The sequence below is a fragment of the Arvicanthis niloticus genome, chromosome 3 (assembly GCF_011762505.2).
Source record: "Arvicanthis niloticus isolate mArvNil1 chromosome 3, mArvNil1.pat.X, whole genome shotgun sequence".
Classification (NCBI taxonomy): domain Eukaryota; kingdom Metazoa; phylum Chordata; class Mammalia; order Rodentia; family Muridae; genus Arvicanthis; species Arvicanthis niloticus.
Genome location: NC_047660.1, coordinates 16,061,813 through 16,205,991, shown reverse-complemented (window position 1 = coordinate 16,205,991; position 144,179 = coordinate 16,061,813).

Genomic DNA, 144,179 nt, shown 5'->3' with positions numbered 1-144,179 from the left:
CTGAATGAAACATCATAAATGTCTAATATAGAATACTCATCAAGAAATAATATAACATAATATAAGAATTAAAATAGCAATAGTATGAGGCTTATCAAGTTTAATGACTTCTAATATGAGGTCAGCTACCGTAACACGTTGCTTTTCCTTTAATGGTCTCATTTGCTTGCAATGAATAAATATGTTAGTTTGCCTCAATAGTTGATGTTCTTTTCAAACAATAAAAAATGAGTTGATGCTATGTTTAGATGGGATTTTACATGTAAACATATATATGTATATATATGTATATATGAGATTATATATAAATGTGATTTTCTTGATAAATATTAATTTCCTTTTTCTCTTTTAAGTAGAATAAGTGCTTTTGTGAATTGTAGATTTTGAGTAGCCTTCCTTTATACATTTCTTCAAGACATACATCATACTCACACAGGTTAATTAGATGACTTTGACAACAGTCAGGCTATTCACATTATAGGTATTCACAATTATTTTCCTTTCAACATTAAAAGAACACTTGAGTAAATATTTTAGTTTCTGCCTCTTGCCCACCATCATAGACTCGAACCCTCTGTAATTATAAGCCCCAATAAACTCTTTAAACATTACCTTGATGATGGTATTTTATCACAGCAAAACATTGAGAATAGCTTTAATTTAGCCCACAGTTCTAGGTAATAGGAGTGTGACAAAATTTAGCTCACTCCTTCTGTTCTGATGCTTTAAGTACAGACAGATTTTCTCCTGTTTTGGCGGCATTCCATACCCCCAGTTTTCTTTGGCACATGTCACATGATACTGGCATCTCCATTACCTTGTGGTCCCAGCACAGTTGAGGTTTCACCTTTTCACTTCACACAACACCTGTTTAGACTCTGTTTCAGAAATTCCAACTGTGCTGTATGTACAGTGCCTGGCCTAGGCTGCTTTTCCGCTATCCTCTCAATTGCTCTTTTTGGGTATCTTGAAAGCTAGCATCAAAGCAGCATACTGCAAGTCTCTGCCTCCCGCTCACCAAGGAGCCTGAAATATCAGCTACCACCAGCCCTTTCCACCTGATCACAACCTGTATCTTCATCAGCATCTGTATAACAACTCTAGGGAAAGGATGGCCCCACTTTTTCTTAGTGAGCTTAAATATTCATGAATTGGAGTCTGGTTGGTAGAGATTTTCACCTAGCACACCTGCTCTTTGTCCAGTCTTGAAGGTTTTATTAGCTTCATTTGGTGAGGTAAAGGAAAACTTGCTGAGGTTTGAAGTTCTAACACTTGAAGTGAGCAATGCTGGTCCTATTAACTTGAAAAAAATGTAAAAGGTAAACAGAATATTTAGAAAAACCTATGAACCCAGTGTGGCCAAAATTCTGATATAAGATCCAACTCAAAAGCAGAGTATCAAAGTAAAAGCCTTACCTGCCAGTAGGAAAATTCTACAAAAAAAAAAGTACATTTAGGTCTGCAGATTTTGTAATAATTTTTTCTAGAAGCATGTCCCATTACTGAAAGTAGATGGGCTTGACATAAATGAAAATAAGAAATTCCAAAAACAACATACTGCTGTCTACAGCTGATACAATAAGATGGCTACACAAATCCATTGGAGGCACATGAATTGAGACAAAAACAAAGAGATGGAAAATAAAAATGAGGTCATATTTTTTATTAAAACATTAGAAATGGATAAATGATGTTAAAACTAAAACAGCACCTTGCCGTTCATGGAAAGAATTTTTGCAAGAAAAATAGTCAACTTCACTGAATGAGCCAGAACCACCAGGGTACAAAGTGTGAACTGTCACCTTCCCTCTCTCTAACTCTGTACCAGCAGCCGACTAATCTTATTAAATTGACCTTTGGGTTAGACGTAATTCGGTAACTGGGAAAACGATTTTCCTTTGGGGACATTTAACTGATAAAATGCACATTCTTTTACTGTACCTAATCATCTTTACATGCTGACAAACTTCAAATTTCTCATTTTCTACATTGAAACCCATGGGCTGCTTTTAAAGCAGTAGTTAATAGTAATGGCACTAAAATCTTGGGTACACAGGGCAAACATAGTCTCACATATATGTGCCACCAGATAGGCTTAGAAATAGATTTTGTAAATGTGCATTTCACATATTATATCCCCCATTACTGTATCAATGGAATAAGTCCCAGTAGAATAGGTGGTACTGTTCCTCTCGCTTTAGAGAAACAAAAACCTGTGTTTAAGTTAAACCAATTCAACCGCTTTTTTCAAAGCTGCATGCTCCACAGATGGCATCCCTCTCGCCTTCTCTATGATTCATGTTAGTCTCTTCTGTCATCTACAGATGCTGCTCCTTTGATTACCTTGCAATGAACTGCCTCTGTCTGTCCTGTTAGCTTGTTGCTTTTCTCCTTCGCTGCATCTCAACTTTTTCACCTCTCATTATCCCTTTCCTGTCAGTCTCCTTGAGCTCTGCTCTGCTTTCTCAATTCCCGTAACAGTAATCCTCTTGTATTTTTGGTCTGCTGATTTTGGATGCTTTCTCTGACTTTGTATCTGGTTTACTATTCTGTTTTATGTATCTACAGTGCACGCATTTTTAAAAATCATGCCATTTTTTAAATATTGCATCTGGTCTGAAGCTTACCACAGAATATTATATTAGCGGTTTTTCTCATTTCACTTTACTGTTGAGCATGCTCCCTTTACATCCTTCACCCTAGTTTCCTCGACATTTTAGTGCTCTGAGTCCTCAGTCTTTGTTCAGCACCAATGAATCAACTGCCTTTATTGTACTCGGCAATTTGCAGTGGTCACTAGTGAATTGTCTTTCTGGCCACTCCAGGGAAAGACTATCTATTCTACTGTTTTATGACTTCTTGTTTTCACTAAAGAAAAATCACCCAGTGTAGAAAGCGATACAAAAATAAACCTCAGATTTATTACGAGATTAAAAATGGCAATGGCCCACCCTTTTATTACAGATTTTTTAATATCATTTGGGAAATTTAAACTATAACTTCTAATTCATATTACCTTTGTGTACTTGAAGTAGTAACATGACATCAAAGCATGAAAATATTAAAACCATTGGCCTAATTCAAGTCATTTTTGTAAATGTCAACAATGGTCATTACTAAATACATTTTTTGTTAGAGAATTGAGAAAAATATCTATGTGTCAGCCTCAAAGCTAAAAGCTCAGTTTACTTATAGATGTTAGTGCAATGTGATATTCATTTCATAGCACATTAAAGTTTTAGTTATGAATAGTTATATAAGATGACACCTTAAGAGGATTTTATTCATTATTTTTCTTTTATTTGCATTTTATTCTTCATACAATGTATGAAATTCTTAATTTGCAAAAAAGGACTTGATTGTAAAATTTTCTATGTGTTTATCTATCTTTGTAACTTTGCCTCTATTTATCCATGTTAATATCATCCAACTTGCTATGGTTTGTTAATTTGACACATTTGTTCCTGATTTTTAAAAACAATGGATAATCCTCAAAGTTATAATTTATATGATTCATAAAAACCTAATCAAAGAAAATTTTCTAGGTGAAGCTTTTAATCTAGTAAGATAGAATGCATATCCATTTTTCTTAGCTACAAAATAAAATATGTTAGGCAAATACATTGGCAAATTGGCAAATACAGGTAACCTTTCTTAGTATTGAATCTTTGGCCATTCTATAGTAATGAATTTTCAATAAATCCCGCATCAGAGCCTCTTCCTTTTAAAAATATTTATCTTATTTTGTACATGAGTGCATTTGTGTATCATGTGCATGCACAGACTAGAAAAGGTCAGTGTGACACTTGGAATCATAGAATGTGTGAGCTGCCATGTGTGTGTTGCAAACATTGGTCCTCTGGAAGAAGAACCAGTGAACTTAACACTGAGACCCCAATGCTTATTCTTGATGTCTGTCAACTCTTGTGATCATTTATCTTATCTTAACCACTCTTAACACTCCATTCTACTACATGAGTTTCCCATGCTGATTTGTACGTTGTATCTCTCTGAATTTACCAACCTTATTATTGAGATTCTTATGTGTATCTGTTGCATGAATATTTTCATGGTGTCTTAAATACTAAACCTAAACTTACTGGATATATTCACCCCTCTTATCATCAACTCACATTGAAGATGGCTGGTATGAATAGCAGTGATTTATAGTTTTTTATGTAACCCACCCACTTAGGAATGTTCCTATTTCTTTAGACTCATGATGGTTAGACACCCAGTAAAAGATTCTGGTCTTTATTAACTGACTGAAATCATGTCTTTAATAGATGACTGAACATGAAAGTATTGATATGAAGACACTGTAGGAAGTGGCAAGGGTTTGTTCTTAGCACACATCATTAGCTTCTGTGGAATTGTGGGAACTCTGGAAACAGCATGTTAAAGGAAGATAAAGTGAGGTAACAAGAGACTATGTAGGAGCAGAAGCGAAAGCACCTGTGGATTTTCCATGTGATATTTCATACTCACAGCCAGGATGTGTTCCAGCCACTATTCTAAGCAGTGTGAGTCAAAGAGACATGGCCCGTAGCATTAACAGCTTTCAGTTTGGAGCTAAGTTTATACCAAATTGGACCCCATAAAAAGATATGATTTTCTGGATGAATTGGCCAATTTTGAAAAATGTATCAATTAAGTTTAACATGTTACATAAAATATTTTACAGTACTACATTCAGGATAGCCACTTTCAAGTCAGAACCTCTAAAATCACTTGGAGTAGGTATAAATAAAATACCTTTACAAGAAAAGGGACAAGTCTTCTGATGATTTTCTCTTCAAATAGTGTATATTTTTTGTAGTCTACTTCTGGGCACTAAGTTGATGACAAATATCTTTTTACAGATATTCAGGACATATTTGGGGACTATTCAATAATGAAGGGCTCTAATTGCAATATTTTACAGAATTTATTAGCACGGTTCCCAAGAACCACATGAAAACATAATCCTTTATCCACCGGTATCCTTTACAGGGAGTATGGATTTCAAATACCTTAACTTTTGTTTCCTTCTCTGTCTCTGTTGCTCTGACTCTCTCTTTCTTTCTCCCCCAGCTCTCTCAGTCTCTGTAAAGTTTCTTTAATGACTTTAAAACAATTTCAATTATTTGGTAGTTTACAAACATTACCAGGATCAAAACCACAAAATTACATTTTTTCTTATACAAGTGCTTAAAAACCCAGAATTGCTCCTGCTTAAAGGAAATACAGGGACAAAGAGTGGAGCAGAGACTGAAGAAAAGGCCATCCAGAGACTGCCCCCCCCGGGGGGGATCCATTCCATATGCAGCCACCAAACCCCCAACACTATTATTGATGGCAAGAAGTGCTTACTAGCAGGAGCCTGATATAGCTGTCTCCTGAGAGGCTCTGCCAGAGCCTGACCAATATAGATGTGGATGCTTGCAGCCAACCATCGGACTGAACATGGGGACCCCAATGGAAAAGATGGGGTAAGACTGTAGGAGCTAGAAGGGTTTACAACTCCATAGGAAGAACAACATTATCTACCAACCAGACCCCCTAGAGCTCTAAAGGACTAAACCACCAACCAATGAGTATATACATGAAGGAACCGATGATTACAGCTGCAAATGTAGCAGAGGATTGCCTTATCTGGCATCAATGAGAGGGGAAGCCCTTGGTCCTGTGAAGACTTGATGCCTCAGCATAAGGGAATGCTAGGGCAGTGAAGCAGGAGTAGGTGGGTGGGGGAGCACCCTCATAGAAGTAGGGGGAGGGATAATGGGATAGGTTTTTTTTGGTGGGGGGAAATGGAAGAGAGATAACAGTTGAAATGTAAATAAATAAAATAACCAATAAAATAAAAAGAAAAAATAGACTCTAGGGTACCATAATTCCCAGGGTACCATATTAGCCAGCATAGCTATAATTAACTCCAAAACATCCACACCTTAAAATGCACAGTTTTATACAATGACTTTAATACCCTGCTCTCACCAATTGACAGGTCATCTAAGCAACAGATAACCATCAAAACAGTAATGGAAACTCCCTCAGTTATAAAGAACGCAAGACCAAATGGATTCTCTGAGGATTTTTAACCAAATTTTAAAATAATTAATTTATATCTCTAAAATCATTCTATTAAATATAAAAGAACTGAAAGAACAAAATTTTGATGAACTGCATCTTACCCTGATGTCAAAATGGAGTAATAAAATCATATATAAAAATGTAATTTATAGTCTAAATTTCTTGATGAACATAATGCTATAATTTTAATTAAAATGGAATTTTAATTATATAAAATTTAGTACATACAGAGCCACAAATAATTGTTCAATATATATATGTACATATATATTGAACAATTATATATATGCATATATATATGCATGCTTATTTGTTTATTTGTTGTGGTATGCATGTATATATGAATATACACTTATATTGTGTTCGTGTGTATGCATATATATTTAAAGATATATATATATATCTGTGTGTGTTTGCATATGTTTTATTATTTACTGTGTCTTGTTATGAGACAGGTATATATCTGTATGCATGTTATTTATTTATCATATTTTGGCAGGGATTTATGCGCACATATGCCAATGGCTCAATGGGCAATTTACTGTTTTTGTCTCCTACTATCACATATATTGTGGGAATTAGACTCACTTCCTCAGGCTCAATGGTCAATAATTTTATTCAATGAGCCATTTCTCTGAACCCTCAAATTTCTTATAAAATGTATAAATTACTCTGCCTATTATAAATGCATGTAACAATTCTGCATCTCTTTAAAGTATCACCAATAAATATGGAGCAATCTAAATAGGGAAAATAAGAGATAATGAGAACCAGCAACATATTGATAGAAATCAACATTTTAGTAATTAAAACCATGATAGAAAGTAAACATAAGACATTTCAAGAAGTATAGAAATGAACTAATAATAAGCTGTAAGAATACAGTGTACATGAGATTTCCTAGTAGATTTCTCAGTCCCTGTGTTGACATGAATGCTATAATTGTATTCTTTTTAATGGGCACATTGGACATTATAGTTTCCTTATTCAATTATAGTCCTATGGTGAGCTCTGTCCAATAAAACCTTGGTGCCAGATTTGACAGATGAAAAGCCTGATGCAGCAGGGTTGTTGACAGACCCATCCACAGTGTGAGACAGAGATTAAAACTGTGGTTTTTAAGGTTTTGATGTTTCGGAGTTAATATGGCTACACTGGCTGATAGGGTACCATGAAGTCTCTTTTTGAAGCATGTGTATAAGAGAAAATATATTTTTTGTTGTTTTTTGTTGTTTTGATTCTGGTCCCGTGTGTAAACTATAATAAGAATGATTTTAAATTCATTAAAGAACCTTTCAGGGGGAGGGGAATGAGAGGGAGATGAGAGAGAGAGACAGAGAGAGAGAGAGAGAGAGACAGAGAGAGAGAGAGAGAGAGGAGGGAAGGTGGGAGGGAGGAGGAGGAGGAGAGAAGAAGGAAGCAAGGAAGAGGAAGAGAGAGAGGGGGAGAGAGAGGGAGAGAGAAATGTGTGTGTGTGTGGGTGTGGGGGGGGATTGCGTCTGTCTACATGGCCTGTTCCTGCATTGAGTCCACCTGACTCCAAACTACATGCCATAACCATCTCAGTTATAGTCAGTCAAATGCCAGAGTTGACTAAATTACTCACAACACCACATACTGAAATTTCACTTTCATTTGGTTATTGACTTATTACATGAGAAAATTTTGTTAAAAATCTCTTGGACTAAGACATAGAATTTTCAGCTCCAACAGTACCATGTCTGCCTGGACATTGCCATGCTTCCTGCTTTGATGATAATGGATTGGATCTCTGAACCTATAACCCAGCCTCAATTAAATGATTAAATATTGTTCTTTATAAGAAAAAATAAAAAGGAAGCTCTCCATCTGGAATGACACATTTCAGCCACTCTCTGTTAACCACACGTGTGGTTTTGATTTCCCTACAGCTGTTGTAGAAAGAGAAAAATGTCTGGAAATCCTTTAAATCAACAATGATTGAATCTGAAACTCATGCAGTTTATTCCTTACAGGTTCGTATTAACTGAGGTTTCTATTATAGATAGTTGTAAGCATAAAATAGTCAATACAAATATAAAAATGACATTCAAATATAATATTTGAAAAAATATTAGGTGATTGAAATTTATAGGTGATTGAAATAGATGCCAAGCTTATGTTTCAGTTTCCATAGATCAATAAAAAAAAACCTGTGCTTAAAAAAATATAGTTTAGTAGAGCCAAACTAAATGGCTTGATGTGTCATTTTACCCATCAAGTGAAAGATAAGATACACACATTCAAATGAAAATGTGTGTTTCTCTCTCAATCTCATATGGAAAAGAAATTACTGATATAAAATATTTAGGACAAAATTATCATCAGACTTAAGTATAAGAGTGAAGCTACTTTGTAAGTATCTGAAAAACACAAATATTATATTATTATTTCTGTACTTAGGAGCTTGGCTCTATAATGCTGACCAACAAGTAAAACATGCATACTCCTAGTACTGTGAGACAATTATCACATAGAAACCATGGTCACAATTCACAAATGAATGAGGAAACACTAACAGAGAAACTTAAGCTGTGTTATGGTCAACAGTGTTATATTAAATAAGAGTAGAAGCATATAGCAAGAGGAGCTGGTTGCTTGAAGTTATGAATTCCAGGTTTGTGCAACAGATTTCATTATGCCAATACAGGCAGTGTAAGAGCCCCTAGCTGTCCAAGAGACATTCAGTTGAAGTTACAGAGGTACAAAGGGCAAGAGATGAAAAAAAGCCATTGAACTATTGTTTTCAAATAATATTCACCTACAAAATAACAGAAATCCATTGAATGCATATAGATAGCCTTGATCCTACTTCAGTGATGGCTAAGCATCACTGGCAAATTTCATAACTGCATATGAGTGTAAAGGGCATAGCTTTAAAAATCTTAAATCTTAGACTAAATCACACCAAGAACTAAAAATGTAAATAGTAGAGTAAATTAAATGTTTCTTTTTACTTTAAGACACACAATAAACTTAAATTAACTGTTACACTATGTGGATTTAATTAGTTTCAGGCTTTAACTACTTAATATCACTGTTGATGGACACTTTAGGTGTCTGATAGATTGCTGGGTCAGCTGTGTTCATGGTTATCATTTTTCAATACTACACAAATTTTACCATTTAGTGAAAATAAGAGCATAAATTAACATTACTCAGTGAACACTAAACCCTTTGTAGGTACTGTTGGGGGCCGACTTTTAGCAGAAAGCGGCTATCAGCTTTGCAGCCATCTTGAGCCATATACCCTGACATGCTTACTAAAAATTGTCTGACATAAAGTTCTTCTTTCATTCAATATCTAAAGTTTGAGTATTTCCAACTTCAAAATCATCTGTACCTTTAAAAACAATAAAATATATTACTTATGTTTAATTTTAGTTTGCAAGCTAAAAATAAATAATAAAATGGGGGAGGTTATTTTTAACTATTTTAGATTTCTTATGTTTGAAAACTTAATCGTGTCTATTTTTAAAACTAGGCGATACTTTATAAATATTAAAGCATTTATTAATTTATGACCTAAACAATCATATTTTTAAGCTTTGAATAAGAAAACACAGTATCCCAGAGTTTTTATTTTTTAAACTCATTGAAATTCCTCTTATTAAATCCATTGGTTTATTCCAATGTTCTCATATTTGCAAACAATGTACCTAAACAAATTCAAAAATAATTCAAGCTCTCTGACACATCCATTACTCTGGTTCCTATCAGGTATTGTGTTGTTCAGTTTTATGTCAAAGAGTCTAAATGAGGATTATTTATTTCACTTATTTGTTTTGATTTCCTAGTATGTCTACTTTCCTCCAGGGAAGAAAATGTATCATTTTTTTGGTTTGTTTGTTTTCCTGTCCATGAGAGTTTTAGTATAAAGAAAGCAAATTGGCAAATTACTTCCTCATGCTTCATAAGTATTTATACAATATTTCATAATAAGTCATTTATTGTTTAGCTAAAATCTCAGAACAAAAATGGTCTTTGCTTTGTTTTATTCAAAGGCACTCAATGTATAGTTCTCCCATGATACGTAATCTTTAGATACTTAACATGTTGTCTACCAGATTCCTCTATCATTATGTAATTCTTGACACTATATAAAAATCTTACTTTTTTTCATTATAGTTTCTCCCAATAGATTTGTCATCTGTTAGACAATAAATGTGATTTTTCTAATTTAACGTTCATTCTGCAGACACTGGTTGGTGTTATTTTAGGGAATAGATCACATTTCTTTTTATCTATATTTTCTCAATAAATTTCAATATTGCTCCAAGAAATCTAATCCCATACTAAAAGTAGTTCTGTGTTCACAAGTCTTTAGAGTTGATTATCAGAAAGTAGATTCTTTAGTTTGAGATATGCCTTTACTATTTTGTGGGAAGTTTCTTAATTTCTCAAAACAAATATTATTCTAGTTCAATCTATTTTTACTTCCCTTATTCCTGGAACCAACCATTTTCTGTGAAGCCAAGCATTGTGTTTTGTATATGCTATGCATAGTGTAGGCTTAGATTACAGAGAAGAATGAAAGAATAAAAAGCAGAAAAATGTCCTCTTATTGTATGGATATCAAAGCATATTATTATTACCATAGGATTTGGTTCAAATCTACATAATATATGCTAATGATATGAACATTTAAATTTTTAGTAAAATAAAAACTCTTTAAATCAACATTTAACAAATAATATATTGGCTTTATATAACACACAATTCTTAGAAACACTATAGATCAACTCAACAAATGTCAACTCTGAAAACCTATTATTACTTGTGATTTTTAACAAGTATTACAAAGTGATATTAAACCAAAGAGCAAGGTATGGAAAAGCAAAGCAAACATTAAAACATGAATTGCAACAAGGTCCGTATGTAAACTTCTCATGTCTCTTAGGGAAACATTATCCGGTGGCAGAAAGCTGACATAACCAAAAAATCAAAACTGAAATAGGAGAAAAGGAATTTGTGGTTTACAAGAGCAGTCTCGTAGGTTACAAAACACTTAAGAACAGCAACAGTGTAAGTTCTTGACATTACTGTGAACACTGTGGTGAAGACATCTTCAGAAAGACTTTTAGGAAGTGCTGTCTTGGCTTCTTTTTCTGTCTTTTTTCAGATCTCTCATTTTCACATTGCTAGCTATTCCACATTACCAGTTTTGATCTAAAAAGCAAAAGGAAACAGACAAACAACACCCCCACCCCCCAAAAAAAACCCAAACCAAAAAATACATTGGTTTTACCCTTTTCAATTTATTAAGATTAATTTGCCTTTTAGATGGAAAATATAGTATCTTTCAAGCCAAGGGTCTATTTCTTCTCAATAAATTTAAGGATATTGATTGTTTGACATAAACTGTGTTTTACATTGATATTTCATTTTGTTGAGTTTTATATATTGGGACAAAATTCTATGCCATCCTAACCTTGTTAATCTTAGTAACCCTTTTGGGTTTCTTTACCACCACCAGGGACTTTTGCCACTGTGCACAACAATCTTTTCTCTATCATTAACATTGTCTTTGAATGTTCTGTTTAATTTTGGCTTTTGTTAAGAACTGGTCCTGAGGATGTCACCTGCTGTGACCTTATCAAGGGCAGCTGGTTTAATCTCAGAGCCTGGAGGAACCTAACTGATATGGATCATATGTTTTCTGGGTTGCTCATTGTTGCTTTTAAATCCATCTACTATAGAGTCAGATATATGCCCTTGATTATTTATGCTGTTCTCTGAAGAGACTGCACTAGAAATACATTTTTTTCCAGAAGTGATACTTGATGCTTTTCACTTAAACTAATAGTTCCTATCATACCTTTGTTATTACAAGTAACTTCATGATTTACTGACATCTCAGATTGCCAAGTTTCATCCACTTCATGCTACACTGAAACACTTCTTTGCCAACATTATAGCATTCTCTGCCAACATCACTCATGCTAACATCCACATTTAACCTTATTCCCAGAAATGATTTCATGCTTTATTCTTTAGAAAGAATCGATTGCAAATATCCTCTACTGATTCTTTCTCCTAGCCATAGTTTTTAATTACTGAACACAAATCACAGAAAAGACAACTATTCTTTCTCTCAGTGCTTCAAGTAAGGAACTGATATGTTTAAGGGATTTAAAAAAACAGGCAAACAAAAAAATCACACAATTTTTTTGATTGTTTACTGTTAAATTTATGAAAATTTATCTTCAACAAATATTTGGAACCCCTTGCCAATCATACTTAAAGCTCTTACACAGTTTTAACTCATAGTTTTTAGCATTTTTTCCCTTAACCTAAACAAACTTTCTAACGTGCCAAGAATCTGGTGACTTTGATAGAAAATACCATTAATAACATTATTACAGAAGCCAAAAAGACAATTGGATTGACCAGAGAAATAAGTTGATACTAAAGTTTCCATGATACTAAAGCTACTTACGATGAAAGTGAGAAGATTTTCTTCCTGATAGAATTGCTCTAGAAATAGAGAAATATGAGAAATAGAAAAATGAGATTTTTGAAATTTTAAAATAATTCTCTACATTAGTAAGCAGGAATGCCTATCTATGACTTGAAATAGAAAAATGCTCTCACAATTAGGTATAATCAATGGAAAAGGCATCAGTTTGGAAATACAGAGCTGGGAACATATTCAGCTTTCCTAGGAAGCCATATTTGTATATTTTGTCATCATTCCAAGATTTGTTTCATTTATCTGTTTGTTTGGTTGGTTGGTTGGTTGTTGAAATGGGTGATATGGGCTTGTGAGATCATCATGGTCTTGGTCAGGAATGACTTTCTATGATTCTTTGTACATAGATATATGTCAAAGCCATTTTAGATAATAGAGCAAATAATGACGTAAAATGAAATATTTCTATCATGAGGGAATATAGGGGAATTTTAATCTAGCAACACGGCTCTTGCAAAAGATCACATCCAAAGATCTTCTAGTTCTATATGATCTGACTGGAATACAGACACTTCCTAGATAACAGTACGATCTGGATGAAATACAGACAAGCCCTTAGTATACACCTTTAATCCCTAGCAATGAAGGTAATGAAGGTTAGTTTGCAGAAGGAAGCAGCTATGTTTAAAAGTGACTTCTAATAGAGGGGCAGACAAAGTGATCAATTGGACAAAGATTTGATAGAATGAATCAGAGATAAGAAATGCCCAACTCACATGAGACTAGCACAGCAAAGAGAGGCTATTTTACTGGGATGAGGAAGGGACAGAGGGAAGGAAAGAAAGAGAGTGATAGACAAAGACAGGTAGACAGACAGACAGATAGACAGAGACAAAGAGGAAAGAGACAGAGACAAAATCAGAGACAAAAAAAAGACAAAGAGAAGGTATCTGTGTTGTATGTGGTGGTGTATGTATGGCAACTTGTCACAAACAGTTTTAAAGAGACAGGTTGCAGAGAGAATAAGTTAGATACATGTGAAGACAACTAGCCAAAGAATGAGAAGGAGCCAGAAGATTAGAACATACTGCAAAAGATAGTATGAGGCCAAGCAGACCAATTCAATCTGAAACTGAGAGAAACCAGATTAAATCAGTCAGCTTGGAAGATTAGATCTTATGGAGACTAGAAGCTTCTAGGCCTAGGCCTAGTTAGAAGAATACCACTCTGGGCTCAGCCCAAGCCATGTATTTGCACAGCTTGATTATGGCTCTTATCTTATCCCTTCATCTGAGGAAAGAGAAATTACATTTGCATTTACAAGGGAAAGCTTTTAGAATATGTAACAACATAAGAAGAATATTATCATGAAGAAAGGCAGGCTTTCTAGAATTTTCTTTAGTATCATAGTGATAAATTCTACTATAACTTTAATCGCAACAAGATTGTTTTAATTTAGAACACATTATGATACTTGATAATTATTTTTATAATAAATGAAGGAAATATTACTTTGCAGGCTGAATATGTTTGAAATTTTTCTAAAAAGTTTATAACTATTTTACAGAAAAAAATGTATTCACAGAATATCATAAATGTTGACTATAGCACAAAGCAAAAATGCTATAAATCCAACAATTACAATCTGATCAGTTTCTGAGTTTTGTACATCAAATAACCAGGCCTTTGATAACACTTTCTCCTTTAAACAAGTATGAGGTGTTATCTTGTATAATCACGAAGCCTCATATTCTCAAGTCTTTAAAGTTTAATGAAAATAGTGATGGTAAATGTGTTAAAAGTCACTTTAAAAAATAAAAAAATACATGTCATTTGAGCTTCTAAGCTTTCTCTTTTTCTGTCCCAACTCAATTTTTTTCTTTTACTTCCTTGATCATCGGCCTATTTTCTACCTGAAAAAAAAAAATACAGTAATCTCACTGTAGGTCTGTGATGGATCAAAAATCATTATCATGTTACCATTTTATAGTAAAACAATTATTAAAATCCTGGTCCAGGTTTTCTACCCCACCTTGTTCATTGAGTTCCCAGATGGAAGACACACTCAGACTTTATATTTATAATAAGCCATAAGCAGAACAATAGCTAAGCAGCTGCCTACCCTGCATGCTCTTAGAATCTACTTTCCTATATATAACCCCGAGTTATTATTTACTATTTACTATATGCCATCTAGGATGCTCTTAACTCCAATTGGGTGGCTCTCAGTGCCACCATTTTATGGCCCAGCTAACCCATGGCAACTTCTTTTCTCCTCTCTTGCATGGTTTCCTCCTTCCCTGACACCAAGCCCTGAATAACACAACTCTACCTATGTCTCTTCTGCCCAACTATTGGCTGTCCCCATCTTTATTAACTAATCAGAATTAACTTGGGGACTCCAGGTCTTGGGAGCCTGCACTTAGCATTACAATAGGAAATAAAAGACAATACCTCATCAATAGGACCATGAAGAGGAGGAGGGGGAAGAAGAAGAGGAGGAGGAAAGGGGGCAGAAGGAAGGGGAGGAATAAAAGGAAGAGTGAGAACCCAACATGGATAGAAGAGTAAGCTGCTATGGAATAAGGGTCAAGAGAGCCATGTAGGAAGCTGCGGTTAGCGGTGATACATTCTGCCATTGCAAGATGGCACTGACATCCCGTGTCTCTACAAGTAAACAACTGAATGCGCAGGTGCAAAAGACAAAAAGCGCGCCAAAGTCATTGCCCATCCTGGGGCTTATTATGGGTAATGAATGAACAGCCAATCAGAAGTGAACACTCTAGGGTGTATATAAGCAGTGCCTTTTCCGGTCTTTCCATCTTTCGGCTTCTGCTTATACAAGAATAAAGCCTCCTTGTAGCAACCACCAGAACACCGCCTCACATGTCTCTTATCACGGGCGAAGGGGACACGGAGGGGCTCTGAACAGAGCATGAGGGCTGCCCAATTGGAGCTAAGAGCAGCTCAGATGAAATATAGTAAATAATAACTCTGGGTTATCCATGAGAAAATAGATTTTAACAGCATGAAGGGTAGGCAGCTGCCTAGCTATTATGCTGATTAAGGCTTATTGTAAATACAAAGGCTGTGTGTGTCTTTCACTTGGTTACTCAATAACCCAAGGTGGGGTAGAAACCCCAGATTGGGATTTAAGTATTTACTACTATACCATATTTTTAAAAATTTTCCTCTGAGTTGCTCAATGAGTTCTAAATAATGAATGCTATCAGAACAAAGATTTTCTTCATTACTTTCTCTTACGTAACAAATATAATTTCTACCATTTCAAAATTTGTCATTTCAGTAACTCTAAAATAATGTATTTTGGTGATTTTTAACTTGGACTTTATATTTAAACTTAATTGATACATAATTTAAGTATTATGTTCAAATTTGTTACAGCTTTCGAGATGGCTTTGACTGGAGCATTGTTTTAGTCCATTTGGATCAGTTACACAACACTATTCCCTCCTGTAACCCAATTATTTTGTTAGTAACAATCAATGTATTTATTGCTATTTATACATTAATTTGTATTATCAATTTATTTTCTCTTATTATGTAAGTAGACTACTTCTAAATCTGTTTATTTTTTTTCTATGACAGACAACCATTCATCTGGCTTAAAGAAACACACATATATTTTGTATTTCTACGTGTCAGAGCTCTGAGATTTATGTCTCTGAGGTAAAATGAAAGTACTGGATAAGCTTTGCTCTTTCTAAAGCTCTTTTTTGTAAAACACAATTTCTTGCATTTTTCAGCTATTATTTCAAAACAGGTGAGGGGTAAGAAGCATTGGCAATTTGACACTGAATCTTCTGCTTCCTTTCTTTGATATGAAGGATGCTTTCATTATAGAACCATATCTTGGTGAGCTAAGACAATTTTAGTTGATAAGTTAACTTAATTCTGTTCCTTTAAATTCAACTAAAAAAAAAAAAGAAAAAGAAAAGAAAACATGCTCAAACTACCCTTAAGTTCAGTAAGGAAAATATCTGATGAGTGTAAGGGAAAATGCAAATTAAATCAGTATTTATTCCTTGCTCCCACCTGTACCTTACTCTACAAAGCACAAGTAAAAAATAAACACGTGAAGGAGCCAAGAAAGACCAAGCAAGTGTTTATGCTTGCTGTGAAGAACACCAGCTGCCAAAGTACTTCAGCTTTGGATTTGGAACTTCTGTGCTCACGTATTTCTAAGATATCACTTGTACTATCTCTGTAATTATATCTTCAATAACTTAACAATGCAAGCATATTTTTTAAAAAATTCTACGGAATTGTGGGTAAGGCGCTAATGTGTGTATTTTTATTAATATGTGAGTTGGACCCTCCAAGTATGTAATCCAAGACTGATTATTGTTAATATCATCAGTAGCCATTAAAATTAACTTGATATGAATTATCTTAGAGTATTTACAGAGAAAGTTCAGTCAAATTTTATGATAAAATAGATAAATAACTACAAAGTTATTACAGTAACCAGTGCTTCATTCCCTATTTTATGCTCAAAAGTTCTGAATAGTGTGTAAGACATTACACCTACACACACATTTACAATCTATGATTTGTTTGTAATCCTTCTATCTCACTTAGATTCTTATACTATTCTTTTGAAGGACACTTAAAATTTCTTCATTTCTATGTTACAAAGTTTCTATTGCTCCTAGAGTCAAACACAAAACAAACTCTTGAAATTGGTAGATTCAGACTTATGTAAGGCCTTTTGTCTAAACTTTAGGAGGTATGCAAAAACCTTAGGCTAGAAGGAATGTGTGTTAGTGAGATACACAGAAATAAAAGATGAAGTAGACTTTTTGTACTACTGCAGATTCTAGCAATACTGAACAACTTACTTTTACCTTTTCATAGCATCAGACATAAGTGTATTTATTTCTCTTGACTTCTATAGACATCTAAGTTGGATTATCATTAGATAATCCCTTAAATTATGCTCTAACTTCATCTATATTTATCTGTTTATTTATATACACACTGAGAAAGAAGTTTGCTAATCTGACTTTCTTAAAACTAAATTCCCAATCAATTTCAACTTTGATTAGAGAAGTTTTTCATACAATGAACAGTGGTTTATGAATGAAGAGACTCATGATCACCCAAGGTTTAGAAAATAAAGAAAGGATGTGTGTCTATTCCTAAACAAGTCACTCACATATCCAATCCTTGTTAAGGTTCAAGGAATATTGTAGAGAAGCCAAGAAGTATTTGAGAGCCAGCAGTTAAGCTGAAACACCACTCTGCATTCCACATAGAGAATTAACTCAAGTCAACTGTAGTTATATGTAGTTCACACAAGACTGGCACTATCAACTTTTAGTGAAGGAAGGCAGAGGGGCTCACAAGTCCCTACACTTAACGTATCAATTATGTGACTGATAGTCGATGGCAATTCAAGAGTTACTCTTTTTAGTTCTATGCCCTCTGTTGAGCCCACTAGGCTGCAGTGGATAGTTCCTAACACATGGTCAAAGAGGTGGCCCTAGTGAGTTAGTTGTGATGGATCTCAAGACAAAATACCTAGATGTGGGGAGCAGCCATCTTGAGCCATATACCCTGACAAGAGACTTGTTTACAGTAGCCTACAACAGCTGAGCACACTCGGATAACATCTTGTTTTAGATACCCAGGATTTTTCCTTGGGTGTGTAAGACTTAAAGGTGTGATTTAGAGATAAGACCTAAGTGCTTGACTTAAAGGCGTGACTTAAAGGTGTGGTTTAGAAATGAGACATATAAAAGGCAAGAGGCAGACAGAAGAAAGTAGTAGACATTTGAGACTCAAGACAGGAATTAGGATTAGACTTGAGACTCAAAAATTAGAACTTGGATGAGACTCAAGACTAGAACTTGGAACTGGAAACTTGGAACTTGGAGGCACTAGGGACTAGGAACTAGGGACTAGGAACTCAAGACTTGGGACTTGAACTAGGAAGAGAGATTAAAGAATAAACGGGATTGAATCACACTCTGTCTGGTCTCCATTCCTCACATCTGTCCTCACTCTCTCTCTTGCTAAATCCCGACCCATGGATCAGAGCTGCTTGGGGCAGTGCGGGCTATAACAATTTAGCCCCCAAGGCTTCTGGCAGTGTGGGTTCCAACATTGGCAGAGCGGTCCTCAACATTTTGGCCCCCAAACATGGGGTAGATCAGGCCGCAACATTTTTGATACCCAATGTGGGGCAGCAAGAATGAGAGACCCAGTGAGGGACATTACTGGAAGAAGGATCTGCTGAAAATTCAGAAGTGAAATGAAGATGATCACCACGAGAATCTGCCACATTGAGAAAGATAAGTGATGTTAATGAAAATGGGAAAAGAAATAAGTCAGCCTGAACTCAACTCTCTGTTTTTATTTTGTCGTTTGCTGCTCACATGTGTTAATTGTCTGCTTTTGTTTCATTGTTTGAATGCTGTCTTTCATGTTCAAAATAAAAAGAAACGTATTTATCCAAAATTAGAATCTAAAATACAACCAAAGGTTGATGACGATTTGTCAGAGCCAGATTGTGCTGACCTAGAGGAAGAGGCAGCTGAACATTACGGCCCTGAATGGCCCTCTTCCCGAAGACCCCTCCCTATGCGCCTCCACCTCCAAGTGCTCCCCCAATGGAGATGGTAGTTATAGATCCCAGATGGAAGTTACAGGAAAACATATCTGTTCTTAAACAACAAATAGAGTTAGAAAAAGAGTATCAGGACTTAATTAATCAGCTACAAAAACTAAAGATAAGGAAGATGTCTCCAGAGGTAAACTGCGAAAATCCCCTGCTCCTTGCATTCCTCAACCAGGAATGCAAAGGCAGTTCCTATCACCTAGCTTAAGATTAGCCACAGATCATCCAAAGAAGAGAGATGCTGAGGCTTTCCTTATATCAGAGACCAGAAACAATCAAGGGGTTGCTTGGAGACATCACAGAGGGTTTAATTTTCAAATTATTATTTTTTTCCTTCCTTGAGACAGGGATGTTCTGTGTAGCCCTGGCTGTCCTGGAACTCACTCTGTAGACCAGGCTGGCCTCTAACTCAGAAATCCACCTGCTTCTGCCTCCCAAGTGCTGGGATTAAAGGCATGTGCCACCACCGCCAGGCTAATTTTCAAATTATTAAGGAATTAAAAAAATGCAGTATCACAATACGGTGCCACTGCTCCCTTCACTCTTGCAATTTTAGCCTCTGCAGCAGAGGAGTGGCTGACTCCTAGTAATTGGAATACATTAGTGAGAGCAGTTCCTAGTGGTGGTAGGTGGTGACTATCTTATTTGGAAATCAGATTATCATGAGAATTGTAAAGAGACAGCTAGGAGAAACATTCAGGCAGGCAATGGTTGGTCCTTTGATGCCTTAACAAGTAGGAGAAGGGCAATTTGCTTCTAGTGATAACCAGATGCAATATGACCCAGGCTTATTCGCTCAAATTCAAAATGCAGTCATAAATGCTTGGTGTAAACTCCCAGCAAAAGGGGACCCTGGCCCATCCTTAACAGCAGTCAGACAAGGACCTGATGAACGGTTTTCTAATTTTGTTCATCGATTAATGACATCTCGAGGGTGCCATGGCCAGTGTTTCTAGATAGCCACAGTCTAGAGCTGGAGCTGTGGGAAAATGACAGCTGGCTGGGAACAAGCTCCACCAGGTGTCAATTTTTAAATATTTCAGGCAACAGTGTATATGTAGTAAATCTTAGCTATTATTGTAGCTTAAACTTCTGATAAATACATGTAAGATTTTATGTGTCTTAATGTAGTATAAAAATTTAAAAATGTAATATAGAAATTAAAGTAAGAGAGAATAAAAATCAAGAAATTACAAGTTTTTTTTTTTATTTTTTCTCTTTTTAGGATGCTTGTGTACACGGGAGAGGGGAACCATGTTGGAATGACTATACTGTTATGGTAGTGTACTTTCACATGTGTGAATGTGCTTGAGGAGGCTGAAGTCGATGTTGAAGAATCTTCTTTGATCACATTTACATCTTTTTCATTAAAGGAGAGTCTCTCAATTAAACCCAGAGTTCTCAGAGATGGCTGGTGTCAGCTTTCCTAGTTACAGGTTGGCTGAGTGCATCCACTTGGAGCTTATGTTGGTTCTGGGCACTGGAACTCTGATCCTCTTGCCTGTGGTGCAAGCACAATAACACTTTTCCATCCTCCCAGCCAAACTGAAGGTTAAAAGTAGACCCTCTGTTGATGTATTGTATACTGCCAGTATAATTAGACAAGAATGCACAGCATAGACATTCTAATGAGTTTTCTTTGACTATAAAAGAGTGTGTGCCTGTCATATTACTGCCCGGTTTTGTTTTGTTTTCTTTATTTATGGATATTTCTATAAAGTATAACCTACAAAATAATAACTTTAGAAATACTGTAGTTCTGGCATTTATTTATAAAGTATTCAGGAAATCAAAAGGGCCTGAAAGACTCTTCTAAATCAGCTTAAGTAATTTGCTCATTAATTTTCCACTGCAATCTATTCAATTATTCGTGTTGATGAGAACTACATTCTGTTCCATGATAATGATCAATGTCAAGATATATTTTTAGAAATCTCACTCATCTTCTAGGATTTAAGCAGACTTAGAACAAAAGAGATGAAATTTTCAATTGGGAATAATTAAATTGCGGCATCCATTATAGAAAGTTTGGTCTTAGAGGAAAATCTGTAATTGGCTTTATGTACCCTTTTAAAGTTATCTAGTGACATTTCCAAAATTAGATTTGAGGGATTAAGAGACAACAATATAATAAACAGGCTTATTTTACAAAGCCCTTGGTGGTAACATTTCAGAGTAAACAATTGGATGTTTCCTCTGCTGTAAACAGAATGCCGAAGAAATCACCAACTCTTCCATATTCTTATTAATATTAAGTCCTCTTTAAAGTCTGAGGGAAAAAGACTATTATCTGCATTTTCCTCTTGGCTTTAAATATAAACTTTGTAATTAGTGCAAACACTAGGATCTGTGCTAATTAATCAGATAAAAGAGACCACATTTAGATCATCAATCACTTTTAAATTGGGCCCTCAATTAATTAAATCAGTTACTATGGCACTGAAACTGTGGACATGTTCAATAAAGCCACTTCTTAGAGTAAGACATTTTAGGGGACTAAATTGTTCTACAGCCCATTAAGAGGTGGCTCCATAAGCTGACATTAAAATTATTAGCTGCATACCTGATGTCTCTATCTCTTCACCTAGAGTTCATTGTGATCTTTTTTTTATATAATAAAAGATTGTTTTGTTTTCTTCTACAAACCACTTTGTAAACTAAAATAGTTATTATATATCAGTAAATAGAGGAGAAATCAGCCTAACTTGAATAGAGTTTAACATAGAATTAAGTGCAGTTTTGCTTTGTCTTGCTTAGTTATATTTTATTCTTGTATGCATTTGTCCACAATCTGGATCTTATAGCACAGCTAACAAAATAAATGGAAAGATAACAAATTGGTTTTGGAGATAAAACAAAAGCAAAGTTGTTTCATTAGACTAGCTCTTTAACTCAGTCTGTATGTACTTAATAAAATCTTAAATTATTTTTAACTCACAAGAAAACACATCTTTGAATGACTAGAACTTGGAAAGAAAATATGGTTACTTTGTGTCTGATATTTCAGCTAATCTACCAAGAGGGTTAAAGGTATTCTATCTATAAAATCCTATTTCCACTTAAAAGTATTAATATTTTTCTAGGTTTTCCTCAACGGACATAGTGTCATCATCAGTAAAGGATGAAGAGATTAATTCTAGTAACTGATTTGCAATTTGCTTGGGTGTCTCTGCAAACTAGGGCCAGTGCTGCCTGGAAGAGAATCATTATTGTAAGATCAAGCAGACAATTGGAGACTCCTACCTGCAAATACAGTTGCTAGATCTAGCAAGATAAAAGATTTTGTTTTGTTAGCTAGAATTCTCATTTTCCAATTTTGAGTTGTTGGACAGTGTTGCTTCCAAATTCCAACTATGTCTCTCATCTATTTCTGTTGAATGAAGTTGATCCTGAGGAAAAGATAAAATTAGGTCTCACATATATCACATTAAAAACTAACATGGAATATTGTTTGTAATAGTTGGGTCCTTTAGCTATTAAAATAACACTTTCAGTTGACTCATTTAATTTAGCTGAAACTTACCAGTGAATAATTCCAGGGCTACTGTTATCTACTTGTGGCAAAACAGACCAACCCAAGACTTTCTCAGAGAAGCTGATAAAAGGGAAAAGAGAATCTTAGTCCTGGTACTTGTCCAGCAGTGGACTTGGCAAGGCCAGTCTGAGGCTCGAGCCAGTGGCTCATAGGAATCAAGGTCGGGCTTGTGTCTGCAGTATCCTGTGTTTTCTTTGCCAACAGACTTAGCTCTCTGTTGACCTTGTCTGTTTTCACACTAAAAATTGTGTATGTGATGCTGTAGTACTTCTTAATAAGCTTGTCTTAATAAGCTTGTCTCAAATAAGGTCAGCTTATTTGAGACCTCTCTCTCCCTCCCTCCCTCCCTCCTACCTCTCACCCTCCTTTCTTTTCTCCCTCCTTCCCTTCCTTCCTCCCTCCCTCTCTCCTCCCTTCCTTCCTTCCTCCCTCCCTCCCTTCCTTCTTGTGACCCTTATTCCATTGAATTTGGGTCACCTACTCTCACTTTATTTTAAAATAGATATGAATTACTGGAATTGAGGATGACATGGCTGCAACATAAGACAACGTGTGTGACTAAAATGTTGTGGTCTTCCTCCTTAGGTCAGAGTGATAAGAATAGCTCTGCTCCCTGCTGAAACCTCCAAAGATGCTCATAGAAGATTATGAAACACATGGTTACTCATATTTGTTACATAATAAAAGATGCACTTTGGTGATAAGAATTGCGTAGGGACATATTTATAGGGATGTATTTTTATATCCGTAACATAGAAATAATTCCCAGAGCATGCATAATTTTAATGAAAAATGTTGAATAACTAAATGAGTAACTACACAAATGAATAATTTATTCTGACTGCCCAGTTTACAGTTGTCCTTTGTAAATTTTGATTTGTGTTTGTTTGGTGGATTGGTATTTTGTGGGTGTTTTTTTTGGGGGGGAGGGTGTTTGTTTTGAAGTCCAACACCCCAGCTCTCATACGTAATATGATTAAATGTTAGCAGGCATATCAAGGGTGTTGAGGCCAACAAAGATTTGGGGGTAACAAAATCTTAATTGGTCTAACAAGCATTGATTTATTTATCTATCATAGATCAATAATATATATCTCCCGTACTATCTATAATTGTATGTTTGCTCTCCTAAACTGATGTGTATCAAAATCTTTCACCTAGAAATTATCTGTAAGCAATAGTCAATTATTAAATTCCCAACATATCTGTATGATGGAAAAATAACTTTTATTATACAGTAGAAGTGTCTAGTAGTAGTAACATAGAAATTAATATATTCCATTACATTTTAAAAATCTTTAGTTTGGAACATTTTGAAAAATGGATACTTGTGACTAAACAGAAGACACATCTGCTTTGAAACATGATGTGAAATTTGGGGTACTATATATAGACTTTCAATACAATTTTTAGAATATTGTTCTAAATTCACTGCCATTTATAATTCTAAAATTAGTATTTGTGTCCACATTATCAAATTTCCTCTATAGTTCTTAGAATCTTTTTTAATAAAATGCTATATTTTGTTATTTAATAAATAAATAAATAATGTTGACAGTATGGTATAATCTAAGGCTATGTACTAGAAATAAAGTTCTTATAACATGTTTCCAGATATACACTTTCATAGTTTTGTCTGCAAGAAATATGATGCAGGCAGTACAGCTTCTTGGTACAGACTTCGGAATTTTAAATTCAAACCAAATTTAGGGAGGGAGAGTTTTTGAAGACAATGATTACATCTGAAAAATATATAAAACAGCTGTGGAGACAGCTTGTATAGAGGATTGAATAGTGAAATGCATGGGTTTCAATCATGCATTGGCAGTACCTCAATGTCATTAAAATATTAGAAATACATACATATAGATTGCAATGCATACTTTGCAGAGGCATACAAAAGAGTACACACATAATGCTTTAATTGGCTGCTTACAACAGAGGAATTGGGCTGTGAGTGAAAATGATAACATAGTTTGTCATAGTACAGGATTCCAGTGATACTCAGCCTATACCAGCTAAGAGCCTCCCAAAAGATACTTTTTATAAAGGGAAGAAATGATGACCTACTGCAATGAAGATAATTTAATAAGAGCCCCCAAGTGGTTTGAAGCAGCATATAAAAACTATATGTCAGAGTTCTCTAACTGCTTAGGACATATGTCTGAATTTGCTTCAAACTGCATCGTTTTGGCTCTAGGATTATAATTATCAGACAAATTTTAGGTTGCAAAAATGGTTTCTATACCCCTTTTTAAAATAATAAGAAAAAATGAATTCTGAATGAGGAATTTAGAAATACAAAATCATTCTTTTAAGTTTGTGCTCAGAATGTTGCTCCACCTGCTATGAAAATGCTTTCTGTAGGAGAAGGTTTTCTCTCGTCTTAATGCCAAGTAGTGAAAGCTGTTGCAAAGCAGCATATTAAAAAGCTACAGCTGGGTGAAGGCAGCTTTTAACTATCGACTTGAAGACAGAGGGAGAGAGAACAGCTACATGAAGACATATTTAAACTTAGCTTCTTTACAAAGAAAAGTATCCTCATTAGTGATTAAATCACTGGAGTTTGGAGTCAAAGAGGTTACCAAATTAAGATAATTTAAATATGAAAATATTCTTTTGATTTCAGTGACTAGTGAGGTTTGTATATTTTACTGCTGAGAAATATGTATTATGTACTTGCATATGAAAACTACAAGTAAACGCAAAAGTGTTAATGTTTTAGGATGCAAAATTAATCTTCAATTTGCAATTGTAATAATGTGTAAATTTTCAATTTCATATTCTAACGTGCAGGGCAGTAGATCATTTTAACTCTTACTTGGGGTCCATGAACCCTAGTCTTGGTGAGTTCAAATCCTTTTTTTTTACATTATTATTAAACAATATAAAATGATATTAATATATTTTAATAGGTAAAGAGAAGGTTGTAAAAAGTATGGGTTTTGTTGACAATAGTGCAAAGAACAACATTTCTACATTTTCTTTATAGAACACTAATATAGGAATACTGGATTTGAAAAACCAATCAGGCTTTTCTTGCAAAAATAGCTACAGGTTTGGAAGAAATCTTTCTATATGAGATAACAAAAATAGATAAGAATTTAAGAAAGACAAAGTTAGAGACAGTAAACTACAGAAAGTAAGTGATGAGGAAAAATACAGAATATTGATGGGACTGAAGCACTGACCCATCTGGACTCAGGGTTAGGGACTGACCATGCTCAAATACCAATTACCAGCACAAAGAGAACCTTTATTAAGAATATTAAGCAAGAGAATCTGAATCAGGCAGACACAGCACCCAGTGGCTATGCAGGAGTGGTTTTTAAGCAAGAAAAAGTAGGAAGTCTGTGCTAGGTTGAGTTGGTGAGTCATGACTGGCTGTGTTGGACAGTGCAGCTACTACATAAAGGATATAGCTGGACATTTGCAGTTAACCTCAGGAATGAGGAAGTGGCCAAATAAGAGAATCCGGTGGTTTAGCACAAAAGAAAGAAGAGGAGGGAGTGGAGGATTCTCATACCAACACAATGTTTGAATATTTGGGCCAATTGATGTCCTTCAAATATATATTTAAAAAACAAAACAAAAACCTAATCTGACAGCCATAATAAATGTGCAGAGTCCCAGAGGCAAACCGTGCTCACCTTTTGCATGCCGCCTGCTACCTCATCTCTGTGAGTTCACATAACCTTGGCTCCTGTTGATTTAGAAGGCCTTGTTTTCTTGGTGTGGTACTTCCTCCCTGTATCTAACACTCTGCATTCTCTTCCATAGTTTTCCCTGTGCTCTGAGGGCAGAGACTTTATGGAGACATGCCATTTAAGGCTGAGTTTCCAAGTCTCACACCCTCTGGATAATGTCTGGCTATGGATCTCTGTATTAGTTCTTACCTTCTGAAGAAATACAAGCGCTAAAGTTAACCTATAAGCCCCACTTGTCTAAGGACAGATAACTGTCTAGAATGTCTGGGTTGTTGTTCATGTAAGATAATAAGCCATGTAATTTTCACTCCAGTAAACAAGGTTGGTTGCCTCAACCACATAGGATATGCCTGATCACAAGTAGGCAGACAAGAAGTATGGAGCCAGAAAGTACATTAAGATGTATAGTTGTCCCTGGTTGGATGTTGGTGGTAAAAACCATTGCCTGTGGGGTTTACCTTCATAAGAATTTGATTGGCCTAATTCACCAGCATTCATGAGTATACTGGCCAGTGTCCATCTTCTTGCTCAGTATTAAATAAAATGTACCTTAATTGGACATTCATGGATTTGGTCTTTCTCCTTGTAATTTTCAGATTTAACAGGAAGAGGTCTCTGATGAAGGTTGAATAAGAAACTGATCTATGAGTATAGCAAGTTATTACTAAGAGTCAATTTTATCACTAAATTTCTTTATATTCTTTGACTCTTGTTATTTAGTTTTCATTTAAGTTCCCTGACTATCTACTGTCTAGTTCTTTGTCACTTAATTAGTATTGTTGGGTATGTGGTCCATCTCATGGAATGAACTTTAAGACAAATCAGTTTTTGCTTGGTTGCTGTCACAAACTTTGTTACCACTACCATAGCATATCTTGCAGGAAGTACACTCTGGAAACATAGTGAACCTTTGATGTATAAAGGAGGGAAAAAAAGACTGTAAAATACCAAATAAAATTGAGAGATGGGAATCATTATTTTTTCCCTCATTTTCAATCCATAAACAAAAAGTGGAATGTCTCTAGAAGTAAAGATTGCAAAACCAAAATATCAAATGACAGACTAACAAAGTTGCCTAGAGAACAGGGTGGGGAAATTGTCCATCAATGACTCCTTTGGAGACTGACTATTACACTGGGGTATGAAGTGGGCAGACTGAGAGAAGCTCTGACATCAAACTCCAAGCACAGGAGAAAAATGACGCACAGCGAGCTGCAAAGCTCTGCTCTTTCCTCACACTAGGATCACCAGGCATGGAGAATCACATTTGTACCCCTCGGGAGCTGACTTGCACTGAAACCCAGGGGAGGAAGCACATTCAAGCCATGCATGCTGTCAGCCAAATCCCAGTAAGGAGAAACATCCTTTTGTAAATTTAAAGGCGAGCTAAGACAGGCCCATATCATATCCCTGGACACTGAAACCACACAGGGAAACAGGATCACACAATACATTTGAAAAATAAGAGGTGTCCCAGTGGTAAATACAATAAGTGGCTGGAGGGCTGGGACATTTGTAATGGAGGTTGAACCCTGCTGTGGCAGCAATTGTTGCACAGGAAACCTTTTCTTCACTGAAGCACTAAATATGGAACAATTTTCAACTGGAAAATACTGGGCAGTTCTTTCTCCAACAGAGTTAAATAGAAGGCTCAGACAAAAACAAAACAAACAAAAAATAAATATAAAAAAAACAAAAAAAGGAAAAAAGGAAAGAAAAAATAATGATCAGAATAGGCCAGGTATAGAGATGATAATTTAAAAAATATGAATTTACAACTCATTTCTATGTAAGAACTGAAATGAGGGTGTAGAATATAAACTCAATAAATTCTGGTCTGAGAATTTCCTAAGTATAGGGAAACAGGTTGCCATTTGGATGCAGAGAGACATTAGGATATCAAAAAGACAAGTTCAGCAGGGGATGTCTACAATATTACAATTGAAGCATTGAACCTATAAAATTAAGAACAGTGAAAGCTGCGAAAAGAATCACAAAGTTAGATATGCAGGCAAATCACTCAGATTAATAGCAAATTTTCACCAGAAATGCTAAAAGCCAGGAGCGGGGCATGGAACCGCATATTCTAACCTCTGAAAAACAATAGTCACCAACCCAGATTAACTGATTCTCTTGGCAAAATAATTATTACAAAGCTATCCCTCATCATTTAAGAAGAAAACCTTTCCACAATGAGAATATAAACTCTAAGAATTTATTACCCCTAAGCCATTACTCCAAAGTGAGCAAACAGTATGCACAGTGAGGAAAGAGGTAAACACACCCAGAATGCCACAAGAAAAAATCAACTGCACTGAAGAGCAAACATGCAAATAATGATCAGGACAGTAAAAAGTATTAGGACAAGATTAGAGAAACTAAGACATAAGTGTGAATAATGCTCTGATTATTATATTCTCAATTTTCAAATCAGAAAATAGACTAAAAAAATCAACTTTAAAAATAGAACACAATTTTGCCTCCAAGAAGCACAACTTACAAAGTCACACAAGGAGTGGGAAGGAATAGTCCAAGCTTCCAAGGAAATGGAACTCGTTTTCCAAAAGGCAAAAGCAGCCATGCTAATATTAAACAAACTGAATTTTATATCAAAATCAGTCAGGGAGACACAGAGAGTCACTGCATATTAATTAAGAGAATAATTCACCTAGGATTTAAAACAATTCTAAACTTTTATACACTCAATTTCAGAACATACAATTTCATAAAATGAACTATTGGCTTTAAAGATTCAGACTGTTTTCAAGACAGTAATAGTGGGTCATTGGTCATCTAGATAAAATGTACCTATAAAAATCAGGATTAAATGACATTATAGCTCAAATAGACAAGCTATATATACAAACTTCCAACAAAATACCTGTGGATGGAGCTTTCTGCAAATAGACCACATCTTAAGAAACAAAATAATTCTTACCAAATATAAGAGAGAGGATGTTGGAGAGGGAGAGAAAAGTATACTATTAGATTTATTATGATAAGAATGGAATAAAGGTAGAGCCTGATACAAAGAAAACAACAGACTATCATGGTGTTGTTCTTTCTCTAGTTAAAAATCACTAGAACTTCTACTTGCCTGGAAAGAGATTTTACAGTAATTTCAGCTTCTAGCACTTCTCTTGGCATTTTGCTTTCAACAAGGCTGAGTGGGATTGTGGGATAGATAAGTTAGGTAAAGAGTACAGCACAGTGACTGGTACCTGTCAGATTCAAACTAGTAGCATCTTCACTAAAGACAGGGTCTCATGTTATCAGACTGACCCATATTACATTTCTGATTTTATAACAAAAAACACTAGTGGGTTCTTCATTATAGTATACAAGAGTATCATCAGGCTTTGATTGTGTCAATTAAATTGTTCTTTATTTTTATGTTTTGGGGATTCTGAAAGATGCACTGGTTAGATTTTCCAATTTCTCATTATGAGTATAAAATATCATGTCTTCACATTTATTGTGCATATTTAGCATAGACGGGAAACAGCAGGTCACACACAAATTCATTGAACCTGAAAAATATGTTATTGAATTATGGGTCATTAAATAAAACCTGCACTGAAAAAAAAGCATAAACACCAAACAAATAATTACTAATGATATTCTGCAATGCTCATTTTATGCACCAGGTTCTTGGCATATTCAGTTTAGTTTTTTATGGGATTGGGAGTACGAAGCAATGGATCTTTGACACTTGTGACTTATTTGACACTTGAGCTCTGTTTGTTTAAGATGTATTAATACTATATGCAACATTTAATACATATATACAAGAGAGAACAACACCTGACTGTATGAAAAAAAAATGGGTAAAGATTGAAATAAGGAAAGAAATTAAAAGACTTTCCATAATTGAATGAAAGCGACTACACAACATACCCAAATCTATGGGACATAATAAATATGGATCTACAACGCAAGTTTATAGCACTAGCTGCTTGTATTAGTTAGGGTTTCACATCTGTAAACAGACACCATGACCAAGGCAAGTCTTTTAAATGACAGCATTTAACAGGGGCTAGCTTACCGGTTCAGAGGTTCAGTCTTTATCATCAATGTGGGAACATGGCAGCATTCAGGCAGACATGGTGCAGGAGATGCTGAGAGTTCTACATCTTCATCTGAAGGCTGCTAGCAGAATAATGGTTTCCAGGCAGCTAGGATGAGGGTTTTAAGCCAACACTCACAGAGACACACCTACTCAAGGCTATACCTATTCCAACAGGGCCATACATTCTAATAGTGCCACTCCCTGGGCTAAGCATAGACAAGCCATAACACTGCTATGAGATGTAAGGGGAAATCATGGGATATAACAATGTATGGGTTAACTTGAGGTCCACCCCAAGTTAAGACAAAACCCAAATCCTACAATACCTGATGGTCAGGAGCAGTCAGCATAGCTCAGAACCTTAAGGTAGAACTAAACATGAGTGGAAAAAAAAAATCAGTGAAATGATTACTAATGATATCCAGCAATTCTTATATATTAGGGCCTTGTCTAGTCTTCATCAGATAAGCTTTATTTGGCATCAGTTGGGAACAGATGTAGAGATTCAAAGCCAGACATTATGCAAAGAGAAAGAGTCTTGGATGTCTATACCAGGTCCCTCCCTCCCCCAGAGATCAGAGAGACCTGTGTAAGAGGGGGAAGAAAGATTGTAAGAATCATAGGAAATTGAAGATAACAGGGAAACATGGTCCACTGAATCAATTACACAGGACTTGCATGGGCTCACAGAGACTGAAGCAGCCAGCGTGCCTCCATGAATATGCACCAAATCCTCTGCACATATGTTATGGGTGCTAGCATGGTGGCTTTTCTGGGACTCCTAATAGTGGGGAGACATGTATCTCTAAGTCATTTGCCAGCTCTTGAGATTCTTCCTCCAACTGGGTTGCTTTTTCTGGCCTCCATATAGTGACTTTTGCTTTGTTTTATTTTTATCTTCTTTTGTTCCGTCTGGCTGTCAGTTTTTGCAGGTATGCTCTTTTCTGAAGAGGAAATGAAGCTGTAGTGGATCTGGAGGAGAGGGGAAGGCAGGAGATTCTGAGAGGAGTGAAAGAGGGGAAACTGTGGTTCGAATGTCTTGTATGAGAGAAGAATCTATTTGTCTTTAGTAGCTTTTTATTGCTTCTTTGTGAATTTCATATCATGTACTCCAATTCCATTCATCTTCTCCTCCCCTAATACTGACATTTCACCTTTGCAACCTCCCCACACAACAGACAAAATAAATCTCACTGTGGAAGCTGTGTGTGTCACAGTGTGTCCCACAGTATACACTTTTGACCACACTTCTTTGGTTGCAAATGTTCATTTCATTGAGACCAGCAGGTCTGATACAAAGCATCTGGCCATCTGTTACACTATCAATACTGGAATCCCACTAGGTCTTCTCTGGGATTACATATTGTTGTTCTGTGTCAATGAAATCCTGTAGTTCTAGATCTGTCCAAGCCACTCTTTCATGAACTCCAGCAGTTCATTATTGGGGTAGATGTTGGAGTGGGCCAGTTCAAAGCTCTGGATCCGGGCCTGAGAGGTAGATGAGCTGGGTAGCCCTCCAGTTCTGCAACACATATACTACTGAGTTGAAATTTTCTGCACTACCTCAGCTGGCACATCCAATGTCACAGCCAGCAAGGGGCAGAACCAATTCTCCCATGCTCTTGCAGTAAGGACAGCTAACCAGCACCCCACATCAGGGAACAGCTCTACTGTGCTTGCTACCCAAGAGAAGTCCCTCTCTCCTGGAGTAATCTCAGCAGTGGTCTCAGGAATGCTGTGACTATCCTATGCATTGTGGCATCGGGAGGTCTCATCTTGTGCATGGTCTGTCCCCCAAGACTTGTAACGTACTGGACTGGAGGATTTTTCAGGTTCGTGTTTGTTTTTACGTTTTGTTTTTTGTTTTTTATTTGTTGTTGTTGTTTTCAGGGAGTGTTAAGATACTAATCATATAGATCAGAACAGTGGATGTAGCCATACCTAAAATGTCTCTAGGGACAGAGAGAAGAGGGGTGGGTGGAGCCTCTAGAAAGTCCCAGAGAACTTGGAGGCCATAGGCTCCCAGAACTCAATGGGGATACGATGTCCTTTGATGAAATGCTCAATAGCGGGGAGATGGAACCTGAAGAGACCACCTCCAGTAGAAACACAGGATCCCCATTGGCAGGATCTGGTCATCAACCTCCCTTCAAAGTATCTGACCCAGAATGGTCCTGACTAAAAGAAATATAGGAAGAGCAGAGATTGAAGGAAGGGCCATACAGAAATTGGCCCAACTTGGGTTCTATCCTATAAGTGGGCATCAAAGCTTGACACTATTACTGATGTCATGTTGTGCTTACAGACAGGAGCCTAACATGGCTATCCTCTGAAAAACTACCAGCAGCTGACTGAGACAGATGCAGACACTTACTGCCAACCATTGGACTGAGGTTGGGGACTCCTATTGAAGAGTCAGGGGAAGGATTGAAGGAGCTGAAGGGGATGGCAACCTCATAGGAAGACTAACAGTATCAACTAACCTGGACCCCTGGGAGCTCACAGAGACTAAACCACCAACCAAAGAGGGCTGGTCCATGCCAGCCTGCTCAAAAGTAGTAGAGTACTGCCTTGTCTGGCCTCAGTAGGAGAGGATGTAGCTAATCCTGTAGAGACTTGATGCTCCAAGGAAGGATGTGGGGGGGGGGGAGGGGGGTCGGAGGGGTAAAGTAGAGGTAGGTGGGTAGGGGAGGGAAGTGAGAATGAGGGGGTAGTGGGTTTTGGGTGTGGGGAACACCTGCTCAGTGGAAATGGGGGTGGGGGATGGCTTGAAGAAGTCTTGGAGGGAGGACTGGGAAGGGGGCAACATTTGGAATGTAAATAAATAAAACAATAAAAGAGGGTAGGAAAAAAACTAAAACCTGAAAAAAATTGAATTTATATTTTTAAGTTTAGGAGTTTAAAATTTGAGTAACTGATCCAAGCTTAGGGAAGGAAGTGCAAACTATGAATCATCTAGAAAGAGCTGACAGTAGAGAAAATAAAACTACTTTCCAAAAAATAAACATACTTTGATTTATAATATTCTTTCTTTTACTATAATAACTTCATAATAATTTTGAATTATGATTTTGAATTTGAATGATATTGAATCATGGAATTTAGAATAACTCAGAGTATATGTCTCTTAGCCATAGTTACTTATAATTGGTTTTTCAGCATAAAGTATCTCTTATACCTTTGACAAAAAAAGGTAAAGAAAAGGGAGGGAGGGAGGAAGGAAGGAAGGAAGGAAGGAAGGAAGGAAGGAAAGAAGGGAGTGAAAAAGAAAGAAAAAAACTGAAGAAAACCTTAGATAAATGCTTTCCAGCCATTTGAGTTTACTCTATTGAGGACTCTCTGTTTAGACAAAAACCTATACCCTGATTTTAAATTGGAGGTTTTTTTTTTTTTTTTAATTTCAAGTTTCTTGAGTTCTTTATATATACTTGATATTAGTTATGTGAAGTTGGTAAAAAAAAAAAAAAAAAAAACTATTTTTCAACCTGTGTTATTCTGCTTTGTTTAAATAATGTACTTTTCCTTAAAAAGTTATTTAGTTTCATGAGGTCTCATATACTGTTTGTCTTAATACGGTCAGTGTACTGTTCAGAAAATCTTTTTCTGTGCCAATATATTCACAGATATTCTTTAGTTTCCTTTTATCTGGTTAAGAGCATCTGGTTTTATGTAGAGGTCTTTAATCCACTTGGAATTGAGTTTGGTGAAGGTTATATAAATGGATTTATCTGTATTCTTCTACATGCAGGCCTAAAGTTTGACCAGCAACATTTGTTGAATATGCTGTGTTTTGATTTGTTGTATTGTGTTGTGGTTTCCCAGTATGTATTTCTGAGTTCTTTATTAAAAATCAGGTATTTACAATTATGTCAACTTACGTCTGGGCCTTTAGTTTGATACATTTGAACAGTGGGTCTATTTTTATGCCAGTGAGCTGTTGTTTTTATACTATAGCTTTGCAATACAACTTGAAATAAAGAATAATTATGAATAGTGAGATTTCTATCAGTTCTTTTATAACTCAAGTTTTTAAGTTATCCTCTTTTGTGTGTGTGTGTGTATGTGTGTGTGTGTGTGTGTGTGTTTGTACAAAGGTTAAAATTATTCTTTTAAGATCCATAAAGAATTGTGTTGGAATTTTGATGGAGATTACATGAATCTCTACATTGTTTTTGGATGGAAGGGCATTTTTACTCTGTTCATCCTACTGACCTGTGGGTATTGGTTTGGAATGATGAATGGATATGGTAAATATTCTAAATAGATATGGTAAATATCTCAAAAGTAAAAGAACAAACAAAAGATACAGATTTTGCATGGGCTTAAAAAATAGCAATCTAATGGCTGATTAAATAAACCAAGAATTGACACAAAGAATTGCATCACATCTGAAAATGTTTGCACAGAGGAGGAACTATTTAATTGGAAGAATAGATTACAGAATGGATTCGTCAAAAGCCACACCTATGACAGAAGATTAATATCTAGAACACATAAATAATACAGAAGTGATTATTGAACACCCGACCAATACATTATTGAACTAATTTTTTATATGAATTACAAATGATTAATAAATAAATAAAAAATGTTTAGAATCTTTAATCATCAAAGAAACACAAACTGAAAAACAGCCAGATCCATCTCAACATACTCAAAATGACAATCTTTATGTAAACCACAACAAACACTGATGGAGATTTGAAGAAAAGGAAATTTTTATACATGATTTATTGACTCCAGAAATCAGAATTTTCCTTTAATAACTAAAAGAAATACCACCAATGTCCTAGCTAGCCCTGTGCATACACACTCAATGGCATCAAAAAAACATACTACAGATACTTGCAGTTCTATTCATAGAGCCTAAGTTGTATAACCAGTCCCCACGCCAGTGGTTCTCAAATCAATAGAACACGACCCTTAGACAAACCTTTATCTCAAAAACTGTACATTATGATTCATAACAAAATTCCAATTATAAAATAAAAAATTATAAAGTAGCAAAATTACAGTTATAAAAAAAAAGGTAAGCCAAATCAAATTTATGGTTGGGAGTCACTACAACATGAGGAAATTTATTAAGAAGTTCACAGCATCAAAAAGCTTGAGAATCACTGCGCCATAGCCATCTGCTGCAAAACAGGAAAGGCAGGTGTAACCTATATGTACAATGGAATCTTATTAAGCATAATGAGGAACACAATTAGAAGGAGAGACATAACTTGAAATTGCTATATATAGTGAACAAGTCAGATATCCAAATACATAATATTATTTATGTGTACTGGAACTGAGATAAGTGAGACTGTGAGGGTGAGCAGATATTACATAAAAGTGGTGTAAGTTCTATAGTATGTATTGCTAAAATGTATGACTATGTATACTGAATATGTATTAGTAAAATTTTATAGTTAAAAATAACAGCATTTTATCCTTCTGCAGCTAGAGTTTAAAAGTAGTTCTGTTGAGCAAAGTTATTATCCTTGAAAATGAATACAAAAGGTTTTCTAATTTGATAGGCAAAATAATTCTGCTTTATAATTTTATGTTATTCATAAAGAACTTCAGATCTACTGTGTTGATGTCTGATGAGGATGATTACATTTTTCAAATATATTAATAAGGTATGTGACTGGGTTTCCAGAAAAATAGAAGCTAAAAGGGATTGATTTTTTAAAAAGGATTTCTGTATCTGCTTATCTATTTGCTATCCATACTGCAGACCAGAACATGGTTATTTCTTAGTATGTACTTTGGGTACCAATAAAGGGATTTTTAGAAGTTATGGTAAACATTCCGCATATCATGAAATCACATTGAAAGCTACTACTACTTTATATCCCTACACTCAGTTGGAATTCCATATTTGATCTTCTGATATCTTCCACGTTTAATCATCTTCATTTTATTTTTACATGGTAGTTCCATTCCCTGCACTTTTTATCTCAATAAGCTTCCATTTACAGAGCAGCCTTTAGTTCATAGCAATTAAGAATAAAGTAAACTTCCACATACCCATACCCCTTACATGCTTGCTCTTCTCTACAAGACTAGTGCATTTGTTTTAATCAATCAATCCAAAGATACATGATCATCACTCTATGTCCATAGCTTTCATTAGGGTGCAATCATAATATTGTACATTCTGTATGCTTTCATTAATATTCAGTGACATATATCCATCAAGGTAACACAGTGTTGTAAAATGTTCAGTCCTCTACTTTCTAAATCCTCCCTTTTCCCGTAGTCTTACTGCAATTTGATATGCCAAGGATGGTTGGCATTCATTCTCTTAAGAAAATGAGAAGAGGAGTGGCTTTGAGGAGCTGGAGGATTGGGAGGAGAGGAGGGAGGGGAAACTACAGTTGGGATGTGTGGTGGTCCCATAGAGTCTCATGTGTTTAAATGCTTGGCCCATAGGGAGTGGCACGATTAGGAAGTGTGACCTTGTTGGAGAAAGTGTGTCACTATGAAGGTATGCTATAAGGTCTAATGTTCTCAAACCATTCCCAGTGACACAGTCCCCTTTGGCTGCCTAAAGATCAAGATGCAAATTTCTCAGCACAATGTCTGCCTGCACACTGCCATGCTTCTCAGCATGATGATAATGGACTAAACCTCTGAAACTGTAAACCAGACCCAATTAAATTGTTTCTTTTCTAACAATTGCCTTGATCATGGTGTCTTTTCACAGCAGTGAAACCCTAACTCAGACATGATGTAAGGTCAGTTAACTAATTATTAATTAAAAACTTTAGAAACTAAATTTATTCTCTTTCCATGTATTACATTCTGAGTGCACTTTGCCCTCTCCTCCCAGATTCCCCCCTCTTCCCACAGATTGACTCCTTCTCTGGTTCCCTTTAGAAAAGAGCAGGCTTCCCAGGAATATCAACCAAATATGACATATCCAGTTACAATAAGACCTAGGTCATAACCATGCAGGCTTCCTGATTGTCAGGTCAGTCTTTAGGAGCCCCTATAGGCCCAGGTTAGTTGATTTTTTGGGTTTTCTTGTAGTATTCATGATGCCTCTGATTCCCACAGTCTCTCTTCCCTGTATTCTTCAGAGTTTCTCCAAGCTCCTTTTAATGTTTGTCTATAGGTCTCTGTGTCTGTTTTTATCAGTTGCTGGATAAAGCCTCTGATGATGGTTATATCAGGGTCCTGTCTACAAGCAAACCATTAGGAATCATTTCATTGACATTTTATTCTCAGTTATATTTGGTTCTATCCTGGGTCTCTGGGTATTGCAGCCTCTGCTTCATGGCCCACTAGGCAGTGCCTAGGATCTTGGAGTAACCCTATCTAAGCAAGTGAAAGACTTATTTGACAAGATCTTTAAATCTCTAAAGAAAGAAATTGAAGAAGATATCAGAAAATGGAAAGAAGTGCCATGCTTATTGCTAGGTAGGAGTAACAGTCAAAATAGCCATCCTACTAAAAACAATCTTTAGCTTCAATGCAATTTTTGTCAAAATTTCAACATAATTCTTTACATATATTGAAAGGACAAAATTCAACTTCATATAGAAAAACAAAAGGCCCAAGATCCTTAAAAAGATCCTGTATGATAAAAAAAAATCTTCCAGTGGTACCACTGTGGTGTTTTGAATAGGAATGACCTATATAGAATAATGTGTGTGAATGTTTGGCACATAAGTGGCAGTATTAAAAGGTGTAGCCCTTTTGGAGGAATTGTGTCACTGCGGAGGTGTGCTTTGAGTTACTACAGTCTCCTGCTGCTTATAGATCAAGATGTAGAGCTCTCAGCTCCTTCTCCAACACTATGTCTTTATAAGTGTTGCCATAGTCGTGATGTCTCTACACAGCAATAAAACCCAAACTAAGTAACCACCATCCCTGATTTCTAGCTATGCTACAGATCTATAGTGATAAAAGCCAATGTTAGTTGATTGAGTGGGTTTTCTTGTTGTGATCTTGGCCCCTATGGTTCCTACATTTCTTCCTCCTCTTCCTCTGCGGGATTCCCCATTAGCTTCTTTTTTATTTTTATATTATTGTGGGATTTCTTAAGTGTTTATGGTTTTCTATCATTGACTTCAATAACTTAAGGACAGTCTCCAGAGGATAAGCTACTCTTCTCTCGGTGATGATTTCTAACTTGGTCATTTGCTCCTGACTTCGAACTACTCCTTCCCCACCTCTGCCCCAGACTTGTATGCTAGGACTTTATTAGAAGTACGTTTGGGGAAAAAAAATCTTGAGAAAAGAAAACTAGAGTTTGGAAAACAAAAGTAGATTCTATTGGGGTTGTCTTTGTTCAGCTCATAGAGACAGTCATGGAAAGCTCCAGAGCGCTCTCAGCTGTACACACGTTGCTATAGACAAATAAGAAATTCTGAGAGTGGGAGAAATAGTCTTCCCAGAAAAGAGCACAGCAAATGGTTATCTAATTTCAAATGAACAGCTGTGAAAAAATATGAACAAGGAACATTACACAGAGCAATTTATATTTGGGAATATATATGTATATACATATTTATATATGCACATAACAACAATTTTAGAAAATAAGACATGAATTTGAAAAAGAGTAAGGGGTGCAGTGTATGAGAGAGTTTGAATGATTTGAAGGGAAAGGAAAAATGAGGCAATTTTTTATAATTTCAAAAATAAAAAAGATATTAAAATGGATCTTGTAACTCAGTAGTAGCAGATTTTATCATCCAGCCCTTTATGGAATTTGAATGTCAGATAAACTTAAAAAGTTCTTTTCAGTTGATATAGGCAGTTTTCTTTGATCATAGACATTTCTGAAGTTGAGATTTTCTTTGAGTCCTTACAACCCACAGTGGCTGGTTGGTAAGGAAATTACCTGTGTGTTCACTACGGTCCCATCTGTTCACCTGTTTACTTACATCTTTTGTTTTAGTTTTTCTAACAAAAGCAAATAATATCTCATTTATCTCAAATTCTAAATGTAGTACGATTTAAAATCCTTATTTAAATCCTAACTCTTAAGCCTTGTGCTCAATAATTCACTACATAAACAATACTGAGAAATCAATTCATAAGACTGGTGGAATACTAGAACCCAGAAAACAGCTAACAATAGTTGGAGCCTATTGCATGATGGATACATTTCAATTAGAGCAGTATTAACATAATACTTTTTAAAAATGTTATGCCAAATATAACCTGATTTTCAATAAATCTTTTAGAGCCACAAACTCTGTCACTGTTGTGTAGTAAGTTGTAAAGAACCATGACTATATAGGGTGATGATACCTATTTGCTCTCTGCAGAATTCAAATCCTGGGATTTGTATTCATGCTTCTGTATACTGCAGTATTTTGCTTTGTGTTCTGTGTGTACATCTACCTTCTGACAAGCCACAAACTATTCACATACAGGGAATAATAGAAAGCACAAACTTTCAGAAGACGTGATTCTGAATTACAATTAGCATAGGTTCATGAAACAGGTCCCTGAAAATCTTCCACAGACTCCACTTAATCACAGTACCTAATTCTGCTAATACACAGAAGTTAGATTCAAGTCCAAGGGACTATGTTGATCAAGGTGTTTTTATGTATATGCACATTCTCATGTTGATTAATATCTTTGTATACGGTTTATTTGAAGCTTGTAGTATCTATACACTAAGTCCATGCCAAAGAAGTAACCTCAGACAAACCTCAAGTGTTTGAATTCCAGTTGCTTATTAAGCAGATCATTAAAATCAAAGTGCTTGTATTCTGCAGAAATGTAATTTAAATACTAATGTTTGTTTAATGTGATCAGGCAATGGTACAATGCCATGTAAGTTTCACCAGCAATGACCTTAGCTTTCTTATAAATTTTTTTTTGCCAATGGCCCTAGCTTGGGGATGTGGAATCTGGTACTCCAGCTTCTTTTACCTATTCTACCTTTATGTAAATAACTTGATCTGGTTCACTCATCTTTTTCTAGATTCACAAAAGAGAAGAAGTGTTTATTCTATAAAGTATGTCACAGAGGCTTCCTAGATACAATCCTTGCCTACACTGAGCTCCTACAATGCTGTCTTTTGTGACCTTGAGAGTAATACATATGTCTTTATCTTTAAAATTTGGTCAGCAGACAGTTAGAATCTAAGGGCACTTGAGGAGTGGTATGAAAACCTAGTGTAGTAGAAAGTTCCTAAAATATATGAAGGTGATCCTAGTGAAATCTCCAAATAATGAAGGAGATTGAATCCCAGCTGGTCAGCTCTTGTCAACAAACCTTTCAGAACTTGCACTAGGTTCTACCTAATTGAGTTGCTGACTAAATGGATACAAGGAAATCCCCAGATAGCATAGTCCATTACGAAGGCAATTGGCCATTCTCTACAAACTGATAACAAGGTCTCATTGATGAAGACAACACTCACAAGACTCATTGAATAGAGAGATGTTGAGCTGTTACCTACATAGACCCTTCAAGTCCATATTCTAGTGTCTATGACATGCAAAATTACTCTACAGGCTATTGACATAAAAATATGAACACTAACCCACCACCAAACATTTGATCTATTATCTGACTTGCCTGATAAATATGCTATGGCTATAGTGGCACAAACCTTGTGGGGGTAACCAAACAATGACTTAAGGTCCATTCTATGAGATGGAGTCCATATCTGACCCTGGTATTTACTTGAACATCAGACTAGATATTCTAGAGACCTAGGGTGAAATAAAAAACTACTGGTCTTAAAATATCAATACAATGATTCCTAATGATATTCTTGTATACTTATAGATTGATGATGTAGTCAACAGTCATTAGAGAGACTCCCTCCTAATGCAGAGATGAGAACACATTTAGACATGCACAGCTAGACATAATGCAAAAAATGAGAGACTTTGGAACACACAACTCTAAATGAGATGTTTTCATCAAATCCCTCTCCTCAGAATTGAGGGAACCCTGTAGAAAAGGAGACAAAAGGAGTAGAAGAGACTGAGAGAGCCAATGACATCAGGTGAACAAGGCCGTCTAAAACCAGTGAGTAGAATCCCGATGAATTCATAGAGACTGAGGCAGCAATGATAGGCCCTACAGTGGATCTGCACCAAGTCCTCTGCTCACATTCTATAGCTTTTAGTTTAGTAGTTTTATGAGACTCCTGAATATGTAAACATGTGGGTCTCTGATTTTTGTACCTTCTCTTGGGGCTGTTTTGTGTTTTTGTTTTTCTGCTAGCTTAGCTTTTCCAATGCTGATATGATTTTTAAATATCATTTTGTATTTTATTTTGTTGCTTTCAATAACAAAACATGGAAGAATTGTATGTTATACCAATAAATGAAACTTGACAGTGATGGTGAATAAAAGACAAACACAAAACAAATACCCCCAACTCCCCAAACTACTCAATAATCCTTATCTAAATTTACCTCCTCAGACAGTATTTTCAGTCACTCATGTAAGATCCATGTATCCTTGTGATTAAAACTCCTCAGTTCTGTATAACAGGGTAGTCTTCTCAGCCTGTATACAGTCTGTTTGCAGACCTGATTATCTGCTCTTGAGTCAGTGCCTCATACGGAGGCAAAGTACATTACATTATGCTAATACAAAGCATTTAGACTAAAGAGTAATCAGAGCTTATCAGTATATATAACAAGTGGTACAACTCTATCAAATACATATGTAAAGAGGAAAGAGAGACTATATGGGATTTGAAAAGAGCTAGGGTAATATGCTGATAGAAACATAAAAGAACTATGGTCTGAGAAAAATAGAATTAGATATCTAAAACAGGCCAAAAATTCCTTGGTACATCTGTAAGATGTTTTGCTAGTTATTGGTCAGTTAGCACAGGAATTAGAATGAAAGACCATACAAAGCAGCACTAGATATATAGTATAAATATATACTGTTATTTTGTATCATAAATCTTTTTCACGTTATTAGCTATTTTTATAGAAATGAAATATACATGCATAAAATTTTATCTCAGATATGATTTAAGCCATCATAATTATCAATATTATTACAATAAGTAAGATAATTTTCCTCTGGTTACTATTGTTTTTAAAAATGATTATATATTTTATAAATTCATTTACAAATAAAATGAAAACTATAGCTTTCTGAACTGAAGTAATGTGGTATAGATTTAGTGACATACATATAAGGGTCTTCTCACTTAAAGATTCTTTATTTTAACACATATAAGTTTATAAAATTTATTTTTCACAATTAAATAATTTTGTGGCTGTTCACTTAAACTTTAAAAAGTCAGTCATGTTGACATTATGAAATATGAAGAATTATAATTGTCAGAGAAACTGAGATAATGTACAACATATCATGCAGAAAGGAATGGGAATGAGATTGCCTTAATTTAATAGACTATAAGATATTAATATTTCTTGCATAAAAACAAGTAGTTTTACCTTTTAAATCCCTTTTTGTTCTAGAACCTCATAAGTAGAGAAAAATCAAACAAATCCTTTTGTGAACACTTACTGTATTCATGTGAACACATGACAGAAATTAGTTTTGCGGGTCATTTCACAATCATAGCATTCAGATTCTGGACAATTTTGAGGAAAATGAATTCAATGGAAAGAAACAGAATTTTTTAAGTTAAGTACGAAATGTAGGAAGGGAAGGTTCTTTTCAACAGGATCAATACAGAACTTACTTAACTCTAATGGTATTAAATGTAAGGCAGCATAAATATCACTTGAGAACATCCACTGACTAATATAAATGCGATGGAATATGACTAGTATAAATAGTGTTGGATCATGGAAAAGTACCATTTCATGACAACATAGAGATTGATACCAAATATGTTCATCATATGCCAGCATGGACTGATTCAATAGATGTGAATGGAAGTTAATTTATAACTTGAAGACAGCAGAGCCATACATATGCAATGGATAGTGAATTAAAAATTTAATAAATTTTGGAAAATTGAAAAATATATAAAACAAGGAACATTAAAATATTATATATGGCATATACATAAAGAAGAACTCACATATATATTAGATAGATATGGATATGTGTTTATATAAATTAATTATTTTATTTTGTTTTAAAAGATTTTTATAGTTAAATATGTGTATATGTATATGTCAGAGAAGGATTATACTTATAGTGTAGTTGCCCATAGAGTTCAGAATTGGATCCTCTGAAACTGGAGTTATAGGTAATTATGAGCTACCCAATGTAGATTCTAGAACTGTATTTAGGTCCTCAAAAGAGCAGTAACAACTGAGTGTTAAGTGCTCTTAACAACTGAGCAATTTTTAATTAGACCTAAATTCTGTTCAACAAGAAGACACCATTCCTGGTTAATGAAAATGTAGCTAACTATCTAGGACTAGTAAAGCTGTGCATCTTGGAGAAGTACCTACAATTGCTGCTTTAATAAATGAGCATTAGACCCAAATGCACACTACATATTGTCCTTATACTCACAAATAAGTGTAGTTATTATGCCATATCAAAGAAGTTTCTCTTTGCAATAGATGAAGACCATTAGTGAAAACTAGAATCAATCAAAACTCATAGTTTTGAGACACAATCCCAGTGGATACATCTAGAAAACAATATCCACACCTAAGGGTAATGATACATTGTAGAAAGGGAAGCAGAAAGATTGTCATATCCTGAGGATAAGAGAGTTTGCTGTAAGACTATGTCTCCTAGTAATGGCAGAAGCTACACCCATAATGTCTCACCAACATGACTGCCTAAACATGACCTAAACAATAACAATAAGAATGTACATGCCATAGTGGATGCTGGGAAGACCCATAAGATTTCTGCATTAGACAAATAACTTCAGACAACTAAAGAAGGAAGAGAGAAATAGCCTCCCCCTGAGAATAGCACACCAATTGGTTATCTGATGCCGTATGGCCAGCCCTGAAAATGTCAATACAAATAACATTACATGGAGTGAAAGGTTCTTTTATGTTTGGGGAAATACATTTGTATGTGTATGTATGTACATATGTATATAACAATAATTAATGAAAACTAGAAGTCATGAATTTGAAAGAGATAAGTAGGAATATATGGGAGGCTTTGGACAGAGAAATTATATAATTATATTGAAATCTCAATAAACAACAAAAATATTTTAAAAGTTCTAGGGAGTGAGAACATAAAAACACTTAGTGGTGATCAGGAAACAGGAAAAAGATGAATAATATTTAAGAATTTTTTCTGAATTGTTTAGTCACTTTTAGGGAATCACCTACCACGTTATAAATATTCTTGCTTCAAAAGCCTAAGGAATACCTTAAAATAAACTCTAATATGCTATACTGTTCAAAAGACATAAATGGCAATTTTTAACGATTTCATTTTTAGAGCACTTCAGATTGAGAGAAAAGCATAGACAGTTCTGTCTTTCTTCAGTTTGGTAGCCTCGGCTAGTGCCAGCACCATGGCACGGTTCACTTGAAACAACTGAAGAATCTTCCTAGCACTGTTGTGCTATAACACCATTGTGTACATCAGGGCTCAATCTTGATACTGTAGATTTTGGGGGGTTGATCATTGTCTCATGCTGTTTACTGTCACCTTAGTACTGTCAAGAATACTTTCACTCTGCTAAAGTCCCCGCTCATTCCTCAGTTGCTTTTAACTCTTTCCTGTCACGAAACCATTCACAGTCTATTGGTTTGCTCACATGGGGTTACACTGCATCATATTTACAGGTTTACTTGTGTTACTAAGTTCCAAATATGTTTATGAGTATGCCACTGTTTATTTTTCCCTTTACCTAATATCATCAATAATAGACAAGCTAATACATCACCATACTATTGAAGAAGGAAAAAATAAATCAATTCTCTGAGGTCATAATACCTGTCTAATAGCTTTACTTTTTTTTTTTTTTTAACTAGCATATACTAAGAACAATCCACCAAAATAAAACACTCACAACATGTCAAGTATTTTGTAAATAAAGCAAGAAGCAAGATACTCATTTACTTCTCCAGAAATGCTAATTAATCATGAACAGGCCTGTAGAGGCCTTACCTGAGAGCCAGCCCACTTACAGCAAACGTTTGTGTGTCAGGAACGATGGCAGTGTTCCAAAAAGAAATCTTTCATGTGAGTAATAAAGGAGAAAAGGAACACAGCAAAGTTCCATCTTAATTGCAAATATCACAAAGAAACTTTGACACCCAGAGGAAAGAACCTAAACAAGAGACTGGAAATAATGATAATAATAATAATAAAAAGAGAGACATTTTCAAAATAAATTCTCTTAGGAAATCGGTAGAAATTACAGCATTGCTCTGAAGAAACCATACTCGAGCTCCTAATTTACATCTGACAATAATATTTCTGATCACAGATATATAAAGGAATTTAACCAGGGTTAAATAGAAGCAGAGAGTCTGTGCTGGGCAAGCAAGCAATGGTGTTGCTGCTACATTTGTGATCTTCAGTTTTTACATGAGAAATAGAATTATTAAATTCAAATATTAAAGAGCAAAGGGGTATATTGCCCCATTTGTAGTATTTATCATTCTATCTCTTTTTACTTATTGTTTTATGTTGTCCTTGGTACTCATGAGAGGAACAGTTTTTATTGTAATTTTTAAAATATTTTTCAAATGAGACATCATTGCATCACTTCTGCCCTCCCTTTCCTCCTTACAACTCCTCCCATAATGCCCTCAAGTCAACAGCTTCATTTTAAAAATTATTATTGTTACATATATCATACATGTGCATGTTTGATACATGTATGCATATAAATTGAACCAGCTGAGCCCAGTTTTGTTGGTTGTGAATATAAGGTTTTAAGACTGACCACTATGTGTTGGATAACCAATAAAAAGGAGGCTCATGTCTGGGAGATGCTAAATCTCCTCCCATCAGGTATTCATTGACTGTAGTTCTTTTTCTAGGGTTGGAATCCTGCAAAGTTTTCCTCCTTCCACGTTAACACACTCACAAATATTGTCTTGTCTTATTTATGCAACCTTTTCTAGGTAGGATAGACTATTATTTCATAGCATGTTTCCTGGCAACCTGGCTCGTACACTTTCTTTCCCTCTTGTGTGACTTTCTAAGCCATAGATTTCAGACATTGTGAAGTATATGTATCTGTCGATACTGTCTATGATATTGTACTCCCTGTATTATATCCAGTTATTTTCTGTGATGATATCCATATGCTGAAAAGATAAACTTATTTCATGACAGGAGCTAGCTACACTGCTCCAAAAACTTGAATTTAGGAACTGCAGAGAGAAAAGATAACATTAGTTTGTCTGTGTATTGATGACCTCCCTCAATATATGTTTTTCTAAGTTCATTCATTTAATTGTATATTTCATGATTTTATTTTTCTTTACAAGTACATATTATTCTATCGTATACATCAAGCCACATTTTCATTATCTATTCATTGGTTCAAAGATATATGTTATATCCATTTCCTGGTTATCGAAAATATGGTGGCAATCTGAATAGTGCTCAGGATGATTTTGTGTACTAAGATGTCACACTCTTTGTGCCTAGGCCAAGAATGTTGGGTCAATACAGTCGATTTATGTTTCCATTTTTCAAACAGAACTTTTCATATTGATTTCCAGAATAGATGCATCAATTTATATTTCCAGCAAGAGTAAATGAGGATCCTTGTTTCTCCAAGCCCCTCAAGCATTTGTTGTATAGATTTTATTAAACTTGGTCATTCTGACAGGGGTTAGATGAAATTTTAAATTGGTTTTATCTTACATTTCTCTAATTGCTAAGGATGATGGACACTTCTGATCTGTAACTCTTTAACAACCACTTTTGTGCTATAATAAGTGTAATGGATGTTGCTTGCTGTCATTTAGACAAACACAAAGTTACCATTATTTACTGAGGAGGGAAGATTGGTGTGTGAGCAGATGATAAGTCATGGTAATTGCTTATTTCTATGTTTTCTGGACTTCATCCATTTGATCTGTTTCCATTTATCTGTGAGAAAACTGAATATACAAAAGGATGTCCTTGTATGTGTTTGCAAGAGTATTTCTACAGAAGTCACACTTGACTTCTAAAACGTCATTAGCCCTGTTTGTATCATCTTATACTTATTCCTAACTGTACCTTGATATGCTTATTTGAGTAAATCACACAATACCAGACAAATTAAAGAGGAAATAGTTGAATGTGAGTGTAGAGAAGGTGCAGCAGCATCAGGAGCAGGAGGCAGCTGGTCACAAGGCATTCATAGGTAGGAAGCAGAAAAACAATAACGCTGGTGCCCTGCCTACTTTTTCTTTCTTTCTTTTTTTTTCCCAACCAGAAACCGGATCCACTGATTTCTGTGTCTCACATGTTAAATGAATCTACAGTCTTCAGCTAACCCAGACTAAGAACTTCCTGTCAGATATGCCCATAAGTCTGTTTCCATGGTGATTCTAAATGCAGTCACATTGATAATCAAGATTGACTTTCAGATTCTTGAAAACACTAATCCCTTCCTGAAAGAATGCAACAATACACATATTATCATATACAACACATTCGACTTTTATTGGAGGTATCATAGGCTTATGCAGAGATAGCTTACTGGCTCCTTTTGTCCCTTTTTATCAAAAGGAAAGAACAGCTTATCTCTACTATTTCTTTTGCTAATATTTGTGTTCCAATACATCAACAGGATAACTCATTTATTTAATTCCTGGTCCCTCAATTGTCTGTGTAGAGCTATGGTTTCCCTTTCTCACTGTTCTCCTCTATACTCTTTGTATTTCTGATTTGTTCTCTGTGACTGCCAGGATCTCCTACTCTTCCTAAGACCTTGTGTTTTAGTTAATTTTCTTTCTATCAATTATACTGAGAATAATACTTGAAAGAAACTCAGCAGGGTTCACATGGAGATGAATTAACCATTTCTTTGTGTATTATCTTTACCTTGCTTATAAAGCTGGGCAACATATTTAGATATAAATAAAATTCCATATACTTCAATAAAATGTGCTCCAGATAGGGGAGGAAAAAAAACAGTTGGCTTTTTAGAATGCAGAATTATTTTGAAAGGTCAGGTTTATCATAAATCATCAGTTTTAAAATATCAGCCAACTCTTTACTTGTGTGTTGGTTGGCCTTTGTCCATGTTAACTTGAGGTCCTGGCTAAGATGAATACGACTTCAGAGGAATTAAAGAAGCTTATTGTGCTGCAGAAGTGGTTTCTTCACAGTGAAGCTAGACTGCCCCAGTAAGACTCTTTAAATGTAGTAAATGAACTGGTCTATTTGCTTGAAGCCAGCGACTGTTTCCAGCTGATAAATTTGATTGCTCTCTTTTAGTCAATTCAAAAGCCCTAAAGGGAAATCGCTGTAGTCTTCTCCTTAGATGCTAAGCCTGTTTTGTTAAGCTGTGAGAAGACCAAACAAATTAAAAGAGTTCTGGAAAATTTTTACATGGAAATTAAAAGATAGAGAATGCAAGAAAGAATACATTATGTCATCAGAAAACAAATGTTGAACGAAATCAAGCTATATGAAAGAGCAAACTCCTTCAGTGAATGCTTTCAACTTCAGTTAACACGAGAGGAAAGGGCAGATGATAATTGTTATAGTACATTTGAATTTCTTTATTGTTCCAACACTAAACTCTCGTAATATCTTTCTTTTTCATAGCTAAAATCTCAAAATATCCTATTTTGCTTAATTAAAGTGATAATCCTTTTAAACCTGTAATGCAGTATTTGATCATTCATTACTAGAAATGATGTAACCACAATGTGGCATTCCTAAGCATCTGCAATTATGTGAATTATCCTACTGGCATTTAAGATAGGAACAGCTAATTATAAGTCTGATGAATAATAAGTAAATAGCTATTTCTTAATTATTTTAAATTATGAGTTTTCAAATATTCAGATCTGTTTGTCAAAGGGAAAAAAGGAGACACATTGAGGTTTTGCCATGTTTTCTTGCATTACAGAGAATATACCATTTTATATTTGTACAAGTCTTTCAAGCTCTAGTATCTACAGTGATAAAATATAGACTATGAAAAAAATGACCTGGTTTTTAGCCAAGATTGTAGGCAACACGACAAAGCAATCAAACCTGAATTTTTCTTCTGGGTTTTCATCACTGATGCAACGTGACACTGGGAACAGATTGGGGCCCTGACCTTTGGCACTATACCGGAACTAAGAAGGGGCTGTTTTGTAGACTGTTCACTACTAAACTGAAGTTGGTTTCTATCCAGGTGGATTGGGTAGTGGTTGAGCTCAGCAAAGGGAAGTTACTTAAAGCTTTATTTCAATATTTGCTTCTAATAAGCCAACTACAGGATCCAAGTGTTACTGAGAAGCTACTACGGATTCCCCCTAAGGAGAGTTGGTAATGTTCATGCAGAGCTACCTGCCAGCACTAGATGGAAATGGCACTTAGGTCCCACAGAGCTCGATGCTTGGAGATGGTCAAGAGAAAGACAACTGGTCAGGAAGCTATAAATATAAATATTCCAGACAAGGGGAATTAGGAAAACAAAAAGCTTTCAGGAGAGCAAAAGATGAAAACTTGCAGGACAAACAGCCTTGTGCTGAAAAGGTTTTTCTCACACTCCTTCAGAACATGCAGGTATGCTGTGTTAATAATAAAGTTTTAATGGTTTTTAATTTTCACGTTACTTATACAATTTTATCTGCCTCCTTCTCTCCTCACTAGCCCATACACTATCTGAGCCCCACCCCCAGTTCATGGCCTGTTTTTAAAACTGTTGTTACTAACTCACCAAGTTCTATCAGCACTTCTCATATGTGTGTGGGTGTAGGGCCATCCACATGCTACCAGGAGTCATGTCACTGAAAGAGAGTTACATTTTTAGCCATCACGTCAAAAAAACAAGGGTGAGAACTTTTGTTTCTCTCCCATTCATGTCATAATTTTGCCTGGCTTGATCTATGAAGGTCTTGTGTCAATAAATATAACTGTTATGAGTTGAGGGTAAGAGCTTTATCTTGTCCCAGAGTCAGTATTTGATTCATCTCCTGCCCACCTCTCACCTCTCACCCCTCAACCTTCACCTCTCACTCCTCACCCACATCTCTCATTCTCACCTCTACACCTCACCTCTTATTCCTCACCTCTCACCCCTCAGCCCTCACACCTTACCCCTCACCTCTCACCTCTCACCTCTCACCTCTCACCTCTCACCTCTCCCCCTCACCTCTCACCTCTTACCTTCACTATGTCTCCTATTCCACAACATTTTATAAACTATGGAGGCGTAGAACTGGAGGCTTATAATACATGAAATATATCAGAGTTATTTTTATTCCCGACCTTGACTAGTTATGATTTTTTCATTAACCACTACCCAGTGCAAAAGAGACTGGAATGGTGGAAAGTTGAAAGCATCACAAATCTATGGCTTAAATATTTAGAAGGAAGGTAGACAGCTTAAACAAAGAATCAAAAGTCACGGAAAACTGAGAGTCTGATGAATGTTAACTATTACCAAGACAAATCCATATGGACAATGTTTAATTAGACTAAAATTAAGCCACATTTTGCTCTTTTTGGAGTAATTTTTGTTATTTCAAGGCTAAAGGTTGTTGAAGAGATGAGTTAGTGGTTAAGAACACTGGCTAATCTTTTACCTACATGACAGCTCATTACTGTCTGAAACCCTTGTGCCAGGGAACATGTCATTCTCAACTTCCTCAACAGAATACATGAAATGTGGACAGGTACATCTGCAGACAAAACGCTCATACTCATAACACAAAATGGAAACAAATAAAGATAATGAGAACTCAGTAACAATTACAACTTTGTCTATATACCATCTTTAACATGAATTTGCGTTTGTAACTGTGTTGTGTGTTCATATGGTTGTTAAGGTCTAAGGGAAAAGATTAGCAACTGGAAGCATATAATGACATTTTCAAATCTAATACAGATGAAGAAATAATTTGTAATCGACAATAACAATGGTAACACTTATAAGATAAAGGTTGATTTTTATATGTATAATTTTATACTAACCAAATCATAATATATAACTTACTCATAACATCAAATAAGTGACACTTTTTTTAAGATTTCAACTCTGAATTTTGGTTGTTTCACAATATAAACTAAAATATGTAAAAGTATCACTTATTTGATGCTTAATCTTAATTGTGGACTTAACGGGGTGTAAAGTCATTTTGAAAACACACCTGTCTGTGTATCTACTACAGAGTTTTCCCAGAAAGGTTTAACAGTTAAAATTGTACTTACTGAAGAGGGATGACCATTTTTAAATGTAACAGAACCAAAGGTCTCAGAATGAGTAAGAAGGGAACGAGGTGGGGGGGGCATGGGGGGTAAGCACCAGCACCCCCCCTTTGCTTCCTGATAACAGAGGAAATGTTTTCAAGTGCCCTCATATGATTTCTGTGCATTAGAAATCAGGGTTCATTGTATCTTCAAATAAACCTCCTTTATTTTTTTTTTGTCAAAACAATGAGAAAAGTATCTATGTTAGCATTCTGTCTAAGCTTCATCCCACAGTTACCTGGCAACAGCCAGGTAGGCCTGACTCACTATAAAAGGGGCTGCTTGCCCCTCCTCCCTCTCTTGTTCTCTTGTTCCTCTCTTGCTTTCTTGCTCTGCTCTGTCCCCTTGCCCCTTCCCCATTCCCATTTCCCCTCTCCACGTGCTAATTGCCAACCTCTCTCTCTCTCTCTCTCTCTCTCTCTCTCTCTCTCTCTCTCTCTCTCTCTCTCTCTCTCTGCCTTTACTACCCTCTTAACTCTCCTCCCCATGCCCTGAATAAACTCTATTCTATGTTGCTGGACTCTCATGGGGAATGGATGCCTCAGCATCGGCTCTGCTGAGACATCCCCTTCCCCAACACCTCACCACACCTCCATGGATCATATCCCCTTCCCTCTTTATCATTCTATAAACACATCACAATGTGTTAATTAAAAATGAAATAAAATATGTTGCTTCTAGATAGTTAAGTCATTTATGGGGAAGATGGACTTGGCCCAACAAAGAAGCTGTACAAATTCTAAGTCTTAGAACTGTTTCAACACTACAGGTGGGTATCTTTGTGTTCCATAAAACAACAGTATTTGTAGTGTTGTACCCTTGGGATTTTAATACAGATCTTATTATATGTTATTTCAAACATCAGTTTCTTTGTTTCCTGCATTCAATTTCCATCTTAACCCAGGATCCCAATTTTATTATATACTCTTGAAATTTTAGTATCTCTTTAGTATCACTGTAATGATACTTTTTAAAAGATATTAATATATTTCCTGGTATTTCATTTACAATTTCTTTGTAGAGTACAGATATACTTTCTTTCTTTCTTTCTTTCTTTCTTTCTTTCTTTCTTTTTTTCTTTCTTTCTTGTAATTTTTCTCTTGCTGTGAAGAGACATCATGACACCATGGCCAAGGTAACTTTTATAAAGGAAAACATTTATTTGGGGGCTGGCTTACAATTTTAGAGGCTCCATTACCTCTGAGTCCATTATTACCATGGAAGGGAGCAGACAGACAGACAAATATGGTGTTTAAGAAGTAAGAAGTATCTGAAAACAACATGCAGGCAGTAGGGACAAAGACAGACAGAAAGATTGGGAGGGGGGGGGAATTCTGGGGCTGGGCCTAGTTTTTGAAACCTCAAAACCTGTTCCAGTGACTTACCTCCTCCAACAAGACCACGTCTCTGACCTTTCAAAACACTTTATCCATTGTGGCTAACCATGCAACTATGTGAGCCTATGGGGCCACTCTCATTCAAATGACCACAGCAATGTACCTAATGAACTCCAAATGTAAAGAGATTAATTGGACAAATAAAGTAGCCAAATAACTGCTTTATTCTTCTCCACTGTTATTTTTTAAATAGATTCCACTTGTATTTCTGGTTTTTAAATAAATTTGTGCAGCTCTTACCTTTAGCCCTTAGAATTTGTGAAGTCCCTCTTAAACAAAGAACCCTGAAACTTGATGTGAGGGCTGTAAGAAAGATATCACATTCAACGTCTCAAAATAATAATAATAATGATGATGATGATGATGATAAAATGATAATAATAAGCTTGTTCAGTTTTCCTTAAATATATATTTGTGATTAAATACAACCACCTTTCATCACAAAAGCATTTTAAACAATATTTAGTTTCTTTGAATAGAGGACTAATATCAACCCATTACATTCCTTAAACTGCATACTTGAGACACTTACTATGGTACTTACAGATTTTTAACTAATCTGCTGCAGAACCTAACTCTGAGATTGCTTTGCTGCTAGAACATAAAATATGTTAGAAAAATTATGGCTACAGAAAACAAAACAAACAAATAAGCAAGCAAACAAACAAAGAAACAAGAAATGTAAAAGAAAGAAACAAACAAGAAAACATACAAAACACCAGATAGCCTTCTGGCTCCCTTTGTTCACGTGATCCTCTGTTGTTACCCTTTCATGAGCAACGAGAGTCTGATATTTGAGCATTTACCCATCTCGTGGCTGTGCATAATAAGCACGCACAGAGAGATGTGAGGTGTTTGTTGGAGATATACTACATACTATGTAAATCAACCCTGGAAATGGTTATGTGATGTGTTTTAGAATCTCGGCATTGAAATTTGGAGATGAGGTCATCTTACCAAAAGACCTCATTGCATCTGCAATTAACCTTTTGTTGGAATCCATTGATTTATATCTCAGTCCATGAAAATCACTCTTAAAAAGTTTTTAAAATGCTTCATTAGCTAGCCTCTAGTAAAACTCTCAACTACTTTTCAAGTTATTAAACAATTAGCTGAATATTTAATCAGTGTTCTAAACATTCTCTCTGCCATTTAAGTTAATAATAGCTGAATAAAAAATTAACACTTTGACCTTAGCTTAGGTGGACGAAGTTTGCTACTTAAATTATACTCGCAGTGAGAGAAACGGAGGAGTAATTGCCACAGAGCAAACATGGAATGTGAGGTTTATGCACAAGCATTTCAAAACATAAAATTATATTACAAACATCAAAGAAATTCCAATGCATAGAAAATGCCAATGGTGATGCTTTTTGTGTAGTTTGCAGATTAGAGAATGCTGCTGTCTTACAGAATTATGTCATATGTGTTCATAAATCCATAACTTACTGCTTAGATTACATAATAACCATGCAAATAAAATACTGAGTAATTCACAAAACACTGCCATGTTATGTAACCTGTTATAGAACTATAAAGTACTGTTTACTGTGTTCCAGCAGCATTTTGCCTATATTTCTCTAGCCGACATTTCATAGTTATACTGTGGTTGCATAGCCTGTGTGATGCCTACTTCCTCACCAGGTGCATTCACGTCACTCACTTGATATGTGCGTGTTTACTATATCCAACGTAATCCAACCCTGTACATTACTAAATCTAATGTCTGAGGAAAGAAATAGTGGCTAACTTCAAGAAGCTGGGTTTATAGCCAACTCTAAATATTAACCTTTTAGTTTTTCAAACATTTCATAGACTCTGCATAAAAGCTGGTACCAAATTTTCCAGCAATTTCCCTGCTTTTGTGCTTCCAAAGAGGGTTTAACTAATACAACAAAAAAAGATGCATAAAAAGAATCTAGATGGAATCTCCTCATGTGATGATTTACAAACTACTTTAACTTGAACAAAGAGGCATTTGATTGTGGACAAGTCTAGAATTTTAGGAGTCCTCTCATATCTTCATAGCACAAGGTATTCTAGATGCTTCTGCAATGCTGCCAAACCTTCAAGAACAGGATCAAACTGTTCGTTGTTTGTTTTAGAACCAAATTTCTACAATGAGGATGCATTTACAAGTTTTAAAATATCACATACGAATCCAATCTAATGTATCTGTATTTAACTTGCATTTCGTGTTTTTTGACAACTGAAATATCTTTCTAATGCTTTGAGCAAATAGCTAATATTTTCCATTTTAAAATCAAATTTCTTTATGCACCAAATGTAATGTGTTTCTACTTCTTAACTGTTGTGACTATTACTGTAGCCAACATGGAAATACAAATCTCTTTGGATCTAACTATCCAGGTTTTCGTTTGTTTGTCATTTTTTGTTGTTGTTTTTGTTGTTTTTTTTTAAATAAGTATCCAGATGTCAAAATACTAAATTATATTTGAGTTCCATTTTACATTTCTTTGAGAATATCTACATTGCTTACAGCATGACAATACTAATGTATCTTCCCTTCAACAGTAAATGGGTACTTTTTTCTTATTATTATCCTTCTGAATTGAGGAATTGTGTTTATATAGCTAACTGAGGATGTGGGCTCTTACATACAACTGGAGTATGATCGAATTTAGGTAGGATGTCTCTAGAGGAACCAGTCTCCCTCTCAGCCTTCTGTAAGGAAAACTTGTTCTCAACATTTTCTGCACATACTTTCAGTAACCACAAAGAGACTAGAGGAAGAATTTACAAGGTCTATGAACCTTATGCTAAAAAAAAAAAAAAGCATTGTCATTTACATTGGTCTGAGCAGTTAAGGTACTAGACTCATGTATTCATGGCAATAATAAATAATTATGATCTAATCTGATGCCTATGCACTCTCTCAGGGGTTTTTATGCTCCCTACAAAAGACACAGATGAGTGATTTTCTAAGATACATAATCTTTTCAGTTGTGCTGGATAAATAAATCCAAGAGATCTGTTGTATAACATTGTAATAAAAAGAGTAATAACTTTTTATATACAAAATATTTTTTAAATGGCTCAGCCATTAAAGGTTAAAACTCAAGACCAAGAGAATTGATATCGTTATTAGTGTTCTTTTCATTTTTTGAGAAAGACGGATTATGCCTATTAATTTTTTATGGATAGTAGAAAGTATTCGATATCACTTTTGACAATTTTACATGAATTTTACTGCCTAATCTTAGTTTCAATACATTGATTAATATCAAATTTATGAATAATTGTTAGATAAATATTATTTGTCAAAGGAAGAAAATAACTTAAAACAAAGCCCAAGGGATTAATTGATCAAGGAAAATAAGTACTTTAAAGCATATTTTAGGGAAGTATAATAATTAGTTTGGTCTATAAAACAATAACATAGACATGCTTAGCACACAGGAATTATAGCTGGGGGATTGCTTTCATTAGACTGACCCCTGCGCATGTCTGGCAAGTGTTTTCTTGATTGCTGATTACTGAATGCAGCAAACCAGAGTGGGTATGCCATGCCTTGGCAGTGGTCCTGAGAAGTATTAGAAAGGTAGCTAGCAGGGCAGGTAAAGAAAACCAATGCACAGTATTCATCTGTTGTCTCTGATTCTGTTCCTACCATCAGATTCATGATCCAACCCCTGCCTCGGCTTTCCTGGATATAGACGGCCCCTGGTAAGCCAAATAAACCTTTTCCTCCCCAAGCTGATTTTGGTTTGGGAATAGGAAGCACAATTCTTTGTTTCTTACATCCTTCATATTGCTTATTCTGACAGGAAACACTGTATGTAACTAAAGGTATGGGAACGTTTAGGAGATCCAGGCGTTCCTTCTGCTGAACTAATGAGTAAATATCTGGACTCTGTCTCCTTAGTGGTCTTTTTGTTGTGACTGAATGGTTTTGTTTGACTTTTGTTTGTTTTGTTTTTTTGCTGATTTCTGATTTGTAAGTTTTCCTTATATTTTATTATCTGTTTTAGCAAAGGATGTTAGTTAACAAGTCTGAAACCAACATGTCGTACATTAGTAAAAGAGCAAACAAAGTCTAATGTTCTTCACTTCAGATTCTGCTTCTCTCCATCTAAAACATTTCTTCTTTTCTCCTACAACACATTGTGACCAGAGTTCCCCCTCCCCTCCTCCCAGTCTCCTATCCACCTTGCCTCTTACCCAGATTTATTCTCCTCTGTTTTCCTTCAGAAAATAGCAGGCTACCCAATGATATCGATGGAGGATATAACAGTTTACCATAAGACTTGTCATCAACATTCATATCATGGCTGCATGAGGCAACCCTGTAAGATAAAGAGTTTCAAGAGCAGGAAAAACAGTCAGAGGCACCCCACACCAACTGTTAGGAGTCCTGCAGAAACTCCAACCATAACATAAACACAGGGGACGTAGGGCAGACCCATGCATGTTAGTCATTTTTACTTAAGGTTCACAGGATCTAACACTGAGGTCTTTACCTTTCAATATAATTCTGTTTGTTTTGTTTGTTTGTTTGCTTTTTAGTCAAGAGCATGTTTTATCAATCTAAGTTTAAATTAAATCATCTATAAAGAATGAGTTTATATATAAACAATTTCCAGGTGTAAACATGCCTTACTTTTGGCAATTAAATCTATGCCTTCTTTACTGCTTTAAAACTTTTTTTTTTAAATGAAGCTCTTATTTTTTTAACTCTTAAAATGTCATATAGCTGGAAAATAACTTGAGTTTCCTAGTGAGAAAGTTCTCATCTAAAGGAATATTGAAATTCATCTCAGACAGGTTTTTACTTGATAGGTAGAATTTCTGTGTTATGTGGATGAATTGATGCAGTAAGAATCATTCTGGCAGAATCCCTGAGTCTTATTCCAAGCTTCGACCTGAGCAAATCATGTAGCTTTTTTTTGTTCAACCATCTCTTCAGAAATAGAAAAAAAATTCCTATTTTTTATTTATATTTCCAGTTGTAACAAATAATGTTAGGTAATTTCAATCTGATAAATACTAGATATACTCTGTCAATGATTAACAATCAGTTGTATGCTGAAAATAATTGCTTAGATCCTGAAATAGTGTATTTTGCTATAAAAGAATGAAAAACGATGAAGGTAGCAGGTGTGAACCTCTTTCCATTCGGATTTGATTGCTCCTGATGCTACTTTAAATCAAGAGACTGAATATTATATCTGTGTACCTTACACGTGTAATGAAGCTAATTACTCTAAAAATAATTGAGCTGACATTTCTGTGGTAATACTATCAAAGCCGAGTGCCATAATCTTGGAGAAGTGAGGGTTGAAGTTGAAATGATTATTTTTTATTTATAGTACAATAATTTAGCAGTGCCTGGAAATTAGTCTGTAGGATTAGAATAGATGTTAATCAAATTCACACAAGATATGAGAGAAATAATTGGAGTTTAGGGTGCAGGATTAATTAAAGGGTGCTTGGAACCTTGATAACCCATTTATTTATGCAGAATACACAAATAATAATCTTTTAAAGTTCTGGTAACAAATACATGGCATTCATAATATCTTGTGGGTGTACTTTTGAAAATCCCCTAATGAAAACAACTGCATGGTATCTATTTCCTTAGCAATATCTAACTAGTAGAGCATTATGTCCCTGAGTTTCATCATGGTACTTGGTTGTACACAAACACATAGGATGGAAAGGGATGTTTCACAGAGCCTGGTCAGTGGGCAACATAAATTTGAATAATTTGAGCCTCTTACTTAAATACTAAGGCCAGTATTTCAAGAGACTCCTCTGAGGGCTGACATTTAAGAATAACAGAGGAAATAGGAAATAAAAATTTAACATATTAGGGCTATTAATCCTGAGCCTTTACACTAGTAAGGTTTTCACAAATGAATAGAGAAATCAGAAGGTGGATTCTCAATTTTTTAACAGGAAGCCATGAGAAGCGACTAGAAAATGCATTTCAAACATTTAACTGTTATATTATTTGTTACTCTAAATTACTTTCAAGATTATAAATAGAGGACAATAAAATAAATTTAGAGAAGACTATTATTTTATGTATCTCTTCCTCAAGAAGTTTGTATAAACCACTGTAATCTTCAGTGCTACTGCTGGGAAGACATTTTGAATCATTAGTGCACTATCTTTCACTTGCCTTAACTTCAAAACAGTTACTTTGATTCGACAACAAAGAGTGAGGCTGGAAATCATGATAAGTTTCTCTTAGGAGAGTTTCCAATGAATACTTCCCCATTGGCCATTTAGTTTGCCTTGTTCTCTCTTTGTTAATTTTTATTAATTTATTCTCAATACAGTTGAGTATCGCAAGATAATATTACAAATCATTCATTACCCACGCCCACTCCTGGTTCTATTCTTGGTCTCTGGGCCACCTGGCTTCTGGTTTCAGGTCCTAAAGGCAGTGTCAGTGGTGGGTTCTCTTTGTGACATGACTCTTGAGCTGGACCAGTCATTAGTTAGTCAACCCCCAACAATTTCTATGCCACTTTTACCCTTGTAAATCATGCTGACAAACTGGGAGCCTGCATAGGTCTACCCTAGGCCCTCTGCATGGATGCTAGAGTGGAATAGCTTCTTTTTGAGTTTTGTTTATTTGTTTTGTTTTGTGGGACTTCTAATAGAGGGATCAGAGTTGTTTCTAATGCTTTTGTCTTCTTTTGGGACCCTTAGACTCCTACTGGGTTGCCTAATCTTTCATTAACCTGAGAGATGGTGCCTAGTCTTACTACAACTTGGTATGTGATGTGGTTGATATCTTTCAGAAGCCTGATCTTTTCTGAAGGGAGACAGAGGAGGGCTTGCTGGTGATGTAACTGTAAGTTACACATGTTCTCTATGTAATACCAACAACATTATTGGTTTGCTAAGCTGGACTGGGGCAGAATCTTTCTCCAGTCTGTCATTGCCTTCTCAATATGGGGTGACCTGATGTTTCTTTATGTTTTCCCCTGAAGGAATTCAGTGAAAATAATGTGAAAAATTGCTATAGAATGATAAATGTTAATAGGAAGAAACCTATGTCTATTGTTCTTCCTAATTTGCTTTCCCTTTACACAGGTAGCTCCTGGAGTAGCAGGCAATAAAGAACAAGTCTTTGTGGGATTCCTGGCTGCATATCTAGAAATGGAAATGAAAACTGAATGATGGCAGGGGGGAATGAAATTCAATCTATAAATTGACGTTGGAAAGACAGCAAGAATCAAATGTTCAAGTCCTGTTTGGGAGCATACTGGTAGGAGAGGCTACACGCTGTAAAAGAAAAATGCCAAGAAGGGTATGTAGTCACGGACTTCTGGTCGTTCTGTGTTCCAATGATCATGATCTCATTTCTGATCACACAGAGTTTACAAGTGTTATAGAAATTGTAACTGTTCAGAGGAGGCAATCCTCATTTGATGCAGAGGAAATTGCTGCTTACTAGGAAGCCATTCACAAGATAATCTTTGTTTCTCAGGATTATCGTTAGATCTGTGGTACTAGAAGTGGGCATGGGAGACAATTTGATTCCTGTGGTATGCTTGGGGGGCACAGCCTTCACTCATGTTATAGGGGTAATTTGTGCTTCACAGAAGGACTAAAGAAATTCCTAAAGGAAGCTCTATGAGGGTTTGCAATAAGGTATTATGAAAGTAGCATTTAATAATGTATTAAATCTTGTCCTCAGCCATGAATCCAATTGCATTACCAACTTTGTATGCTTATTCCTTGTCCAATTAGCATACCCATAGTATTAACAGAGAAAGAACATGATCCAAAGCTTAAAGCAAAGGAGGCAGGTTTACGGAAAATTAAGTCAGAGATGCAAGACTTTCCTTGTTCTTTTGTTACCTATTGTACATCTGTAGGTGTGAGTGAAGTCAGAGCAAACACATGCTCTAAATCCTTGTAGTTAAGATAGCAGTGCATTTGCATTTTGTGTTTATACATTCAATAAATGTATCTTTCCAGCCACTCTCTGATTCTATTATGAATATTAACTCATCTAGTTCTGATTTAAGTACTTACATAACAGGAATGCCCCAACTCGACTCTGAAAAACAGTGTAAACTGTGATTTGTTATTTCAATTAAGAATGTCAGTTTATGGTCAATTAGACATTAGCCCATTGCATATGAATGCCCTTGATAAAATAGTCTACAATATTACTTTCTGTCCTTTAGCAAAATCAAATTATTATAGCTAACTGCTTCCTTACTCTTATCATCGCTAATGTGAGTATATTGATTTAATGAGAATTTTGAGGTAATTTTGGACAATGGTAATTGCTTTTGGAAAGGAGAATTGATGAATTTGCTATACCTACCTACTGATGTCATTAGCATTTACTTAAATGTCTCTCCTTTTCCCTTTCTACCTCTCTGTCTCGCTCTGTTTCTGTCTCTGACTTTGACTCCCCCTCTCACTCTCACTCTCTCTCTCTCTCTCTCACACACACACACAGAAACATGATAACTAATTTACTCATTTAAATCTTAAACAATAATTTCTATTTTATATCACAGATGAAAAATATAACAATTAACTTCTCAAAAGTTATAAATCAATAATTACTCCTTTTCATTGCTATGGCCTAGAAGTCAATATGTTTACATCATAAAATTATAGTATTTTGAACTGAATTATAATTTTAACTGAATTAAGATAGACAATAAAGCTAACATTTGCTAAAACCTCAATTTTCATCAAGGGCCTGAACTCATTAGAAATTTTAAATTTTCTAAATGGGCTGAGAGAAATGGCTGAGTGTCTAAGAGTGCTTTTATTCCAAATCTCACAGTCTGAGTTCAATCTCTAGGAGTCCCTAAAGGCATTCTTTAATATACATTTGCATGCTATGGAATGTATGTGCACACAATACATACAACCAAATTAAATATCTAAATGTATAAATACTGTAATTGAAATGATAACAATTCTAAATGAAGATTAAAGGCAATGTAATTTTGTGGCAAATATAATAAGAAAGAAAGAAACAATGAAAGAAAGAAACAAAGACAGAAAATCTTGCTTTCAGAGTGGTCTTTCAAAAAGTCAGAAGACAAATAATTTTATCACTTAGCCTGAGAAGCCAAAAAGGATAGCATGAAGCATTTCAGGAGAACAATTTTAGATACTGAAAGAATTCCATCACTGTATTTAAACAGGTAGAAAGATTCCACTGAATTGTTGTTCTCAAGATAAACAATAGCATTTTTCAAGGATAAGCCTTGCCAAAATGATTTGTTATGCATTTTAACCCCAAATTAACCTGGTAATGGTTATTTATCATTTAATTAGCTTTATTCAAAGAAGAATGTATTTAAAACTTATTGACAAAAGGTTGTTTTGTAATTTTGACATATTATCAAAATTTGACATATTATCAAAAAAAGTAGGTATCTCTGAAGTCAGATACCTACTTTTTGACAAAAACTTGAAGTTAAAACTACTCTCTTCCTTAAAGAGTATATTAAGCATGATTGTTTCAAAGTCCTTGGGAAATATCATCCTGGCTTTTGAAGTAGTAAAGAAGCTTCTTTATCTTTGGGAAAGTTGCTCGTTCATTTCAAAGGATGAATGGAGACCTTATTTAAAAAAAAAATAGCTTTTTTTCATTTTCACTTCAATAAATCATAATACGTTTTTTAATTTTGTTCCACTTAGACAACAGATCAAGTATTGGAAAACATTAATTTATATTAAAATTTTGCTAAAGCCAATTATAGTCACAAAACTATAATTGTCTTTGAAAAATGCAATAATTCATAAAATAAATGACATAAAATCTCTCCTAATACTTAGGGTAATGAGACCAAATTTAAATCAATGTATGACTTATTAAAATATATATAAAAAAATGATGAATAGAATTAAATACTAGATAAACTACAGAAAAAAATCGCAAACATGAAAGCTATTTGTTTGCTTTGACCACAAAACCCCAAATGGTTGTACACAGGTAGATGAGGAAATAAATGGAAAGAAAGAAAAAAAGAAAGAAAGAAAATGGGCTGCCTTGGTATTTAATAAATAAGCTTTGAATATACCTGCATCTCAGTTAAGGTTTTTATTACTGTGATAATATAAAGAAAAGCAACACAGGAAATATAGGGTTTATTTTAGCTTACAGTTCCATATCATAGTTTTTCAGTGAGACAAATCAGGGCAGGAATCTTGAGGAAGGAGCTGGTGCAGAAGCTATGGAGGAGCTCTGTTTACAGGCTTGCTCCCGGAGTTGCCAAGCTTGTTTTCTTAAAGTGCCCAGGACTATCATTCTAGGGCTGACACAGCCCACATTGAGCTGGGACATTCCCACAATCATTCAGAAAATGTACCACCGGCACATTTCTCCCACAGGGAAATCTGATGGGAGATTATTCTCAATAGAAGTTTCCTCTTCTCAAAAACTATAGTTTGGGTCAAGTTGGCATAAAGCATAACATGTATATGAATATATATATATGATGCAGTAAATAAATACAAAAATATTATGGCAATATAATAAAACTTGGTAAATTGTATTGCAATACTGTTTACACCAAGGCTTCTACCTAAGGGACATGAGACTGACGAACCTTTTGCAAAACGCCCTCGTGGACCATGCTGCTCAGTGTACTCCAATTCACTCTCCAGTTTCAGAAGCTTTTCCACTACTGTGTTTTTTGTGCATGCACCTAAATTGGAGCTTGCAGCCTTAAGGTCTGCTTTCTAGCAGCCATCCTTTAGGGCCATTCTGATGTAGTTTTTAGAAGTACGCATCGTCTTCGAATTCCGGAAAATGATGCCAAGCTGTTACCACATCTGGAAAAAGACAAGGTAACTTCCATCGCAACGAGAAGCAACAGGGAGTGAAGATCTCAGACAATTGATTATCTGTTCGAAAACCAGTTCTCTGCATACATTTTGCCCCAGTCAAAGCTTCCTAATCACAAGCTTTTCATTATTATTTGTGCAAAAAACAAATCATACATATGGGCCCTTATAAATTAAATCTAAAAGGAACAAAATATATGAATGCATAATTATGTGGAGAAATTGTTTCTGTCTGTACAGTTGAACATTTATCAGCATAGAGCATTTTTTAGTGTGACATGTTTTGAAATGTTAAAATACATACAGGAGCAAGCCTGAAATTCATGTCTCTGAGAAATTATATATGTAAACTATAGATAACAATGGAGAGAGGAAATGACAAGCAAAATTAAGGCCTGCTGCAATCTCACTGTAGAAAAAATTTCCTTCAATATATATTGCTGTTTGTAGTTAAGGAACCTGAGTCACAAGCAGCTCAGCAGTATAGCAAATGGCTGAAGTGAGCGAGCTCAGTCTGGGACTTAGCTTTCCTAGATTTGTTTTCTTTTAATTAATTATTTTATTTATGTACATCCCAAGTGTTGCCCCCTTCCAGCCCCCCCTCCCACAGTTCTTCCCCCGTACTCCCTCCCCTTTGCTTCTGAGAGAGCACCCCTCCCCCAATATTCCCCCACCCTGTGGCATCAAGTCTCTAGAGGATTAGCCCCATACTTTTCTACTCAGGGCAGACAGGGATGCCTTCTGCAGCATGTATCCAGCAGGCCTCACACTAGTCTGTGGTGTGTGAGCCACACCTTTTGGTTTGTGGCTCAGTCTCTGGGAGCTTCCAGGGCTTGAGATTAGTTGACACTATTGGTCTTCCTACGGGGTTGCCGTCCCCTTTAGCTCTCTCAATCCTTCCCCTATCTCTTCCATAGGGTTCCCCAACTTCCAACCAATTCTTGGCTGTAGGGTATCTGCCTCTGTCTCAGTCACCTGCAGGCCAAAGCCTCTCAGAGGACAGACACAGTAGGCTCCTGTCTGCAAGTACAGTGCCTACAACTTGTAACCAGGGAACCCTAAAGACCCTCATATATTAAAAAGGTAAGTGAAAAAGGACATTTGCTGTCCTTCCCAGAAAAAGGGTGGTGCTGAAGACCATATCTACCATGCCAAGTTCTTGACAGTTGGGTTTTGCCTTTCATTTCGGTTGTGTTCTTTTGCCTTAACCTCTCTCAACAGGAGGAACTGTGCAACCCCATCCTCATCTGGTAAATACATGTTTCATATTTCATCAATACAAGCATATTGGAAATAATGAAAGCGAAAATAATATAATCAAATCAGTCATTCATAAATGCTTGTGAGATTGGTACAACATGATTGAAATTACGATTTGTAATTGTAACTCAAATTGGCAGGAATTTCATTTCAATAATATTTAATTAGTTATTCAATCACATGCACATAATTCAGATGGGCACAAGCTTCCTTTTTAATATGTATTTTATTCATACTCATTGATGTTTAAAAATCCTAAAATCAGTCTTCCAGAAAGAATTTCTTAATAATAGGATTCATAGTTACATTTCTATTTTATAATTGTGAAGAAACATTTTGCTTATTTGTAGTAGCAAAGCCCATTGTTAATAGAGATGACTGTTTATGTCACTCCTTCCTTCTTTATCTGATATTCTGATCAGTCTGGTTGCCTCTGGAGAGAGACCTGCAATTTAAGAATTAGATGGAAACTTGCCTGAAGAGTGGATCATGCAGAAATAGAATCTGTCTTTAGTATGGGGCAGAAAGAATTGCTCACAAACACCAACTGCCTGTAGCTCCTTCATTAGGGGTGGTGGTCAGGGACCACACTTCAATGCATGGTGGAATTTTGGCATTTTGTGCCTTGTGCAGGCCACATGCAGTTAGCCACAGTTCCTGTTTACTGATGCATGCAATAGCCAGTTTCTATTCAGAGGTCAGCATTTCACATTTCTCCTCCCTGGTTCATCCTTGAATGAACTTCACTGAACTGTTGGCACTATGTGATTGACAGTGAAGGCCCATCAATAGTTACACACTCAATGTTATTTATACTTGGCACTTTGACTAGCTATGGGCATCTGCAATAACTACTACCCAGCACAACTTAAGCTTCTCAACTAAAGTTGGAAGCAGTACAATCTTATGCTATACACAAAGATCTACAGGGCAATTTGCCAGCATAAATGTTTAGCAGAACAACAGTGGGTTCCGTGATAGGTCCTGTATGCTATCCAGTCCTAAGCTTTTGCCCATGTTTATAGTACCAAGCATAAAATCCAACCTGTAAAATCTCCCTTGTATTTTAAAAATCTACTTCTCATTAATCATATCATTGATATTATCAAGTTCAATATAGACCAAAGTAGTTCTTTTAAAAACTATTTCTTCATTCAAAACAAAAGAAGCACAAACATCCCTTTCTCCCCTAAAATACAAATTTTGTTAAGGGTTTGGAAATTTCATACATGTATAGAATACATTTTTCTTATAATCAGCCACTCCTCCAATTCATCCCAGGTCTACCACTTCCCCTCTTGTAACTCGGTATCCTCTTATTTTTGAGATTTTCATTCATGTATATAATGAAATATGAACAAATATTTCTTCTATTTACTCTCTTTTATTTCAAATAAGTAATCATTTTGTTGAAAATTTATTAGCTTCTATGAATGATGATGAGCTTTTCAAAATAAGATGATTAAAAACTTTGGACAATTCTATCTTCTTGCTTTAGTTCTTTGACCAGCCAAAGGCCTTTGCAGAAAACAAGTGTAGTCCAAAAATATGTTTCCTAATGTGAATCTGCTTAATCCTGAAAAGGGCAGAATTTCCCGAGGGCTCAATTTAAATTACAGTCAGATGACTAATTGGAAACAAAGCTTAGGAAAACAGAAATAGTAAAGATTTTCAGGCCCGGAACACTGGTTCCTTCCGGTCTGTGCCAGAGCACTGGGCAGATCTTGGGTGGCAGCTCTGCTCCCAACATCCAAGAACCCAGAGGAAGCAAGGATCCCAGGCACTCGAACTCAGGCAGTATCCTAGGTAAGCAGACAGCAGGGCCCGCCCTAAACAGGGAGTAACTGGGAACCAAAAGGAACCAGGAAGTCACTCCCAGCCCAGAACACTGGTTCCTTCCGGTCTGTGCCAGAGCACTGAGCAGATCTTGGGTGGCAGCTCTGCCCCCAAACTCCAAGAACCCAGAGGAGGCAGGGATCCCAGGCGCTCTAACTTGGACAGTGCCTTAGAAACTAGTTCTCAGATCTGAGGCCTAGATCAGACCTCTGCCAGGTCTGCTGTTGTGTGGACCCGGGATTCCACCTGAGACATACTGGAAGGTCCACTCAATCCAGATCCACAGAGGAACAAATGAACTCAGAGCTTCAGACAACATATCCTGAGATATTCTAGAGGAGACACTGCACCCAGAACAGCAGACACCTAGCTGGACTACTACCTTGGAGGCACCATATCCTGAGGCATTCTAGAGGTACCACTGTAATCAGTGCAGCTGGAAAAGATCACAGAGACATCTGGACCCCTAGGAGATCAGACACAAGCTAGATAACTAGAAAGACAGGCTTCAGTCAGAGACAGCAAGTACAGGCAGCACTAGAGTTAACCAGATGGCAAAAGGCAAGAGCAAGAATGTAAGCAACAGAAACCAAAGTTACATGGCATCATCAGAACCCAGCTCCCCCATCAGAGCAAGCCCTGAACACCCCATCACACCAGAAAAGCAGGATTCAGAATTAAAATCACTTCTCATGATGATGATAGAGGGCTTTAAGAAAGACATAAATAACACTCTCAAAGAACTTAAGGAGAGCACTGGTAGACAGATAGAAACCCTTAAAGAGGAAACACAAAAATCCCTTAAGGAATTGCAAGAAAATGCAACCAAACGGGAGAAGGAATTAAACAAAACCATGCAGGATCTAAAAATGGAAGTAGAAACAATATAGAAATCACAAAGGGACAATACCCTGGAGATAGAAAACCCAAAAAAAAAAAAAAAAAAAGATCAGGAGTCATAGACACAAGTATCACCAACAGAATACAAGAGATGGAAGAGAGAATCTCATGTGCAGAAGATACCATGGAAAACATTGACACAACTGTCAAAGAAAATGCAAAATACAAAAAGCTACTAACCCAAAATATACAAGAAATGCAAGACACAATGAGAAGGCCAAACCTAAGGATAATAGGTAAAGATGAGGGGGAAGACTCCCAACTTAAAGGACCAGTAAATATCCTCAACAAAATTATAGAGGAAAACTTCCCTAACCTAAAGAAAGAGATGTCCATAAATATACAAGAAGCTTACAGAACTCCAAATAGTTTAGACCAGAAAAGAAATACTTCCCGCCATATAATAGTCAAAACATCAAATGTACAAAACAAAGAAAAAAATACTAAAAGCAGTAAGGGAAAAAGGCAAAGTAACATATAAAGGCAGGCCTATAAGAATTACACCAGACTTCTCACCAGAGACCATAAAAGCCAGAAGATCCTGGACCGATATCATACAGACCCTAAGAGAATACAAATACCAGCCCAGACTACTATACCCAGCAAAACTGTCAATCATTATTGATGGAGAAACCAAAATATTCCATGACAAATCCAAATTTACACAGTATCTCAACACAAATCCAGCACTTCAAAGAATAATTGTTGGAAAACTCAACACAAGGAGGGAAACTACAACCTAGAAAAAGCAAGAAAGTAATCTTCCAAAAACCCCAAAAGAAGATAGTTACACAAACATATCTCCACGGATGTTAGTCCAAAAGCTTGGATTATCGAAGACTCAACCCACAGACCACATGAAGCTCATGAAGAAGGACGACCAAGAGGGGATGCCTCAGTTCTACTTAGAACGAGAAATAAAAATGCTCAAGGGAGCAAATAGGGAAACAAAACATGGAACAGAAACTGAAGGAGGGGCCATCAGGAGACCTTTCCACCTGGGTATTCACCCCATGCACAGCCACCTAATCTGTTATTGACCCCAGGTGGAAAGCAACAATACCAAACAACCAGAGCCCCCCAGGGTCTAAACCACCAGCCTGGGAACACATAGGGAGGGACCCAAGACTCCAGAGGTATATGTAGGGGAGGATGGCCCTGTCCCATAAAAAAAAAAAAATGAATGAAAAATGAATGAATGAACACACAGTGGGGGGGAGATGTGAGGGCGGGGAGGGGATAGTGAGGGGGGTAGGTGTGGTCACTGCCTCATAGAAGCATGAGGAGGGGGATGGGATAGGTTTCTGGGTGGTGGGAGGAAGTAGGCTAAGGGGATAAAATCTGAAACTTAAATACTACAACCAATTTTAACAAGCGGGGGAAAAAAAAGTCTTCAGAACCATCATCTTTAAAAAAAAAATGTCAGCCACATGGGGGTGGGAAATTTTTTTTTCTTGATACTAAAACTTCTTCTGAGAATTGTATATTGCAGAATACACAGCCTTGGTGTATCTACTCATCAAGCATACTGAGCAGACCTGCCCAAACCTCTGATGTCCTGGAATTCCATCTGGATTCAGTGAAGACACAGCATCAGAGGCTTATCAACTTACTCTCCCCCCCACCCCTCTTCAAAAATCTCAACGCCCTTAATCAACTTGAAGAAGTTAAAGAAGAGTCAGCGCCCCTATTCCCTGAGCTTGGGGACTAATGTGATTAATAATGGTCTGTCTTTCTAGGGACAAGTAGTGGTTTTGTTGGAACAGGGGGGATTAGCTAGGACTTACTGCATAGCCATAACCTACTGGTAGAAATCTGTATAATTATAATCAAGATAAAGTTATAATTTCTTAAATGGTACAAAATTTACTTTGATCTCAAATTTAAGGTTTTCATTGGTACAAGCCTCTTATTAATATAAAAGTGAGATGAATATTGATACGCTCATGGGTATTGTGCCTGTATAACACATTTAGGAATACAATGCCTAGACCCAGCCCTTTTTTAACTTTTTTAACTGATTTGGGACAGTTAACCTATGAGTTAAGGGACTATAGCAAATTCATATTTTTGAGTTTATTGTTAGGGTGTTTTCCATATTTTACTTAGAAATAGCTGAGAGGAGTTAACAGAAAACAGACCAGGTTACCTTACATGGATAGTTGGTTTTCAAAACATCAGAAGTCCATAGAACTGATGCTACAAATATTTATATATTAATGTTCATATTGATTAGAGACCTGTCTGCTCCTGACAGCTTCCTGTCATGGATTCTAAGAAGAAATTGAGCATCCTTGGAATTACTCCAGTTGTGTGGTAACAGCCACTAGGCAAGAATTGCCTCTCTCCATCTACAGAGAAATTACTGTCCAGAAAAGGACACACATGCAGAATAGTCGACTGATTATATCTGCCTAGACAGAGTAATCAGTCCTTAATAATCCTGCATCACCAAGGTCTGTCAGATGATTCTGGGCCAGAAGGCTGAAGATTTGATGCTCCAACGTTCGGTAGTATAGGGGCTTTTCAGGTGTTCAGAGGTCTCTATAAATTGGCTAAGTTTTAGAAGCTATGCTTTGTGCTTCCCACAATTATAGTTAACTCAGTCATTCTGGATTTCTGACGGGGTTGAAAACTTATAGCTATTTACCGTAAGAGAAAAAATTTGAGTGGATGGTCGTCAGCTGACATTCATCCTAAAGCCAGGTTCAGAACTAAATGTTTTAGTTAGGATAGATGACAGAGGTGGTGGTTAGTCAACAAAATGATGGACTGGGTATTAGGACTATCTTGTACCTCACTGGTACAAATTGGCATAATTATGCTCTAATTGTATTTTGAGAGAAAAGTTTCATTTTAACAGGAAGGGTGATGTGTAGGAGGAGCTAAGGTAGGAGGAGTACTGAGAGGAAGAAAAGGAGTAAGAAGAGGAGGAGAAGAAGGATAGGAGAAGCTAGGTGATGAAAGAGAGAAAGAGGGGGGAGACAGGGAGGCAGATATTCATGTATCTCCACCAGTCAAAGATAGTTGTTATATCTAGGTTGGTCAGTGGGTTACACCTCTGATTGAACAATTCCAAACTTATAAAGCTTATGATTAACATTATTTTAAAAAAAATGTATAAATGCAAAAAGGAAAAGGGGGCATGGGATAGGGGTTTTCTAAGGGGGGGGATTGGGAAAGGGGATGGCATCTGAAGTGTAAATAAAATATCTAATAAAAAAATAAAAATAAAAAAAATTATTCCACAGAATGAAAACAGAAAAAAAAAAAAGATTTTCAGAATGCACAATAGAAACTTAAGTTTCTCTGAACTGCTTTCAATACAATTTGATTATATTTAAATTTTTAAAAATGTAAAATCATTTTCTACCTTACCCGTGAGATAAAAAAGGAATGACACCTCACCTTATCCTACCTGTGGGGTTCAGGTCTCTCTCTCTCTCTCTCTCTCTCTCTCTCTCTCTCTCTCTCTCTCTCACACACACACACACACACACACACACACACAGACACACACACACACACACAGAGAGAGAGAGAGAGAGAGAGAGAGAGAGAGAGAGAGAGAGAGAGAGAGAGAGAGAGAGAATGTTATCACAACAAGATTCCTGTCTTTGTGTATTTGCTGTTGTCTGAGCTTTGTTTCTGAAGCTTTCCCAAGTGTTGACTACTCCTCTAGGTCATGCATAACTGAATGTTAATTTTTTTTATTTATTTTTCAGGAAAATATTATGTTGCCATTAATAGAAACTTCAAAATCTTTGCAAAAATAATCTCATCACTGGAGCTTGTTTGTGCTGCTGCCTGCTCCAGGGGTAATGTCTTTTTGGAGATCGAAGCTTTCATTCTGAGCAGAAACTTCTGGTATCAGGTCACTCGTGTTGATATTACAAATGTCATTTGCTTTACTTTTCTTGGGGGAAAGCCAGGGTTTGGATATCTGTTTCTAGATGTTTCTGTGTCCTTTTTCTGGAGCACTGAAATGCATCTGGAATTATGTTTACTCTTTTGATTTAAACATATGCATGATGTATGTACTTGGTAGAATCAATCCACCAACTATGTGAGCTTCTAAGAGTTTCTCCCTCTGTTCTTTCCTAGGGCATTTGTACCTGAATTTAATGAAAATAAATATTTTCTTTTGTTTTATATTATAATATTAATGTTTTTGTAAATGTTAAAACTTCATTTTTTTCCTTTTAATTGCAATTTCTTACTGTCTAGTCAAGGTTTCACCCTGTAATGCATGCTGGTCTTGAATTTGTAATAGCACCCTGCTTCAACCTTACAAAGAATTGAATTACTAGCAGGATTCTTTATATTTGTTTCTATATATTTTTTCTATTTTTTTTTTTTAGAAAAAATTTAATGGGAGATACTGTGTAACTTTTGCTGTGGAGATGTAAATAAATTTCTACTTACTCTAGATATGACACACATTCCAAACCAAATAAATTGTTCCCTGAATGTCCAAGTTAGCAAACCAATAGGTTTCTTAGAATTATTTACAGGAATGTGGTTATGACATTACTTAAAGGAGAGTAGGTTACTGAAAGCCAGCTGCATTACCAAAAGTTCATGTCAGCCTCAATGGTGGCTCACAAGACCTGCATATCTGAATTTCTCTGCAAATCTTGCAGGCAGTTCAATGCTGGGAGAGCCTGCTCCTTCTAGCAGTCCTCGCTGCTGATTAGGGAATTTGTGAATCTTGTTTATTATAGGTTTCCTCTTTTGAGTCTGAGTTACAGGTCCTCCTTCCAACAGAGAATTTGGAAGTGTGATGAAATTGGTATTACTGACACTAGAAGAAAACTTACTATTTGTCATTGTTCATTTTTAAGTCTCTATGTTGTCTATGATGGAACCAACTAAGGCTAATTTATTTGTAATTTTTAAAATTAATCTTTTTGACTTGTTTAATTGGAAAACAATAATGTTCTACTGAGTGAAAGAATGAGATGTGCTTCATTGATATATATTAATTGTGCAAAGCTGAGATTTATAGTGTTTCTTTGCATGCACATAACATACTTTCATCTCCATTATATCCCTATTCTCATATATTTAAAAATGGAATAGTTGTCTTTGTAGAGTTTATTTATATTTGTTATATAATGATTTTTGGTTCTACCTATATACCTGAGTTGACATGTGATTTTTTTTCATTGGAGCTAAATAAAACTGTCCTGCATACCACATTTGCTTTTTATTCATTTACTTGTTGAGGGCTTCAAGGCTGATTCATAGCTTGATTATTATGTAGGGTATAGTCATAAACATGTTGCCTTAATTACTTTTCAATAACTGTGATAAAACACCATGAACAAAGCAACTTGTAGAAGAAATAGTTTATTGAGGGCATATAGTTTCTGGTGGTGAGTTTATTACTGTCATGACAGAGAGCATGGCAGAAGGCAGACACAGGAATAGAGCCGTACCTGAGAGCCCATATCTTCAGACACAGACAAAAGGCAAAGAAAGCTAACTAGGGATGATATGGACTTTTAGAACTTCAAAGCCTTCTTTCAGTTATCTACCTCCTCCAACAAGAATGTAGGTCCTAGTCCTTTCCAAATAGTTCAACCAAGTAGGGACTGATATTCAAATACATGAGCTTAAGGAGTCAACCTTATTCAAACTACCACATATGAATTATGCAGATATTTTCAAATCAAAATGACTTGCTTATTTTGATATATTACTAAATCTATAAAAGCTAGAATGCAAATATAAAAATTTATTTCTTTTTCAAATTTTGAACAACATTTATAACAATTTCCTTAGTGTTTGGACTAATTCACATTGATTCCAGCCATGGATAAGGTTCAGTTTTTTACTATGTAACAATGGAGTTTTCCCACTTCTTAGAGCTTAGTGTGTCATATAATACTGTACTGTTTTTTTCATTTGCAGTTTTTTTTTTTTTTTTTTGCTGAATGAATGTCTACCTTTTAAAGACCTTTAATGTTTGATTAAATGTGTCTAATTTTAATTTTCTGTTAATTAAGTGGGCCAAAGAGGGCTTTTGATTGCTGGATTTCAATACTTTGATAGCTGGACCTTGATAGTCAGCCTCAGGAAGGGAAGTGGCCAAATAATGTAGTAGACCCTATGGGCTAGCTTTAGGAATGTAATCTAATGGCTCTTAGTAAGGCTAAGGGAATTTGAAGAAGGGTCAGACCTGTCAGAATCATCTTTGCCATGTTGAGGCAGGCTAGAGTCCTTTTAGATACAGTTGTAATTCACAGGAGAGGCAGGCTATATCCTCATTATGTGGCAGAGTTTGGCAACTCACACATATGTTGCTGAATATGAGAGTGGACCATTTACAAAGGTTAAAACTAGGCAGTGTGGAACAAGGTCACATTACCTGCAAAGAAGCCTTTGAATCTATTGTGTCAAGGTTATGAAAGAGAAGCCTTCATCTCCAAGGAATACCCTGGGACAACAAAGATACCAAGAGTATGGGGCATCTACCAAGTCAAGCTCTGAGAATGAAATGGTTCCTGCTCAGGAGATAAACCATGTGCACCAGGTGGCAGGGATTGAAAGTTGGGGTTCCCCAAACAATTTGGAGTTCAGTTTATTATTTTAGAATTCATCAGTGCCAAAAATAGTTGTGCAGGATTTGATGTTTTCCCTGTTCAATTTTGATTTTGCAAGCAGTGTGATTGTTTCTTGGTAATTTCTGTTTCTTCTCTTTTGGCATAAGAGTATTTATTATTTGCCATTGAAATTTGAAAACATATGACTTGATTTTGATTATGTAGGAGCTCATAGTTAAGAAACTTTTAACTCTTTAAATGTTGAAATTGCTAAAACAAACAAACAAACAAAAAATGGGACTTCTTAAAATTGGACTAAAAGAAATTTTATTATAAAATAGTTATGAGCCCAGGGACAATGGGTGAAATTTTATGGCTTAAATGTCTTTGCTTAGATGTCAAGTCAGTAAGATGTAGATTTTCAGTTTTTAGTTCTAACTCCCAATAAGTGGAAAGACAGAATTCAAATGATTCAAAAGTATGCCTGTGATAAGTTACCTAGATTACTTTGGGTGCCTCATTCCCTAAGCAGGGTATCCTGGACTGCCTAAGAGTAGAGAAATCAAAAAAGCTGAGAAGTAGCAATGTGGATTAAATGATTGATCTCTCTTCTTGACTGTAAGTGTAATGTAACTACCAACTTTAAATTCCTTCACTACTCCACTGAATGGGCTGTAATTTAGACTTGTAAGCCCACTAAATACTTTATCCCTTAAATAATCTTGTTTGGGCATTTATCACAACAGAAAAACAAATTAAGACACATACTTGAGGGGGCTAGCTCCCCGATCATTTTAACTATGTTGTTTTTACAAGCTCCGATTTTACAGTTTCTGTCTTGTATTTTTCTCATTCATTTCATGTGATTTAATAAACAGCTAGTTTAAATGAAGTGCTATTCAAAATTATAACAGATAGATAAAAATACCAGAAACACATTTTTTTTGAAATTCTTTTCAGAATTCTGTTTACTTATACTTTTCCTTAGTTTTGAAGGATCTCCAATAGTTCTTCAAATTATCAGATTTATAAATCACATTTTAGACTTTATAATACTCTTTGATCTTTGGTTTTTGTTTGTTTGTTTGTTTGTTTGTTTGTTTTTTGTACCTTCTGACTGTTATAAAGGTCTACATTGTATGGAGTGACCACTCGCTGAACTACAAGTACAAAGTAATATCCCAAAGTGTGTCACAGTTTTTTGTGATAGAGCAGCAACTAAATGCCATAAATATAGGATATCCATTTCAGGGAAACTTATGTGATACCCACTCCTTTAGATTGGTCTTTAGATTGATGAATAAAAATGGTCACGGTTTTTGCTTGCTACCACCAAAATAGGAATATGAATGTTCTGGGACAATCTGTTTTAATTATGATTGTGAACACAGCCCGATTTACATTCAAGTCACTTCAAATGGTTCTCATTTGTTCTTTCTCAAAGCTAAAGTGGATTTTGGTGCTTCGACCTAGAACTCAGTATCATTTGTGCACCAGTCATGTTTTAGAGTTTTGTACTTACAACCTGTCAAAACTGCCAAGTTTATAGAGACATTTTAGTTTTAAAAGAATAGCACATCATGGTTTGTATGAAACTATTTTCACATTTAGTAGTATCATTTTGTTTTGCAATAGATGGTAAAAATATAAAGAAACTTAAATTCTGATAGTTTATCATATTATAATGTGGTAAATGTTAATGATAAATTATTTTATCAGGTGGATGTAAATTTTTACTGTACATCATCAAACAAGTTAACAAGTTTATTTTTAATCACTCCTTGTAACTGCCTTCCTTTCACTAATTTTTGGCACGAGTGATTATCTTTGATTATGTGAGAGAGTGAACTAGTGACTCTGGTTTATACACCAGAAAAATATACTTTGGTAGCAGTATAACCTCTTTAGGGATAAGGAGGTCATAGGGGAGAAATTCATTATTTCAGAAGTGTACTTTAGAAAGTTATACTGTTTGGATGAGGATATTATGAAAGGTATCTCATAATCTGTGGCAAGAATAATTTATACTGTTATGTGGTTGATGAGAGGATATTTAATAATCACATTTTATCATATGGGAATGCTTGTTAAAGCCATTTTTAAGCCAAAGAGTTTCTACTGATAATATACTATGATCATCATAGTCATAAAAGATTTATTATGTAAACAGAAGGGTGTGTATAAAATCTTCCCATAGCCTATTTTTTTTTTGGCTAAGATTTTAAATGCCCAACTAACTAGTGGAATTAAACGTTCTTAGACTTCTTAATATTAACATATTATAATAAAATATATCCTTAAAATGATTTTGAAATGGGTCAATATTTATATATAGTAATGGTTATTGAGTTGAAAAATTTAAAGTATATAGCCCTTTAAACTTGTTTTAAAATAACAGTTTGGCATCACTCAGAAAGATCCTCATCCAGGTTGAGAGAGTGGGTGGAAAGAGAGAGAGAGAGAGAGAGAGAGAGAGAGAGAGAGAGAGAGAGAGAGAGAGAGTAGTTGGTCAAGGTTCATGAGGATTTCTGGTTTCCTCATTCAGGCATTTATTATAATCAAATATTAATAATTCTGTAGATCAATAAGTAGAAATAGAAAAGTAAAAGACTTTACTAGGCAGAGCCCCTCATAAGTACCCATCCACAGCATAGTCACACAATGTTATATAACTGCACTTATTTTCCTGTACAAGGCAGATATTTTACATGAGTAAACACAAATCATGGCTGAGTGGATAAATCACAAGGCCTGGCCAGATGGTAGTTTATAGGTTTTGTTTTTGTTTTTGTTTTTTGTTTTTGTTCTCTGTATAGCCTGGCTGTCCTGAAACTCACTCTGTAGACCAGGCTGGCCTTGAACTCAGAAATCTGCCTGCCTCTGCCTCCCAAGTGCTGGGATTAAAGGCGTGTGCCACCACCGCCCAGCATTAGTTTTTATGTTTATTAGGGAAAGCTCAGGTTTTTTATGCAGGCTTGAATGACTTTCAAAGTTCAAAAACAGGAGGAACCTTTAATAAGGCTAATATATCTTGTTTCTTAATATTTAATCTCCTTATATTCAGAGACCTTATATGTAATCTTTAAGAGATCATCATGTTAGAAAAATGTCATCGAGTAGTAAGTTAGACAAAGAGGTAGGAGCAGGAAGCTGAGAGATCATGTCTTTAAACGCAAATTTAAAGGTTGATGTTTCATCTAGGCTCCTTTTATTATTCTTACATATCCAGTAATAACTAGTGTTAAGGTTAGAAAATGGCATTCATAAATCAAAATCAACATGTGACTAAATAACACAATAATGAATGTCTCTGTTACCTAAGACATTTCAGAGAGTAAACAACCTAAACTTAAAATATTGAGTTTCAGAGTAAAATTTGAGGGAAAACAGCAGTTAAGCAAATTTAAGCAACATGCATTTACATCTGTCCAACCACTGTTGAAAATTACGTATACATTTGTCTGTTGAATATGTGTGTGTGTGTGTGTGTGAGAGAGAGAGAGAGAGAGAGAGAGAGAGAGAGAGAGAGAGAGAGAGAGAGAGAATCAACAGTGACATATAGAGGAAATAATTTATTATGGCGTGTGATTTGAGAGATCACATTTTAGGGTAATGTCATCTAGTGGTAAGTTAGACAAAGAAGTAGGAGCAGGAAGCTGAAAGCTCACTTCTTTTAAATCTAATTATAAAGCATCAAGAGTAAAATGGAAGCTGTGAGATATATGTGTATATGCATACTTTAAAAGTTTTTTCCATAGTCATCACCCTTAATTTTGCATGCATTAATAAGACTAAGAGACTACTTGTATTTTGTGGGGCCCTAACATTATGTGTGAATAATTTTTTCAATGAATGGCAAATAATTGTTGTCTGTCTGTTGGCAGCAATGACTTCATAAAGAGAAATAATAGGTCGCATGAATCTGAGGGCAGCCATGCCATAGGCTGTTCAAATTGATGTCATTTTTATTACTTGTTATGTGAATCTAATACCTATGTTGAGGAACTCGCATGTTATATCAATTTTAATTATTTTCTATAGTACAGGAGAAGTAAGGGCCAAACATATTTAATTTTTATTTTCTGGAGACTTGTGCATTAGTAATGAATCTACAATCACTTACTTATTTATGCAAATGTATTACTCAGGCAATAGCTTAAAAATAGAAGGAAAATGTGAAATGTGGTGTCCAGTAGTGATAGAAGTTTAGAGTTAATAACTAAATTTCACTTTGCTTTTTTTATTCTTCTTCTACAATTGTATAAACTTTATTACCAAGGTTTTATGTTGATTCTCCAGATGTTTGTCTTTTGAAGAAGTTATTATTATTTTTCACTTAAATTTATTGTGATTAAGCTCCCTTGTTTGCAAACCTGAATGTGGGGAGCCGACAGAAGGTGGCTATCATCCTTGCAGCCATCTTGAGCCATATACCCTGATAAGAGACTTGATTACATTAGCCTACAACAGCTGAGCACACTCTGATAACATCTTGCTTTAGATACCCAGGATTTTCCCTTGAGTGTGTGAGACTTAAAGGTGTGTGACTTAGGGGTGTGACTTAGAGATCAGATTTAGAGACAAGACCTAAGGGCATGATTAAAGGTGTGACTTAGAGGTGTGACTTAGAAGTGAGACATAAAAGGTGAGAGGCAAACAGGAGAGTTCAGAACAATTTGGAGTAACAGAGAATCAGACACTTCAGAGAGTACAACTTGGAGTAGGAATTAGGCACTTGAGTCTTGGCACTTGGAGGAAGAGCTTGGAATTAGACATTAGGCACTTAGTACTTGGAAGAAGGAACTTGGAACTTGGAGGCACTAGGGATTAGGAACTAGGGACTAGGAACTCAAGACTAGGGACTTGGAGAGAAGAAGAGAGACTGAAGAATAAACAGGATTGAATCACACTCTGTCTGGTCTCCATTCTTCGAGTCCGTCGTCACTCTCTCTCTTGCTGAACCCCGACCCTCGGATCAGAGCAGCCTGGGGCAGTGCAGGCTAACAAGTTAGTCCCCAAGGCTTTTTGGCAGTGCCGGTCCAACATTGACAGAGTGGTCCCAAACATTTTTGGTGCCTAACGTGGGGCAGCTAGGGCCGCAACACCTGAATCCAAACTTAAGTAGAGGAAAAAGCATTTGAGTTGCTAGAAAACTAAAGTGATAATATGTAAAAATAAAAACCATATAACATCATACTATACAATATGTGAGAACACAACCAATTTCATTAGCCTTCCTATATGCTACATATCAAAGGAATAAAATATGGATTATTGTTTTATTTAGTATGATGAAGTCCAAGTGCTCAGTCTGATGGTATTTGAAGTTAGGATGTTAGTTAACAATTTCATGAAAATGATACCAATATAATAGGATTTGTATCTCTGTAAGATGGAGCAGGAAGTAGCTCTCTCCATCCCTCCTTTCATCCATCCTTTTCTTCCTCCTTTCCCTTCATCTTTCCTCATGGGGGCAAGTTAGAAAGGGTGCTCCCAGCTCACACTATGTTTTCTGGCTCCATACCCTTGAAATATTGAGTTTCTACAGCTGTAGAAAAATAAATGTTTGGTCTTGAAGCCATCAAGTCAATACTATTTTGTCACTCCTGTCTGCACTAAAACTCAGAGAAAGAGTAAAATTCTAAAATCGAGGGTTATGTGAAGGATACTGGCAGTAAAAGTAGAATGGATATAAGAAAGTCTAAGTTAAATAGCACTATCATTGCTGACTAATTAGACATATCAAATTAGCTAGAAACAAGAAAAATTTGGATAAGACTATATTAATGATTCCTATTGGTTCCTGAGTAGAATATTGTATTTAAGATCTTTCAAATTGTGGAGATGAAATCCTCCATTGTAGATTCTGATGAATTGGTACTGGGGTAAATCCAAGGACATTCATACTTTTGTAACCATCCCCAGATAATCTCATGATGAAACTCGATTGAGACAATTCTGAACTAAGAATAACTTTGTATGAATGAGAACACTAAATATCAACAGATGTTTTAAACTCAAACAATTATGATTTAAATATAGTTTTGCTTATCACACAACCCAACCATGCTTTTTAATAAACAGCTTTTAAAATGAGAGATTAAAATAAAATCACCACATTTCTGAACACTGCCTCAGATTCAAAAACTAGAGCTATGTTAATTGGTTTGCTATTTTCTTTGCAAAGAAATTGAACTTGCAAGTGCAGAGTAAGAGATGATCATCTGCAGCTCCGTGAAACAGTCAGACGTTGCTTTCCAATTCCTGGCAAAGACTCAGGCAGAAACAGCTGCAAGAATTTAACTCTGAGCCATGTATTCGCTGATATCTCTACCTGTTACTCTAATTACTACACTATAAAATTTTTATCTTTATCTAGCTCCCTCTGATGCTCCTGGAAACTCGCAGTGTAATCACAGCAGGGAGAGAGTGTCTAAGAGAAGAAAGCAAAGGGAAAGGAGAAGAATCAACTAGGAAGGCAGAGTCATTGAGCTTGGAAGCCTCTGTGTCCTGCGGTTTCTGGTTTCTTCCTGTGGAATTTGCGGTGCAACTGCCTTGTTACACACACAGCTAAGGAAGAAGAAAGATGGGTTGCTTAGACTCCGATGGAGCAAGTGCAGACAGTAAGACAGCTCTGTGACACAGTCAGACATTGCTTTCCAATTCCTGGCAAAAACACAGGCAGAAACAGCTGCAAGAATTTAACTCTGAGCCATGTATTCTCTGATCTCTCTAAACACGATCTAGTTGGTGTCTGTGTATTCTGAATGTCAATACCTGTTCCCACTGCTGTTTCTGAAAGTGTGGAATAGATAGTACTCGAGAAGCATAGAAAGGTAATTGGAGTAAAATGGAAATGACAGTCAATCGGGGTTCCATGGGCGAAAAGGCTGACAAACATAAGAAAATGCAAAATCCTACCAGAGTTTTTATAAATTTGTTTCAGAAATTGCAGAGTTGAAAGATATTTTCAATCCTCAAACTGTGCATTGAACTAAGTCATAAAATCCGATAAAGTACTTAGTAACATGTGTTTAAAAGGTTTTGGAGAGGATACAAGCAAAGCACCATTTATTAATAAAATATTTAGCAGATGTGTCTACTTTTCCTTTTCTCAATCCTCTTAAATTTTCATATGTTAAAAATTCATTTTATTTCTGAATGGGTCAAGTGCAAATATATGATTCTAAATGTTGCCAAAATTTTGCAGTTAATGATTAAAATATCTAAGAATGATAAATGCTCTTAAGCACTGTTTTCTGTTTAAGTACTTAAACAGTTGAACACATTTTTGTTATTTTTAAGTCATGTGAAATTTTAAAAGTAAATATTTTTATGAGTTGATTTATATTTATTTTATTTAAATAGAATCATTTGGTTTGCAAGCTAATACTGGCTGGTTTTGCCTCTTATTGTCAGTTTAAATATCAAAGTTTTGTCTTGATGAAGAATATTAGTATTTTTTTGAGCTGAGAAGATGGCTCATCAGTCAGGAGTACATGATGCTCTTGCAGAAGACCTTCGTTTGGTGGTCAGCACCACATGATAGCTTACAACCGTCCATATTTCTAGAGCCAGGAGATCTAATGTTTGTTTCTCACCTCATCAGGCACCAGACATTTACTTGGTATATATATTTGCAGGCCACACATTTTTATACATAAAATAAAATTTTTATACATAAAATAAAATTTTAACTTATAAAATGTTAGTAACTTAAATATATATTTAAAGAGAGTTAGTTATCCATGAATATATTACACATTTCCTATTTTGAAAACAAGAAATGGATTTCAAAGCTAAATATTATTTTCTATTTAAAAAGTGGCAAATAAAGTTTTTATTTAATCTCAAGCAAAATAAATTACTACCTTTGATTGACAAGCAACTTTTCTAAATATCCTGAGATTTAGGTCACATGGAGTATTTCCTGGTATTCAGTAAGCCCCTGGATTTGCTACTAAGGCACCATAATACAAATTCAGAAACCAAAGAACATTGTAAATGGTGAACTCAGTGTGTGTGTGTGTGTGTGTGTGTGTGTGAGACAGAGAGAGAGAGAGAGAGAGAGAGAGAGAGAGAGAGAGAGAGAAAGAGAGAGCGAGACCTACAAAGGAGGAGTGGGAGAAATAATGGGGTGTGCTATCATGACCATTTACAAAGATTTTCTCTTCCTGTTGCCTAGGCAGCTATTTAATGATCTCCTGACAAGGGAATACAAAAAGCCATATTTAAATTTTAGTTTGTCTTTTAAAAATAGTTAAAGTGTAACTATTAATACCACTATGCTCCCTACCTCTGAATGGAACTGTATAAGGTCTTCACCCTGATTCCACCTATCTGTACATAAGATAGATTTCAATCAGAGAAGTTCAAAAAGTGGTACTCAATGCGGAATGCTTCAGCTTTAATACAATTTAGGAAATCGTACAACTCATACTTACCAGAGTTCATAGTAGCCTTACTTATAAACAGCATATGTAAGACACTTGAGTAGAAAAGTTCCAAGTTATTATGGCACTACTCTCTGTAAATTATCTGAAATAGCCAACTTTTTTAATTGATCAAATTTGAAATCAGCCAAGATGCACAAGAGAAAATGTTATTCTTATTTACCAAGATGTTATTTAATCTGTTTCTTTTCTGAATACCTCAGGCTTATTTATTTTGCTTACTTTCTTTGAATGGGCAAATTGCATCACTGATTATTTCATTGAAATAACAAATATAAATATTTTAGGAAAGAATTTTAGTCTTGTAAAGAGAAATAGTTAAACTATTTACCATCCAATTGAACACACTGATAGTTTGCCTTTGCACAATTATAAAGTAAATGCTTTTTGTTTAGTGATGAAAATCACATTGCCTAGGGCTCAAATTTATGTTGTTTTATCTAAGAACAGGTGGAAGAAACCTGGTTGCCAAGAAGCTTCCCCTGGCACTCAGTTTGAGAACTTAAACTGAAATGAAATCATTTAACTTGTAAACAGGTTTATTTTTTCACTCTGACATGAACACCACTTTATGTCACACAGGTATGTCACATTATATTGCCCCCATGCTGTCCACATAGCACACAATGACAGCAAACTGTAATTTAGTATGTAATTCAGAATTTCAAAACTAGAGAATGTTATTGTAGTAATCAACATATACTTTTGCATGTCAAAAAATGCTTGGGGTATCACTGTAATCATGATGACAGACACTGTTTTTCTTTTCTTTTTTTTAACATTCTATGTGAAATCAAACATGGGAAATACTTAGAACAAATTGTTTCTTGGAGAAGCTAGCACCGAGTACAATCGAAGTATTCTCACATAACTATTATTAAAGCAGATGTTAATTTTCTCTTTGTAAACCACAGGAAGAGAAACATTATTATATTCCATCTAGAACGTTCTCCTAAATAATTTGTAGGATATTATTATTATTATTTATATACACAAAGAAATTTTAGTTGGAGCTGTAGTTGAAAAACAAAATTATAGTCATATGTTCTTTAGCTATTTAATCCATTCTAATGTCTATAATAAATTTATTGAAGCAATTTAAATCTTGTGTTTGTATAATTAAATTATACTTTCACTTAAATATGTTTATAGTTTTCAGTTTATTAATCTTTGATATGCCTTTTTTTCTTAATTTTTTTTCAAATACCTTGCCTAGCTGTAGGGTTCCTCTAGAGCAATGTTTCTTATTACATTTTATATTTATTTATTTATCTATCTAATTATTTATTATGTTGTACATGGTTTATGGATGTGTGTGTGTGTGTGTGTGTGTGTGTGTGTGTGTGTATGTGTGTATTATGGCATTGAGTGGAGGTCAGAGAATTCTCATAGTCAATCAAGTGTGCACTAGAGATTGAGTTGGAGTTGTGCTTTGCACCAGGAGTCTCTATGCAGTAAACCATGTGTCTTGCCACTAGGAGAATTGTTTTGGCTTAAGGTATAAAAATAATCATATTTCAGTCAATATCTCTGGCAAAAAGCCTCCTAGTCCACCAGAGGCCATGCCAATATCCTGAACCCTAGAGGATCCTGGGTTAGAACAGGGGCTACTCATATCCCCAAATCTCCAGCCCTCAATCCAGGTAGCAAACACTTGCTTCACCTGAAGCCATCCAGGATATCAGAAGTCCAGCCCCGAAGTCAGGCAGAGATCCTCTATTCAAGTACATGCAACTCTAGCCAGAAGACCAGATCAGAAATGGAACCCAAGAATGAAAACATCTATTCAACAAACACAAACCCAGAAATCAGCATCTAGACCTATAATCGCTCCATATTCAGATGTCTGGGTATCAGTGTATGAGCACAGTCAACAACAACTAGGGCAATATGTCACCACCAGAACCCACTCTTCCCACTATTGCAAGCCCTGAATAGTCCAACATAGCTGAAGCACAAGAAATAATTTCTAAAAACCAAATATATGAAGATGATAGACATTCTTAAAAATTAATTAAATAAATTTCTTAAAGAAATCAAGGAAAAGATAATTTTAAAAACTAGAGCTAATTGATTAATCCCTTAAAACCAAGAAAAAAACAAAGAAGCAAATAAACAAACCCAGAGTTGAAGAAAGTGAATAAAGTTATTCAAAACTTGAAAATGGAAAGAGAGGCAGTAAAGAAAACAGAAACTGAGGGAATTCTGGAAATGGAAAATCTAGACAAGTGATTAGAAATTATCGGGACAAGTATCACCAACAGAATACAAGAGGTGGAAGAGAGAATCTGAGATGTTGAAGACAAGATAAAATAAATAGATAAGTCAGTCAAAGAAAATGTTAAATCTAAACATTTTCTGACACAGAACATCCATGAAATTTGGGACACTATGAAAAGATCAAACCTAAGAATAATAGGATAGAAAAAGAAGATTCCCAGCTCAAAGACCCAGAAAATATTTTCAACAAAATTATAGAATAAAATGTTCCTAATCTAAAGAAGGACATGCCCATAAACATACAAGAAGCTTAAATAACATCAAATAAATTGGACCAGAAAATAAAGTCCCCTCCACCACAATAATCAAAACACTAAACAAACACTAAACAAAAAAATATTAAAATCTTTAAGAGAACAAGGTAACATATTAAAGCTAACATTAAAATTACGTACAACTTCTCAGTGGAGATTCTAAAAGCCAGAAAGGCCAGAACAGATGTGATTCAGTTTCTAAGAGACCACAGATGCCATGCTAGAGTGTTATACCCAGCAAAACTTTCAATTAGTATACTTGCAGAAAAGAAGATAATCTATGATAAAGCCAATTTTGAACACTATTCACTATCTAGTACAGAAGGTACTAGGAAAAAAAAACCTCCAACCCAAGGAGGGTAAATACAACTACAAAATCACAGGCAATAAATAATTGCCTGAATTTGGTTATGTTTCACAGCAGCATAACCAAAAGAAAGAACACACACACACACACACACACACACACACACACACTACCACAATGACAATGAATTTAGTCATTGCTCATTGGTATCTCTCAATATCAATGTACTCAATTCCCACTAAAAGAATGGATGCAAAACCAAGATCCATTCTTCTGCTGCATGCAAGAAACGTATCTCAAAGATGAATCTCAGATTAAAAGGTTGTAAGAATGTTTTCCAATCAAATAGCCCAAAGAAGCAAGCTAATATAACTATTCTAACAAAATAGACTTCAAATCAAAATGAATTAAAGAGAGGAAGGACACTTCATACTCATTAAGGAAAAAATATGTAAATGATGTTTCTATTCTCAATATCTATGCTCCAAATGCAAACAAGCAAACAAACAAAACAACAACAATTACTCACATTTGTAAAAGAAACATTTCTAAAGCTTAAATCACATATTGACCTTCACATGCTGATGGTGGGAGACTTCATTACCCTAGTCTCATCAATGGGCTAATCACCCAGATATAAACTATACAGAGAAATAATGGAGCTAACAGATATTATGAATCAAATGAACCTAGCCAATAGCTACAGAACATTTCACCCTAATACAAAAGAAAAAAAAATTTTAGCACCTTGTAGAACATTCTACAAAATTGACCTCATCCTCTGTTAAAAGGCAAGTCTCAATTGACAAGAAAGTGAAATAACCCCTGTATCTTATCAAAAACCATGGATTACAGCTGGACATGAAAAATGACAGAAAAACAGAAAGTCTACAAACTCCTGGAAATTAAACACATTTATACTGAATGATTACTAGGTCAAGGCAGAAAGAGAGAGAGAGAGAGAGAGAGACAGAGAGAGAGAGAGAGAGAGAGAGAGAGAGAGAGAGAGAGAGAGAGAGAGAGGAAGAAAAAAGTAAGGAAGGAAGGACAGAAAGAAAGAAAGAAAGAAAGAAAGAAAGAAAGAAAGAAAGAAAGAAAGAAAGAAAAAATTTAAAGAGGTTCTAGAATTAAATGAAAATACAGCATGCCAAACTTATGGGATACTATGAATGCAGTGCTAAAAAAATAAGTTCATAGCACCAAGTACCTTCATAAGGAAATTGTAGAAATCTCATACTAGCAACTTATCAGCATACCTGAAAAGTCCTAAATCAAGAACATAGCCAAGAGAAGTAAGTAGTAGAAGTAAGTAAGTAGATGGTAGGAAATAATCACAATCCCTGCTGAAATCAATAAAATAGAAACAAAAAGAATACAGAGAAACCAGGAGTTGGTTCTTTGAGAAAAACAAAACAAAAATACCAAAACAAAACAAAATAACAGGATAGAAAAATTCTTAACCAGCCTAACTAAAAGACAGATAAAGATTATCTAGATTAACAAACTAAGAAATGAAAAGGGGGATATAACAACAGATACACAGGAAATCCAAGGGATCATTAGGTCTTACTTTAAAAACTTGCATTAACAAAATTGAAAAAACTAAGCAAAATGGATAATTTTCTAGATACTACTTGCAAAATTTAAATCAAGATCAGAAAAACTACATACATAGACTGTAAACAAATTTCAAGCAGTTATTAAAAATCTCCAGCAAAAAACTCAAAGATCCAGGTGGTTTAAAGCAAGTGCAAGTGTTTTACCAGAATTTGAAAGAAGAGTTAATACCAAATACTTCTCAAATTATTACACAAGACAGGAACATAGCCAAATTCATTTTATGAGGCCACCGCATTCTTGATACATAAGCCTCACAAAGACTGAAAAACAAAAAAGAGAATTACAGACCAATTTCACCCATAAACAATGATGTAAAAATACAAAATAAAATACTCACAAACTTAATCCAAGACCACATCAGAAAAACAATCCACCATGAGCCAGTGGGCTTTATCCCAGAGATGTAAGGATGGTTCAACATATAAAAATCTGTCAATCTAATCCACTATATAAATAAACTGAAAGAAAGAATGAAAAATATAAAACACATGATCATCAAACTGGATTATGCAGAAAAAGCCTTTGAGAAAACCCAACACCTTTTATGACTTACATATACAGCAAAGTGGCTGCATGTAAGATTAAATAAAAAAAAATTTAGTAGCCCTCTTTTATATAAAATGTAATGAGCCAAATAACATTTTTTGCAATAGATCACAAATAATTAAAAATATCTTGGGATAACTAACTCAGAAAGTGAAAGACATGTATGTCAAGAACTTCAAGTTTTTGAACAATGAAATTGAAGAAGATAATAGAGGATGGAGAGATCTCCCATGCTAATGGATTGCTAGTCAATCTTTCTGAAAGTAATCTTGTAATTCAAAGCAATTCTTATTGAAACACTAACACAATACTTTACAGACTGAGAGAACCATCTTCAATTACATAGGGAAAAGCAAAAATAAAATAGACAAACAAAAATAAAACAGGATAACTAAAACAAACCTATGTATTAAAACAATAATCAAAGATATCACTATCCCTAATCGCAAGCTGTACTACAGAGCAATAGTAATAAAAACTGCACGATATTGGCATAAAAACAGAAAGGTTGATCAATAGAATCAAAGACCTCAACATAAAACCAGATACACTGAATCTGATAGAAAAGAAAGTGAGAAAGAGCCTCTAAATCATTGGCACAGGAGCAAATTACCAGTGGCTCAGGCTCTAAGGTCAACAGTTGATAAATGGGACCTCATGAAACTGAAAAGCTTCTGTAAGGCAACAGACACTGTCAATAGGACAAATCACAACCTACAGATTGGAAAAAAGTCTTCATTAACCCTACATACAACAGAGGGCTAATACCTAAAATATATAAAGAACTCAAGAAATTAACCTCCAAAAACCCAAATAACCCAATGGGGTACAAATCTAAACAGAGTTCATAGCAGAAGAATCTCGAATGGCTGAGAAATACTTAAAGAAATGTTCAAAGTCCTTAGTCATCAGGAAAACACAAATCGAAATGACCCTGAGAGTCTACCTCACACCAGTCAGAATGGCTATGATCAAAACTCAAGTGACAGCAGATCCTGGTGAGGATGTGGAGAAAGAGGAACACACCTCCATTGCTGGTAGGATTGGAAACTGGTACAACCACTCTGGAAATCAATCTGACACTTCCTCAGAAAATTGGAGATTGTTCTACCTAAACACCCAGCTATATCACTGTTGGGCACACCCCACTATACCATAAAGACAAATGCTTCACCACTTTCATAGCAGTCTTATGTGTAATAGCCAGAAGCTGGAAACAACCCAGATGCTTGTCAACAGAAGAATGGATACAGAGTTCATTTAATACAGTGGAATACTAATTCAGCTATTAAAAACAAGAACATCATGAATTTTGCAAGCAAATGGAACTAGAAAATATTCTGAGTGAAGTAACTCACACCCAAAAAAACATGCATGATATGTATTTCTTCGTAAGTGGATATTAGCCAAAAAGTACAGAGTACACAGGATGCATCCCACAGACTAAGAATTGTAACAAGCAGAAACAGCCAAGTGAGGATGCTTCAGTTCCATTTAGAAGGGGAAAGGAAATAATCAATGGAGCAGAGGTAGGGAGGGACCTGGGTGGGAGACAGAACAGGGAGGAGAAAAGGGGAAAAGAATCAGGTATGGGGTGGGGTGCAGAAGAGAAGCCCAGAGGGCCAAGAGAATGAATGCAAATAAGCAGCCTCAGAGGGTGGGTGGGAGGTCGGGGGACACTCTGGAATAGACAGGAGACCCAGGTAATGAAGGAACCTCAGGACTCAGTGGGGGTGACCTTAGCCAAAATGCTCAACATTGAGGATAGGGAACTTAAAAAGTCCACCTCCAGTAGTATTTAGACAAGGCCTCAAGTGGAGGGACTGCTTTACTAACCCACAGTCAAAATTTCCGACCCAGAACTGTTCTTGTCTAAAAGGACTGCAGGGACAAAAAAGGAGAAGAGACTGAGGGAAACGGAAAGGCAGTCCAATGACTGGCTTAACTTGAGATCCATCTCATGTGGGCGCAGCAAGGCCTGGCTCTATTACTGATGCTAAGATGTGCTTACAGACCGGAGTCTGGCATGGCTGTCCACCAGCAGCTGACTGAGACAGATGCAGACACTTATACTCAACCTTTGGATTAAAGTCGGGGGCCCGTGTGGCTGAATTTGGGGAAGGATTGAAGAAGCTAAAGGGGAGAGTGACCCCACAGAAAGACCAGCAGTCTCAACTATCCCATCCCCAGGGAGCTCCCAGAAACTGAGCCACCAACCAAGAGCAATATACTGACTGATCCAAGGTATTGAGGCCATGGAACTAAAACTCCACTAAACCTTTCTCCTGATTACATAAGTTAGGTACATTTTATGAGTATTGTCCTGTTACATATTTATATTTAGTCTCTAATATAATTATATAAAATTTGAAAATATTAAAGGCATTTCAACTCATATATAAACAGCTTTATTATCATTATTCTTTTATTATTATGCCACTGTTATATCAATAGGGTATCTGTGGCCTTTCACCAGAATTCGGAGTCCTCTGTGTGATCTTTGGCATAGACGTTAAGCCTTCCTTTCCCAAATGCAACATCGGTACTATTTAAATCAATGTAACAAGAAATCCTATGTTGTTTCTATTTAATAATGTTACATATGCCACCGTTTCCAGTTAGGAACTACAAATTCTCACATTTTACAATCAAAACTTAGGTCTGTGCTACATAGAAGTCTCCTCATTTGCAATTATTTTTCAGTAAAAAATCTGTCTTACTGATTTTAACTGGTGCCTAACACTGGGTTTCCCTGACACAACTCACAGTTTCTCAGCTTCTTCATAATATTGTAAGTTACATATACTTTGGAATTATTAGAAATGGAGCTGTCACAGACTAGGACATACACACACAACCACACACAACACACAACACACCAGCAACTTCGCACTCAGCATTATTGGGCTCACATCATTTTACATCAAAGAAAAAGAAGGCCTTGGAGGTCTATTGATTTTCCCAAGGTTAGAGAATGCTTCTGGAGGGATTCAAGTCGTAAGATTGCTAGTGCGAGGATTTTTTTTCTACAGCAAGGATCACATCTAGTGGGAGTTGAAGATGCAGTTCTGGCAGACACATTTAAATATTAATAGCAATTAACTCAGAATGAATAGCTGAGGTCCTGGGAAGGAGAGATTAAAGAATAACAAGGTGATAGTGAGATGCATTTGAAGAGAAGATAACAAACTCACCATCATTCAAGGTTATGATGCTGTGGGAAAGGCACAAATTAAGCAGAGTAGATTCTCCTAGTAAAAGAAAAGTGGAATTTTGGGAAAAAATAGGTATAAAGGTTTGGAAAACAAATTATTAGACAAATATACAGAAAGGAAATATACAGAAAGGAAAACAAAACAATACAAACAAAAGAATAATTGGAATGTGATTTATAGTGAATATTGGTAAAAGAAGATAAAGATATGGCGAATGAAGCAAAATGACAAGTAATTTTGATGCCACGATACAGAAGATAAGTTTTCTGTTCCTTCTCCCTCGTATTGCTTATTGCTGGACCTTGTGAATATGTTTCATATTGTATGGCTAAGGGTAATTTGGAGATGAGCAGATTACTCTGGATTGGCTTGGGGAGAGTGCCAACATAACAACAAATCCCCTTTCCTTATTGAGAAATATAAGTATGTCAGAATCAAAGACATTGATAGAGGAGAGATGAGTGAGGGATGCACACACTTACACCAATACACACACACACACACACACACACACACACACAGAGAGAGAGACACACACACACACTCACACACACAGGAGAGAGAGGTAAAATTCAATATTCCCACAGACCACATAATCACAAAGTGTAGGCAGGTTCAGTTGAAAGATTAGAGGTTTTCTCCATCCACAGAGCCCCCGAGAGGTGTTCAATATTCCAAACACTTATACTTAAAGTTTATTTTTGAATTACAAAATGGTGAAGCAACATTTTTTTGCTACTTTAAGTTAGGGTGTGTGCGACAAGTTTTCACAGTTGAAACAAGCAAGGAATGGTAAACCCAGCTACCCAACAAAGTGACTCCTAATACAAATACAAGATCTTGGCGTGCCCTGACAATAGCAAAATGAAGAAGAGAAAGATTATCACCGCCAAATTTTATTCCCATATTCCAACCTGAGTAGTATACTATGCACATGTGCAAATTTCAGGAAAGCTTGAGAAATCAGTTACTGTAAGTAGCTCTAAAGACCCTCAGTGACTGAAGTCATGTGATGTCTTTCTATAATAGATCAGGGCTCACATTGTCTGGGCTGAGAAAATAAAACGGTAGGATTAGCACAAATGGAACATGATCATTCAAATACTAATGATAAATAAATAAATAAATAAATAAATAAATAAATGAATAAAAGGTAGAGGAAGTAATGTAGAAAGTCACTATTTTATACCCTTTAGCCTTGATTCCCTTTCTTGTTTGCCTTAAACTGCAACATGGCCCAAAGTATATCATATAAAATCATAGGTTTAATAAAAATGGCCGTTTAATTAGAAGGTAATCAAAGCAAATGCCAGACAGGATAATTAAAATGGCCAAGAACACCAATTATAAAGAGCTGGGCATTGTCACTGAGTCCAGCAAACCTGCAAAGTTGAAGTAGGAAGAAAGAAAAACAAGGCCAGGCTGATGTCCGTGGACTGTCTTTAAACAAAAACAAAAACAAGTTACTGTAATTCACCAATATGACAAATAGAGAGGTCACATTTCATGAAGAAAATAAGCCATGTGCAAATTTGTATCATTTAAGGTTATCCATTGATACAATCATATCCTAGAGGAGAAGTGGAGACAGGATTTCAAAACTCCTAAGATGGTTGCTTTTCAAATTCAAATTATTTTCCTATTATTATAGAAAAATTTTAATCTAGCAATATAACTGCTCTGGCCAACAATCACAAAGACCTTCTAGTTTGTAGAAAGAAGCAGCCATGTTTCAAGGTGACATCTAATTGAGGAGCAAGCAACTCTATTAATCAGAGAAAGATTTGGCAGAATGAGTCAGAGCTAAGATAAACCCAACTCACTCTGAAACGTCCAAAAATTCCACAATGATGTCATTAGCCACTCGTTCCAAGTGTTTCCTGAAACATACTTTACATGGCGTTCTGAACATAGTAAAATGTTCCCTGCCTCTTTAGTGCTTTGTTTTCTTTACATATCCCAGACTAACTCATCCAGTCATTTTATTGTTATCAACAACCTTCCTTGGATCTTTGGATTTTTTGTTACATTTGTATATAAAAGTACATTGAGACTGAAGTAAGGTTGCCTACCTATAGCATTAGACTGTAGCATACCCTGTTCTTTCAGGTCCTTGGAGCCCAGGCCTACAGACAAGTTATACACAGCTCTGCTGAAAAGTCAACAAATATACCTCACCAGAGGTGCTACAGGCAAAATTAAAATTCAGCATGGATGCTTCCAAGTAAAGCTACTCACAAATGAACCATTAGAAAAAAAATTATAATTTTAATTAATTTTAAAATTTTTACTCTTTGAATAAATGTGTATTTTTTATATCATGGGATGTTACACATTTAATGATTGTCATTAAGTATTTTTTTCTACAAAGTATACATCCAGCTACCTGCAGAAAACAAAGCAAAACCAAAAGTAAACATTAGTTTTAGTAAAATTAACAGATTTCACTTTCAATGAAACTTAGTGTACAAAACTTCTATACATATATAAATGTTTCAAGAATCTTTGCATATATATATATATATATATATATATATATATATATATATATATATATATGGTATACCATATATATGTATATATAGTATATTAATAGATGAAGAATTCATGTTGACTTTCTTTTCATCTATTTTCTTCCCAACTCAGTTCAATTCCTAGTAGGACAACTAATATTACCAGATTTATGGCCTTATTTTCTCTATCTTTCGTCTGTAGTTGCATTGATTTTTACTAAAATAAGTGTCACATTAATGTGTCCCCACCACAGAGCTACTTGATGACATCATAATTAAAATAATAATGCAAATCCCTTACGTATAGGATTCATAATTATTCACCTTTATCCTTTGCCCTGGCTATAATATAATACTTTACCCTTTAAACTTCCACCATAATGACATTATTTCATTACACTGAATGTGCAAACTAATATATATTAATAACACTGCACACACACGCTCATATACACACGCCACTGTAACTTCTTTTCTAAGCTGCAGTCTCTTAAAACTATTAACTTCCTTATCTTTTTCAATATCATCGAGTAACAAGACTCTTCTCTGCTTTGTCTGCTTTTGCTACTTCTTTCTGCAGTGTGAGCTTCATATCTGTTAAACCTTTGTTAGTGAATAATTTCAAAACCTTTTACCAAGTATAGTTTAATAATGATTGTTACTATTCTATAAACACCAATTGATTATTAATATATTTAACTTATTTTAACTACTACATCAATGACTTTATGTTAAGTTGTATGTGTTGTGTGGTACATGAATAGTTAATTTACCAAATATGTGAGTTTCAAACTTAAACAAAAATAGGTGTTTTCTTTTGGGAAGCTGTTTATTTAATGCACAGTAAGGAAATAGAAAAAATAAAACTAAAAACTAAGGAAGAAAGAGGGCACAGCACAGCAAAAACTAAGCATAATAGTGTTCCTTTCATAACAAGCAAAGTGCAAAGTTCTTTCAGTATAAAGTGATTTGGGGACATGCCAACCAACATTCTGCTATGATCAGAGTAAGCTGGGATGCTAAAACCTCTCATTGGTACTGGCTCTTTTGTTTCTAACTGTGAGATGGAAAACATTGCTTTGAAACTCTTTTCTATTGACTAGTTTCTACCTAGTAGCTTAACAAAGATGATTATCACCAAAACCATCTTATGCACCAGGATGAAGGCAGGGATGTACTGCATGGGATCATACTATGACAAAAGTAACTCAGATTAAAGGATAATTTTGGAAATGCATTTTTCTGTTGGCATTATATTTTCAAAATTTCATTGAGAAGTGTTCTTAGATTTTCTGATTTAATGACCAGGCTTTGCCTGATAATTATTGCTTTATCTTTTCTCTGGAACTTTGCCTAAAATCATTTACAAGATTGAAATTGAGGACAATTTAGCTTTGGCTAAAAAGTAAAAAGCAGAAAAATGAATTTAAGCCTAAGATGATATACTGTATTGGAGAATCTTTGCTGATTTTATCTAAAATTATCATATGTGATGAAAAAAAAACATGGAAACTATTGTGGTAAGGCTGGGGTCAGGAATAGCAGTCCCCAGAATAGTTTTGTGGAGGCTAGAGAGTTCTGCTTCCCATTTCTTTGTTGTCTCCTAAAGGAGTGCTTCTGCCCAGAGCCTGTACCAGTAAACCAGTGATGCTGAGAGGAGCCACAGGGATCCTTACCTGCTGGTTAGGTCAGCAATATTGAATAGCTCCTTGAGTCACGCTTTGCCCGGTATCAGACATAGTTCTTTAAAATGTCCCAGGTAAGCATCTTCATGATATCATATTTCCTATGACACCTCCTACCCCACAGGCTCTGTCTGTGCTCACCCCTTGTCTCAGTCTCTACCACTCCTCTCTCTAGTTCCTTTCTCCCTCTCCACTTTTCTTTTTACCTTCTTAAGATTCTACCTATGCATCCAAAATAATCTTCTTAAATCTCTTTCTTTGTGTCTTTGAATTTTATTTTTTAAATTTGTGAGGCCAGAACCCTTTGGGTGGCTTTGGTGACTATTAAATGTTTCTGGACCCAACTGCCCTTGCCAAGTTCACCACAGAGTGAAAAAAACTATGATTCTCAAAGACATTCTGATATTCCCATATCATATGCTAGTTTGCTTATTCTTACCAAGCAAAGAGAGCTGGTGATATCTCAATGATAATTCTTGATAGTTACCTGATGCAGTATATGCTCCTGCCAGATTAAAAAAGCTCTATAGATGAGAAATCTGACCTATACTATGTTAAAACAAATGCTTTTTAGCTGTTGAAGATAAAGAAAAATGTTTATTTATAAAATCTCTCATGAAAAATAAGAAAAGAAATGCATAAAGAATATTTCAAGAATGTGTCAAACATTTCCTCCTTATTTAATGCATCTAAACAATTATATAAGTATTACTGTAAAATTAACATGAACAAGGGATATATATTTTTCATATTTTAAAGGCTTAGAGGTCTGATGAAAAAACTTGAAAAGAAAATATTAAAATGAAAATTTGAATTATTTTGTTTTGTAATATGCCTACATTGTTAAGAAGCTAAATGGGCTAGGAATATAATGATATTAATATATAATTTCTATAAATCATAACTATAAATTTATTTTCATTTTATGATTTACAATATAAAGTAATTGAATGAATATTATTTTATTAATACCTAAAGTGACCACAACAGAAAATAATTATTCTTGAGTTATCTTTCTCTATTTCTGCTATTGAAAATCTTTATCCTTTCACCATTATCTCCCTGATTTTCATCATTAGAAAACATAATTATACTATATTTCTATGAGGTTGACACTTATCAATTTCTTTTGTGAGTCTGTGGTGTTAGTATGGAGTCATATTGCTTCTGTGCAGTAGACAGGCTCCAACTAAGGCTCACTATTCTTGAGAAGCTGACTTCTCGAGTGGAACTGGGGAATACTCTAAGAAGAGATTGGTGGCTGATGGGATGGTGTTCACAACAAATCATATGTTGCTGAATGCAAATATGTTTTGTGAGGCTTAGGGTCATGAAAGTGATAAATGTATGTATCATATTGAAGGCTGGATGGCTATGCTCTTGTTTTAAGGGTCTCTGTGGTAAGATATTTCCAGTAATTATGAGCCTCTGGAGATACTCAAGGTACATGAAACAACTGAACATGATGAAAAGGGGTCAGATGGCCCTTTAGTCTCACAGCAACATGAGCCCCAAAACTTCTTCTTCTGAATACTGTGCATATTCACCTTAGCTTAATAACCTTTAAATATTCACATAGCACTTCAGAATATAGTAGATTTTGGAGAATTATAATACAGGCAGTATGAAAGTTCTGTATTCCTCAAACTTGTTTTTCAAGAAACTGCCTTCACCTTTTTCTTCAATTTTCTTTTACCTTTTTAAAATTGTATTGTGCTTTTATTTAGTGTATTCATGTATGTGGAACTAAGTAAGCATGTTAGGCTGTACATAGGGTGACTTCTACATACCAAGGTATGTGTGCACGTCAGAGAAGAACTAGTGAGATTCAGTCTCCTCCTTCAATCATTTCTATACTAGTGATTAAACTCATGTTAGACTTATCAGAAAGCACTTTAACCCTTTAAACTAACTTAGTGACTTTTACTTATTTGATAGTATTTTATAATGACTATCTTCCATCCATATATATATTGCTATGCATAATGAGTCAGATCTTGTATTCTCTAGGTGCCCATTTGAGTGGATTGGTGTATCTTGGTTAGGATTTGATCTCTTAGATCAGCAGGCAGGATTAGTTTTGCTTCTACCAACCTTCACCATATGTCCAGGAATTGAGTCATGGGCAGCTCCTTGATCCATCAAAGATTTTTTGCTATATATGTGGGATCAGCTGGGTCATCAGAGATCCCCAATGGTGTGGAAATGTGATAGCTAACATAGGCTATGCTATCAGGGCTATTTCCTTAGATGCCCAATATGCTAGCTTATTTCTCTGGTGACTGAATCATCTTCTTTCCAATGTCCTGGGCAATGGATAATGGCTAGTCTTTTGGGGAGCCAATAACAGGAGCAAGATTTTTTTTTTCATATCTTTCCCTCATCAGCCAACAGACTCCTTTTTCGTGTGTGTGTATGCCAGTTTGTTAAGTTTTCTTCCAATGCGTCCAAGAACCGACATTCAGAAATTCAGAACTAGGTCTATGTATCTCACTGACTGCTGTTTTTTCTTTGAAATACAAAAAAGCAGTTCTTAATTCTGTGGATCTATTAATTTCAGTTAAAGTGGGGTAAAAAAGTGTAGGGGTTTCAAACACAAAGGACATTTTTTAAACAAGAAGATTTAAGAGTTCAAGTTACATAGTTATTCTAAATATATTTACAGAGAATTTATACCTATTTTACTCAGTTAGTTTTTGGCCTAATGGTATTTATAAAACATGAAAGTAAATTGAAGCAAATATCATCTAGTCACCAAACATCTTAGTAGTCTCATAAAACATTCAAACTATTGATATGCTATACATTAAAAATATTGACAGTACAGTTCACTAAAATTCCTTTAAAAATTGTTTGTTATGTTTTATTTTCATCTAGAAAATTATTATGACATATGACATATGAGAAAAGCCTCTTTTAAGTTAATATATAACGTGAACATTTTATTCACAGTAGGAATTAAGCAATGAAGTTACTTAAAACCTTATTTTTTTTTGAGGTAGGATACTTGCTTGAGAAACTCAATAAGCATTTTCAGTTTCTGATATTTAATGGGAAAAAAGTTTAAGACAAGTATTTATATAAGCACTTTGTGGGGCCCGAGAACAATGTGGAGCCAGTCCTGTGCAAGACTGGTGTCAAGACTTATCCAAACCTTGGAATTCTCATCCTGAGACCTGAAAGGGAAGAATTGCTTCCTCCTTGCTCTGAGCCTGCATCACCTAGTGTGGTTGGGGTACCCTGTGTGAAGTTGTGTCTCAGTCCTTTTTCATCTACCTAAGGCATTCTCTCATTGGCTTTAATAAAATTTTGTTGGACAATTATCTGGGCAGAAAGTGAAAGGTGGCACTTCCTGGGATGGAAAAAAAAAAAACTAGGAAGAATAAAGAGGAAGGACCATTTGCCAGGAGACATGAGAGGAGACAGACATGACTAAGGGTCTGGAAGGTATAGCTAGCTATGTGGCTGGATGAGGCTAGGTGTTTCAGTTAACATAAATGAACTAGATGCCTGTCTGTTCAGCTAAGGCTTAAGCTTTGAAATATTAAAAGGTCTCTGTGTGATTATTTGGAAAAGTAGGTAGTTAAGGAATAACTGCCACTATATTAATTTCCAACATTAGTTAATATAGACAATATTAATAATTTTATAAGTAACACTCAACTTATAGCAAGTAAAATCCATGCTTCTAAGAAGGCTGGGGTAGAAGACTAGCTAGAAAAGAGAGACCTGGTCTCTTTACAACAGAACAAAGCAGACCAAAGCCTCAGGCATGATAAAAAGAAATAGGCCTAAAATCTCGGGTGACGCCCAGAAGCTACAGATGAAGCAATGAAACATTGATAAAGCACTGCAGGATGGAGAGGCCTGACCAGGCCAGCAGAAGACTGAATCAGTGGGGCACCCTGCTGGATTGAGCTGAGGGGAAGAATATAGCCTCCATAGATATGTGCTGGCCCAAGGAGCCTCTACACACATAGAAGTACAAAAGGAACATTTCCCAGGTGCTACAATAGGACTAAAGGGTCTAAAACTTCTAAACTAGAGTAAGGTATTAAGTTTTAAATTGTAAATTAATTCTTATTAATTGAAATATTAACTTCTATCACTCTACACAATAAGACTTACAAACCCCACCTCCACCAGCCTTGAGGAGGCCACGTAATCTGGTGGTCAGGTTTTAGATTAAATTTCCTACATCCTTATGAGGATATGTTCAGCTAACATCTAGAATTTCTCTTTATGCAAATGAAGCATTCTCAGAACCTCAGTCCTAGCCAATGATGTACTCTCATCCCTAAAACCTTTACACACACCCCAAGGTTTATGTAGCCCTTATTCATCCACAATTAAGGGAATTGTTTCACTGAAAACTGTCTCCAGAGAAGGCTGGTCTTCCTACAAACATGCCTTTTTAACCCACATGTTCAGCTAAGACTCTTTTTCCCCCCGCAATCCAACCTTGTGTGGAAAAGGTGCCTGCATAACCTGAGGGGGGGAAAGAAGGCCCACAGGCAACATTTTATTTCTCTAAAGAATTCTTAGAAGTCTTATAGATCTAAGGAAATAATACTTGAAATTTATCCAAGTATTTTCATCTCCTGATACATGTGAATGGGCTAATGAATTTTAATGATTGAAAGATATATGTTCAGTTTGTTTCTTGGATAACCCTACTAGAGATCTAATGAAGAAGTCGTTTTTAAGCAATTAATAGGAAAATAGAACAAAAGGCAATTATAGCAAAATATCTTTTTTTCCAAAAATAAACTCAGCTTTTAACATACTATCACAGCAAACTGCAATTAGCATACATTTAAACCATAATCTCCATAGGGAAATCAACTTCCACAAACAGCTGGATCGAAACCATCTTTGTGCAGTCCTTGCCCAAAGGTCCCTTCACACAGCTCCATAAATCCCCTAGAACTAGCCTGGGTTCCACATCCACTGTCCCTACTTTGGGGAGACCTACAACCAACAATCAAACAACAAATCACCATAGTACCATATTCAACCTCCTAAGAGACTCATATCTGGCATATTTTTCTTCAGAGTCTAACCAGGTAGGTCTGCGTCACCATTTGCTTCAATGCATCTTTTTTTCAGCTCACCACATGGGTTTCACACCCAGTTCCCAGGCATGGTCTGACTAATGCTGCCTGCACTACAACTAACTGTAGGCATTGACCAGTACCCTACATGCTTAACCAGGAACCTACAGGACACTTTTATGCCATGCCATATCCAATATTTCCACTCAGACAGATCTACTCCCATGCCAAATGCTTGAACTAGTGCCCCCAACCCATTACTATCCCTGTTTCTTCTGCCCACTTGACTACATTCCACCTCAGCATTTACAACTTCCAGGCTTAATTCACATGCATATTCTCTCTTCTGTTACAACCCACTTGGTCCATATCTGACATAGAATTAACAAAAGTAGTTCACAATCCCAGACCTCTTCGCAAAAATACAAACAATATCCAAGCCAGTAACCAGCAGGGTAGAAAAGTTTGTCAATGAGAATTACTTAGATAACACTGAATTTAAAAGAACAATCATAATCTTCATCAAATCAAAGAGTTTTTAAAAAGCACAAAGAAACATCAATTAAGGGGATAGAGTTTAAGAAGGATAAGTGCTTGAATGGTATCCAAGAAAACACATATGTAAACTTTATGGCCATGCAAATGATGTCCATACTATATTGAAAATGAAATTCAATAAAGATTATAGAGGCATTGAAGAATACTCAAGAGTAAATGAAATTGAGATAGAAAATTTCAATGACAGAAATAGAAAATCCAAAGGAAGAAACTTACAAATTGACTGGATGACATAGAAGATAGAACTTAAAGAGACAGTAGAACATCTTGACCAAAGAAAAGGAGAATAAGAAAAAAAAACAAATAAAAAAAATCCAGAAATAGAAGCTGTGTGACACCATGAGAAGACCAAGCATTAAATGATAGGAATGGTTGAGGGAAAAGAAGCCCATGTTATTGGCATAGACTGTATTTTCAGGAAGCTATAGAAAAAAATGTCCCCAAACTTTGGAAGGACAGTTATAAATTCAAGACTCATGCAGAACACAAACTAGATGAAACTAGAAAAGAAATTCCCAAGAGTATAAAATATATTAAAAATACTATTTATATAGAACAGAGAAAGTATATTGAAAGTCTCAAGAGAAAATAGTATAAAGCCTTTTATCTTTTGGATTCCCTAACTTGAACAACATTAAAGAAAAGCATTGTTTATATTTGAGGTTGAGCCAGTTAGCTTTCGGTGTCATTTATTGTCTTAGATTTTTACTAAGACTTTAAGCATGGTTATAATTAGTATATAATATATTTGAATACATAGGTAAACTATCCTGGATTATGAATGTACTTTTGAATGTAAGCTCTACTTTACAGAATCCACTGCTTGCTCACTTTGTCCTGGGTAGTATAATAAGGATATCAAACAAAAAAATATGAAGCACACGGAGTATTTCTAACACAAAACAGTGTGAACAGAGATCATTTAAAGAATCACATGCATGATAGAAATACTTTAATTTGTAGGAATAGCAGGACCTTAGAGCTTGCTGATCAATTTTATGAGCATATAAATATGTTAGACTCCATGTTTTCTTTGTGTCTATAAAATTTAACACATTATTCAATTACGATTACTTTCTATCTGTAAAAAGTGTCTGAATGTATTCAGTGAAGCATCTGCAATTTAAGTTTTAAAATTTGACTGACAAGGAAGCAAAGTAATTAAAGGCCAATTAGGCAAGTGTTAATTATTGCATTGTCACATTTGAGTTTTCTCTACTAAGGATAAAATATCAACTAATTTTCTATGTCTGACAATTCAATACTAATCATCTGAAGACTGAATAGAAGTTCTGTTTCTCACTCAACACTGTTCACATTTTTATGTAAATATCTATGAGCTTCATGGGTCTGTTCTGTGGTATGCAGAATACTAGTAAAGTCCATGACCTATACCCACTAGATTCAAATATAGCTCCCCAAACTCTTCTTTAGTTTTTCATAAGAAAACATTAGGACTCTTAAAAGTTACATTTGTCTAATAAACAATAAATCAGAGATCTGATTTTTGAAGTGTGATTTTGAACCACAAAGAAAATGCTTAAATGGAACGCGACTTTAAAGGAATCAGAACAAGAAAATTTTAATAAAATATGAATTTACATAGGAACTTAGCAAAATAAGTAAAACTGAGTATATTGACACAATGCCCCAGCAGGAAAATGACTTGCTGTACAGATGCAAGTATTGGGATCAGGATTCAGACTATGGATCTCTAGTACATGTATAAAAGAAGCAAGATGTACTTGGTGTATTCCAGAGCATGGAGGCAGATGCAGAGAATCTCTGCAACAAGCTCGCTGTCTAGACTGCTCAAAAAGGGAAACCCTGTATTCAAAGAGAGAGATGTACTGCACTAGTATATAAGAATGAAAATGATGGAGAAAGATGCCTGGCATCAAGCTCATGGCTCCATACTTGTGTGCATTCATGTACAAATAATCTGTACATATACATGAACCCCACCACACACATAAACATGAAAACACATATACATACACCAAACACACTGACATAATTAAGTTAAAATAGATATTGTGTCGCTCTTTGTTCTTCAGTTATAGACACAAAATAATTACTTTAAGATTTACAATGATGAGGGTGGGGAGGGGATAGTTGGGGGGGTAGGTGCGGTCACTGCCTCATAGAAACATGAGGAGGGGGATGGGATGAGAGGTTTCTGGATGGTGGGAGGAAGTGGGGTTGGGGGATAAAATCTGAAATGTAAATATTACAACCAATTTTAAAAGGGGGGGGGAAATAAAAGTTGTTAGAACCAACATCTTTAAAAAAAATGTCAGCCCCCTGGGGGTGGGAATTTTTTTTTCTTGATACTAAAACTTGCTCTGAGAATTGTATATTGCAGAATACACAGCCTTGGTGTATCTACTCATCAAGCATACTGAGCAGACCTGCCCAAACCTCCGATGTCCTGGAATTCTATCTGGATTCAGTGAAGACACAGCATCAGAGGCTTATCAACTTACTCTTCCCCCCACCCCTCTTCTAATATCTCAATGCCCGTAATCAGCTTGAAGAAGTAAAAGAAGAGTCAGCGCCCCTATTCCCTGGGCTTGGGGACTAATGTGGTTAATAATGGTCTGTCTTTCTAGAGAAAAGTAGTGGTTTTGTTGGAACAGGGAGGATTAGCTAGGACTTATTGCATAGCCATAACCTATTGGTAGAAATCTGTATAATTATTATCAAGATGAAGTTATAATTTCTTAAATGGTACAAAATTTACTTTGATTTCAAATTTAAGGTTTTCATTGGTACGAGGTCCTTATTAATATAAAAGTGAGATGAATATTGATACTCTCATGGGCAATGTGCTTGTATAACACATTTAGGAATACAAGGACTAGACCCAGTCCTTCCTTAACTTTTTAAACTGATTTGGGATGGTTAACCTATGAGTTAAGGGACTATAGCAAATTTATGGCTTTGAGTTTATTGTTAGGAGGTTTCCCATATTTTATTTAGAAATAGCCGAGAGGAGTGAACAGACAACAGTCCAGGTGACCTTACATGGATAGTTGGTTTTCAAAACATCAGAAGTCCATAGAATTGACGCTACAAAAATTTATATATCAATGTCCATTCTGATTAGAGACCTGTCTGCTCCTGACAGCTTCCTGTTGTGGATTCTAAGAAGAAATTGAGCATCCTTGGAGTTATGCCAGTTGTGTGGTGACAGCCACTAGGCAAGAATTGCCTCTTTCCATCTACAGACAAATTACTATCCAGAAGAGGACACACATGCAGAATAGTCGACTGATTATATCTGCCTAGACAGAGTAATCAGCCCTTAATAATCCTGCATCACTAAGGTCTGTCAGATGACTCTGGGCCAGAAGGCTGAAGATTTGATGCTCGAACATTCGGTAGTATAGGGGCTTCTCGGGTGTTCAGCGGTCTCTATAAATTGGCTAAGTTTTAGAAGCTACGTTTAGTGCTTCCCATAACTTCAGTTAACTCAGTCATTCTGGATTTCTGACGGGGTTGAAGACCCATAGTCTCATAGCCAATCCTGGCTATTTACTTTGAGAGAAAAGATCTGAGTAAATAGTTTTCAGCTGACATTCATTCTAAAGCCAAAGGGGTGGGGGGAAAGCCAGGATCAAAAGTAAGTGTTTTAGTTAGAAGAGATGACAAAGGTTCTGGTTAGTCAACAGAATGATGGACTGGGTATTAGGACTATCTTATACCTCACTGGTACAATTAGGAATAAGTATGCTCTAACTGTATTTTGAGAGAAAAGTTTTACTTTAACAGGAAGAGTGATATGTAGGAGGAGCTAAGTGGGAAGGAGTATTGAGAGGAAGAGATAGAGTAAGGAGAGAACATGAAGGAGAGGAGAAGCTAGGTTATGAGAGAGAGAAAGAGAGAGGGGGCATGGAGGCAGATGTTCACAGGTCTCCACCAGTCAAAGATAGTTTTTATATCTAGGTTGGGTATTGGGTTACGCTTCTGATTGAGCATTACCAAACTTATAAATCCTTTGATTAACATTTAAAAAAATTGTATAAAAGCAAAAAGGAAAGGGGGAGCATGGGACAGGGGTTTTCTAGGGAGGGGAAATGGGGAAAGTGGATGGCATCTTAAATGTAAATAAAATAAAATAAGAAAAAAAAAAGAAAGAAAACTTAGACTAATTTAAAGCCACATCAGTTTCGTTGACCATGTGCCTATTCTGATGTTAATCACATACTTTCTTGATTAATGTATTATATTTAAAATTTTGAAGCAAAAAAAAAGATTTACAATGATGATATGTATCTCATTATTGTATGATATATATATATATATATATATGTATATGTGTGTGTGTGTGTGTGTGTGTGTGTGTGTGTGTGTGTGTGTATTTTGGATACAGAAACATCACTGTGACTTAATTATTTCTTCCAAATGCAAAATATCGTACAAATATTTTCATAGTTTTAGATGTTATATTTGGAGATAGTCTTTGCCTAGGGACATTCCTCACTGAATTTGTAGCCCATGGCAATTAGGAGAATAATAAGGCTTGAATATTAAAAAAAAAACATTTATACTTGTTAATTCTATTTGTCTCATTGGCTAAATAAAGGTACCTTTTTAAAACAAACTTATATGAAAAAATATTAAGAAATATTAAGTACCCGTATTTTAAGTACCATAAACATGAATTTAAAAAATTTATCATGTTTCTATGTCTCCGGGGTTCTTTCCTCAAGTCATTTTTATGCTGGTGAAACTTATTGTGGCCTTCTTTGTTGTTGCCAGAAATCTGTCAAATATCTTGTTTTCACCTTCTCTTACATCTGTGCTTCAAACATTTCCCAGGGAGGGACTAGATTGCTGTTAACCTAGGAGGCTTGTCCTACTAAGATGTGGTTACTTAAAATGTTTTTCAAATAATTAGGCAATTTGCACAGACATATCTTAGGGATTACCTCCCAAACAAAATTTTTATCTATAAAAATTGTGAATACATTCTTACAAATATAAACTTTTTATAATCTTTTATTTATTTATTCATTTATTCATTTTAAATTCAAGATTTTATTTCCCTCTTTGTCCACCCTCCACATCCCATACCTCCTCACTATCCCTTGTCTCCACAAGGATGTCCCCACACTCCAACCCACCAGACCTCTAAACTCCCTGGGGCCTCCAGTCTCTTCAGGGTTAAGTGTATCTTCTCTGACTAAACCCAGACCCGTCAGTCCTCTGCTGTATATGTGTTGGGGGCCTCATATCAGCTGATGTATGCTGCTTGGTTGGTTGTCCAGTGTCTGAGAGATCTTGGGGGGGTTCAGGTTAATTGAGGATGCTGGTTTTTCTACAGGATTGCCCTCTTCCTCAGCTTCTTCCAGCTTTTCCCTAATTAAACCACAGGGGTCAGCAGCTTCTGTTTGTTGGTTGGGTGTAAATATTTGCATCTGATTCTTTCAGCTGCTTTTTGGGTCTTCCAGAGGGCAGTCATGATAGGTCCCTTTTTGTGAGCACTCCATAGCCTCAGTAATAGTGTCAGGTCTTTGAGCCTCCCCTTGAGCTTGATCCTACTTTGGGCCTGCCACTGGATCTCCTTTTCTTCGAGATCCTCTCAATTTCTATCCCTGCAGTTCTTTTAGACAGGAACAATTATGGGTCAGAATTTTGACTGCGAGATGTCAACCCTCCCTTGATTTCTTGTCTTTCTGCTGGAGGTGGGCTCTACAAGTTCCTTCTTCCCAATGTAGGGCATTTCATCTAAGTTCCCTCCCTTTACAAATATAAACTTAAAAAAAACAAAAACAAAAACAAAAAACGTTTCATATAATGCAAAGTGATTTAGGATGTGCATAAGCTTTTAAATACTTTAATATTTTTGTGTTTTTTGTTTCACTTTCTCTAATTTTACAAGTATTGTCTCCAACAATAAGATTATTTGTAATTATCTATTTTATGACTTTAGGACCATGATATGATTTTAAGCAATGATTCCTCAATTTTTATACTTTTCATATATTTATCAGTTTTAACCAAGGTAGTTTTATTTTATCTGTATGGAGGACACTCAATTGTTTCTATTTTCTTTATACTATTATTAAGTCTTCAAATTACCTTCATTGTGCACTATGATTCCTCATTTACAGTAGTAGTGGTCTAGAGGCTTTTGTAGCCACAAACATATTATTTAGACAATTGTTACATATTATTTTACTAAATTTTTAATTCTTCTTTGAACTTTTCATTCTTAATATTGTTTGTAGCAACATCCTGTAAGATCTAATAGTATACCAGCGGCAGATGTTTTCTCAAAATGTTAGGAGATGGCTGTGACATCTACTTATATCTGAATCAACAAATACTGCCTTCTTGTCTGTACTTACGTGAGAATATAAAAGATAGAACTCAACACAACCAGACATTTTGTTACTTGTCAAATCCTATTTTCATTTGACTGTATTCTTGTTATTGTGTTAATGCTAGGATTCTTGCCACTTTTCCAATTATCTCTTTATAAGATAATATAGGAATAGGGTTACAACTTGTTCAGAAAATAGATAAACAAATGTGGTATTTTATGGTGCCTTTTCTTGACCAAAAAATTATCTGGTGGTCTTCAAAAATAATTATTTTAATTATGTGTGTGTGTGTGTGTGTGTGTGTGTGTGTGAAGACATCCTTGGAGGTAGTGTACTGATGCATTGGGTATCCTTGGAGCTGGAGTTACAGGTGGTTATGAATACCTGACATGAATATAGAGAGCTGATCTCAGGTACTCTGCAGTATCACCACTGGATTTTAGTACTTGAGCTATGTCTCTCATTCTCACATGAAAGCTTCTTAGTAAAAACTAAGAAATTGTGTAATTCAACGATCATAAAGCCTTAACAGAAAAATTATACTTTCTAGAAAAATTACTGCCTTGTAGAGATAAACAAATTCCAATGACAGATGTCTGAATAGAAGTCCAGAACACTGAACTTTAATTTTTAAACTTTGAAATATGCAGATTCACAACCAGTCAGTTGGCAAGGGTTCCTAAGCTCTGTGTGGTATCAATCATGCATGTATTAACTTAATGAATATTAAATATTTATTGAGAGTGTCCTGATTTGCCTTGTCAGAATAAATGTATAAATATAATATTACAAAAAGTAGAACCTGGAACGAAGACTCAGAGGCTAAATGTACTATAATTCAATCCTGGATTTCTGAGTTCAATCCTCCACACCAATGGTAGAAGATGACAATGGACTCCTGATGCAGCACACTTGCTTCTGCACACACACACACACACACACACACACACACACACACACAGAGAGAGAGAGAGAGAGAGAGAGAGAGAGAGAGAGAGAGAGAGAGAAAGAGAGAGAGAGAGAGAGCGCACAGACACACCCCAGATACCACCACACCACCACCACCACCAACAACAACAACAATATTAATAAAGACTAGATTTGATTGTGGAGGTAATTTTTCAGGAATTTATAAAATGTTGATAATATCTTCTATGTGACAAATGCATGTTAATCTAGAAAATGTGGAAATAAATACAAAGGCATGGAAACATGAGTACAGCTAATTCTGGGCCAATAGCATAAAAGGATCAAGCCCAGAAAATTGTTTAGTGTTGCAAGCTATGAAAAATAGATTTCATTGTTACTTTCTCCTCTCAAAGGTCTGTATCATCATTTGGAATAAATAAACCTTAAAATGAACAGAATTCTAGTAAACATCTTGAGAGAGGACAGTAGTCTTCCAGTTCACATCAAGAACATCATACCAAGCTTAAGGCTTCAATGAAGCATCTATTGTATTAGTCTCTTCTCTTGCTTCTCTGGCTACAAGGCATCCTTCTTTAGGGGTATTAGTGATGGGGTACACCATTGCATATGCCCGAGGAACCAGAAACCCACTAAATGCAAGTTGGTACCTCCTAAAGAGACTCCTTCTCCTGCTTAACATTCCTTTGCTACTCTTCATCTGGGGCTGAGGACCCATGAAGTGCTGGGGAAATATTTAAGTTTGAATCATACAATTTCAATCATAACCTTAAGTGAAAAAGAAATATCACTTTGGTTTGGAATGTTTGAAAAATTATAAAACTTGAAATTCTTTTAAGCTGGTTGTTTGGGGAAGTGCAAGTATTTACAAGGAAAAAAAATGATCTTGCTTTCAGTTTTTACTTTTCTTCTAATCATAATATATTTTTATATTCCAAAAGAGATCATGAGGTTCATCAAGTTACCCAAACTACAGATACATGGATGGCACCTTGGAAAGCCAAATGCAAATTTGTAAATCATGTATTTCTTTAGAGAGTGAAACCCTGCAAAGCTATCCATCATCCATGGGCAGTAGGAGCTATATTTCTTTCAAGGATAGACTTTTTTCCAGGGAAACTACCAAGAGGATTGGGGGACAACAGTATCCTGCAAATATATTTTTAAAAACTGAATTTTATTATCTATAAGTAGCAAGAGTATTAAATTTATTTTTCTTATTATACTTTGAATTTAATCATTTATCAATTTACAAAATGTAGAGGGTAGTGACAAGGAATTCTTAATATTACTTTTGAGTTTTAGTTGGCTTTTACCCAGTTGCAAAGTAACTTAATTTTTATTTTTTATCTCTTACTTACCTTAATTAGTAACAAATCTATTTTTGATAAAGTATGGTCTCTTCTGAATTTATCTATATTGGGGATTATAACATTTTAAAATGTATTTCTTATTTATTTTGTTAACAAATAGCAGTTATTTTCATAAATGTTGAATTCCATACTATTTCAGTCCTATTCAGAAGTGGCAGTAATTCACTTACATGTACATTTTATAGATGTTGCAAAAAGTAGCTTGGTTACCTTTTGAAATGTGAACACATTCACAGAGATAAACACAAATACACAATACAAACGCACCACACTCACAAATACACACACACACACACACACACACACACACACACACACACACACACACACAGACACATTACTTAATGTGGATTACAGTTGACCCACTTCCCTAGGAGATTCAGATGTCTCTGTATGCCAGACAGAGATTGAAGAAAAGCCTGGGTTGAATAGATTCCACCAGGAATGCCAGAAATATTATAGCTCTTAGAATAGAAATAAAGAAGTGTGGGAGGCCTGTATGGGCCAAAGAGCAGGAGTCCTTGGTCTCTAGACAGCTGTAGTGACAGTGTTAGTGGCTACAGAGAAGGTGGTGGTGACTTGAGCTGCCACAGCTCTAATGTGAATCTCTGCAGGCAGGGAGAGCCAGGCCAGCCATGTAGGTCCAAGATCCAAAGATGAATGTTCTAGGGAGAGAGCTCTTTCTCAAGTGTTACAACTCAGTAAAGACAGATACTCTCAGAAAATATCACTTAAATAACTTGTGTGATTTATTCCATGTGGACAAGGACTACATGGACCTTGGGCAGTGGATGGGATGGAGGGTTAAAGGTATCTATTGGTTAAAGGTTAGTTATGCTCCATTTGCATGGGGCAGATGCTAGGTGCTTGCTACATTTCATGACTGTCATGATCATTACCGTTGGATGTCATGGTTATGTGTTCTAGAGCAGGTACAGAGAGAGGTAGGAAGCAGCTTTACCCTGCCCTTCTCAAATCTCAAATTCCAGGGTTTGAGTTCACTCAACCTTACCAGTTCTTAGACTGGTCTAGTAATACAGCCCACTTGCCTTAAAATTTAATTCTCAAAATTTTCAGATAATTTGTTAAAGTAAAAGTCTAAATTTTGAAAAGGCAAATTAAATTTAAAAGTAAACTGTACTAAAACCTAAAAATAATACTCAAAGAGTGTTGAAGCGGCTCCATGCAGTACAACTTGCTAGAAATTCTGTAAATATTTAAAAAGAACATGTTTTTGGTAGGTTGTAACTTGGCAAGCACAATGAGTTATTTAGTGTAAATTAATTCACAGTGAGATGAGATGTGTTTTTAAAGTACAAGGCACCTCCTCAGTGGGTTACCTACTGAAGTCTCATAAATAAACTCCAAGTTCCGCACGCTAAACATGAAAATTATTTGCAGCAACTCCTTTTTGTTGTTTTATACAAATCTCTTTGACAAAGACTTATAAATGGTCTGATTTTATTTCAGAGATTTTTATTTTCTTATTGAATGCTTCTAATAAATCATTTTTTACAAAATGACATCCTGTGATTTATTTAAAGTATTAACGTTAAGTATTCTCTGTTTTAATACTTTATTAGAAGAATCACTTTACTATTGTTCGAAATACAATTATTGTTTTAATGTATTAAATATTAAATGTTTTTATTTGTAAGTTCTTATAAAAATGTGTTAACTAAAATTAATTTCCGAATCTCTCTGTTGTGCCCAGATTATGAGGTCCTCACAGACCATCAAAGACCACCAGGAATCCAATGTGGATGCAAAAGCAGAGTCATTCTTCAAGCTTGAACTTGGACCCTCAAAATTCTTTAATGCAGTAGGTTGTTATGGAAGGTCCTGAACTGGCAAAGCCTTGCCATTTTATCCTAGTTACAGCAAGGTAGAAGGTTTTGCAACTTAGAAGTTAACATGATTGATTAACTTTAGTAATTTATTTCAACACATCTGGAACATTCGGTATTTTTTCCTAAGAGCTGATTGGCTGTTACTAAGAGTAGAATGGTTTCTGTTAGGAAAGTTATGGCTGTTTCTCCCAGTGTCTTTGTTCCTGGAATAAGTTGTGCCTTTTCTAATGACTAAGTTCAACCTGAAGACAAGCTGAACATAAGATGCAATCTAAATACAAAATGGAGTTTGTAATGTTAGGTTGGACCTACATTCTCATCAGTCTGAGGTAGAGTTTAAGATCCCAAAGGGCATTGGTTCCATCAGGTGGTGGTGAGTAGAACTGGTGGCTTTGATAAACTGTCTTTGTGGGAACTTTGGTGTAATTGTGCTTTTTGCAGTAGTTGACAGCATGGCATTTTAGGCAGGAGTAGAACTTTGGACAAAGTATCATGTTGCAACTATAATAGAGAAGCTAGCATAAGGCAGAATAGATGATGAGGCTATGCAAGCACACTAAGAGATGCAGGGGAGACACTTTGTTGAGAGCGTAAGTCAAGAGAATACAGGTATCTAGCTATTACCCTGTACATGACAAGCCAGGAATAGCAAGCATTGCTGGTTATCATGCCTTCTTTACTTGAAAATGGGTTTTTATATTTTCCTTTGTTAGCATGCTCATTGTTAAGGTGATAGTTCACACTTCAGGTTTTTCCTGAAGACTAAAATTTCAGCCTATGCCTTGAAAAGAAAATGGTGGAAGATAATAATAATGCAATATCTATAACCCATCAAAACAACTATAAATTAAAATTTAATTATCTTTTGACTTTAAAAAATAGAAGCTACAGAATGCATTTGCAAGTCATGTGTAACCCAGGATTATTTTACTATTAAATGGTTGATGATATGCAGCTGTCTCTGCACTCTATATTGTTCTAAGAATTTTAAAGACAGTATAGGTATGTAAAATTATATTAGTTAACACATATTCTACAATACTAAAACTTTTTGCATTGAAGCACATTTACACCATCACAAGAACTTATCAATCTTTTAAAAAATATTTTCTCTCTTCTCTCCTTCTCTCTCTGCCTCTCTCTCTCTCTCTCTCTCTCTCTCTCTCTCTCTCTCTCTCTCTCTCTCTCTCTCTGTCTCTAGATCATTCTTTATGTATAAGTACTCTTGCAAGTACACCCACATGACAGATGCGAGTATAAGATCCCTTTATAGTTGCTTGTAATCTACCATGTGGTTCCTGGGAATTGAACTCACATCTTTGAAAGAGCATACAGTGATCTTAAACTGTGAGCCATTTCATCAGTCCAGAACTTATTGATCTTAAAATATTTGTTTAGTATTTATATTTCTGACTTTTTTGTGGCCAAATATTTGACTAGAATTACTTAAGAAGAAATTATTTTGGCTCATGGTTTGAAGATATATTGCATCATGATATGGAAGGCACGATAGTGTCATGTCAGCTGAGTATATGACTGGAATTAGAATTTATTCAGATTAAGGCAAAAAAAGTGAATCTTGGTCCATAAGCAAGGGAGTGTCACTAAGAACATTATCTCATATGAATGATCAATATGTCCCTGAGAAGATGTGCATTTAAAACTTATTCCTCTGACAAAAATGCCTTCCTTACCCATCTTGGAATATGCATTATCAAAAGCAATGCACTTCTGCCTTAGGTTGGTAAGGCTCAGTCTTGTTTATGAAATAAAAAGAGGGAGAGGCAGACAGCATTTGGAGCTGCTTGGCAAAAATCTGACATTGGTCAAGAACAAGGAAATGGGCTGCTTGGCAGGAATATGACATTGGCCAAGGACAAGAAAGTGGGCTTCAGATAGGAATCTAAGATTAGGCTAGAACAAAGAAGTAATTTCAGGCAGGAATCTAAATATTAGGCTAGAACAAAGAAGTAGGGTTCAGACATGAAAATGAGTTTGGGCTAGGACAGAGAAGTTGTCTCAGAAATTTTGGTCATTCTGATAAGCCCTTAGAAACAGTGATCACGAAACTTTGTTTATTGCCTTGCTTGCTTTTTGACTATTTGTGTTTATTGTCTTGCTTGTTCCTTGACTATTTGCATCTATTGTATTGCTAGTTCCTCAACTTAGAATTGATCTTACTATTTGCATGTAATTAAAATGGTATAAAAACAAAAAGGAGAAGAAGGATGGGATAAAGGATTTCTGGGTAGGGGATGATATGGAGAAAGTGGATGACAACTGAAATGTAAATAAATAAAATATCCAATAAAAATTAAAAAGAAAAAAGAAAAAAAGACCTCAAAAGCCAAAAAACCAAACAACAACAACAACAGCAACAACAGCAACAACAACAACAGCAACAGCAACAGCAACAACAATAACAACAACAACAACAACAACAACAACAACAACAGCAACAAAAAATTAGTCCTCAGCTGATGGAACTGTTTTGGGAAATTGTTAGACAATTAGGAAGTCCCTCATAGGCTCAGGTGTTCAAAATTAGAAAGCCAGTTGATGGTTCTATTTAGGGAGATACTGGAACCTTTAATGGATGAAGCCTGGTTAGAGGCAGGGCAGCACTGGAGGCAGCTTTGAGAGTTACAGCTTGGCCTTGCTTCTTTTCTGTTGTTTATTCTCCTATTCATGACTTAGAGGTGATCAGTCTGCTTCCTGCTCTTGTTGCCATTCTATTCACACCATTATGGACATCTATCTCTCTGGAACCATAGTTCAAAATAAATGGTCTCTACTCAAATTGCTTTTGGTCAGGAGGTTTACCAGAATAATACAAAAATAATAAACAAAAAGGTGGTGCTGTATCACTTGAAATTTCCAGAATATATTTTTGTTAGAATTAAAACAGCATGTGTCTTTCTATCAATCTGATTGCATATGTCTTTATTTTTGCTTTAAAACAAGTCTAAGACATCTCAAGTACATTTACCATCATTTACTTGTAAGAATGGTAACTGTAACTGGCAGAACTATAAGAGATCTTTATACCATGTGAAGCAAAAATGGAAATCTATGTTTCAAATTATTAAAAAAAGATATTTTATATTTTTTTGGTTTTTTTCACAGACTCTTCTTTCTTTCAAGAATTGGTTGTGCAATTTTAAAATGAATTACTGTTAAAATAGTCACTGACATTTTCTCTACTTTCACTGAGGTGTTGTTAATTTAACATGTGCCTAATTTTCCTGTTTCCTGTCATCTTATCTTCATTGTGAGTTTTTCTCCAGTGTCTGGAGACACTGGATAGTTGAAATTACTGGCACTGATGTTGATGTGTAACATGTGCTACTGCATTTATTATTTGTCTCATATGTAGGGTATAAAAATATTAAGGTTTCAGCATAACTCTACAACTGACTGAGGCTTTTATCTGAGAATTAATTGAAATTTCATCTTGCTTAGAAACCAAACAAGGGAATCCATATATTAGATGGTAGTCTAACTAATGTAGACATAAAAATCTATTGTATCTGAAATCTATATGATACTATTTAATGACATGTATGTACTTTTTTAGAATAGATTATAGCAAAGGAGAATAGGTAAGATAAAAGATTATTTGCTAATACAACATCTGTCCATCTGGTATCTGTTTTATGATGTATTATTTTAAAAATATTCATGTCAACATTGGTGATTCTTAGAGAATTTATTTTTCATTTTGAAGCCAATTATATTAAAATTTATAGCATGCCCACAATTCAAGATATACCTTTATTGTTATGAATGCAAAAATGGATAAATGTTTACATATGACATAAACTAAGAATAGATATGAAGTACAATTTTGCTAATTTGTATACACACACATACCCATGCACACTAATTTAATCACACTTAGTTTCAAGTAGAAAGTGAAATATGAGATATTTATCAAATTATTCAAAATAGTTGCAAAATTAAAAATATTAGTTAAGTTTTCTTGAGAAAAGGTGATTAATTTTATGATAATATTTGTAGTATAATACTGATAGAGACATTAAGACACAGTATAGGGCATAAATAAAATATATTCTGTTGCATATAATTAGCTGATGTTGGGCAGATCCAGAACATTTGAATAGCCTAGTTTATGAGAGGAAACTAAAGAAAATATTTTAGACATAGTGAATATTTGGAATATACAATCTGAGAACACACATACTGTATACAGTATTTTTACAGTGGATTATCATTAACCATTACCACATATAGATGAATAAATCTTATTATAATTCTGAGAAAGTTCATATTTCTTAATTCTACATAATTTTGAACAAATATCTGTATAAAATAAAAGGAAGCAAACAAAATATTCCTTAACATTTGATATTTTTTTATTCTATAATTTTAATACAAATAAAATTATCTATTATCGAAGATTTTTTTCCTTCTGGCTAATTTCTTCACTTCCATTCATCATTTGAATTCTTTAAGCCTACTCTACATTGGTGACATTTACATGATGGCATATGATATACATGTTTGGGTATGTGTGTGTCTTGAAGCTTTCATAACTGTATTTTTTCTGTTATATGAGCAAAGTCTGGTTAAGACAGTGTATAATCCCATTTTGAGTGCTTAGTGTTGTTTTCTGCTTAGGGTACTGGACAATAACTGTAGTTGTATCTGAGTCACAATTTTGATTCAAATTCCAAATCACTCACTGCATGTTCTCTTGTATTCTTTTGCATAATGATTTCATGGGTTCATGAGAAAAGGGAGAGGTGGATAAGATGCGAATTTTCTGATTTGCACGAAAAAATAGACAAACTATTTCAGGTTTATATTACTCACTTGTGCTTTGATATTCTTTCACACAGAAATAACATTTCTTCACACCTGTCTTCACACTTCATGCTATTCAGGGAGATTTTTCTTAAGGTGTACATACGTACCTAAAGCACCTTGCAATAAACTTCTTCATTTAGTCACTCTAGATTCAGGATCATTCACTCAAATCACTGTATGCTTGGCCACGAATCAGTGTGAAGATCAAAGCCTTCAATGGTATATCCCTCAACTCAAAATTACCAGCCAGGTATACTATTTGAACTTCTTCATTTTCCAACATTAAAATGTCAATAGTTTCATGACATTTTACAGTTATTCCCTTTACAATTATAGGAAGAACGTGTAAATTTTTCACAATTACTCTGGACTGACTCCAGTAGAAAACATTCCTTTGATGTTGGGGTATTGTGCCAAGACTCTATAAGCATACTCTGATTTATTTTTCTTTTCCCATTCCTCATAAAAAAAAATTTATCCAAAGGAGCAAATACATGAATAGGAAGAAATGAGACAAAGTAATGCTATTCTGATAGAAAAATAATAACTGACACTTAATCTAATAAACAATTTCACAAGTTTTAGATTCTAGAAAGGTAACTAAGCTTGTCATTATTCTGGGATGAAATTAAAATGACTGACTTTTGGGCCAGTTATTTCAACAAAATGATAATCTAGACTACAAATTCCAAAATGGTCAGTGACACCATTCCGGCCTCTAAGGTTTATCAGTCTTGGTAAAATAAGCTAGTAATGGACTTAAAAGTGATTTAATATTTTGCAGAATAGATATTTTAAATAGATTTTTCTCCCATGTTTTTGAATGTATTAGATTGAGTTATGTCTGTATGATACTCTCATAATTAGGGATTCTAAGAGTGAATATCTAATACATACCACACCATGGGAATACATCATCCTGTTGGGATGGAAAGGTGAGAAATTGCAGTTCATCAGATGTGATGAATGTTACTTATTTTGCAGCTATAACTCACACTAGTGAATAAATACTATAAATATATTCAATTAAGATATAATATACATACCTACGTGTGTCTATGAAGGAGAGATGGATTTGGGTATTTTAATGATCAGTGTATATAGACCAGGTACTGTCTGATGGATCTAGGTAATTTTTCAACCTTTTTTCTGTATAAAATGTCTTTAAATGAAGCTTCTATTGGCATCAACATGATTGAGTTGAAATAATCCATCACACGACATATCAAAGAGACTGTAGCATTCATCGCTATCTTGTACTTTACATCTATCTTGATTGGCTTAATTATACTAGTATATAGAGCCACTTTTAATAGTTTTCACTTGATCTTTTTTTAAATCAATGCACCCAAAGTCATGAGGCAACTCTGATATGTCTAGTCAGAATAATCTAGTTACAAGAAGTAACTATAATGTTTGTTCTTTGATCCAGTCACCTTTTTGTAAAATAGGCTGTAGTCATAATTCTTTTGCTCACTTGACTGCTTTATAACATTTACCTGAATGGGTAAAAGTAAAATAGACATTTCAGATCTCTGAGTTAAAGACATTTAAGAGTTCAATAAGTCCTCAACTTTCTAATCTGCTATATTTTTAAACTGATAGTTCACCTTTGAAAAATAACAAAATGTTGTATATAAAAATATAGAGATAGAAGAAAACATAAATGAAAATTTTAGTCACATGGAATGATCCTACCTTTAAGACAACGGATCTCTTTGACAAACAGGAAAGTATGGGTTTTGTAATGGTCACAGTTTTGAAAATTTGTGACTGATTGTGACTTTATATGTCAATTTTAATAACTGCTATGTATACATAAATTTGAGTTATACATACAATTTTTGTAGACCTTTTATATATTTCATAAAGAGATGCATGGACTGACTAGACCAGGTTCAATCCTTGGTGCCATATACTGTTCAAAAGACACTATTGGTTTTACCTTCAATTATGGAAAAATTAAAGTCTTCCTTGGCTTTGGCATTGAAAAGATAGAACAGGCTAGATCTCATTGTATTCCTGAAAAAGTAGGAAGGCAATCCAAAGAAAATAGGTTCCAGGGTCATTTCTGGATTTCAAATAATAATATCATAGAACAATTAGAATTGGAAAGGACTCTACTAGTAAATGAATTCTCTGTTCCTCTGTAGGATAAAATTAGAGACTGTTAATCAGTTTATAAAATAAATCCACCCAAGCATCCCATAATCTTTCAGCATTTGAATAACTTCAAATATAGTGTAATAAAAATATTTTTATATTTCCTTTTCATGTAGTATAATATATATGTAAGTTCAACTAAATCAAACAATGAAAAAAAAATGTTACAACCATTCTTGGCTAGCTGATCTAAGTTATCAAATAACTATTCCTAGTAGATATAGATAAGACACTGATAGGACATTAAGTGTAAAGTATTTATTAAGTATTAAAAGTCTTAAAAGTTATTTTATAACTCTGATCTACTATACAATTAGAATGAATCTCCGTACACTTTGCCATGATTCTGTCTGTTAATAAATAAAAACTTAGTATTTTTAAATACATCACATTTTCTCTTAGTTACACTTAATACGCCGTGCTCTGCTTCTTCAAAATATTTGTTTTCTCCTTAATTTGGAAATAGTGTAGAATTATTTTGCAGTTGTTTTATTTAATTAACATTATTTTTATTTATCACATTAGTTATTCTGATTGTTGTTTCTTCTCTTACAATGGCTCCTGGATGCTTCCTACCTTTTCTCACACCAAACTACATGCCTTTCTTCTCTCTCTTTTAAGGAAACAAACAGGCAAACAAAAAAAGCTAATTCATTAGTATAATAATTTTAAAATTCAACAAAGAGAAAGCATAAGAAACTCATAATCACCCACATAAACAAAAACCAATAAAAAAAATCACAAAACTGGAAACAATAATATACAAGAAACAGATTGATAATGAAAAAACTGTTCAAAGGAATCATTTTGAAAATAGAATTCTACAAGAATACCACTGAGTTCATTTTGTGTTCTTCATCTACTACTGGACATAGGCCCTGCCTTTAAGTGTGGTTAATATATCCTGTGAGATTACATTGCACAATATTAAATTTTCCTTTTTGAGTACTTGTCAATTGGAGATAGCATTGTGGCTAAGGATAGGAGCTCATGTTCTCCTTACCTCTCAATCTGGGACCCAGTTTTCAACTTGTGTCCACTGTGTATATGCTACCTCAGTCTCTGTAAATTAATATTCACACCTACCATGCTCTGTCTGGAAACCTCCTTCTGTCATCCATCTTCTCCAGGTCTCACACACTTGTCCTTCCCTCCCTTTTCTTTTTTTTTCCTCATTTAATACATCCTAAGGACCGTTTTCCTTCTCCACTCCTCCCAATCCCTCCTCCTACCTTCTCTTCTCCCTCAGATTCTCTTCTACTTTTTCCCTCAGAAAAGAACAGGTCTCCCAGGATATCAACTGAACATTGCATAAAAAAGGTGCAATAAGACTACCCACAAACTCTCATACCAAAGCTAGACAAGACAACCCAATAGAAGAAAACCCTCCTACTTACACTGTTAGAAGTGTCCTAAAAAAATTCTAAGTTAAACAACCATAACATACATTCAGAGGACCTATTATAGACACATGCAGGCACCATGATTGCCACTTGGTCCTCTGTGAGCCTCTATGAGCCCTGTAATGATTCTGTGTGCTATGTTCTCCTGGTAACATTGACATCTCTGGCTCCTACAATTCTTCATTGCCTATGGGGTTCCCTGAGCTCCACCTAATGCTTGGGTGTGGGTCTCTGTGTCTGCTCCCATCAGTAAGCAAATGAAGCCCCTTTAATGATGATTGGGCTAAGTAATCCCCTATCATTAGGAATCATTTCATTGACAGTTTTACAGTCCTGATTGTGTCTAACATAGGTCTCTAGGCTCTCCAACTCTAGTCCTTGCCCATCCAAACAGTGTTAGTAATGTGTGTTTCCTCATGGCCTGAGCCTCAAGTTAGACTGTTCAGTAATTGGTCACCTCCTTAAATTCTGAGCTACTATCGAACAAGGACATCATGCAAGCAGGAAAGATTGTAGTAAAAAATTTTGTGGCTGGGTTGGTGATCCAGTCTTGCTACTGAAAACCTTACCTGGCTTGGAAAGTAGATGATTCAGACTCCATATCTTCGAATTCTAGAAGAATATGTACTAGAGTCACTTACATAGATTTCAGGAAGTTTGTCCTGTACTAGGCTTCTAGATTGCCTCACAGATCACTCTCTAAACCACCCGATCCCTCATGTTTCTATCCCCACTGGTCCCCAGTCCACCTTCAAAATCTATTAAATTTCCCCTTCCCAATGAGAATCATGTGTTCTACCCTAGAAACCTCCTTGTTACTTAGCCTCTCTGGGTCTCTGATTTGTTTTTGATTATCCTTTACTTAACAGCTATCATTGACTTAGAAGTAAGTACATGTCGTATTCATTTTTCTAAGTCTGGGTTATGCTACTTAGGATGAGATTTCTAGTTGAGCCATTTGCCTGCATATTTGATGATGTCATTTTTTTGAACAGGTAATTCTCTGTTGTGTAAATCTTACACAATTCTTATTCATTCTTTGGTTGAAGGACATCTTATTGTCTCTAGTTTCTTTCTACTATGAATAAAACTGTAATAAACACAGCTGAGCAATTGTCCCTATCTAGAGTGGAGTGTTTTGTGTGTGTGTGTGTGTGTGTGTGTGTGTGTGTGTGTGTGCCAAAGACTAGTATAGATGGATTTTAAAATACATCAATTCTAATTTTTCTGAGGAAATGCCATATTGATTTGCTGCGATGGTTTGTCTATGCTTAGCTCAGGGGGTGGTACTATTTGGAGGTGTTGCCTTGTTGGAATAGGTGTAGCTTTGTTGGAGTAGCTGTGTCACTGTAGGCTTAGCTTAGGCTTTAAGACCCTTGTCTTAGCTTCCTAGAAGTCAGTCTTTCACTAGTACAAACCCTAACTATGACATCGCAAAGTAGATATACAAGTTTGAAACCTCACCAGCAATGAAAACAGAAGATTGTTCCTCTTGTTCCACATTCTGGTCGGCATTAGCTGTCACTTGTGTTATTGAGCCATAATAATAAAAACTGAATGGTATTGACATAAACAACATATACTCATTGATCAATGGAATCCAGTTGAAGACCCAACCAAAAATCTATATACCTATGGATACTTGATTTTTGACAAAGAAGCCAGAAAGACATAATATAAAAAGAAAAACTTGATGCCTGCATATGGAATAATACAAATAGATCTATATTTATTACCCTGCACAAAACTCAAGTCCACATGGATGAAAGACCTCAACATAAAACCAGACACACTGAACCTGACAGAAGTAAAAATAGAGAATAACCTAAAACACATTGGCTTAGGAGACAACTTTCTAAAGAGAACACTAATAGCACATGCAATAAACTCAACAATCAATACATGAAACTTAATGAAACCAAAAAGATGTTGTAAAGCAAAAAACATTGTCAATAAAACAGAATCGCAGTCTAAAGAATGGGAATGGATTTTCACCATCTTTATGTCTAGCAGAGGGCTCATATCCAAAGTATATAGCAAACTCTAGAAAATACACATCAGTAAACTAATCCAATTAAAAATGGTATACAGATCTAGAGAAGTAGAGAAGTATCAAATTACCGAGAGACGCTTGAAGTGTTCAACATCCTTAGCCATTGGAAAAATCCAAATCAAAACTACTTTGAAATTCTATCTTACTCCTGTCAGAATGGCACTTTTATAGGGTTCCGTAAGTCCAAAGGAGAGGGAATGATACAATCGGAGTTTCACAGATACTCTGAGATACCTGTTTTTCTTTAGAAAACATTTTCCATGTTTGTTAACTTTGTATATATTACTATTTTTAACAGGCTTTATATTTTTATTATGTGGGGAACACTAAGCTTTTTGTTTTGAAATGTCTATGCTATGTCTTTTGCATTTACATTCTGGTCAAGTGAAGTGAATGGAATATGCTAATACACTAAGAAACAAGTCACTGATGAGCATTACTAGATATGGGTTTGTATTTGTGATCAGTTCTGTAGCTTCCAGTCCTTGAGATTATATACAAAATAGGAAGAATGCTTGACTTTAAGATAATATCAACCTCCACAAACCATTTAAATAACGATCACTCTTTAAAATGACTAATCAAACCACATGGCAATGTATCATGCATATTCATAAACAGCTTAACGTTGTTAATAATTGCACTACTTACTCTACATAAAAATTCTTTTCCCCTACACATCATTTGTTAAAGCTCTTTGTTGAATAGAATATGAGTGATTATCAATTCTTTTCATGCTTTGATATACATTCTATGCCTAAGAGAAGATAAAGTATGCATACATTCTCTGGGTTCTAATCTCACTTCAAAATGATGTGTCTGAAAGATTATGGAGATCAAATCATTCAAATAACTCAGGTCTTCCTATCTCCTGAAGATACTTTTTTCATTTTTAAGTCTTTGTACATTTTATAAACTCTTTAATTGTCCACAGTTATTCACCACCTATGCATGAATACCCATGGATCTAGGCTGAATACTGTAATTATCAAGAATGATTTTTATTGTGTGGTTATAACCACTTCATCTCTCTCTCTACTGTGAATCAGGCCTATAAGGGATGTTATGAATTTTCTAAATGCTAATTAGACAAATATGAAAAAAGAATGACTTGAAGGGAGGCTGTAATGGGCTTCTGGCTTAGCAAATTAGAAAGGCTGTGGCTTACAATTGAGAATTTATAGAGGATGACTTGAAAACATCAAATATATTGTTTTGCTCCCAAAATCAAAAGTGAGGCTCAGCTTTTGAGTGCCAAGGTTGGAAACTGTTTCCACTTTATACTTAGTGCATGTGAATTTTATATTTACAAATACATTTTGTAGTAGTAATTTAAACTTATTAGCTCATATTTATTATATAAAGTAATAGGTTTTATAGCACATTTTAATAAAAGGATATATGCACTTTGTTCGTATTTACTGTCTATTACCGCTTCCTGCTGGCTCACCTCCTTTTATTAGTGTAATTAGAAACATATGCACAGAGCACTCGTAAATAATTTAATCTCTTTATTAAACTCCATTTCATCGTTCATGGTTTCTTCCTTATTGTACTCATCTGTTTGTCCACATTTTATTTTAGTCCATCTTGACATTAATTATCATTCTAATACTCATTCTTTAGAATCTTTGCCTTGGTTTTCATCTGCTTTAATGCTATGAGAGTATATGATTATTAATGTTTTTTTAACTTTTGTACTTGTTTTGCTTTGTTGTGTATTTAAAATTTTGCACATTTGGGTTTACTTCACTACGTGGGATTTTAGTCCTTTACATCTTTCTAGTTATAGTATTTGCAATGTTCTGGTGGGAATGGTTAGATCAGTGTAGAGTTTTTGTTTTCACCATAGCACCAGAAATGTAGTATAGTTTATAAACCCTAAACAGTTGGGTTAAGTTATACCACCATGGTTCTAGTGGCATTCTAACAGTAGTAGACTAGCATCAGAGGAAACTACAAGTAAGCAGTTACTACTGTCCACACAGTATCATACTACAATTAAGGTATTAGTTGCTTAGAGTAAGAATGGAAAGAAAGCTTCTCAGTAGCCATAGAATCATAGAAAAAGGCAGAGAGACAGCAGCAGGGAAAGGGTGTGCAAATTCAAAAGGGGCTACGAAGAGTAAAGCTAATCCAGCAATGTTTAGAGGGGAAACTGCAGAGAAAGTAAGGTTTTAGGTAAAGAAAATGTGATAAAGAAAGACAATGAAAGCAGAGGAAAAATACTATAGAGAAAAATAAAAGGCAGCAAAAGGAGAAAAGACAAGTTTAAATACAAATAACAAATAAGAATCTCATACCTGCCAAAGCTCAGTGGGTAAAGACAGGTTACCACCTCAGTCTCTTCACTGAATCTAGAAACTGTTAAAACAAACCAGTGAGAGAAAGAAAGAAATAGAGTGAGCTTTATCTTTAAAACTGAATGTTAGACGATGGGCACATAAGAAAGACCAGATGTCAGGAAATTTAAGGAAAAATAATGTATATGTTTACACTGACCAGTGCTATTTTAACCATCTACATATGAATATTATAATTACTTTAAAATGAAAAAGTAGAGTGATAACATAAATATGGGAATAGTGATTCACATTAATAATTATAATATAAATAATTACACCTATAAATCTTATTTTCTGCCTGTTGGGGAAGCTGCTGTCATGAGCATGGGTACAATGTCTTGTACCCGTCTCCTGTTCCTTGGGCTCACACCGAGTGATGAGAGCAGAGGCTATTCGTTATTTGGTTTTCTCTTTGATCCTTATGATATTTTTCTCACAGCAGACACTGCAGTTTAGTAGCAGTTATTATGACCCTTAGTGTTTTTCCTCAGTCCAAAAATGGGAATGGCTTGTGTCAAGCTTCCACAGGCAAGCTGGAGTCCTTTGTATCTTCAGGGTCTGTTAATGGAAAGGCAGTGAACAAGGTTCTGCAGTGAAGCTGTCCTGTGTATTCTCTTATCACTGCTCATCCTTCAGGGAAAGTTTCCCTCCTTGCACTCATATGGTGAGTAGTCACTCTTATCTGATTTTATATCTTCAATGGCCACCTTGGTGAGAAGATTTCTGTCAACCAACTATGAGTTCATGAAACTTGACCAAGGCACAGCCCAGCGCTCAGTACTGTTTTGTTATTTTCAAAATTTCTGCAGTTAAAATAGCTGAATGGTAAAAAGTTGGGAGTCAGTTTAGTTTTTCCCACAATATATATTCTGTGGCCCCCAAGGCTGCTCAGTACTACAGATGTATTCTCTGTTGAATCTAGTGCTTTAACTCTGTCTCTGTTATTACTTTTTTGTGCCACTGTCTGCCATGTTCACTGTGTGCTCCATATGTGCTCTTTCTGTCTCTCTGTCTTTCTCTGTGTCTCTCTCTCTGTCTCTCTTTGTGTATGTGTATATGTATGTCTTTGTCATTCTGTCTCTCCTTGTCTTTGTCTCTCTGTCTCTCTGTGTCTCTCTCTCCTTCTTCCTCTCCCCCCTCCCTTTCTTTCTTCTACTTTTCAAATTTAGCGCTACTGAAAATTACGATGTGGACTCAGAATCTCATGTTGTCATTAGTCATGATTCTTAGCCTTTGCTCTTGGACCCTTAGCTTGGATGTGAAAAGTAGATTCTCATTCATTCCATGCTCATATCTTCACAGTATCTCCCTTCATTGATACCCTTCTTTCCTTCCTTCCTTCCTTCCTTCTTTCCTTCCTTCCTTCCTTCCTTCCTTCCTTCCTTCCTTCCTTCCTTCCTTCTTTCCTTCTTTCTTTCTTTTCCTCCACCTATGTCTCTTGAAATGTCAATGGCTTCCCCATTTTGAGTAGATGATCACTGCTTTTTGAAAATTTTCATTAACTACATTTATAATTTTTTCTTTTGTGCTTTCATAAGATCATATACTATTTCACATTCACATGTGTATGCATGTGTGTGTGTGTGTGTGTGTATGTATGTATGTATGTATTGTTGCTATGTATAAAAGTTTGATGGAGTATGGAATTGTGGAGGACAGAGGTCAATCTTGGATGCCAATCTGTCCACACTGGTGTTTGAAACAGAGTTTATCAATGGTCTGGAATTTATCAAGTAGACAAGGCTGTGTGACATTAAGAGATACAAAGACCCACCTGTCTCTACCATGACCTTCCTTTCACTGCAGATACTGTGATACCAAAGGTATGTTATCATCATCTTCAGTCATTTTCTCTGCATTCTAGAATTCAAAACTGGTCATATACATACAGGTATGCACTTAACTGGTTGAATATCTTATCAGCCCCCTTAATTTTTTCCTAATTCTTGATCAAATTCATGCAATGAGGATCAAAACCTGTAACAATCATTTATTTCTTGATTCGGTACACTTTAAGAAATGCCATAGACTTGGGAGGCAGAGGCAGGCGGATTTCTGAGTTTGAGGCTAGCCTGGTCTACAGAGTGAGTTCCAGGACAGCCAGGGCTACACAGAGAAACCCTGTCTTGAAAAAACAAAAGGAAAAAAAAAGAAATACCATAGGAGGTTTAAATTTAACAAAGTATGAAACTAAACTAATTTCTATAGTTATGTAATAGGATATGTTTAATGTATATTTATAAGATTATACACAAAATCACATATAATAGCTCTAGATACATTAAATCTCAACCATATTTAATTCATCAACTCTAATATACTTATATGTTGTTTATATGTTGAAACATGTGATATATAGTTGAATTATATATACATATATATATTCATGTTATATAAATAAAGTGGTCTAAACTTTATGACTAGTACATTGTATTTTCTGTAACAATCAGAGAACTGTATGTGTGAATTAATTTTTAGAAGAAAAATAATCTTATGAATAAAAACATGTTTTTATGTTAAGGTATTGTATTTATTAACCATATGTTAATTGTAGAAATAAGGCTTTCTTCTGCATATTGTTCTTCTTTCATCTCTTTGAGTGTTAAAGTATAGAAATTTCTTATTTAAGATGCAGAGAATTTCCAGTAAATTTCCAGGCTTCAGGGATAAATTATTTATGTTAACAAACTGGAAAGAGTTCATTTACTTTAATATTTATAAGGAAGATCAATGAGACATACAATGTGGTATTTCTAAGCTCTGAAATGCTACAATACATACATTCAGTTAATGGAATGGTAACCAAGAATTTCCGTCAGCACTCCATAAATAAATAATTGTTATAAATTTCCATGTTTTCATGGTTCTAAAAAGTTTCTTCCTGAAGTCAACTGTTATTTCATGCATATGCTACCTCAATTTATTAAAAAGTGTAATTGTAAGGAAAAAATAAATGCAATCTTGCTTAGAACAGACTACATATTTTTAAGTTACATGGTTTAAGGCTTTAATGAGAGTCAGACTCTGTACGTTATTACTTTTGAATTCAGTATTTCAACACTGAATAACCTCAGAATGATTAAGTTCAAAGGAGCCTAACTAACGAGAGCTGGGCCACGCATATCAAATAATATATTTGTAAGATTCAACAATATTAATCATCAAGGCATGTTTACAGTGCATGCATAAAGCAGAAACCTTGAGTTGAGGTAAACATAGGCATAAAAATAATGGTTAATGGGACATAAATGAAATTGCAAGCTAAGACATTTAGCAATCTAAGAAACATGAAGTAGCTTTTCAATTACCTTTTCTATTACATACAAGAAAAAAAAGGAGTTTTCATCTTCAACCCTGATGAGAATTAAGAATGTGTTAAGAGGGTATAACCAATCAGAAGCTTTAGAAAGTCAAATGAAGTAGAATATTGTTCTCTTAAGTTACTTATGTTAAATATTACACAGAAATCAAATGATACTCAACAATAGTGGTATTTGCATGCCACTACTTTGCAAAGTATGGGACAGTGAATTAGTCATATATTTCAGCTTTCTAGTGAAGGACAGTTGTTAACTTCTACAATGCTGCCATTCAGGAGTCACTTAAAATTTGACATAGTTTATTTATTAAATTTCCATATTAAAACTGAAAATAAATCGACTCATATATTGAAACACATATTCTCATTAATTGAAAATTATTTTTAAATTATATCAAGAACTTTGATCTTGTTCATACCAAGAATATGTTTAGTAGCTTATAAAATACTTAAGAATTTTTACATAAACCACAAATTCACAAAAGATTTTTTAAATTTAACTTTTATTTCAAAAGTCTATGTACTGCTATTGTGTACCATTCAGGCTTAGAAATTTTTTTTTGTTTTGTTTTTGTTTTTGTTTTGAGACAGAGTTTCTCTGTGTCTGTTCTGGCTGTCCTGGAACTCACTCTGTAGACCAGGCTGGCCTTGAACTCAGAAATCCACCTGCCTCTGCCTCCCAAGTGCTGGGATTAAAGGCATGTGCCACCACTGCCCGGCCAGGCTTAGAAATGTATAAGTTACTTTTTGAAGGGCAACTAAATATAAAGTATGGTAATTAAATATTTTCAGGGTAGTATCATATATTAAAATTTTTATAATTACTGCAAATATTTAATTACCATATTTAATATTATAAGGCCCTCAATGAATTTCTTTCACTTTAAAGGCATTATTTCATTAGGTGGAGCATTAAAGTTTTGATTTCACAATAATATTGACATTAGGAAATCAGCCTTCTGCTGTTGCAGTTGATTTCCTGATCCCAAATAATTTCCAAGAAGCTTCATTAGATTTAGAAATTATTATTTTGTAATTAGCTTTACTCTGAAGCAAACTGCCTCTTTTGTACCTATGTTGAACAATTGCAAATACACAGTTTTAGTGAGAAGTGCAATAATAGGTCATAAGTAAACAGCACAATACTTGAGACAGTTTTGATTATACGCTGTCCTAAGATGAGGGCACAGTTTGCTTATGAGAGCATTCATAAAGTGTTTATCTTTCTTCCTTCTCAGTGGAAACAGAAAAAGAGCAAAGGTGTTAAGACATGAAAATTCCCTTTCATTGGTTATAATTATCAAAAATAAGGAAAACAATGCTTTAAAAAAAAAAAACCACTGAGGAAGGTTTGTTTTAATTTTCATTCATTTACTCTGTATCAACTTTTTCTATACAACAGAAGGCCAAATATTCAACACATGTGTTATCTCCTAATTTCAGGCATCAGGGAGACTTGCTTCATCCAAACTTTCATACTGCATCATAAAGCACTGAATGTTGGCTCATCGTCAAGGATTCAGAATCAAATGCGTAGAAACGTTTTGATTTAGAAGGCAAGCCAACTGAAGGTCTTACAGTTTCTATGATAAGGAAAAGGAAAGGCAAGAGATGTGTATTTTTAGAAGACGAAGCATGGTAATTAAAACTAAGCAATTCACTGATCATGATTTTGGATTCTTTGTTTTCCTAAATTTAAGCCACTAGTTTGTACAATAGCTCATGCTTCCTTCTGGAATGTGAGGTTTTTTTTGTTTTGGGGTTTTGTTTTTTTTTTTTCAAATTGAAAGAGAAAAGTCTTCTGAAATCAGTGAGGAAAAATAAGCAATTAGAAAAAGAAAAGTCAGAGAATAAAGTATTACTAGCAAATCCAAAGAATGAGGTGGGATGCCTGGCAAAATATGGCAGTACATAAGCTCTCCAGAGAAAATTTAGATGTATTATTTAACTTAGGCATTTGAAAAGGGAAAATACTTGATGTCGGGAGATTGAACTTTAGGATACCTGTTTATAGAAACTTCAGCACTGGATTGTCTAGTAAATGAAGTACTATCAGCTTCTATTTCTCCAATTATCTCTGAATGACTTTATTTAACTTTCGCATTTGTATTGCATATTTTAATGTATCTAAGATTCTTACTTGATGCTGGCTTTTTCTTTTTCATCATGTTGAATAAGTTACACACTGATTTTTGACATCCATTGTTTATGTGGAAAAGTTAGGTATTATTTTTTTTAGATTCCTTATTATAGAAAGTATTTTTTGGCTCTGTTTTGTTTATCTATCTTATTTTAAATGTTCTGCTAATGTGATACTATAGACATTTTATCTTGATTATATTCATCCCACACTGCCCTCTACTGCCCATCCCCCTTTTCTGTTTAAACTCATTCATCTTTATCCACCAAAGGGCTACATAACAAAGTATCCCTCTCAGAACATTCATCCATTGCTGGTGGGAGTGCAAAGCTGTACAGCCACCCTTGAACTAATGTGACAGTTCCTCCAGAAACTGGGAATTGATCTACCTCACGATCTATTATAACTCTTGGACATATACCCAAAATACACTTCATCCTACTACAATGACAATTGTCCAAACATGTTTTTGGCTGTTTTGCTCATAAATGTCTGAAATTGGAAACAACCTTTGTGTGTAACAAGAAAAGTATAGTTAAAGAAAATGTGGTTCATTTAAACAATGGGCTATTACTCAGCTATTTAAAAAAAAAAATTGATGGTTGTAAACCTGACACCTGTGGAGCTTGCCTTCAGTGACTCTGCACCAGCAAGCAGTTAGTTACTTCACTGTGCTCTGGTGAGGTGCATTTCCACTGTCACTGCAATTTGTTTCTTTTCTTATTTTACACAATCACTCTTTAAAAGTCCCTCTGAACATCACAGCTGTCTTCTTCTTCTTCTTCTCTCTCTCTCTCTCTCTCTCTCTCTCTCTCTCTCTCTCTCTCTCTGTCTTTCTTTCTTTATTTCTCTCTCTCTCATGTTCCCCTCTGAGATGGCCTTTTACTCCCCTTTTCCCCAATAAACCTCTTATGTTAGATCTGTTGCATGCATGGTGTGATCTATGCTGGATACATAACTTCGTCCAGATTTGTCAAGGTGCCTTTTCCTGCTTATTCCTAACAATGAAATCATGAAATTTGCATGATAATGGGTACAGGTGGAAAATCATTCTTAGTTAATGCAGACTGAGAAATACAATAAATAAAATAGGTTTGTGTTTTCCTATATGTAGATGATAACTGTTGTCAATGAGAAGCAAGCTACAATCCACATAAGCACAGAAGATAGGTATAGAGTGAGGGTCTTGGGGGGAAGGATGGATCTCCCTATGATGGAAAATATAATAGCTATGGATGGATGAGGACAGGGGAAGTGGACTTTCAACTGGAAGATCAGATAGGGAAGGGGATGAAAGAGGCACCTGAGAGAGGACATATAAGGAGAATCAGCTAAAATCAAAATTCATTTGAGGGGTAATATGAAAAACTTACATTTTGTAAACTTCATAAAATATAGAGACATATGAAGGAATTCTAAATAAACTCACCAATTATTAATCTCGGAAATGCAGACAATGTTGGACATCTTCATCAAATGAAGCTTTCAGTAGTGGGAATGGGTTACATATCATCGAGTTTTTAGCCAAAGGAGACCCATGTGGACCCCCAAACAATCCTGGCTATTTTTAAGGCTATTGTTTACTCTCCAAAACTGATGGAAAGGACTATTGTTGAAGACAGCATCTTGACTATTCACTGAACACAAATAAGTTGAACTGGTACCTAGAGCCTTTACTCCCACTGACTAATGTTCTTGGTACTGGTAGGTACTCTGTTTGCTTCTAAAAGAGAAAAGTAAATACAAATTCAGCAATAAATCCTTTGATCTACAAGGGCTACCTGTCTTCAAGATATCTGTGTGCAATGGTGACACAAACCTTGTGGGAGTAACTAACCAATATTTGAATAGAGTTAAGGCCCACTCCATCAGATGGATCTCCAACATTACTAAAGTGGCCAGGAACATAAGACTAGATAAAAACTAAGGGACTTATGACAAAATCAAACACTATGGTTATGTTAAAGGAATATCATAAATAAATGACACCTAAACTATATTCTGCTATACTCATAGGTTACTGTCTTGCTCAGAAATCTTCAGAGATGCTGTCTTTTGCAAGAGAACAAATATAGAGAACCACAGCCAAAAAATGTGCAGCCAATGAGAGACCTTTGAACATTCAGTTATAAATAGAGTATATCCATAAAATTGCTTCCCTTAGAGGTCAGGGAACCATGTAGAAGAGAAAATAGAGTGTATGAACCAGAGGGGACCAAGGACACCAATAAATGAAGGTCGTCTAAAACACATTAACCTGAATGTGCATACTAACTCATAGAGACTGTGGCAGTGTGCATAAGGCTTTCATGGGTACATTCCAATTGAGGTTCTTGGTGCTGAGAACAAAAGATGGACACAAGACCTCATCCCTAACCCAGATGCTTTCTTCAATTGATAAGTACTTATAAATGAAAATTTAACTTTTTCCAACTATTTAATTTACTCTTAAAGGCAGGCCATACCCAACAGTAGATGGTCAACATGAAACAGAATCAATGTCATCTTTGTAGATTCCTAGTCTAGAAAATGTTTTATCAGTGCACAAAGATCCTTTCTGTATATATTATGGCTTCTGGTTTTTTGCTTTTATAGGTTTTTTATGGATGTGAAAGTATGTCTCTGTTTCTATATGCTTGTCTTGTGGTTTTCATTTGTCCCCCCCTTTTTTTTTTATTGGTTTGTCTGTTTGTTTTTTTCCTACACTGATTAGTTTGTTTTACCTTATTTTATTATTATTATTATTATTTAGATGTCTGTTTATTTTTTCAGAAGAGACAGAAGGAATGTGGACTTATGTAAGATGAGCGATGTGGATAAACTCCACAGAAGTGGTAAAGAGAAAATGTGAATCACCACATATAGTAGAAAAAAATATTTTCAATAAAAGAAAAACTATAAAAAATGAAAATGACATCTTTTCAAAGCAAACATTTCTTAACTGCTCTTCTGGAAACTGGGGGTTCATGGGCTCCTTCTGTACCTATGATGGGGAGAAGAAGAAACCAATCTTAAGAAGGTGTTCATTGTCCTGTGTTTGTGATCAAAGGTTTGCATTGTATCTGGATGGCCATACCTTCTTCTAAATCTTACATTCAGTTTATCATCTGTTCTAGGATGTTTCCTAGGCCTTGCAGCGAAGGGCCGGGAGTTCAGCAGTCACTTATTCTCATCCTATTATCTATCGGAGACAGCCTGTGCAATAGGCATCGTCTTCTACACAAAGGGAATTTCTTTATACTCAACTGGTAGTGACACTATGTTATGGATATAAAAAAATGTCAGAAAGCAATTTCAAATCATGTTCATTGAGGGAATCACTGTAGTATGCTTCCTTCTTAGACCCATGACCTTTCAATTATAGGCTTTTAACTATGTAATCACTCTAGATGTGCATCTCCTTCAATGCACTGTATCTCCAATTCAATAAAAAATAGTTAGTTACCACTATATAGTTTTACAATTATGGTATCATGGGGCATATGTTGCCTCATGCTCAAGTGCTGAATGAGACTGAGTATTCTTTCTCAGTGTTGATTTCTTTAAATCAAAAATACATTAAAAAACAAAAACCCACGTTCTGTCTTTATAATTGGACCTGTAACAATGTACATAGCATTTACAGCAGGATAACCTTGAACTTGAACATCCAATTGCTACCAAAAGTTTCTTATTCAAAATTATGTTTTATAAGAAAATGAATATGCTAAAAGTTACCCCATAAGGTTATCAGTTTTTAAATTTCTTACAGGGATACACTATCACTATCAAAATATCATCTTCAAGCTATCATTTTTGTTGTAAGTTTCAAGGTTTCCATTAAAAACCTAAACAATATTTTTCATGTATAATATGTAGGTATATGTATTTGTTATAGTAGAGTTATGGGAATAGAAAATATAAATAGAAAATGTGTCTTTTTCAGTAAAAAAGACAATGGTTTATGCCTAACCTTGGAACAGTGTAGCCTGACCATACAGCTTACAATTGGCTGTTTTATGTTCAACCTCACAATTTTCTGACTAGCCAAGTTGTTGCTATATTGTGGGAGAAGATGTGGCTGTATGTTATTAGCTCAGCAAAGAACAAAATAAAAATTTCAAAGTATTTTTTGTACTGCATGAAATGACTGTTCACATTATCTAAAAGTAACTGAAATTCAAAACTGAAACTAACAACAAGGCTGGATAGGTCAAGGCTGACTTCCGTCTGTCTCTAAAACTGGTCCAGGGAGTCCATCTTATGCCATGGCTCATTGAGGAGAGACTGCTACTGCTGCCAATGGTGAGGCTGGGTTGATTTCCTCATCTTTCTACACAGAGAAGGCATCTATCTCTGCTGTCTACTGTTTGTACTTGGAGTAGTGTTATGAAGAGAATATGAAACTGTGTTTCCTATGATCATCAATTATAATTTTTTATTCCTGTACTCTGTCCAGATGCTCTATATTTTTCCCTGACTGTACCAGTTGTGATTATAGTTTGCTTTCTGAATAGTTGCTTAAATTACCATTTGTATGTGACAATGAGTGAGAGGGTCTGATTTTATTACATAGTAGTAGGGACTGTCTACATAATTGTTTTGTTTTTTGTTGATCACTCAAAAGGACATTTCTTGGAACTGAAATTTTAATGAATATAATTTTAGAAAACTGATTTCATTCCTACTGTTGACTCTTTCTCATTGCTTTGATAACATTTTTAAATTGTATTTTTTCATAGAACAAATGGATCATTGATGTAGAAGTCATTCAATTTATACAAGTATTGGCTAGCTGACAATTCTCATTACTGTGCATTATGATTTCATCTTTGATCTTTTTCTATCTTTGCTAAGTGGAAAAAACTTTTTTTTTACAACTTAATCATATGCTCATCACCAGTTAAACCAATACAGGCTGACCATTGTATCCTCTGGTTTTGTGATGTTGTTAAATGAAATCTGGCAAAAGGAAGTGAAAGCTTACAAATCACTATTAAAAATTAACTACATTCTGCTTTTATGAAATGTGAAACACATTTGCAACTTGGTAAATTAAATTTCCTACACTAAGTGAAGGATAGGAGAGAAGAACTTCAATGATTATTTTTATAGTTTTCTCTTTGCTTACTTTGACACAGGTGTGGGCAGTGTTGTTATGTGAACAGATCTTGCTGAGTCTTTTGGTAGGAAACTCCTACATTGCAGACTGCAAAGCTGTGTTTTCTAAAGGCTCAGAAATATGAATGAAATACATAATATCTCTAGACAACAGTCATGTTTAGTAGCTTCCTCTAGGAGGCACAGCTTAAAGAAAGCATTGAAGGAACCAGGTTTGTTAAACACATAACTCTACTTTCTTCAAAGAAATCAAAAATAACAACTGGTCAACTGGAATGCTGGAATGAAAATGAGCAACTAATATGGTCATCCTTTGCCATCCTCTTCGAGTCAGCCACCCGCTGAATGTCCCCGGAATGTTGCCCTAATACTGGGCTTCATCTCCCAGTGAATAGAACCCCTTCTTATAAAAGATGCTCATGTAATTTGCACCTTCCCTCAATAGAATTCATCCTTATGCTTATTACAAATCCTTTTTCAGGGGCCCTATCTCTGAGCACTGTTTCCCAGGCAAGAAAACTTTTTCTTATAATAAAGGTCTCAGGTTCCTTGCTTCAGCAGTCTATTTTGCCAGAAATTTTTGACGTAACCATCTCTGAACCTTTGTTATATGAGTTGTTATGTGCAAACTTTCCTCAACATTTTACTGTGTTTAACTGTGTAAGAAATTTCAAACACAGGATGAGAGACTCTGTAAGTTTTCACCCAGTCTGATTAACTAGATCTGGCTGTGCACCACGTAAACATATAGTACTGATGGAGGGCAGAAAAAAATTAGATCTCCTGGGACTGGTGTGACAGAGAGTTGTGAGTTGCACCATGAAGGCTGATAAATGAATTTCCGTCCTCTGGAAGATTAGTCAGTGTTCTTAACCATATATATATATATATATATATATATATATATATATATATATATATATTGAATTATATGTATAGCTCATAAGAACAATTGGCCAAAAATTATATTTTCATGTCTTTGACTCTAAACTGTTTTCCATTTATTGGATTGATAAATCTTGCTCTACATGTGATTATTGATAATTTCAGATTTCAAGAAACTCATATATCTTTCAGTAGTATTAATAAAGATTAGTAAAAAAGATTGTGATAATATTTGATGATATTAAATTTGTATCTTTCTGGTAAAATAAACACTGTGAAGTAGCAGATACAGATGTGGAGTCCATTTAGAAAACATGACATCAGGAGAAGTATGTATGAAGTAGTGAGCACATACTAAAATGCGTATGATCAAGAAAATCATTATTTCTATGTAGAAATAGTACATGAATAAATGTATGTGACAGTTAAAATTCAATTGTACTATTGGGTGATCCTACAACTTCAGTATTCAGAAGGCTGGGGCAAGTGAATTATAGGTTCTGGATCAACCTGCTTATAAGTGGAGTCCTATTTGAACACTATGGCATCATGGCAGCAGCAACAACAAAACATAAAAGTGTGCAAACAAAGGCATGAATTCAAGTAGAGCCTCTCTTATGGTAGAACAACAGCCAAAAAGAGGTACTTTGGTTTTTTCCTTCCTTATTTGAATCCTCATTCTTTCCTTTACAATGTTCTAGCTAGGACTCTAAGTACCATGGAAACCAGGAGTGGGGAATAATTGTACTTATTAGCAATGATACAATATCCATGTGACTAAAAATTCAAAGCTAACACCAATAAAGGAGAGAAAACATGCACCTTCTTCTCTGGGTCTGAGTTGTCTCATACAGAATGTTTCTGGATTCAAATATTTATCTCCTGAATTCATAATATCATTTCTCCAAATGGCAGAATAATAGGTCAGAAAAGTAGTATGTGATCAAGGGGTGAGGTGGAGGACACTGAGATAAAAAATAGAAGGTAATAATACAAAAGGAGGAAAGGTCTGGCTGCTCTGAGAATGGCACCATAATTTGATATGCTGTGTATATAGTCAGGACCAATGAAGATAAATCTTGAATTTTGATTTGTTTTAATCTAATGCTCTAAAAAGTCATCACTCTAGTAATGGCTAAAAGGAAATAGGTTGAAAAACTAACCTATAATAAATCTATTAATTGCAGATTTCCCATGGAATAGGCCATGCTTATATGGTTGGAGTGTACAAAGAGAATATTGGCATGATTATTTCATAAACATAATGTTTCAAATGATGTCTTTCATTCATAATCTGAAGAGGTGCTGAACTTACCATAACCTTTCTGAGTTTTATTGAAAAGCTAATTGTTAGTGAATGGAATCATTCCTCTTTTAGTTCTATGATTTATATGGTAAGAGAATAACAATATGAGAAGTTGGTGGTGGTGGTGGAGTGTGTGTGTGTGTGTGTGTGTGTGTGTGTGTGTGTATGAAAGAAAGAAAGAAAGATGGAGGGAGGGAAGGGAATGAAGGAAGGGAGGTAAGAAGAGAGAGACAGACTAAGAGACAGGGACATCTAGACACAGGAAGACACAGAGATAGAGAGACAGAGAGTACTTGCATATGAATTCACCTTTGGTCTGCATTCTAATTAGCGTGATAACTAAAATACACCAAAGATTGAGTAAAAATATAGCCCATTCAATGGAGATACTTCAATTTTCAAATGTTTAGCACTGATGAGATATATGGTATAATGTAATTTAAGCATTCAGGATTTAAGTAAATTATCACATAAATACTTCTGGAAGTAATGGCAACTATCCCACAGCTCAAGGGAAGAAACAAAGTTGGTGAGATTGTTTTGACTTGTTGACTTGGATTTGTTGATGCATGATCTGAGGAAGAATTGTTTTTTGCACTGCTTTGAAAAATCGAAAGCTAAATCTATTACATCTTCACATATATGAACATAAATAATAACAAAGAAAGATGTGATCTGACTATCTGGATATCATGAATTATTACCAACATTCTGATTTCTCTGTAAAATTTTTGGCAACGTTTAGAATTGATGGGAACATTTGTACTCCTCACTTGAATGGTACTCTTAATTTGTGACTCAGATTTGGCCAACTCACTTTTGTTCTGGCATCTTCTAAAGGTTAGTTGTTATATTAATGTTTTAGCTAAGTTTTAATGGGAAAATTTGTCTAAGTAAATGCAATGACCAAATTGATAAATAAGAAAACCCTCGGGAAGCAAATGATGCAGAAGGATCAAATCCATAATCTGAAGGTGATAGATTTTTATCTGAATGAAGCTAATGCTAGAATTCAGGATAATATATGTTTCCGGATAAAAAGTGAGAAAATTTTAAAAAACTAATAAGATGAACCTGTAAAGGTTCTTGGAAGTTACAGGTTAGGAATTTACTGAAATTATGAGTTTCCATTGAAGACTTCTTTAATCAGGCATTTGAGAAACACATGAGATAGCACAATGAGGGCATTGACAGTAACATTCTCTTTCAACATCATGCATGGGATACACTGAAGCTTCAGTACTGACATAATAGTGGAAAAGCTGATACATTCTAGATTTTCTTAAATGATTGAATCTTCTTTTTGTGAATGAATTGGAAACTATGCCTTTACTTGAGTGTAAGACGAAAAGTAAAGAATGGGAATTTCTACTAAGAACTTAAGGTAGCAGGACGTATGTACAGTAGACAGATGACAATTGCAGACATCATTATTCCTGAAAATATGAGCTATTTAGATTGCTATTGTGTGCATCAAAGGATTATCATGTATTATCTCAGGTAATCCTCAAAATCTTCAGAGTAGAAAGATTGCCCTTTTAAGGATGAGATTAAATCTGAAAAGGATTAAGAAACTTGCCCAGAGTCATACAATTAATAAGCTGTAAAATTAGTAAGCTCATGAACATGATTGCATTTTTTAATGTTAGAATCTAGAATATGTGCTTTGTGAACGTATCATCTTTAGCTCTATTTCAGAGAGAAAATTGATATAATAGAATCAGATATCAGCATATCAGTGAGTATGAGTTAGTTATATTTAAAGCTACAGAAGTTCCTGACTTTGCCCAGTGTATTAAGTCCAGTCAATATCACATGTGACTACAGAGAATCTCATTATATGGCATTATGTTTTACATATTATCTTGAGAAATTTCTTTACTGTTATCTAGGATGTCTCAATATTTATACTATGGATAATCTTTAAATTGTATTTCACTGTAGATGAACTCAGTGTCTTAAATTTTCTTAAAGGTATTTATTAAGGGCACCTCTTCATTCTTCAAATCTAACCACATCATAGACTGCATAGTTCCTCATGATACATTTCTCTCATCTTCAGCACAACTATTTTTTTCTATCCTTCCTTGAATTGAATAAGAAATCGTTTGACAGCTTCCTAGTTAAAGGAAAATGGAAGACATGTTGCTATTTCAAGTCTGAGCTTAAGAATTTTCCTCTCTGAACCCCAGTGTTTAGGAAAGTTTGATCCTGTAACCAGGCCTAAATCTTCATATGGAGGGAACATAGTCAGATTGTCCCCCCTTTGAAATTAGCTGCTTGCCAGCATAAAACTTTTCATTGTGAAAGCAGGATTATTATTTGCTCTACTGAAACATTTCCTAGATTTTGATATTGTTCTCCTTAGGTGAGTCTTTTCTGAGTGTGACTTAAACTCTTGATAGATTTTTGCTGAACCAAGCGTTCATTTTGAACTGCCACATTACAATGTTGTTGGATAATTAAAAGGCCATGTGACCCGAGAGCCCGTTGTTTTAAAGGACTGTGTATCTGATCATGATACATGAAGAAAAGCTTCCATTGACTTGGAAGCTGTATTAAACTATTACATGCCTGAAGAAAAGCTTTTACTGCATTGGAATAGGTGATATTTTGTTGTATTTTTATTACTGTCTAGCTGTCCAAAAACACTGTTATGTAATACCCACCACTATTACCTATGATCAAATATTCTTACTTTTAATTTAAATAAAATTAGAACTTTACAAACATTATTAAATGTTTAATTTGGTTCCCATTTTTAATGCTAATTTACATGTAAAGAAGTGCTTGCCAATGGAGCTAACATTGATTATTGTAAAATATTTAAATGAGAACTTGTGCTGACAGAGTAAAGCTGTCAGAAACCTTTTTGCCTGCATCTTCCTGTAAGCATGAGCTGCCCCTGCTGCTTATGATTCTGACACAGTGTTCGGATTTTTTTTCCTGTTCATAGTCTACATGACAGGACATAAATCATAGCAATTTTACTCATCATGACTAAGTTCTTTGGAGAAGTAGAAGTAATATTCCAGTTACTCATTTATGAAACAGCCTAGAAAGGGAGATTTATTGAGAAGAAATCAGGAAAGGACAAGAGAAATGTTAATAACTGAATCTTGGCAAAACAAAGAAATCCTTCAAATGCTCAGACTTGAAATAATGCACTTTAATTTTTTCAGGAGCATTTTGGTCCCAATTAAGCCAGCCTGTTGTGACTGAATTTTAATTAATATGGATGTTGATATTCTGGAATTTCAGAGCTTGAATTAGACTTCACAGATTCATGAGACACCCCATCCCACTAAATTACAAAAAAAAAAAAAATGAATCAGAAGGCTTAGAATTTCAAAAAAAAGAAAATTAAAATATGAAGCATTTTTCCTCATAACATCCTGAACTACTTTTCCTCATCTAGTCTGAAAATACAGACTGAAAACTTGTCAGTGGCATCAAATATTCAACATTCTTCAAACAACAACATTTGAGAAATTAATATTTTAGACGTCTTATATTTTTAGAGATATGATCAAATAACTGTGGGAATACAGATGGAGTATTTTTCAAGTTAGAGTTTTAGTGTCACAGCTATTTTAATTGGAAGTTTTCTCTTAGAAACTAATGTTTTTTACACTTGACTTACTGAATACTTTACCAAGTGCCAGGCTCTTTCAGGAGTAATTCCACATATTTGAACGTTCGTTTATTAGATTTCAATCTAACTTTACTTCACCTACTTTTTGAAGTGTTTTTCTTCAGGTGGTAGTACATGACTTTCACTGTGGGCACCACGTGAAACACCTACCAAATACTTTCCAAATTTGATGTTTCTTGTACTGTCATGGACATAGTTTTAGGTAGATCTCATCTTCTGAATTTGCAAGTCATCAAACATTTTGACCACCTATAAAATATGCCTTGAATAACTACAATATTTCTAGACATATGCAGAAATGAGAAACTTTTCTTCACTGCATTTGTTTATTTTTTGAGATACATTATAATTCTATATATCAATCTTATCTGGAAATTTCAATTCACCTTTCTCAGCTTCCCAAATTCTGAGAATGCACATGTATGGTATGAAACTCATTATTTTTGTTTGTTTTTTCGCTGTTCTTACAGCTACCACTTAAGTGGTTGTTAAGTTTGGCTTTCTGGTCTTAACAGAGAGATGGGGTTACCATATAACTTACATTATAGATACTAAGCTATTTTGAGTTTTCCTTTTTGTCACACATTTGGATAACTATAAGGCATGACTTTATTCAATATGAGTTGACAACTACTTGATGATGTTAATGCTGTTTCCTGTTATTTTTTTACCTGCCTGTGTTGATAGTACTTATATAAATCCGTTCATTATTGATCTATCTAGTAAAAATTATAAAAGTATATACTAATTTTATAAATATATTTTTAACAGTTCCCAGTTTTTATTGGTCTCACAGCACCGAAAGTGGCCAGCATGAGACATACATGAAACTGTACCAGATTCTCTGTGTATATGTTATGGTTGTTAACTTCATGCTTTTATGAGAGTCTTAACAATGAGAATAGGTGTGTTTCTGACACTAGGCCTGCTCTTGGTACTTTTTTTTTCTCCCATTTTGTTGCCCTGTCCAGGCTCTGTATAGAGGCTTTTGACCTGTTTTGTTGTATGTTGTTTGGTTGTTTTTACTTGTTGTCTCTGGGCAGTCTGTTCTTTTCCAAAAAGAAACAGAGGAAAAGCAGATCTGAAGGAAAAGGAAGGTGAGGGGAAGTGGGAAAAGTGGAGGGAGGGGCAACTATGGATAGGATGCATTGAATGAGAGAATAATCTATTTTCAATATAAAAACAATATACACATGTTCTTTAATGTACAGAATATACATTGAAGATGATACTCTTGACTGTGAAGAATAGGATTAAATAAATCAATGCATGTAATTTTAATGTGCTTTGCAATTTGAAAATGTAAATGCTTTTAGTTTCTGAATATCTATGAATATAATATTTTTAAAAATTTAAACATAAAGAACAATGTATTTTAAGATCATAAACTCACTGATTAGTAAATGAGAAACACAAACCAAAAAAATCAAACAAACAAACAAAAAAACAAGCAAGTAGTCTAAGGTGATCCAAACCCAGGATCACAGAAGTTGAAGGCTGGGTTAGAAAGACCAAGAGTTTCAGATCAGCTTCAACAAAAAGATATAACTTGTTTTACAAATAATCCCATATATAGTAATATAATAAATTATATACACATTAATGTATTACAAGAAAATTAAATGATTAAGGACATCAGAAATTAAGGAAATTGTAAAAGTTATAGAGCCAGCGCACCTTTCATTTATGTTCTTTTAGCTTCTTTCCTGTTGTGAGGTATCTCTGGTTTTTGTATTCATTTGTGTCTTCAAACAAAAATAACTCAAGGAAATTCTGTGAGGAAAAGATATATGTAGACGTGCTTACAAACAAGTCATTCACTTATTATACATGGGAATATATTTTCTCTTTTGTGATATGTTAAATTTCAAAGTCTTCCTAATTCATACCAAAGCCCATTGTCTTTGCTTATAATCAGTCAAATAGTGTACAAACAATTCTCATTATATTAAATTTCTTTTTTTATCAGGTGACTTATTAACACACAGACTGTATAGTGTTTATTCCTTTTGGTAATGCATAACAGAAAATGTATTTGTATTAGTCATTGTGTCAGAAACACTTACTTATGTACAGATAAATGTCCCTTATGCAGAGAACAATTTATAGCTCTCTACAGGGTTTGTTACTAAAATCTCTCAATTGTTGGGAGAGAGAGCCAGGGGGAGTTGACAGTATTTACATGGTTCTTTTGAAAAGCTGTAATGTTTCTTTGTGAAATCAGTGTATAACTTATTACGTAGTTTTACTTTCAACTACTGAGAGCAATTAATTAGTATGTGCTTGCTGTCATTAAGAATAGCTTCATTTTAAAATAGATTGCCTTGTTGCAGTATCATAAAACTTTAAGGACACTTTTATTCAGTAATTTGTACATGTCAATGAAAATGGGGGACTGAATCACCAACTCTAGCACAGATGGAGGAGAAAGGAGATTAAAGGGCATGTTTGTGCTATTGAACTTTCTCAGCAATTCAGAATCTAATTATTTATACTAGTTTAATTAGTTAAACTTCATTTCATTTCTTCACAATGAGACACCTAGTAAGGACATGATTTTAATCAAAAGCTTACAAATAGGAGTAAGAGAGGGTAATCAGACAGTAAGATGGAGTGCTGAACAAACACCAGCCCCATAAACATCCAGGCACAATGAGTTCACTTCCATAACCTCAGTGTGTGACGGAGTTTAAATAAAAGGGTCACAGAATGGATGAAGGATGGTGATGCTGGTTATCAGCTTAGCATGGGGTCAATGAGAAATCCTGTCTCGGGGGAGTAAGGAAGAAAGTAATACACCTGGACATCTGTCATCCTCTGGCCTCTATTTTGTGAATGCAATCACATCCACAGCATCTGCCTCTCACATGTGTATGTATACCACACACATAAAAACACACTCAAATCAAAATTAAATTTAAACATTTTAGAAACAGCAGGCCCAATGCACACATAGACCCGAGAGAGTATAGCAGCATTCATAGTGCCTTTACAGGTCTGGGATTAACAGAGTCCAGGATCTGAGAGAGGAGGTGGACACAAGCTCCCATTCCTAATCCCTAACCCAGAAACTCTCTCCAATAGAAAAACACTTGTGAATGGGATATTAGTTTGCTTCAGTGAAGTCTCAGTGGGGATACAAACCATGCTGTTAAGGGCAATTCCCATTCCCAGGAGAAGATCAGTAAACAGCCAACAGAGAATGAGCCCAGTGAGCCCAAAGGAGTGTTTTGGGGTGGTTTCATAATGTTTTTTCAGGTCTTTAAAAACAACTGCAACCACAACAATAACAACCACAGCAGCAGCAACAAACCTTACAGGCCTTTTGAGTGTATGTTATGATTTCTTGTTCTGTGTTTTATGGGTTTCTTTCTGTGCAAACCTGTGTGTCTCTGCATCTGTGCGTTTCTTGTGCCTTTTCTTTGGCTTTTTTTTTCCTTCTTTCCATTTGTTTTGTCCTTTTTCAACGTATTTATTTTTTAAAATTTTAGGTTAGTTTGTTATTTTTTTTTTAGATGTCTTTTTGTTTTCTAAGAGAAGGAGAG